General features: G+C 37.2%; 13 protein-coding genes and 2 long non-coding RNA genes across 39 annotated transcripts; 3 read left to right on the forward strand and 12 right to left on the reverse strand.

The window, feature by feature from the left end:
* Positions 1–1750: 1750 nt before the first annotated feature.
* On the reverse strand, positions 1751–3765 carry LOC116214438 (receptor-like protein 32). Its single transcript, XM_031549843.1, has 3 exons — positions 2597–3765; positions 2283–2492; positions 1751–2219 (listed from the first exon to the last, which is right to left on the reverse strand). The coding sequence occupies exons 1-3, from the start codon at positions 3763–3765 to the stop codon at positions 1751–1753; spliced, it is 1848 nt and encodes a 615-aa protein (XP_031405703.1).
* Positions 3766–3841: 76 nt separating this feature from the next.
* On the reverse strand, positions 3842–4846 carry LOC116214439 (receptor-like protein 9DC3). The gene has a single exon (XM_031549844.1). The coding sequence runs from the start codon at positions 4844–4846 to the stop codon at positions 3842–3844; it is 1005 nt and encodes a 334-aa protein (XP_031405704.1).
* Positions 4847–22566: 17720 nt separating this feature from the next.
* LOC116214987 lies at positions 22567–24377 on the reverse strand. Its single transcript, XR_004158388.1, has 3 exons — positions 24105–24377; positions 23470–23537; positions 22567–22855 (listed from the first exon to the last, which is right to left on the reverse strand). It is a non-coding gene; the product is annotated as an uncharacterized LOC116214987 (long non-coding RNA).
* A 1316-nt stretch (positions 24378–25693) lies between these two features.
* On the reverse strand, positions 25694–31422 carry LOC116214665 (solute carrier family 35 member F1-like). 2 transcript variants are annotated; one of them, XM_031550073.1, is made up of 11 exons: positions 30787–31412; positions 30096–30190; positions 29592–29649; positions 29022–29216; positions 28505–28581; positions 28044–28126; positions 27736–27787; positions 27268–27336; positions 26711–26797; positions 26542–26603; positions 25694–26096 (listed from the first exon to the last, which is right to left on the reverse strand). In XM_031550073.1, the coding sequence occupies exons 1-11, from the start codon at positions 30908–30910 to the stop codon at positions 25913–25915; spliced, it is 1086 nt and encodes a 361-aa protein (XP_031405933.1). In that variant the 5' UTR covers positions 30911–31412; the 3' UTR covers positions 25694–25912. The 2 variants fall into 2 exon arrangements, with proteins under 2 accessions (XP_031405933.1, XP_031405934.1); XM_031550074.1 differs by lacking the exon at positions 29022–29216 and having other exon boundaries at positions 25734–26096; positions 30787–31422.
* Positions 31423–42898: 11476 nt separating this feature from the next.
* On the reverse strand, positions 42899–47184 carry LOC116214700 (probable methyltransferase PMT19). Its single transcript, XM_031550122.1, is given in 7 exon segments — positions 42899–43391; positions 43702–43779; positions 44056–44445; positions 44796–45093; positions 45588–45798; positions 46405–46806; positions 46809–47184. Coding segments are annotated over 7 exon segments (1857 nt in total). The 5' UTR covers positions 47070–47184; the 3' UTR covers positions 42899–43174.
* A 9584-nt stretch (positions 47185–56768) lies between these two features.
* On the reverse strand, positions 56769–65901 carry LOC116214118 (plant UBX domain-containing protein 11). 2 transcript variants are annotated; one of them, XM_031549418.1, is made up of 14 exons: positions 65694–65901; positions 65501–65587; positions 63040–63397; positions 62005–62955; positions 60814–60938; positions 60028–60127; positions 59653–59705; positions 59470–59551; positions 59077–59142; positions 58934–59001; positions 58395–58598; positions 57883–58312; positions 57403–57687; positions 56769–57178 (listed from the first exon to the last, which is right to left on the reverse strand). In XM_031549418.1, the coding sequence occupies exons 6-14, from the start codon at positions 60125–60127 to the stop codon at positions 56952–56954; spliced, it is 1515 nt and encodes a 504-aa protein (XP_031405278.1). In that variant the 5' UTR covers positions 60814–60938; positions 62005–62955; positions 63040–63397; positions 65501–65587; positions 65694–65901; the 3' UTR covers positions 56769–56951. The 2 variants fall into 2 exon arrangements, with proteins under 2 accessions (XP_031405278.1, XP_031405279.1); XM_031549419.1 differs by lacking the exons at positions 62005–62955; positions 63040–63397; positions 65501–65587; positions 65694–65901 and having other exon boundaries at positions 60814–60975.
* A 1590-nt stretch (positions 65902–67491) lies between these two features.
* LOC116214441 (plant UBX domain-containing protein 11-like) lies at positions 67492–75540 on the reverse strand. The gene is given in 20 exon segments (XM_031549845.1): positions 67492–67918; positions 68088–68381; positions 68576–69045; positions 69091–69293; positions 69628–69695; positions 69771–69836; positions 70177–70258; positions 70356–70408; positions 70733–70832; positions 71501–71607; positions 71683–71748; positions 72075–72156; positions 72258–72310; positions 72638–72737; positions 73397–73503; positions 73579–73644; positions 73978–74059; positions 74161–74213; positions 74539–74638; positions 75325–75540. Coding segments are annotated over 20 exon segments (2568 nt in total). The 5' UTR covers positions 75514–75540; the 3' UTR covers positions 67492–67691.
* A 12839-nt stretch (positions 75541–88379) lies between these two features.
* LOC116213880 (pentatricopeptide repeat-containing protein At1g06710, mitochondrial) lies at positions 88380–94885 on the reverse strand. Of its 16 annotated transcripts, none has more exons than XM_031549006.1 (7): positions 91623–94885; positions 91456–91493; positions 91257–91343; positions 90440–90514; positions 90244–90310; positions 90063–90159; positions 88710–88918 (listed from the first exon to the last, which is right to left on the reverse strand). In XM_031549006.1, the coding sequence occupies exons 1-2, from the start codon at positions 94638–94640 to the stop codon at positions 91476–91478; spliced, it is 3036 nt and encodes a 1011-aa protein (XP_031404866.1). In that variant the 5' UTR covers positions 94641–94885; the 3' UTR covers positions 88710–88918; positions 90063–90159; positions 90244–90310; positions 90440–90514; positions 91257–91343; positions 91456–91475. The 16 variants fall into 16 exon arrangements, with proteins under 16 accessions (XP_031404854.1, XP_031404866.1, XP_031404860.1 ...); XM_031549000.1 differs by having other exon boundaries at positions 90440–91137; XM_031549007.1 differs by having other exon boundaries at positions 91257–91351.
* A 946-nt stretch (positions 94886–95831) lies between these two features.
* On the reverse strand, positions 95832–97183 carry LOC116215023. 2 transcript variants are annotated; one of them, XR_004158394.1, is made up of 3 exons: positions 96799–97183; positions 96271–96713; positions 95832–96184 (listed from the first exon to the last, which is right to left on the reverse strand). It is a non-coding gene; the product is annotated as an uncharacterized LOC116215023 (long non-coding RNA). The 2 variants fall into 2 exon arrangements; XR_004158393.1 differs by having other exon boundaries at positions 95832–96713.
* A 1651-nt stretch (positions 97184–98834) lies between these two features.
* LOC116215676 lies at positions 98835–102077 on the reverse strand. Its single transcript, XM_031551483.1, has 6 exons — positions 101540–102077; positions 101175–101243; positions 100153–100257; positions 99884–100003; positions 99234–99323; positions 98835–99093 (listed from the first exon to the last, which is right to left on the reverse strand). The coding sequence occupies exons 1-6, from the start codon at positions 102017–102019 to the stop codon at positions 98977–98979; spliced, it is 981 nt and encodes a 326-aa protein (XP_031407343.1). The 5' UTR covers positions 102020–102077; the 3' UTR covers positions 98835–98976.
* Positions 102078–103785: 1708 nt separating this feature from the next.
* On the reverse strand, positions 103786–110835 carry LOC116215180 (periodic tryptophan protein 1 homolog). Of its 2 annotated transcripts, none has more exons than XM_031550790.1 (17): positions 110565–110835; positions 110027–110153; positions 109383–109576; positions 109081–109160; positions 108872–108967; positions 108390–108516; positions 108187–108245; positions 108020–108094; positions 107810–107880; positions 107629–107725; positions 106667–106741; positions 106268–106366; positions 104831–104974; positions 104716–104745; positions 104566–104628; positions 104186–104263; positions 103786–104083 (listed from the first exon to the last, which is right to left on the reverse strand). In XM_031550790.1, exons 2-17 carry the CDS (start codon positions 110143–110145, stop codon positions 104024–104026), a joined length of 1467 nt encoding a protein of 488 aa, XP_031406650.1. In that variant the 5' UTR covers positions 110146–110153; positions 110565–110835; the 3' UTR covers positions 103786–104023. The 2 variants fall into 2 exon arrangements, with proteins under 2 accessions (XP_031406650.1, XP_031406651.1); XM_031550791.1 differs by having other exon boundaries at positions 110693–110834.
* A 9325-nt stretch (positions 110836–120160) lies between these two features.
* LOC116215610 (PTI1-like tyrosine-protein kinase 3) lies at positions 120161–125049 on the forward strand. 5 transcript variants are annotated; one of them, XM_031551380.1, is made up of 9 exons: positions 120168–120437; positions 120676–120750; positions 121541–121712; positions 121920–122173; positions 122278–122404; positions 123084–123357; positions 124026–124158; positions 124435–124521; positions 124631–125049. In XM_031551380.1, exons 2-9 carry the CDS (start codon positions 120718–120720, stop codon positions 124748–124750), a joined length of 1200 nt encoding a protein of 399 aa, XP_031407240.1. In that variant the 5' UTR covers positions 120168–120437; positions 120676–120717; the 3' UTR covers positions 124751–125049. The 5 variants fall into 5 exon arrangements, with proteins under 5 accessions (XP_031407245.1, XP_031407240.1, XP_031407241.1 ...); XM_031551381.1 differs by having other exon boundaries at positions 120168–120388; XM_031551382.1 differs by lacking the exon at positions 120676–120750 and having other exon boundaries at positions 120170–120437.
* A 3342-nt stretch (positions 125050–128391) lies between these two features.
* On the forward strand, positions 128392–132931 carry LOC116213100. Its single transcript, XM_031547913.1, has 4 exons — positions 128392–129425; positions 130726–130996; positions 131107–131284; positions 132134–132931. The coding sequence occupies exons 1-4, from the start codon at positions 128444–128446 to the stop codon at positions 132632–132634; spliced, it is 1932 nt and encodes a 643-aa protein (XP_031403773.1). The 5' UTR covers positions 128392–128443; the 3' UTR covers positions 132635–132931.
* Positions 132932–133751: 820 nt separating this feature from the next.
* Positions 133752–136984, forward strand: LOC116213101. Of its 2 annotated transcripts, none has more exons than XM_031547915.1 (4): positions 133752–134341; positions 134442–134515; positions 135277–135418; positions 135744–136984. In XM_031547915.1, exons 1-4 carry the CDS (start codon positions 134207–134209, stop codon positions 136266–136268), a joined length of 876 nt encoding a protein of 291 aa, XP_031403775.1. In that variant the 5' UTR covers positions 133752–134206; the 3' UTR covers positions 136269–136984. The 2 variants fall into 2 exon arrangements, with proteins under 2 accessions (XP_031403775.1, XP_031403776.1); XM_031547916.1 differs by having other exon boundaries at positions 133752–134289.
* A 130-nt stretch (positions 136985–137114) lies between these two features.
* Positions 137115–140096, reverse strand: LOC116213102 (vesicle transport protein GOT1-like). The gene is made up of 8 exons (XM_031547917.1): positions 139971–140096; positions 139745–139799; positions 139576–139648; positions 138250–138341; positions 138060–138140; positions 137869–137966; positions 137701–137782; positions 137115–137430 (listed from the first exon to the last, which is right to left on the reverse strand). The coding sequence occupies exons 3-8, from the start codon at positions 139604–139606 to the stop codon at positions 137392–137394; spliced, it is 423 nt and encodes a 140-aa protein (XP_031403777.1). The 5' UTR covers positions 139607–139648; positions 139745–139799; positions 139971–140096; the 3' UTR covers positions 137115–137391.
* Positions 140097–142517: the final 2421 nt, after the last annotated feature.

Here is a 142517-nt window from a genome sequence, read left to right on the forward strand (position 1 = left end):
ATAGTTATCTTGGCAGCTCCTCTATAGCTCTACCTTTGTAGCTGATATTGAGTTGAAGACTAGTTGGTTGTTCCATTATTCAACCATGCGATCACAAAGGTTATGGCCATTACCAGCACTGATCTTCAAGTTCAGATTAGGCATCTCGTGTCTATGAATTGGTGAGGTATTCAGATGAGCTAAAACATGCAAACTAGAAAGTGCGGTGACTGTGACCGTATACGAACTAATGATCAACTTGATCGTAGGCACAGCAACCAGAGAATTCATATATACAACCGTGAAATATGTGGTGATGGATATTCTCAAGTCAGCCCCAAGACTTCTCTAGCTGAGAAATATTAATTCTTCCTCCTAATTGGCTTTTCTGAGGGGTTAGAAGAATATATCCGTATGGAACTTATTTTCGGGCTGAATTTTCTTTATGGAGGTCTGTTACATCGAGCAGCAATGAATTTACTATCATACAAAATCTTGATATTGACGACATACTTGCTGAATAAACTCTAATAGAATTTTTTTTTTCATGCTTTTTGTTTTTTTTCCTTGCAAATATGATCAAATTACTTTCGATGGCTGGAAATCACTGTAAGCTCAATAAGTACGCACAAAATTAATCCCTGGCTGGCTGACAACTCGAAGTTGAAGGTTAGTTGATTCTCCATATTTAATATATTGCACCTTGCCGTATTATTCCACGAGGTCATTTTCAGATAATAAATGGTAAGTTTTCAGAAGATGCAGTGCTCATTAAAGGCATCTCACGTGATTATGAAGAAACGAATGTTTGGTGTTAGAACGAACTGTGACTATAGACTTGTAGAGATAGATTATCGTGGAGTCAAATTAGCGTTTCTCAGGGGTAAGGTGGAATTGACCGACAGTTGAGAATATTCTCTATATCCTTACGAACATACCGCTATATACTTAGTTCGAAAAAGAATAGAAACTTTTTGGATATTGTTGTATGTCCTTTCTAAAACTGAGATTGATGAACCATAAATAATCTTTCTTCATTTTTGTCCTTATCGAACATACAATTGTATAAAGAGCTTTTTGCATGTATTACAGATCATTTTGACCTGGAAAATTCTGACTTATCTGTGGAATGCGAGAAATTCTTCATCACGTGACCTCTCGAGATTTCATCGAACAATTTATAGTTAATGGAATTCATAGCACGATGTGGTTCTAGACCATGTCAGATGATATAGAAAGATTGATTGATAAAGTGGCACCGAACTTGTAATCATCGGTTTCCATTTGTTGAGCTGTTTATTACCATCTGCTGCAATCTATGGCCTCCATTCTTTGGTCAGAAAGCACGGTTTGGGCCATAAATAACATTGACAGACATGTTGGAGTCTTTGTCCTGTTAATACGTTAAGGATCCTTCAATTTCGTAGATTTAGCTCCTCAGATTTCTTCTCTGGCTTGCACGGAAAAATGACTGGAGATAGTGAGTCCCACTTTTGTTTAATAACTCAAAAGACTCGGATCGGATGGCTTTAATTTTGATCAGATTCTTCAATATATTTATTGAGACAAAAGGGATAATTCCGTATTGTGATTAACATTCAGCTGAGAACGCACATTGGTATTGCCATTCCACTTCAAACCCGAAATAAGAACAAAAATAAAAATAAAAATGCTTATGGAATAGAGCTGTTTAGCTTTCTACTTCACACAGATAAATCGCCATTCCCCTCGATGGGCCCCCACGTACCATTTTTTTGCCTGATCTCCCATCTCATTGGCCTCTGGTGCTCCTCCTGATTATTTTGTATTTTGTCTTTTTCCTGCGCTTTTTCCCCTGCACCATTCTCACCAACCATCTCAATCTCCCGGTTTCCAGCATAAGGTATCCTGCTGACATCCCGAAGATGAGTCCACATCCGCAGCCCATTGCCACTGCCCTCCATTCAATCCAATGCCCTTCTTCTTCTTCAGGGGAAGTTGAATGCGGCGGTGACTGCTCCAAAGTGTCACATGGATTTGACAACGGAGGACCACACAGGCCGGGATTCCCTTCAAAGGGGTGGTTGAATGTATCCATTTGCGGGCCATGTGGAATCGGTCCCACAAGCTGGTTATATGAGAGATTCAAGGTGGAGAGTGACGAAAGATCTGCCAATCCTTTGGGGATCTCCCCATTGAGCTTGTTCGAGGATAGGTCCAGCCACTCAAGATTAGTCAAATTCTCCACAGAAGAAGGGATCCTGCCAGTCAGATTGTTGTGAGAAAAGTTGAGTCCCTAGAGTGCCTTCAAATCTCCGATTGACTCTGGGATCTCTCCTTCGAAGAAGTTCCTTGAGAAGTCGATGGTAGTAAACACAGTCAGAATTTTCTCCAGCACTAACTCCTCCCCTTTCATGACCAGTGAAACGGTATCTTCATAGTTGGAGTCACCCATATATTGTAAACCACCTTTCTCTTCAAACTTCATGGCTATTAATATGACAATGTACTCAGCTGGCAGTCGACCAGAAAACCTGTTGTTAGAGAGATCCAAAATGCGTAAGCTAGGGAAGAGATAACTAGTTCTCTTGGATCTATTCACGGGACCACGAAACATGTTGGATCTCAGGATAAGAACTTGCAGATGAGGAGAGTATCCAACCAGTAAGGGAAGTGGCCCTCTAACTCATTTTCGCCGAGATCCAAAACTTCCAAATCCTTGCAACGTGTCAAAGATCGTGGCAACGTCCCTCTGAGTTGATTTTGACCTAAGCGGATTGTCCTGATCCAGCTCTCTTCAGTGAAAATTATCTCTGGTATCTGACCTACAAATTGATTTCCTTGTAGATCCAATACGGAGACACTAACATTTATCAAACAGTGAGGAATGGTGCCGGTCAAGCAGTTATTGGACAGGTTGATAATCTCCAGCCCAGTGGCGTTGCAGAGCTGATAAGGAATGTCTCCACTGAACTCATTGTTTGAAACGAAATAGTAATTGACGGATGGTGATAGAATCGGGAGAGGTCCTTCAAAATTGTTATTGGCTAAGACAACGAACTCAGCAGTTGAATTTAGAAGGAAATTTATTGGCAACTGTCCAGAAAACTCATTGTTGGAGAGGTTCAAGGATGAAATTTGCGGAGGGAGGGGAATTTCAATGGCTCCATGAAACCTGTTGAACTGTAAATGTAGAGTCTTCAACCTGTAGACAGCATTTAGCCAGCCCGGGAATGTATCAGATATTGCATTGTAGCTGACAATTAAATGCTGCAAGCTCGTACAGTTTGCCAGAGATTGTGGCAGTGGACCTTGTAACAGATTGTAGCTCAAATCCAAGGAGGAAAGAAAGCTTAAATTCCCCATCTGGCAGACTAAAGATGGGATCTCTCCAGTCAAACTGTTATTAGAGGCATCGAGCCACAAGAGGCTTTTTAAATCACCCAAACATCTCGGAATGGTGCCACTGAGTCTGTTATTTGAGAGATCGAGCTGAGTTAGTGAACTGGCTTGGCAGATTGAAGATGGGATCTCTCCAGAGAAATTGTTGCTGGAGGCATCGAACGTCTCTATCGAAGAATGAGGGTCAGGTAGAGGACCATTAAAATCATTGTCTGAGAAGTCTACTTCTGTCAATGTGTTCCTCCCTACTCTCCAAAACCATTTAGGAATCCCTCCACTGATCATGTTTCCGGAGAGGTCCAACCCTTTCAGCTCAGCGGAAGAACTCAAGAAGTACGGGAATTTCGTCAACCGGATATCTGATAGATAGAGATATCGGAGCACAGGGAAGGAACAGGTTGCCATCACTTTGCAGCGACACATTCAGATAAGTGTTTTCTGTGAGGGAAAGGTACTGGAGATTTTTGAGCCTCGCAAAATTTCAAAGTCCACGGTGGACAAGGTGGACAAGGTTTCCAAGTGTCAGTGGGATTGAACCGGAAAATTGGGCCGAACTGAGGTCCAAAATGGTCATGGATGTCAGATTCCCCACTGAAGCAAGAATTGACCCACTGAATTTTGTCTCTGATAGATCCAAGTACACGAGCGGACTGGTCCAGTTTTTTGTCTGGGGTAGAGTGCCCCTGAGATTATTACTTGAAAGAGAGAGACTGCGGAGGTTTGGGAGATGGAAGATGTCAATCGGAACTATCCCTCTCAGATTGCACCTTTTAAGACTCAAAGATGTCAGATCGGAAGAAGAGAAGTTCGCTAGGGACAGAGGAGAAATGCTAGACATGTCGGTATCATCAAGAATAAGTTCTCTCAACTGTGTGAGATTATGTGTGAGCCATCTGAAACTACGGTCTTCTATGGTTAGGTAAAAGTTGCCCGAGAGATCGAGTGTAATTAGGCGGGAGAGGTGAGAAATTTCTAGAGAAATGGGCCCGAAGAAGTTAGATTCAGAGAGATTCAGATGAGCCAGTCTGGTAAAGATACCGAACCTGGGTAAAAATCCTAGTGAGCCATAGAAATCGTTACCGGCAAGGTTGAGACGCCGAAGATTGGGGAGCAAAAAGAGGGTGTTGTTGGAATGGAGGGTACCTTTGAGCTGGCTGCAACTGAGGTCGAGCCCGATCACTCTATTTGCTGCTACTGGGTGGCAAGTGACCCCAGCCCACGAGCAGCAATCAGTGCCATTCTTCCACGAGGCTGTCTTTGGATATGAAGTGTCGCATTGGAATTTGGAGGCATCTCTTGTGACAGTGAATGAACTGTTGAACTGAAGCAGAGCATCGCATTCATTGATATGGCTTAGATAATGTTGGGATGATGTGGTGAGAACAGCAGCAGCAGCAGCATCAGATACAAGATGGCATGAGATGATCAGGAAAGAGACGAGGAAGAGGAAGAGGAAGAGGAAGGGGAAGACCCAAATATCTCGCATGGTCTCGTCTTGTTGGTAATACTTACTGACTGATGATGAAATTTGTTTGTTAAGTTGCGGTGGAATGGAATGAAGCACCTCCTTTTATCTTTGATTATTTTCAACTTTTTTTTAATAATGTATTCTCTAAACATTGATATTATTTTCAATTTCTTACATTTTTCCCTCAATTTGACTCCTAAAAGCTTAGTATTACCTCATACCTCTAATATTACATTTATAGTTTTATCTTTTTTTAGATATAATCTTCCAATTCAAATATAGAGACAAACTTGGACACAATTATGTATAATAAAGTTATACTAATTAAGTTCTTCCCATCATAAAGTTATATTCTTGCAATAATCATGAAAGAGAAGTTAAATTATGAGAATATAAATATGAGATCACCAAAATAGTTTTAGAAGATGAACAATGTATGCCTTTAATTGCAAATATAATGAGTAACATTATAAATAAATATTGGTCAAAATTATATCACAAATATAATAAAAGGTGAAAATTATAATAATTTCAAATCGAATTGTACTATAAACATAAGTTTGAGGTATGCTTATTGAGTAATAGATATATAAAACACACCGCATCTGACAAAGTTACACTTTTGTATTAGGCGGTTGTGACATATTAAAATATGGTATCAGAGAGCAAGTTCGATACGCCGCACATGCTTTTGCCCCCTCCCCCTCACACCATTCCCCCAATTAATTCCAAACTAATTCAGCCCATGCATGAGAGGGAGTATAATAGATATATAAAATAAGATTAACCCTTTAGATTAAAGCAGTTGTGACATCTTAAAATCTCACAATAATTACTTCATAAAATTTATCCGCGGCAAAGAGCATGCTTTTTCTCTATTATAGATGAAAGTAGAGCGCTATGGCTTTGGTCTGATATTGCACCTATCACTCAATGAATTTTTTTCGAATTTTTGAAAATTTTGAAAATTTTATACATTATTTAACATGTTTTTTTGGAAAATTTAAAATCTTTTTTCTAATATTGATGATCTCACAGATTTTGAATTATCGGAAGCTTAAATTAATTTTATTTTGATAAAATGTGGATTTCTACCTTATTATTTTTTAAAATTTTTCAGATTTATCCGCATATATGATACATCTAAAACTTTTAAATTTTGAGGATTTGTGGAATATTATTTGATAATATATTATTATCCCTCGACAGTCTTTTACTTCCGTGATGCTATGTATTCTCTTCTTCCAGCTGGACTTTTTAAGGACATCCATAAAGCAACCAAAGGAAATTTTGACAAAGAGAAAGATTGCACACACACGACATACGTGGTTTAAACGACTGGGCATCGCCGGGTAATACACGGGCAAAAAAGGCTTGGTTGTTTTCTCGACTCCCTACACACTCATTCTCTCGTTTCTCTTTCTAATAAAACTCGCAGGAGACGTACCCGAATTCTGGTGGCCCATGGATTTCGAACGACCTCAAACATAAGGTTGCCGAAAAATATGGGAGTCAAGTCTCTGAGGGAGGGCCCTTGTACCTAAATAATTGCAGAAAAATATGGAAGTCAAGTCTTTGAGGGCCCTTTGCTTAATAATTTATGATGGAAATCAAGCCATGCATGCAGCCAAGGTTGTCAGAATCGTGATTCTACCTAGAATCGGTCGAGGGTCGTGGAATCGTGAATCGTAAGATTCTACCTATAATTAAAAAAACAGCATATATATATATATATACACACACCAAATCCCATGTAAAAAATAGTAGAAGTAAACATCAAATGATAAATCTTATTGCTTTCTATTTCGTTCGTCAAAATCAGATGGTGCTTAGTCTTCACAAGAGAGCCCTCCCACTATAACAACCTCAAATGAAATTTTTTTTTGGTGATAAACCTCAAATGAAAATTGATATAGTACCGTGGTCACGGATCTTATAGGCGAAGTTGCTTTTTCTCCCTAACTTCTTATTGGTCTATTCCTTTTTGGAATCATCTTTGCACCTAAAAAAGTCGAAAAAATTTAAACCTAAATCATCTCAAATCATACGACAATCAGGAATTGGCCGGAACTCAATTCGAAGCAGTTCCAGAAACTTTACAAGTCCCTATCACTTATAGTCAGGAAACAAGTTTCAAACTTTTCATAAAATAAGAGAACCGATGAGCAATACTGTTGCATAATGAGAGAGATAAGGGGGGAGAGAGATGGGGCATATGACTTTGGGTTGAAATTAGAATCGTGGACCCGCTTAATAGTGTTATTTTTGGGTTAAGGTTTAGGACTCAAGGTATCTAATGGACTAAACGTTTAGGACTTCTTGAGTCAAATTGATAGATTTAGGACTTAAATTTAAATTTTCGTATAGTTTTAGGACTTTTGTATTCATTTTCCCGTTATTCTGATATCTTCTATTTTTCCCTTCCCAAATGTTTACTTCCTCTACAGATACAAAACATTGTCACTTTTAGATGGTCCTACTGCTTTAGGATGCATGGAAAATCAGTCTAACGTAAATAGCCCGTATATCTAATTATTTCGTATCAACTAGGTGATGACTCAAAGACTAGTTGATTTTTTCGTCTCAAGTGATGGTGAATAAATATATTTTTAGACATGATGGGAGAACGTGATCGACTGGATGAATGAACAAATGTTAAATACAGTAGAGATGAATGAACTAATAAGTAATATATAAAACTACATATATTAGAGATGATATAATATGGACTTTGTGGTGATGGATGGTAATGGAGTCAACCCACCCAAGTCTTCTTGATTAAACTCTCTTCAAATTAGCGTTTCTTAAGGAAAAGAAAGAATCGACATGTGAGAAATTTTTCTTTGCCTTTTTGGCTTTTTTTTCCCCTACGGAGGTCTATTTATATTTGGAGTGTAGACTAAGGCAACTGTATAATGGATTTTTTCTAATTACAAGTGACATAAACACTGTCCGAAGGGGGGAGCTGTGGCCCGGCGACAACCTCCCCCCAGCGAGGTCACTGGAGGTTGTAGACACCTCCGTGGGGCGAGGTAGCCAGCAAGGGAGCCCCATCGGAACGACTTCCTCTCCCACCTCCTTTTTTATTTTTCTTTTTTTTAATATAGATTTTCTATTTTTAATAAATAAAAATTTTAATGGACCAATTAGGAAGTGCCACGTGGACTCGCTTAATAGTTTTATTTTTGGGTTAAAGTTTAGGACTCAAAGTATCCAATGGATTAAACATTTAGGACTTCTTCAGCCAAATCGATAGATTTAGGGCTTAAATTTAACTTTTCGTATAGTTTTAGAACTTTTGTGTTCATTTTCCCATTATTCTCATATCTTCTGTTTTTCCCTTCCCAAATTTTTACATCCTCTACAGATACAAAACATTATCACTTTCAGATGGTCCTACTGCTTTAGGATGCATGGAAAATCAATCTAACGTAAATAGCCCGTATATCATATTCTTTCACATCAACTAGGTGATGACTCAAAGACTAGTTGATTCTTTCGTCTCAAGTGGTAGTGAATAAATATATTTTTAGACGTGACGGGAGAAGGTGATCGACTGGATGAATGAACAAAAGTTAAATACAGTAGAGATGAATGAACTAATAAGTAATATATAAAACTACATATATTAGAGATGATATAATATGGACTTGTGGTGATAGATGGTAATGGAGTCAACCCGCCCAAGTCTTCTTGATTAAACTCTCTTCAAATTAGCGTTTCTTAAGGATAAGAAAGTATCGACATGTGAGAAATTTTTCTTTTCCTTTTTGGCTTTTTTTTTCCCTACGGAGGTCTACTATATTAGGAGTGCAGACTAAGCCAACTGGATAATGGATTTCTTTTAATTACAAGTGATAGATACACTGTCGGGGGGGGGGGGGGGGGGGGGGGGGGGGTGGCCCGTCGACAACCTCCCCCGGCGAGGACACTGGAGGTCGTAGACACCTCCGAGGGGCGAGGTTGCCGGCGGGGGAGCCCCATCGGAGGGACTTCTTCTCCCATTTCCTTTTTTTATTTTTCTTTTTATATATATATATATATAGAGAGAGTTTCTATTTTTAATAAATAAAAATTTTAATGGACCAATTAGGAAGTGCCACGTGGACCCTCTTAATAGTGTTATTTTTGGTTTAAGGTTTAGGACTCAAAGTATCTAATGGACTAAACGTTTAGGACTTCTTCGGCCAAATCGATAGATTTAGGACTTAAATTTAACTTTCCGTATAGTTTTAGGACTTATGTGTTCATTTTCCCATTATTCTCATATCTTCTAGTTTTCCCTTCCCAAATTTTTACTTCCTCTGCAGATACAGAACATTTTCACTTTCAGATGGTCATACTGCTTTAGGATGCATGAAAAATAAGTCTAACATAAATAGCCCGTATATCCAATTATTTCGCATCAACTAGGTGATGACTCAAAGACTAGTTGATTTTTTCGTCTCAAGTGGTGGTGAATAAATATATTTTTAGACGTGACGGGACAAGCAATTGATTGGATGAATGAACAAATGTTAAATACTGTAGGGATGAATGAACTGATAAGTAGTATATAAAACTACATATATTAGAGATGATATAATATGGACTTGTGGCGATGGATGCTAATGGAGTCAACCCACCCATGTCTTCTTGATTAAACTCTCTTCAAATTAGCGTTTTTTAAGGATAAGAAAGAATCGATAAGTGAGAAATTTTTCTTTGCCTTTTTGGCTTTTTTTCCCCTACGAAGGTCTATTTATATTTGGAGTGTAGACTAAGGTAATTGGATAATGGATTTCTTCTAATTACAAGTGACATATACACTGTCGTAGGCGCCTCCGGGGGGAGAGGTGGTTGGCGGGGGAGCCCCATCGGAAGGACTTCGTCTCCCACCTCCTTTCTTTTTCTTTTTTTTATATTGATTCTCTATTTTTAATAAATAAAAATTTTAATGGACCAATTAGGAAGTGCCACGTGGACCCGCTTAATAGTGTTATTTTTTGGTATAGGTTTAGGACTCAAAGTATCCAATGGACTAAACGTTTAGGACTTCTTCAACCAAATTGATAGATTTAGAACTTAAATTTAACTTTTCGTATAGTTTTAGTACTTCTGTGTTAATTTCTCATTATTCTCATATTTTCTGTTTTTCCCTTCTCAAATTTTTACTTCCTCTACTGAAACAAAACATTGTCACTTTCAGATGGTCCTACTGCTTGAGGATGCATGGAAAATCAGTCTAACGTAAATAGCCCCATATATCCTATTATTTCGCATCAACTAGGTGATGACTTAAAGACTAGTTGATTTTTTCGTCTCAACTGGTAGTGAATAAATATATTTTTAGACATGACGGGAGAAGGGAATCGACTGGATGAATGAACAAATGTTAAATACAGTAGAGATGAATGAACTAATAAGTATCATATAAAACTACATATATTAGAGATGATATAATATGGACTTGTGGTGATGGATGGTAATGGAGTCAACCCACCAAGTCTTCTTGATTAAACTCTCTTCAAATTAGCGTTTCTTAAGGATAAGAAAGAATTGATATGTGAGAAATTTTTCTTCGCCTTTTTGGCTTCTTTTTTTTTTCCTACGAAGGTCTATTTATATTTGGAGTGTAGACTAAGGTAACTGGATAATGGATTTCTTATAATTACAAGTGACATATACATTGTCGGGTGACTAGGTAGCCGACGAGGGAACCCCATCGGAAGGACTTCCTCCCTCATCTCCTTTTTTTTCATTTTTCATTTTTTTATATAGATTTTCTATGTTAATAAATAAACATCTAATTTTTTTTGGATTGTCACGATATGTTGCTAGGCGTCACTCGTGAATTTCGAGAACCAAAGGCATTTTGGAAATTATGCTTTTGGTTACAGAAAGAGTTTCTGGCAATGTCAAATGGGTTGATATTATAATCCCATTGCCATTTGGTGATGAACTTAGTTAGTCGCACACGTTAAGAGTGTCTAAGAATTAATTCTACTTTAGGAAGTTAATTAGGAATTAATTATCGAATAAGGCTTGCAATGTGGTTGCAAGGGTGCTAGCACATCCTGAAGCCGATTACAACATCAAGGATAAATCTAATTAAGGAAATACGATAGTTTCCTTATTTGGAGAGTTTCTATAAATAGATTGTCTATTGGAAACTCGTGTCGAGGACATGTCTGATCTTTCTTTCTTGATACAAGGGCAAGTCATTGGATGACTTAGAGTGTGAGGACTCATTTGTGATTTGTTAATTAATGTGGATTAATTAATAGATGCGCTTTAGTCCCTAGTGTACGAACCCGAATCCGGACTCTCGTCGGGGCCCACATGCGTGCTTTTGGATCACGCGGCTTGGGAGTATCCACCTTCCCAAGGATGCCAAGGATGCGTGACAGACACGCGTGAGAATGAGTCGCCACTTATCATTTTACGATCTGAAGGTCGATGACCGATAAGTTACCCGAGTCTAGGAGTATGAAACACCTAATTTAGCTGAGGCATTGGTCTATGCAGAACTGGAAAGTCCGAGTTCAGGGGTTCATGTTACGTGCAGGCCTATATCACGCACACCCTTTCGGTACTCTAGTTTGCCAGGCTTGCAATTTTATTCATTTAGCGCATGAATTAGGCTGTGCTCAGCTCACACGTTTTGATATCGAAAATTCGACGAAACAAACGATGTCGGTTGAGAAGCCGATAGAGAAGTAGACTCGTATATCGGGGAATTGGTTCACTATCTTGCGTTACAGTTCATCAAACCATGACGGTTGAATCCCTACATGAACTAGACCGCGAGATCTTAGGTTTACTTTCCTTTTGACAAGCATTAAACCGATTCGAATGATTCGACTCACCGACTGAGATTCTTACAGAATGAATGTACAAATTAAAATCCTTATAATGTGCTCTCAAAATAATACAACAAATTATAAATTACAAAGGGTTGAATCTCAATCAGTTCGTATCCGGTTATTATTCCACTCTATCTCACCGTGAGTTTGGGAAAAGTACCGAAACTTAATTCAATTGCACACTCAGTGAATAGGGCATTGGACCCTGTGAGCTGTGATTAGGGCGTTGAACCCTAGTGCTATGCGTCCTAGGGGTCGAGCTCAACCCGCATGACAATCAGGTGCAGAAAAGTAACAAGTAGCATGCAGAACAAACAAGGTGTTTGAATTTTGTCGTATTTACGTGAATTAGCAAGTTGTTAGCTCGGGATATTTTGGCATGCAAATCCTACCCTAGACAAACAAACGTATGCAGAAACTTTGCATTCGGCTTTGCTTGGAGAACCTGACAAACATGATGCCTATAATCAAGTCTCGTGAGTGTGGATTATTTTTACAGTTGTTCTGTATTACACCATTGAATTGCTTACGAATTAATGCACAAAAGGCCTTTTGTCTGAAAGCCTAGAACCTGAAGTCCTAACCTGCAAACCTGCCATTACCCGTGAGAATCCCATAAAAGCCAAAGATTCGATCGATCTATCCATAAGTGATCTAGGAAAAACTTCTGTATTCCGACCTGAATTACCTAAAATCAGGTAAAACTTAAGTCAAAACACACAAGTCTTTCCTAGACGTCCATGTTACATCATATTGCGCGTCTCTGATTTGCAAGTATGCAGATTTTGAAAGGGCATTAACACCATTTTGTAATTCGTCAACTCGAGTTACGGGTTAGTGGCCAATTCGTGCAAGCCTGTTAAAGTCGAGTGAATTAATCGTATGAACGTCCCGATTAACCTGTTCGTGGAATTAATGCTTAAGGATCATTGCTGAATGCATTAATTTAATGAAAATGACTCGTGACTCGGCGACCAAGACGGGTCCATAAAAGGTCGAGGATAATTTGGTCAAAATGACCGAAATACCCTCGAAACCAAATGGGCTCGAAAAGGTCACCGTTACACGAATCCATGCATGTTATTTGAAAAATAACATTTTAATAGGTGTTTTAACGCGAGATTTGCAATGATATTAAAATTGCGAATGCACAAAATCTGAGAAATGGACTTTATTCAGGAAGAGGAAGCCTCGAATGACCCGAAACAATTCAAGAGATCTCTTGACTCATATCGGGTTTTAAGAGGTTTCCTCGTCCCATTTTTTAGTCGTTTCTCACATGCTCAAACATCAAACATGCTAAATAACACGTTTTAACAAAAGTCAGCATTACCATGATTTGATAACACGTTTAAACACGCAAAACACGCACAAACATATTATTTAAGGAATCGATAAATCAATACCGACTTCATGGATGTAGGAAAACATAACGAAACTCGAGAATCAACTAGATCTGGACAAGAAGACCATTTCTTGCTCGAAAACATCAAAACAATACTCGGTCACCTCACTTGGAGGTAAAGAGAGGTATTTTGATTGTCCCGGGTCGGAACGGTCTCCTTGACTACGATCTAAATGTTTCCCGACATGCTAGCATAGAGCCCGAGGATAAACATGCATAATATAACCGGAAAGTGCATAAAAATATAAACTTGCAAGTGAAACATGCTTAATAAACCATATTCCTCCATAAATATGCGAGAAATGTAAAAAGCCTTATTTCATCTAAGTCAGGAGTAATATACCTAGCCTCAAGATACGAGAAAGGAGTCGGAGAAGGGTTGGAGATTTGGGTGACTCAGCTGGGCATGTGAATGGGTGCTCAAGTGCACAAGCACGAGCGTTGGGTATGCTAGAGCACGGGCGTGTAGGCGTTGAGAGGCGGACGTGCACGGGTGTGCACACTGGCGTGCGCATTGGAGCGTCAGGGAGGTAGGAACACACGGGTGTGTGTACTGGCAAGCGTGCGCTTTGGCGGGAGAGCCGGCGAGCGCCTGAGCGCGCGTCTGCACGCCTAAACGTGCGTCTAAGCACATGAATGGTCACCCGAGAGCATAAAATGACCTGAAATGATGAATTGAAAGCCTCAAATGAAAAATCTGAGTTTGGAAATGAACTCAAGAGCTCCAAAATATTTGAGATATGAATTTTGGTTGAGTTCGGAATTAAGTCGAATAGTGACCTTCATGGTTTCCGACTTAAATTTGAGGGTTTTAGCTTGGTTTTCTAGTTGCTATGGCTGATATGTTTGCTACTGGTTGCAAGGGAGTTAGAGAGCATTTGTTGAGAGAGAATTGCTAGAGAGAGTGTGCATGCAAGAAGTGATTAGCTTAATGAACTTTATGCAATACATAGGCAAAGTTAATGAGCAATTAGTGAAAGCAAAGTGTAATTAGGAGCTTGCTTAGCAAAAGTCAATTAGCTTAATGAAGATGAAGATGAATGTCATCCATGTATTCTTCATGAGAAAGAGCCAAATGCATTGAATGCATGGATAATGATAGTTGAGTGCAAGAAGGACAAAGCTAGATATTTTGCATACAACTTGGCTAATTTTGTCTTGAGCAAGGGGAAGAAGATGCCATGGGTCCTACTTGGGTTGGAGGTAAGTCGGGAAGAAGCTCGAATCTCAATTGATCGTGCGTTCGAGGCTCCTAGTTCAAATTGAACGTCGAATTGGCGATGTACGTGATAAAACGGTTCAAATGAGTCCAAGATTGGCATTTTTCGTAAGAAAATGCCTCTTGTGAACATGAGACTCGAAAGCCGGTTTTGCTCGTTTTAAGCGATCAGAGCGAAATTAACCGTTTCTGACAGCATATCTTGCATCTGTGTTCTGCATTGGTCATTTTGACATGCATTGTATGTTGGAATGAATAGTTGACCTTTAAACCGGTATTGCAAATGTGGAGTCAGAGACGTTCTAGGAGGCCGAAACCAGATTTCTCATATTGCTTTGTGAGTTGCTTTGGCTATCCGGAGATCACTGTGATCTCCGTTTATCGAAAACGACCTCTAAGGACTAGAAAAGTGTATATGAAACCTTTAAAGCATTGCTCGGGAGGCCTGGATGGGTTGTGTAATTCAGTTTGACGATTCCTCATTAAGCCTTGGGATGTCTAGCACTGTGTAAGGTAGGCATTCGACGTCAAGTTTCCGCAAAAAGGACCTCCGGATAAGGATTTCCCTTGAAAAAAAGCCTTTCTTACTCCTCGGAGGTCACTCGAGAAACTAAAAAGGGTTTTACTTTCTGTTTGGTCCAATTGCGTCTGTCCGTTGGAGTTTTCAAGGCAATGCAGGGTCAACTTCGTTTGTCTTTATTCTGTCAGACCAGTCTCTGGTTATACCTTTTCGAAGAAATGTATGCTTGTTCTGTCGTTTGGAAGTCATTCGGGATATCTGCATGGCTTCCGGGAACAGATCTGTTGTGATGCTCATGCTCTGTATGTTTGTGGGACATGGTTGTTTCTGACATTTCGTATTAACTTTTCTCTAATCAACGGGCCTTTTTGGACTCCTACTGAAAAGTTGTTTGTATATAGAAAGTTATTTTGTATAGAGCAGATAATCTGCAAAATGCATTTAAATACACTTTTCATCTATTTGGCACTGTTGTGGATTTTTGGAGTCCAATATTGGATTTTTTTTATGGTTGAGCGAACTATCGAAAAATAGTACTGTCGGCTTTGTACTATGAAAAATGCCAATTTTGGGAATTGTTAGGCTTTTGCTTGCTCTGTTAGCTCTGAATGACCTAGGAAGTTCTTCTGGTGTTCGCCCATATCATCTACTTGTTCTTGTTGACTTGAGAATGAATAATAATTTGTTGTTCTGTTGAGTCGTTTTCTGTATTCATGCTCAAGTCATGGTCTGAATGACTAATGATATTGTTGCTTGGATTGATGAGCCAAAATGGGGTGCTGACACCTAGGGTAAAGATATATATAGATATGATATTCCAGTTAACCCTAAAATGCAATCTATCGACCCGATATTAAGAGAGAGATTGAGAGGGAGCTCGGCTAAGAGGTTTCCACAGTATAGCCGCACACTTCCCGAGGTCATTCAGAGTCTTTCTCGACTTCGTTTCTTCGATCCGATGTTGTCCTTGACGTCCTTGAAGTGATCCTTTCATTTCATGACGATTCTGTTTGTGATTGGTGACCTAGATCAGAGTGTATGGGTCGAGAAGAGCCTAAACTCGATGGAGATGCGCTCGTGTGAATGAGCTAGAGGCCGAACACTTGGACGGTTAGTTTGATCGTCTCAAATCAACAAGGTTAGTATAAAAGTCTTAACTTTTCTTGTGGATTCGATATGTGATGTTACCTATTCGTTATAAGGCAATTCTTGTGTCGAGATATAATCTTGAAGTTTTTGATTAAACAAACATGCGATAGAAATTTGATTTTTACCATATTTAAACTTTTCGCTGCAATGCTCGGTTTTCCAATAGTGAGAATCATGACAAACTCGTTTTTTTCCCCCTTACTAAATAGGTTTCATTATCAGTAAATCGGGATGCGGGGCTCTTTTTCTTGGCAAAACTTCAAGTCTGTAATGCCAAAAAGTCCTTTATCAAGTGCAAGGCCCCTCTGTTTATAGAGGAAAGGGACTGTGGGGCCTTTTGAATTGATTAAAAAACTATTGGGACGAAAATGAAGGAGCTGGAAACTTCTCACTAGCGGGGGAGTTATAAGGGACAAAAGGAAAAGTCTTGGGGCGAAAACAAGCGTTTCAAAAGTTTCGGGGCAGGTGGAATAGGGGTGTGCATGGGTATAGGATAGTATCGGAATCGGTTAGAACCTACTCGTTATGGTAGGTTCTTGGTAATACTTGCTAAGAAAAGGGTAGGATCCAGGTAGGAAAATTGAGAATCGGTGAAATCCGGTTCAGGTTCCAATTCCAACTTATAGGGTACTCAGAATCAAAATCGGAATTGGAATTCTAAACCGAATTGTTCTCTATATATGTTACTATATTTCGTATGCGTGTGTATATATATACATATGTGTGTGTTATAAAAGAAAAAAGCAAATCCTACCGAAGAAAAAACAACCTATCAAAAAAAAAAAAGAAGCCAAATTGTATCATTAAAAAAGGAACAAAAACCTTAGAATTGTAAATCTGAGTTGTGCTTTTGGGTGTTTTAGCTGCCTGCAAACATTCCAGTATGGTTGAACAAGCAAAGATTGTATTCAATTCCATGGAGACAAAAAAAAATTTATAGGTTCCAACAGGATATCCGAAACATGTGGTATAATACAGGTTCAAGGTAGGTTCCGGTTCCAAAATTCAACATAGTAGGGATCGATTTCAAAATCTTGAAATATGTTCCTTACAGGGTAGGGTCCAGGTATCATGAAAATACTGGGTACTCAGACCCGATGACCCTTACTATCGAGTCCGATTCCGAATTAAAGATTGAATTATAAAATAATTACATGTTCCAAATGGGAATCTAGAACCTGTGGTATTATACTGGTTCTTAGTAAGATCTGGTTCCAAGGTTTAAGAGGGTAGGGTTTTGATCCAAAATTTTGGAACATGTCTCATATTGTATAGGGTCCGGGAATCACAAAAAATACAAGGTACCCATATCCGCACACCCCAGCGAAAGGATTGAAATGCAATAGGAGAAGAGATGGAGGACACCAGAACAATTAGAAGAGAATAGGGACGGTTGACGCAAGCGCTGACATCAGCAAGCAATGTGGGGCTCACCGGCCGGCCAACCACGACAGCCGCTACCCTTTTTGGCAGCCGATGCACCTTCCTGCCACTGCCGACATCTCTCCGGCGATACTGTTCACCAAAATTACAAAAAGCTACTAACGCGTAAAAAAAAAATTTCATTCCGTTTCCGGCGTACTTTTCTATATAATTTGGACAAAAAATATTTTATAAAATTCCAAAAAATATTCTCTAACTAAACTTTTGACCGATAGTATTTTAGATCTCAAAAAAATAATCGTATATTACACCATCATCCGTCACAAATAGAAATACCGTTCCAGTTCGTTCCGATTGTATTTTTCGATGTATTTTGGTTTGAAAATTTTATAAAATCTCGAAAAATACTTTTTGACAGCAAAATTCAAAATTCATTTTCGGACCATTTTGAGAGTATTTTATGGTCAAATTTTGGTTTAGAATTTTATAAAATCCCGAAATATACTTTTTGAATATAAAATTAAAAATCCATTTCTAGACCATTTTGAGAGTATTTTCCGGTTTAATTTTGGTATGAAAATTTTACAAAATCTCAGAAAATACCTTTTGAATGGAAAATTAACAATTTCGTTCCGGGTCATTTTGAGAGTATTTTTCGGTATAATTTTGGTTTGAAAACTTTTATAAAATCCCGAAAAATGCCTTCTGATTGAAAAATTAAGGATTCTGTTCTTAATCGTTTTGAGAGTATTTTCCGGTTTAATTTATGTCTGAAAATTTTATAAAATCCTGAAAAATACCTTTTGACTGAAAAATTAGTAGTGTGTCTGGTTTTAGAGTTAAGTAGAGTTTAGTTTTGATTTTAACTGAGTTGTAATGATTGTGTCGTTGAATTATGAGAAAAAGTGTGAAAAAGTAATGAATAATTGAGAAAAAGTAATGACTGTATTGTTGAATTGTGAAAAAAATAATAGATAGTTGAGAGAATTTAATATTAAAAATTAAGTTGAATGGTTAAAAAATTGAAGAAAAAGGAAAAAGTAATAATTGTATTGTTGATTTTTGTTATGTAGTGAGTTAAAATTTTAAAACATGATCGTTTTGAAAGTATTTTCTTGTCTAGTTTCGGTTTGAAAAATTTTATAAAATCCCAAAAAATACCTTTTGACTGAAGTATTAAAAATCCATTTCCAAACTGTTTTGGGAGTATTTCTTGGAGAAATTTTGGTCTAAAAAATTTATAAAATCCCAGAAAACACCTTTTGACTGAAATTTGGACCGGAAATATTTTGGACTCAAAAAAGTAATTGCCCTTTTGCGCCCTCATTCATAGAACTGAGAAAATTCGCTTTTTCAAAATAACCCCGTGGTGTGTATTTTTCGCTACGTGAGGATGTCGGTTCCCCGATCACATACCCTCGATTATATAAAATATGAGAATCAAAGACACTTTGTTTTTATCAAACATGCAAGGAGAGAACTCGATGACTTATCTAATCTATCTTGAAAACCGTCCTCTAGGACTTCAAGACTTCATTTTCTGTCTGAGATCGAGTCTGGGCCAAATTTTGGTTTCTCCAGATGCCATGGTGCACACCCAAAAAAAGAGTTATTTTCATATATATTATATATTATTATAAAACTTGTTGCCTAAAATTTGAAAATATTAATTAGTTTATGTTGCCAAAATACTTTTAAATAACGTCCTAGATTTTCTCTTTGCATAATTTAATTTAATTCATATTAAAAGAATATTAAATTCATCATATTGAGTTTGCTCTATTGAAATGAAAGTTTGAAGAGTTTTGTTCAACATGATGCCCAAGGGGAGAAAGAGAAAACGGAGAATATGAAAGCAACTCTGCTCTAGCCACACAGGGTAACAATTCCAATGCAAACCAACAAAATATTAGAAACAAAAAGCAGGAAAAACACATTGTAGTTTGTGGGTTATTAATTTGAAGGTCTATCTAATTATTATTCATGTTTATTTAATCCTAAATGCAAGTTTGGAGGAGTGGAATAATGAGAAGTTAAGGATTTGAGTTTTTAGAATATCTGGCGATTAATGAAGAATACTTACTTTATTATATATTATAAAACTTAAACTATACCGAAAAACAAGGTTAGTTTTAATATTGAGTTTTTAAAATTTTTTAGATTATTTAATTTTTTTGTAGATTTGATTTAATTTATTATATTTTGGAAAATTTTTAATTAAATAATAAAAGTAATTAATTGCATGAGCAATAAAAGATAAACTTCAACCAATTGAAAGGTTCAGCGAGTTCAGAGTTGAGTGTTTAAAATTTACTTGGCATTATATGTAGAGTATTGTATTTCACCATATTCCATATTGTATTGAATATATAGATATATAAATATTGAATATAATAGGGTAAATAACAAAAAAAAAACCCAAATTTTGTAAAATGTCTCAGTTTTGTCCTAAATTTTGTTTTGTAACAGAAAAAACCATAAGTTTTCTAAAATGTCTAAAAAATAACCTCCGTTATAACTTCCGTTAATTTTTGCCTATGTGTAACCTACATGGACTGTTAAAGGGACCCACCATCAGCAGCAAAAATTGACGGAAGTTATAACGGATGTCATTTTTGAGACATTTTAGAAAACTTATGGTTTTTTTTGTTACAAAACAAAATTTAAGACAAAACTGAGACTTTTTATAAAATTTGGGTTTTTTTTGTAATTTAATATATAGATATATAAATATAACTTAGAGTCGACATCACGATAATCTTTAGTGGCTAATATTCTTTTTTTTTTAATTTAACAGCGGCACATGGATAAAAAAAAGGATGAAAATAACAAAAATAAAACCAAGTAACATATAATAGTTAGTTATTATGATAGAGTTATGCTAATGAAAATGTTAGAGAGAAATCCAAATAGAGGAAATCATGTTGAGATATGAAAGAAAATATAAATCAACCAAGAATTTGATTTTTGATCGATGCCCTTAGCATAATGATAAATTTAATGTACAGAGCTTATTATGATAAATATGTGTATTAATTAATTTAACATCAAAGAAATACTCTTTTTAAACTGATAACAAATGATAAATATAGTGATTTTTCCTCAGTAATTCATGAAAGTGGTTTTTAAAGGCATGCAAGTTAATTTTTAGAAAAAAAAAAAGGTGATGAGTTGTAACTGCCATTTAGAATCCATTTATGATATCTTACCCATTAACATTAGGGTGGCAAAATATATAATTCAAAAAATTCAATACATACATATATATATATATTAAAAAAATGGTTTGCCTTACATTGTTTTGCTTGTTGTCTTGGGAAACTAATTATTTGCATATATATATTTTCACATATTTGATTTATTTTTACTTCAAATTATTTTTCATTCTCATTTTTGAAAAGAACCCTCCTAATTACTGAGCTAATTAAGTATTTTTCGTTCTCCTAATCTTTTCATTCTCATTTTAGGAGTTCTAATTTTATTTTATTTTTGTGGAGGGTTCTATGTGTTTGCATCATAAGAGAAAACACCACCTTCCCCAACCAAAAACTCTTCGGTGCTTAACTATTTTTCATGGAAAATTACAAAAAAAAATTAATGGATGAATGAACGAATGAATACCTGAGAGATAGAGAGAGATTTATTTTTTAAAAAAAATAGAGAGACAGAGGGGGAGGGAATTGTCGCAGATTGTATGTGATGAGAGATTTCCACTTCTCTAATTTTCTCTAACTTATCTAATTTTCCATGTATGAATTTAAAAATATTAACTTCTTAAATGGTTATTTAATATTTTTAGGGATTGTTTTTATAATTAATTAGAATGAAGCTTTCTTGTGGGTGAAACCATGCAATAGAGAGCTAAGGACTTGACATACAACACTATCTTATTAATCATGGGATGACACATTGCACAATCTCATTGAACATACTTTTTCATTTCGTTATTATATATTATATATAGAAGTTGAAATTTTATTCATCAGAATATTGATTAGAAATTCATGAGTTTATAAATTATTTGATACCATAACCTATCAATCCGAACTTTTTGATTGAAAATGGGCCTAATCGCTTGTAGGTCCAATGAAATTTTAAATATATAATTTCTATAATAGATGAAGATCCATGTATGGGAATTGAACGCATGGCTCCCGTGACATGAAAAACGAGGTATAGTATTACTGCACCAAACCATAGTTTGCAAAGATTAATTAAACTTGAGTATTCTTTTTCGGATGAAATAGGGTAAATTATAAAAAAAAAACCCAAGTTTTGCAAAATGTCTCAATTTTGTCCTAAATTTTGTTTTGTAACAGAAAAAACCATAAGTTTTCTAAAATGTCTCAAAAATGACCTCCGTTATAACTTCCGTCAATTTTTGCCTACGTGTGACCTACGTGGACTGTTAAAGGGACCCACCATTAGTAACAAAAATTGACGGAAGTTATAACGGAGGTCATTTTTGAGACATTTTAGAAAACTTATGGTTTTTTTTATTACAAAACAAAATTTAGGACAAAACTGAGACTTTATACAAAATTTGGGTTTTTTTTTGTAATTTGCCCGATGAAATATGGGGTCAAAATTGATGATTTAAGGCCACTTAGTTTCCGGGTGTAGTATACCTTCCATCTTCTTCTTTTTTCGGTGTATATCATGGTATCCGAAAGTTCAACAAATCTTGACTAATCCAGTTCAAGCATGGTCCGGCCATTAAGGAAGTGGAGCTCTCTCAGTATGAATTTTTTCTATTCATAAAACTTGAACCGGAGACTTTACTTAAGGGAAATAAACGTTAAACCACTTGAACCAATTTATGGTGGTGAGTACCTTCCATCTTTGGATCCCTTCCCTATGCCCCCCACAACCCTAATCTTTTAGCTACTTCAATGGTGGTACTCTAGTACCTTTTTGTTTCTTCAATGTGCATGAGTTTTCTTGCTCGGAATTAATAGACTTCTGCATACATTGAATAGATGTTATAGGATTAATGAGAATTGTCTTACATACGTTAAAAAGTGTAATGAAAATTATGAAAAATCGAGAAATATCGATCCACGATTTTTTATGAAGAAAAACAGGTTAACTCATTAAAGTAAGAGTAAATTAATAAAAAGAAAGCCTATAATTTCATAGTTTTCCCTAATATATCCCAAGTTTGCATTTATGTCACGACCTAAAATTTCAGCAAAATTTCCTCTATATTTTCTCGATATCCATTATCACATGAACTATTCATATAAAACATGCTTTCCATGACTCCCAAAAAAATATATAACCAATCTAGCAGACTCTAATATATATATATCTCTCAAGAGAGTACTTTTTCTCAACCATAGTACTAAACCAACTAAACAAAGGTTTCAAGTCATGACATAATTACAACATTCTACAATAACTTACTACTTATACTATAAGTGGATCTAACTGCAAAAATCTTTCACGCTAATCCCCCGATGTCCAATAAGATTTTCCTGTGCTGCAAATCTAGCTCCTTGCTCATCTGGAAAAATATATGCAGGAAGGTGAATTGTATCTCAGTGAGTATTAAATTTCACAATAAAATGAAGTATCAACTTGTTTATGCATTCACATCAACAATTACAGTCATATTATTTACTTCAAAATTTCTAATGATATATATACCTACTTTCCAGTCATGAACCTTTCCATTATTAGCCAATTCAATATTACATAACTCAAGCAATCATTATTAAACAACAAATAATAGCCATAGGGTCGCAATTCTCGCGACAGAGTTTCGACGATACCATGACCCCGCACTCATATCCACAAACTCCTCATTTGATTTCTCATAAGCGGGTGTTGCCCATTATCCTCCTGCAAGTATAGGCGTCCATTTTATATCACACTGGATCAGCGATCTAAGCGTTCCTTTTTATATCACGCCGAATCAACGATCTAGGCGTCCTATTTATATACCGCCAGATCAGCAGTCTCATGGCTATAAACAATAATATCATCACACCGCAATTAACTGGATTCATTTACAATAAATCCTCATACTATCTTCATTCAACTTATCTCATTCAAACAAGCATTGATATAATTAATTTAAGATTTAGTTTCATTCTATAGTGAAATAAAAATACTCACAAAGACCCCCAAAATGATAACTCAACGAGTCGAGCCTTTCGGGTGTATAGTCTCGGTCTCATCGGCTCCTCGAAATTATAAACATAGTTAGAACATCCAATATAAATAAATATATATATGCTTATTATTTTCAACTTAATCTGTCCTTGAATTTCTCGTGATGAAATTCAACTTAGAAAGGATAATTCACATAGAAAATCTCAATCAAATAAAGATTAGTGCAAGGCAACAAACCGACTCTTGAGAAGAAATGACATACAAGTATATATAACAAAAGTCAAGAACAAGAGATATACATGTATTTACATGTGTACATATGCACGGCGAAAAATACCCAAATCTTCACAACGTAACAACTGTCGAAACAAATGCAAGCTTAACAAACATGTCCATCCTACTTCCTGCTCCAATTTAAAAGAGCCCACTACCCATTTCTATTAAATTCACAAAATGAAAATGCAATCAACAAAAAAAACCGTACATGTAAGGCCAGCTATATATCCTAAGCATGCCTACCCTTCTATTCTCATGCATATCACCTATCCTTGGTCTGCTCCACACCACGTTACTACCAAATTTCAAGGGATAGAACAGAAAGGAAGAAAATTGAACAACGTCAGCTCAACAATACATACCTAACACGCCCATTAATTAACCAATTGCAATCTAAACTCTACCCTTGGAATAACTTCGAATTTCCCAGCCACTATACTCTTGGCATAGCTCGTCATCCCTGCGGTTCTTTGTTGCTGTCACCCCGAAACTCTCACTCCCCTATCGTCCTCTCGATTTCGTTCCTTCCTCCTCTACCGTAATCCAGCCCAAACTCTCGATCAAGTTCTCACCTCTTCCCTTCTACTCCGTTTCCTCTCTCTCTCTCTCCCCCTGGTGCTCTCTGTTTCTTTTCATTTCCCTCGACCAAAAACAGAGTAAATGAAGAAAGCAAAACATAAATAAGGGAGAAAAGGAAAAAATAATCACACGTGGAGCCCATGCCATGCTCCAGCAATCTAAAGTGCATTATATATATATATATATATATAGAAAATGACATCGTGTACCACAGTTTGAAAACAATTTTCATAGTATATCATATTTAGAAAAATTAACATGGAGCATCAAGAAAATTTGGAAATTTTTCACTGTGCATCATATCGTTACTCTTCCGTCCAAAATTGAATTGAATGGCGACGTTACTATATTTTCAAGGACATGATTGCACAAAAGAAAACTTGAGGGATTTAAACGAAATAAAATGTGGCCAGAGGGGCTCCTCGATCGTTGCCCCTTTTTCTTTACATTTTTCATTTTATTACGTTTAAATCCCTCAAGTTTTCTTTTGTGCAATCATGTCCATGAAAATGTAGTAACGTCGCCATTCAATTCAATTTTGGACGGAAGAGTAACGATATGATGCACATTGAAAAATTTCAAATTTTCTTGATGCTCCATGTTAATTTTTCGAAACTGTGATATGTGTTAGCATTTTCCCATATATATATAAGCATATGTAAGTATATGGGTATGTATGCATGTTGGTAATAAAAATACCAAGTCTCACAATTTGTAACTCAAAAGAGCACGATGTTTCATTTCAGTTCAAAATCTATCTTGACGTTACAATCATGTTAGATTTACCATTACGTGCTGACATAGCGATCGTAAAAGTAAAATTTATCTCCTACATTGCAGCCTAGCTTTAAATTAAAAATAAGATAAACATAAAACATGGCAAGTGAAGTTACAACATATCAAACCCCGGGATGGCCGCAGCTAATTGACCACATTGCCCAGCCTATGGCTCCCGAGGCCCGGATTGAGCAAATCCAGCCTTGGTCTCATGAAAACCTGAGTTGGGCAATCCCAAGGCTTAGGAGCCTAGGGGAGTCTCATTGAGACCTTACAAAGCCCATGGTGTGAGCCGCCATAGGTTAGTGATCCTCGGACTATGTCTCCTGGTGGACTCGTGACCGAAATGTGGCTTGGTGACAGTACTGAGGATGGGTTGGAAACCCAGATGTTACTCAGCTAAGGGTAAGGGTGGGCTACAGACCAAGATGTGGTTCAGGTGAGGTTAATGGTGGGCTCGCAAAGCCGCCATCGTTCTAGACCTATGGTGGTCCTTTGATGGGCAACAATGGCAGACGAATATTACGGGAGATGGCTTGAGAGTTTCAAAGTGCCGGCAGATGGATGAAAATTCAAATACAAGGCAAGGACGACATTACGCAAAGTGAAGGTAAAGACTCACCCCTGGCAAAAGATGCATTTACAATTGCAATTTGTACTGTAACGGCCCCTTAAAAGAGCTGCTATATAAATCTCGTAACTTTTTAAATGATCAAGACAATCGGCGAGATCGATTTGATCTCTTCGTCCGCATAGAATAGAAACATATAAATGATCGTATGGCCCTTTCCATGATGCGAAAGTCATTCTTTCCTCATACTACCACGGCTGAAGAGTTGCTGCTTTCGAAGTTGTGCTTGGTCCTTGGTTCGGGTTTTGTAGTTCCACTGATAAGGCTCCTGTCCCGGTTTCCTGAGCATGCCTCCTCGTCCAAGTGCTTGCTCCTCTCAGCATCTTCATCAGCAACATCCGCACGGTTTTGGTCGTCTTTGTCGCCACTGAAAGGAGAAATTCAGGCCCCATCAGGCACACAGATTTTACCATAGCTTTTGGGATGGTCAACTAAAGAAGTCCGTGGGATAATCACAAATCCGGGGCTTATCTAGGATCCAGACTAGGCTGTTAAGATGCAAATACTTCCGCCCGCTACTGCTTTCAACACTCACCAACCAAGACCCTACCTAGTTTGGAGAAGGCTTGGAACCAATACAGGCCAAAACAACGGATTGGAATGGAAGAACTGGTGATTAAACCAACTCAAAATCACAGATTGTTCTTGGTCACTATTATTTATATATATATATATATATATAATAAAAAAAAAAAAAAAAAATCTAATTGGGATGAAGTAGCATAGCTCTACTATTCTCGGTTTTGGAACACTGGATGTTTCGTGCAGTATAACGAGTCCAAATCTTTATGAGGAATTGAAATGTTACTGACCTGGAATAGACGACGAGCCCAACGGATACAGCAGCAAATGCTACAAAGTACATCCAATCCACCTACAGACAAACTCCTGAGAGGTTAATTTGATGAACAAAAGAAACCAATAAACTCTCCCCCTTCTTTAGAATTGCTGTCCACGAATACACTGAGACAACAAACGGACCTTCTCATGGTAAGCAAATATGCGAATAAGGACAGCCCACATGTCCGAGGTCAGCAACGACAAGTTAAGCATTGTGGACCCATTAATCTGCAGCAACAAAATGTAGGTCGAAATGACTAATATCACAGATGAACTAAAACAGTCGTATTGCACTGCAGTACAATGGAAATAGAAAAAAAATGGCCAAGAAATAGCTGCACTGTTCACCTAGCAATGAACAACCTGTTTTATGGCATATGTCAAGTCGAAATTCTCCTACGCTCGGTTATATAGCATTATGTAAATGTCGAAATTTTCCTCTTAAAAGAGAAATTTTGCATGACTTGACTGTAAATTACCAAATTTTTTCCAATTTCAAATAAGAAAAATGAGCAAATGCACCATACTGCGGAGTGTGGACAAGGGAACATAGAGAAGTGAGCAGTCTCATATTAGCAACTGCCTTTATTGAGAGAGACCCCAAAATGCAAACATGTAAAGGCAAGCCAAGCACGAGCCACTCGTAGAAAACAGGTGCAAATTTGATAATATTGACTAAGAGTGACAAAAGGCCAAACCTTAAGCAGAACTGGGACAAAGGAGTAGAAGAGGAACATAGCCAACGAAAACCCCACAAAAGGAAGAGCCTGAAAACAATTTGGAATACCATAATTGAGTCATCAAAACACAGATGGAACAAAATGACCTCGCATACAATGTAAATTCTCTTAACATCAGCGCTGTGTCTGGATCAAATCCCCTCTATTAAACTGAAAATCAGCAGGAAACTTGAGCAATAAAGCTTCAGAAGCCTGCCAAATGATTGGCCTTATTGCTGCTACCATGCATTTTTATATTTTTCATTGCCACCAGTTGCGAGTTTGAGTATTATAGAGTTGCCATAAATTTATGCTCCACTTAACTGTGTCACACTTCCATGATGCACTTTCTAACCATGAGCAATGCTTCTAGGCTTTTTCACGAGGGTACAGTTTTATCACTTAAAACCTAACAGTCTAGAGATAGAGATTTGCAAAAAAGCTCACTGCTCCAGCAGACCACTGAATGGATTTCAGCTCATTACGCTCAAGAACGCTTCTGTAGGATCAGCTAAGGAATAACATGTACCTACAGGAAAACATTCTAGAAAAAAGAAACTGATTCACAAAATTGGCCTTTAGCTGCCCATTTATGTAGATGTGTTCATCTTTGAGTCAAAAAGCTGCTTCCTTTCACAGGAAAAAGAAGGATTTTTACTGATATCTGGAAAAAGATTAGCCTTAGACTTACTAGGAAAGTAAGCAATTCAAAACACCCAGAAAGCAAGAAAATCATTAGTTCATCTGAAGGATACATTTGGATCGCACTGATAAGGGCACCAAAAATTCCGAGCATTGACATCAGTTCAACTCTGTCAGCATTCTTCACAAGATATTCCTGTCCAATAACAAATTAAACAGTAATTTACTGAGAAATCCAGCTATGGCCATCATAAGAGGATACAAAGAATAAAAAGACTTTAATATTAATTACAGAGTCAATGCTCTTATTTAGCATGCAATGATTGATCTTCCACAGTAACCAAAATGTCTCATCTCAAAATATATAAACAATTTATAGTTCAAAACAGAGCAAATGGACTTGTGAGCATGAAACTAGAGCATACACCTCAACATTCATTTAGAAAATTCCTATACTGGATTTCATGCTTACAAACAATCAGTTATACAGTACAATTTGCTATCCAGAAATGCTTACGCAGAAGAAAACAGATAAGAAGTTTCCTATATGAAAGAACCGCAAGAATTTGCCTACCTCACTGACGTTACTAACAGCATAAAGTGTCGCTCCAGCGATGACAAGTGCATCACCTTTACGAGGATTGCTCCCACCTACATTATATAAAAGTCTGAAAGCATTAGCACATATTTTCAGTGGAAGAAGCCACATAAGTATAAGAATGACCCACAGAAACTTGACTAGAAAACCAACAACTTTGGAGGAAAAAAATAAAAAAGGCATGCCAAATCAATCCAGTACTCCTATAACTCGCAAAATCCATCAATATTCCAACTCAATTCATTTCCAGACTTTATTTTCAGTTTCAGTTCAATTCACACATTTTCCCAACAGCTTTATTCATGCCCAACTGAATCCAAACAGATTGAAGAACATCAATGTAGGCCTAAAAAATAGTTTTATAGACAAAAACAGCTTCTAATGCTTACAAAGAGAAAATCCAACTAGCCCTAATCACAAGTTTTCTCTGTCTAAATTATTAAGTCAGCATATGCAACTATAGAAAACTAATGAATGCAAAAGATTTAATTACCCGATCTATCACCCGCATGAACATCTGAGAAAACAACCATAACAAGACCGGCAACACAGATAACCACGCCTGTGATCTTCTTATATCGGTACTTTGTGCTCAAGAAAAGCCACGTGAGGAGCATGACTGACGGAATTGCCCAACAATCTAGAAGCATGACGCTTGTGATAGATGTGTACTGATAAGCCTTGACCACTGGAAATAGAATAAATGCAGTATCGACATTATCAACATTAAGGAGATAGGTTAACTTTCAGAAAGAATTGTTTTCTCTTTTCCAGACTCAGTAGTAGAAACGGCCCAAGGAGTGCTTAACTGAACTTATTAAGAACGGTAAATTTGTCCAAGCATTTATCTTGAAAAAGAGACTTTGCCTATGCATTGACAATCAAGCGCCGCGTATGCACAGCTTAATCTTAAAAGAACAAATCAGAAGCCATATGAGTTACTAGATCTTGCGAAACATAAGCAAAAAGACCCACAGATTAGGTAAGGCTTTCACTTTTTTGTTTATTTATTATTTGGCTGGTGACATATTCAATCTGGAATAGAGAATATACTCAAACTCACCCAGAAAATTGGCCTCTACATCTACCACTCCAAGTGCTATGTAATAATACCATTTTGCCTGCAAATATTTTAGAGAAATTTGTCTCAGGAGTGCAGTAAATTAAAAAGAAAAAGGAAAAAAGAAAGCAGAAACAGAAAATGCAGGAAGAAAACAAGAAGCAGCGACCTGTACAGAGATACCCACTTCAGAAAATCATCAGAATGCTACTATCCACAAAACACAAAACAAAGAAAAAAAAATGCTACTATCCACATCCCAAAGGAAAGGATATGCCTCACCAAAAGATGCTGAACTTGAGAAGGCAGTGTCAAAATTTAACAATTCTCTTCTTTAAATCACGCCCTTCATGCAGTTAAACTACAGCTATCTAAAAGCAAATAACAAGCTTTGAATTCCCCGCTCCAGGTTGGAAATTCCCGTCCCACCCCAAGCCTGGATGTGATTTGTATTGCCAAAAGATAAGAGATGCAAAGAAGTAAACGGAAAAAAAAATGGAGATTAACCTTCAAAGGTTGCTTGCGGTACAGGACGATACTCCCATAAACAATTGCCAGCAAGCAATAGTTTAGAAAAGACTGTGAAGTCGGGGCATTAATCCCTGAAATCCAACAAAAAAGATTATACGAGAAATAAGATTCATCCTCAAATTCTCAACATGAGAAACCAATGGAACATAAGACAAAACTACCCAAAGATCATGATATGTTTCTTCTGCTTGAGTCTTGAATCATCAACCTCAATATGATTTCACAATACATATCAATATACAAGCAGATAATCCCATAAGAGTTTTAAACTATGAACAAAATCTTCTGGACAATCAATTCCAGTCTCTGTTCCCTCCCATTCCAATAGCAGGGGAAATTGGGCGAAAATTGTATTCATTTTTAGCAAGAGTGGAGATTTGGACAAAAGGTAACTCCTGCACAAAGTTTTCTGTGTCTTATTTGATCATAAAAAACACAAAACTTGATGAGATATTTTCTGGATATATAAGTAATATGTGACCAAAACTACAGAAGACATACAAAAACTAGGAAAAGAAAACATTTTCTTTTCAGATTCAATTCAATGATACTTAGTATAAAACAGAAAGAAACAACCACATGCTACATATTATCTGATCAGTCATCGCAAATATAATCAGCTCATAAGAAGGACTGTCCAAAAAATGAAGAAAGAAAGAAAAAATACCTTTTTTGGCTAGTTCAGAGGAAGAGAACCCCGTGGAAGTAATGAGGAGAGAGAGGAACTGCCCCAACGCGAGCCCCACAAGTGTCTTCTTCGTCCAGAACTCCTTGAATCCCATCATCTTCATTCACCCTCCCAAAAAAGACTCAAACTTTCTCTCCCCCACTATGTCTATGGCAATGAAGCTGACGACCCGAAATCCCGGGAAGAACAAGAAGGACGAGGATTGGGAGATGATACCCAGCTGAGCAAATCCAAACGCGATCACAATGTTAACAGCCCCCCGTGAATATGGAGCGTCCCCGAAAAGGAAAGACGTGCCGGAAACCGAATGCCCCACTGACAGTACCAGCTGGTGCGACTACATATACGTGGGGGATTGACGAAGATGAAAAGGACATCGAAAGAGAAAGTGAGAGAGACAAGGAAGGAGATGGAAAAGGTGAAGAGAATCTCTCTCCTCCCCTTTAATAATGATCGGTCCACAGGGAACGGCTGAGCGGCGTTCCCAAATTCTTTATATACGCAATCTCCCCCCACCCAGGTCTGCACAGGGGATTATAGAAGGGTAATTCTCGGATGGAACCTGACTTTTCACGGTGCTCGATTCGAAGGGAACGGCTGAGCGGAGTTCCCAAATTCTTTATATACACAATCTCCCCCGCCCAGGTCTGGGCGGAGGATGATACAATGGTGATTTTAAAATGAAATGCTAACTTGTATTTCATAGTGGTTATATAAATTTTAGTTATCAGATCTTAGTTTTAATTATCATTCGTTCATTATTTATATATTCTATTCCTAGTATTTTGTCCTTTATACTTTCTTTTTACAATTTTTGCCCGCAATATTATACTCATGTTTGGGCATCCACTTGTACCAATCACATTCCACCACATCACTCTTCATCACCATGTAACCACCACATCAACAGCACCAATAGGAGAAGGTTTACCAATATTATTCAGTTTTATAAACATAAAATGTTTTACAATTTTGATTGGTTTTAAATCCAAATCGGTTTCGGTTGGTTAGAAGCAACCGACAATGAGGCTTTAAACGATGATATCTAACTCCGGGAACATGTCAATGTTTGATTGGTGATTGTTTCCGACGATTCGATTTTGAATAATCATGTCCAACTCAATCTTCTTTTCATTTTTCTATGGGCCGTTTAAAAGCAATCAACAATGGCTTCCAACGATGAGGTTTCGAACGATGATATCCAACTCGAGCAACATGTCAATGCTTGATCGGTTATTGTTTCCGACGATTCGGTTTTCAACAATCATGTCCATCTCGATAATTTTTTCTTTTCTATTTTTATTCTGTTGATGGCTTTATCATCTACTCCATTAATTTTCAAGGCGGCAACCAACTACTATTGACGGCAGTCAGCCGTGACCACTTATGGTCACCAAGGGCCTTGTTTTTTTTTTAATTCCGATTACATTTTCATCGATATTTTTTCCCATAACAAGCTTTCCTAATTTTTCTCCCTAAAATCAAGGAAACATAATATCTGCAAAGCAAATTACATGGGTTCCATAATTATCACCCGTTAATAAGTAAATAAATACCTAATTTGTTTGAAAATTGGTGGGATTTTTTAATTCGCGCCATCCAACTAACAACTATATGTGATTTTTCGTAAAAATTTTTAGATTAATTTATCAGTATTGTTCCCCACAGTCACAACCATCTCATAACAACTTCCCCTCCCTTGTTTGAAACTAGGTGAGATTTGATTTTTAATCCGCTCGGACGAATTATCATATTGAGACGAACCAATGTATGTATTTTTCAGGGAAATTCTCCAAGATTTATGTACCCTTATTTATATCCTAAGATCACGGCCATTTCGCGAAAACTTCGCCTCCCACGTGGGAGAATAGCTTCAACACCGGCGACCAATGAATTCAAACAATAGTATGTGGTGCGATATTTTTAGGCGGGAGAACAAAATCTAATATTTCTCAAAATCCCAAATCTAGACCTATGTAGCTCTCCCCAACATGAATGTTGGGTCAAACCAATTAATAAAATGAGGGATTATCTCTATATATCATATTGCTTTGAACCAATATATATATTCTAAGTCGAACCAGTACAAATAAATGTCTATCACGTTACATAACCGTTCCAAATCTCGTAATGGTCTAAATATTTAAAGGATGTTCATTTTAGAGAAGACAAACCGATATATTAGAGATAATATGTCTCATTGCAGTATCTATCAATCGCATTTAACTTTATAATTGTAATGTAAAATAACCACATAGCATCCAAGACCATAATGTCGATTTGCATGTGACAATTCACCCTTAAAACCATTTTTATTGGTTTTAATTTTCATTGTTGGTTAGATCTAACTCACTAATTGAGTCGAGCCAACATGTGAATCTAGAAAATAATATGCATTTTATGGATTGGTCTAAGGGTTGGTCTGAACTCATTCATTGTTAAGGTTGAACTAACATCACCATCTTAAATATTACGGTTAATTTTTCATAAATGGGAATCAGAATAACTAATTGCATGTATCCCATAATTATGTGGAGGCAATTTCCAGTTTAATTATGGGAAGTTAAAATCACTTATATTGTGGGAAGTTATTATCCGACCCAAAAAAATTCGCAGTTTACTTAGGGAAGTTAAAATCCCTTATTTTACAAAAATTTATTATGGAAGTTCATATCCGACCGAAAAAAAAAATCCCAACGCACTGAGAGAGATGGAAGGACGACTCGGGTAACAGGCGGACTCAGGTTGTCATCACCTTCGTCATCGAATTTCAATGAAAGCCAGTGGCCACTGATAGTCTTGGGGGCGATCTTACATTGAAAATGATTAAACCAATTATATGAACTCATCGATTAATGCGTAAATCAAAATGAAAATCAAATGTTGCAAAAGTTTGTTGAACAATCTATGGCAACAAACAGAGTGGCCGCCCCGCCGTTGCTAGCCTTGGCGACAGACTTACCTTGAAAACGATTAAACCAGTCATATGAACCAATCGATTAAATCCTAAATCAAGATGAATGTTGTAAAGTAAACCAAACGATCTATGGGCGAAAGCCAATTGCCGCCGCCGTCGCTATCCTTGTCGGTGGTCCTTGAAAATGGTTAAACCAGTTCTATGAACCATTCTATTAAATCGTAAATCGGTTATATTAAATCGAATGTTGCAAAAGTAAAATAATCCGTAAAAATCGGTTTTTTCATCTAAACCGATCCACTATAATACGATCACATCATCGACACGTCATCCACATGTCCACGTCATCAACATTTCTTTTAACCCCAAAGCGGTCCTCCAAATTTATTTTACTATATGTGCCTGATGGACTTGAGATGAAATTGAAAGTTATATGGGCAAAACTATTACCTTACAAAATATATGGACTAAAAAAATAGGGTTCCACCATGGAATATAAATTAGTGTTCTATCCTAGAATTTGCCATTATAGATATATATATATATATATATAATTATATAATCTATGCTAATTCTACTTTTGGTCCTTGATCCTTTTTCTTGTCATCAATGTCGTCCATTTCATTGGTCTTCGCTCGGCTGTGTCGTGCAGGATAAACAAAATGTTTACTACGGTGTCAAATGTAAATCCAATTGAATTGACGATCTTTTACGGCTTGGTTTTATCAAGGAACTTGAATTTTTTTTCTTTTTGGACCAAATAGAGACAAATCCTTGAGACATGGGGTAGATTGAGGAAACAAAAATTGTTCAGGGACGACTTGAAATAAGAAGCAAGTTTTGTGGGCAATAGATATTTTATGCGTCCGGCGACAGCTTTGCCGAAGATCGATCAATTATTGGGGGATCGCCGCAATCCAATTGCATTATTTTTCTTATTATACATTTGTCCCCCTCATAATTTTAAATTGTTTTTTTTTTTGAGGTATTATTAGCTTACTAACAAAATAAAAATATATTTTAATTAATCCCCAAAATAATATATTCTAATAACAATAAAGCGGGCCGTACAATTTTTCGTGGGAAAAGGGGACGCCCCCCGCATTCTTTTTTTTTTGGTGTATGAAGCCCCACTCTATTGGACATGAGATTTTTATGTTTGATTGATGTTTGATGTTTTGATAATTGACCTGATCTATTCTCTCTATTTGTGTGCCACATTTTTGTACCATTTTCCACCTATGAAAATTTGCAGTGTTTACGGAAATTTTTTTGGACCTCCAGCCCTGTATTATTTTTTCTGAGCATGTCATGCTCGTTTTGTATTTCAATTCATTTATGTCGTATTCTGATTCATAAATTCTTCAAATAGTCGACTGTATGTGTGTACTGTCGACTGCTTTGCATAAAAAATGACATGGTGTAACCGAGAGTATATACATGTAATCGACTGTCTGAAGAGTTTATTTTTAAAGTACAACACAAATAAATTGAAATACGATACGCTCAGAAAAAATAAAATGGGGTTGGAGGTCTACCGACATGACTGAAAATTTTCCACAAGGCTTACAAGAGTTTTACTAAAGAATAAACTGTCACTTTCGTCTATAAACTATCTTCAAGCCATCACTTTAGTTCCTAAATAAATTTTACCACCAGTTTGGTCTAGATGTTTGAGTTTTGTCTACCAATTTAGTCTATGTCGTCAATGTCTCAAATGGAAGTATGATGTAGCTGCATCATTGGAATAAACGACGCCAAAAAAAATATTTTTTTAATCGCACTTATCAAAATGACTTTTTTTGTGATTTTAAAAAATTAAAAAAATACATCACATGAAGGGGCAAGAGCGATTGGAGCTCCTGGCAGGCTACTGTGTCCTCATGCAAGCTCACTGGAGGCACTAGGAGTGTCTGGCGACCTAGAGAGAAACAGAGAGAGGAAAGGGCAGAGAGGTTGAGGGCTCTCCGGTCGGTCACCATCCCTTTAGGCAAGGTCGTCGGAGGCCGTTAGTGCCCCTAACAACCTCGCTCGAGGGGGTTGCGACCAACACCTAAGGGAGGAGAAAGTATCTAAATAATAATTACACATATTTTGAGTAAATTACATGTTTTAAGAAAATTTGTTGGGATAAATTATATAAATCCCTAGTAAGTTATTTGGAATTGAGTAAATTAGGTAGACTTCAATAAGACTTACTCAAATGTTAGTAAATTATATGAATTTTAATAGAGTTTTATTTATTATTTTTATCAAAATACTTATTTGCACCTTACTGCTATTTTTATTTAATACACCATATTGTTTTCCTTAAATTTTTCTTTGAGCTTTCATACTCCAATCCGTATGGGGAATTTTATTTTTTTTCCCCTTCTTAAAAACTAGAGGAATTGATATGCCATGTGTAGCACGAGTACCCGTTTTGTGATGTGAAGAAATATGGAAATGGTTCTTTTTTGTCTGACTGTAAAAATAACATATAGGTAGTGTTTCCATTGCAAATGGCCACTGGCTTACATAATGGCTAGTGGTACGTATGGATACCAGATATATCCGAAAACGATTGGAATCTACCTATTAGGGTATGGTCCATGTAACTCCAATTGAAAATTGGGATAAGATCCGGGTGATAATTTAAAGAACCGGTGAAAATAGGTCCTAGTTCTAGTTTCTACATATAGGGTATCCAAGGAACCAGTACTTGAGACCTATATTTTTTTTGAAAAAAATTATTTTATATTTACATAATCCTCTATGTGCAATGTAGTAACTACAAAATCTTAAGGAAAGCTTATTTGCTTTGTCTATTATGGAGAGCTATATTATCATTTTTTTACTAAATAGTTACAAAATCTTTTAGTTGCTTATTTACTTTGTATACTATATAATCCTAATGAGAGTTACATAATCCTTTAGTCCTGTGGATGGATGGATGTGATCCGTTTAATTTATGTCAACATTTTTCTATTTCGCGTGATTATGAATGAAATCTTTTCGATTTTAATTATTTATTTCATTTATTGTGCTTGAATAGAAAAAAGAAAAAGTTACATGTCCTAACATGGTACTTGAAACATGTAATAATTCAGGTTTTGGGTAGATTTCGATCCCTAGTCTCAGCATGATAGGATCCGGTTCTAAAATTTTGGAATTTGTCCCCTATAGGTAGGGTCCAGGTACAATAAAAAAAGGCAGGGTATCCTTAATAGCACACACCTAATAGTGACAGTTCCATGATTATTATTATTATTATTATTATTCTAATCTTGATTAATTCCTTTACATGGTTTTTAAAAATATATATTTTCAAGGTTTGTCAATTTATATAGAGGGATGCCTTCTCTTTATTATAATATAGAACAAGATTATACTTCCGATTAGTGATCAAATAATAAATTATAAATCATACGAGTAAAAACAGAATCTGAAAAATTAATCAAAAATTTCCTTTATCACTTTTTTAGCATTATTTATAAAATAAAAGAACAGAGCGTTGAGCAATGAGCAGCTGTAATTCCATTCTTATAGTCCATAAGCTACACCAGAAGGTGTAGTTATAAAAGGAAATCGGGTAGTTATATATTTAGTCCACTAATCTTTTCTTAATTTTCAATTTCACCCATTTCTAATATATACACCTTTGCTTGTTTCGGCTAGAAATTGAGTTACACACTTAAACATCACTACAGCCAAGTTAGTCCTTATCCAAGTCTCAACTCCCAAGCCGGAAACCCCTTCTAATATCTAATATTTAGTCCCTCTGAACTGAAAGATCCACCACTAAAATACATATCACCAATTGTTGTATATTATACAATTATAACTATATTGAAGCACTTAAAAGTGAAGCGCTAAAAGGACACCTGTTGCCTTGTCAGTCGGTCTCCGCCCTCCACCACCAGCGGTAATGGTATGCAGGTGGGAAGTTCCTTTCATGCATTGCGCCAATTTACCTTTAATAAGGACCTTTGGCGAGGGGTAGGTTCTGATGTGACTCAATCATAGTTGAGAGTGCGAACATATCCGATAATCTAATCTAATCTAATGGAAACGCGAATAACAATAATCCTTTAATATAAATCTAATAGAGTTGACCCGATAGTTAAAGGAAATAACTTTATTGGTGAAGATTCATATTTCTGTGTCTTTTATTTATAGGCATACGACACATTGAACTTGAACAATTTCGCATATATCGATGAGTTTTTTTCGATTATCAAAAAAAATTTCATTTTTTAAGAAATTTAATTATATATTACTATACACAAATATATGACAAATAAATAAAATGCATCAAATATGGCACAAGCAATATCTTGTAAGTTCATTGAACTAAAATCGAAAAGTAAACTCGACAGCACTAAAAATATTCGATTTTGGTTTGGTATTACTGAGTTTTATTGACCTGAATGAATGGTGAAGAGTGTTTTGATAGTCGCTCCGTAGCTCCTCAGATGTGGTGCTCCTCGGACATGAAGTAGACAAGAAAAATCGCATTGAGGTGGCAGCACAAGTCAACCCTTTGATGCTTAAGTCAGAGGCGCAATAGCCATTGATAAGTTTGAGAGAAATTGATGAAATGGAGATTCATGCCTCCAATTTATAGTAGGATGCCTCCACTGTGATAAGGATGACATCAACCTTATGTAAACTACTAAACTCGCATGTACTAAATTCTTTTTAAGTCAAAAAGAATTTAGGCGACACTTTTATCCGTGGACTAAGGTGCCCCTCCACTGGAGGGGAGCCCCCGTTGTTGTCGTGCCCCAATAGTCTCTGATTTAATTTTTAATTTTAATGAATTTCATTTTTTCCTTTTCTTAAAACTTTTTAAAGTAAAAATATTAATTGACAAAACACATCAGAAAAATTTACACATGACGCCTAGTCAACCACCACAGTAGAAAAGGTATGGACAATGAGCGTCCTAATTTAAAAAGAAGAGGTGTCACTGCACATTTTTAAAATTGAAGAAATACAATAGAAGTCATAAAAGTTTGTCTTTTTAATCGATTGAGTCCTTTTGACTTTTTCAGTCGTAAAATGAGTCAAATATTTTCCAGGCGTCCAATACATACATGAGTGGAATTTATAAAAAAAAAAAAAAAATTAAAAATATTTCGAAAACAGAACATAGAAAAAGGAACTCATCGTCTTCCACGCTCCCTGCCGTCTTCCTCCTTCTTCATCCCTAGAAACCCTAGAAGCCCCTCCCACACTCCCTGCCATCTTCCGTTTGTTCCATATTTTCATGGTTTGCCACACTAATTTAATCGAAGCTCTCTCCACTCCGATTGTCGATCAAATCGAGGTTCCCGCTCTAAAAACCTATCAAGACTCCGCTGCAACATCAGAGCTTACAACTGATTCCGCTACTTCGGAACGCCTAGTAGTTACTAATGCATCAGCTGGAATTTGTGAAAACGAATAATCTGTGCATGATAAACAACTTCATAAGCCTCCGATTGAGGAAGAAAATGTATGGCAAAATGACTCTCTCATTTTTTTTTTAGTGTTTCCAAAACCCAGTGCATTTAAGCGGTAAGCGGGGGTGGGGGCCCGGGCCCCGCCGGCGACCCCTAACCCCCGGGATGAGGTCGCCTGAGTCTTCAGCGTTGGCCGGCGACCTCATCTCTTGGGGTGGGGGAACCCACTCCTGGCGACAACCCATACAGCTCTTTGTCGGGGCTGGGTTCCTTTTCTTTGTTTTCCGTTTTTCTTTTCCAGTGTTCGATAACATTTTTCAAATTTTTTTCATAAATTCCAAATGTATATTTTATGGACACATGGAAAATATATGACGGCTTTAAAGTGCACGTCAACTTTCGTTGATGCTCAGTTACGATTTGGATCAAAAGTGTTGGGCATAACAAATTTATAGAATTGAAAAATTCGAAGTGAAATTTATAGGATTCGGTCGATAAAAATAGTAAACTTCTACGATTTCTGTTGTATTTTTTCCTTTTCGAAACTATTGGAGATATTATTGAGATTTACCTTTTGATCTATTTTGAACTTTCTTTTGTTTAACTAAACTTTATTATAGATTTGAGAAAGGGAGTGGTGGCTCAATTGTGCATACTCCCTCCTATAAATCAAGAATTTGCATATTTAATTTTCGTTGTGAGATTAACCGTACTTTTTATTAGTCATTTAAATTTCTATCTCATTATATTAAATTTATTTACCTCCCTTATTAAAAAAAACCTATAAATTTCTCCTTAAACGTAAAAGTCAAATTCAGATGGAAAGATAATAAGGATGTGTTTGGTTTCAGAGTGAAAGTAACTTTAATTTTGATTTTAATTTTGATTGTGAAAAAAGACAAATGAAATATGATTATAAATTTGACTTGGAAAACGTGTGTTTTTGATATGTAGTGTGTTGAGTTAAAGTTAAAGTTAAAATTTTTTACTTGAAAACTATGTATTTTTATTGTGTAGTGTATTGAAATAAAATTAAAGTTAAGATTAAAATTTTTTATTCGGATTAAAGAATCATAGCCTGAGTTCACTAAAGTGTTGTTGAGCCTTTTTTAGGCTTTACCAATACTTTCCAAAAGCAGCTTTTGGTAGTGGCATGTCATTGAGGGGCCAACATCTCTTGATTAATTTAAGAAGAATATATAATATCTTTTTTCGGCGATAACCAAAGCCAAATGGCGACGGGCTCTTCTTAAGCCTCATAATGTGCTTTTGCTGCTTCTCTTTTGCCTTGCTTTTTTATTAGTTCACATTTTTTTAACTTTTCCCCATCGAAAAAGATCACTTTTGGCTTTGATCGAATCATTCCTTTTTGAGAAAAACTCAAATCTCAAGCTTGACTCTTTAATAGCAGACGAAGTCATTGCGCATGTCTGGTTGGCCATACGGCTATAGACTTTCTGTCCAAAATTATTCTTATTTACTCAATAAATTATTCGAGTAAATTACATATAAAATCACGTAACTCAACATTCTTTTAAACATTTTAAATTGTCAATTTGAAATATAAAATTACGTTCTTTATGTTTTTAAGTTAATAATTCCCACCAAATCGTTAATCAATACATAATATATTAAAACTGAAGAGTATAGTCTACAGAATTCCATTCGAAAACCCCTCAGCTCCCAACCGAACTTCGAAATTCTTCAGCTCATGGTAAACTACGATTGCGGTTGTATCCTTGGTGGATTCCATGTTTGGGATGCATCTCTACACGACGAGAGCTGGTAGGAGTACCCATAAGCTTCGGGCTGCCATCGGTAAGTTTGGAGTCTAAAGAAGCAAGCAAGAGGCTGAGGCAACGGTGCCTTTCAAAGGCTTCAGTAGGCTCGAGTGCAGCAACTCACAACAAACAAATCATATCTCTTTGGTTCTTCAAAGTGATGATCTGTATTTCTTGGTCAAGTCGTTCTTTTCCTTAAAGTTTTAGTCGTACTTTTCACTATTTGATTTGTTCATGTGATTATGATATATGGCGAACTGTGCTGCCCTTACTTCAGAGTAATGAATGCTCTTACCTTGAACATGTAAGCTGAAGAGTGTTCCTTATTCCTTTGACTCGTGATCAATTTGGCTCTAACAATTTAAGCAATTTAAACATACGTGCTTAGAAATCATTCATGAACATGTAAGCAGATACAGTAATGGATACTAAAGATATCGAAATTATTCACCCAAAAAGATATCGACATTATATGGTAATATTTTAACTGCTAGCAAAAGATATGCTAATGGATCGAACGTTTCTTAACATAGTTTTTGTAATATTATTTTTCTATTATGAAGAGACTTTTAATAGAAGTATGGATAATTAGACACGTCGAGTATCAAGCACCTTTAAAATTTTAAAGATAACACACATATAACATATATATATATACACTAATATACATATAACTTAATGAAATCATACCGACTTCGGTTTGTACTCTGTACCTAACAAAAAGCATAGCCCTCTTATATGACCAAAATCAAAGGGCATAATATTTCTCTTTTTCTTTAGTACTCATATAATGTCTGCTTTTTCCCCATAAAGTCAGAATACTTGGTAAATATAAGAATTTTACAGAACATCGTTACCTGAAAATATTAATTTAAACATGAGTATTGCTATTCTTTCCGAGTTCGGCATGCCGAATGAGATAGAGCGACATGGGTATAAATATAAACAAAAGTAGGGGGCACTTTTCATGCAACTCATTCGGCATTTACCCAATTTGGAGGAAATTTACCTTTTTTTCTAAAAATATATTCAGCTATTTTACCTATATTAACTCCATGCAACACGCGGGGGTCCTATGGCTAATTTTGTCATTAAATGTATATGTTTGGCACATAGCTGCAGACAATTTTTTCGATGCGACAACCCCAAAAAAAGATCTCGATGAGACCCATGTTAAAAGATGACAAAACAAAAATGCATCGATTTGGCCAGAAAATTTTTACGTGGCACGAGGACCTAGTTGCCGAATTGAGGTCAATAAAGACCTGGTTGGCGAAGTGAGGAGGCGCATAAGGCTGTCCATTCGGTTCAAAACGAACCTACTATACAATTTTATTGGCCTTTCAAATAGAGATTCGGACCAAACTGATGGCACATCATCGATATGATGAAAGCGCCATATTGTATTGACAGATTTTCGACATTTGCGAGCTCACGCACTGTCTTGCCCAAGGACAGTTCCACCAACCATCTGAAATGTGCTTTTAAGGTATCTAATCTATTGTTGATTCACGGATATTTTGGTCTGCTTCATTCAAATTTCGGCTACAGGCCCGTGCTGGAGTTACTCGATAATTTGGACAGACAGAATCACGACAATCTGTCCTATTAAGTTTTTAGGCAGTACACTCTCGGTTCATATACCGTCCCCATTGCGGAATGAATCCGACAAGGCTGAAAATCACCCCCTCTGTCGTTGTGTGAGCTGCGGTACAGCTTGACACGGATAAACTCAAACCTCAACTGTTACAACGTCCTCGTGGATTGTGGTTCTTATCTGATGGATCTCTCGGTTAGACCACAATGTTAAGCAAAGGACCCAAATGTGCATGAACACCCATGCAAACATATGCGATGAACGCCTTGAAGAAATCCGATGTCCAAGGATAACCACCAAGGGAGGAAACCTCAGCATTTCGAGCTGAAGATGATGCTTAAGGCTGGAAAGAAGATGACAACTGGAAACGTACACAGTCGAAAAAGGGATGATGCTACTTAAGCAAGGAAACAAAAACAGGCATATATGTCGATCTTTATGCAGGTAAACATAAATTTCACTATCTAGGGAAGAGCTACATACAAGTAAATTTAAATTAAGTAAGATACATGGGTATTAGCGTCAGCGTAACAACTCTTTCTCCATCGCTTCCCACAGCTATACAACCAGATAATAAGCTGCTAGCCCTGCAAAGTTCAGTATAATTTCTCTTCCAACTACTGAACAATTGGAGATATTCGTAACCTCAGGTATGCTGTGCTTGAATATCGGAATTATCGACAAGAAGGATCTTCTCTGGATGGAAAGGTCCTTTCTCGCTGTGAAAAACCTTGGCTTTCCACCTCAATCTCTCGACTGCATCTTTTAGTTTCACAATCACGTCGACGTGATCCCTTATTATGACTGCTCCTCCAGGGCGGAGAATCCGATGCATCTCAATTAGAATGTCAAGAGTGTTGCATCTGCACAAGGCACCTGATGTTTTTAACCCAACTTGCTCGGGAAAATGCAGAAAACTACTTCCTGCTGATCTGTTCATCACCTTGACGCAATCTATCTGTCAAAAACTAGAGTTCTGTTTCTGAATTTTTTGTTTATGGCCAAAGTTAGAAGAGTAAACCCTTTAATGGGGAAATATGTAAATAGAAGAACATCGTGGAACAGTTTAACACGAAGCATAAGGTATCTGTAAATGTTGCTTGCGTTCAAGAATTAACCAATGAAATCTTAGATGAAGATTGCTTGCAAGCAAAGAGAGATTGGAAAGCTTACTTGTGCATATACATGCTGAAGACACCATGTGCATGGATCAAATCATATGTTCGAGGATACGTCGAGAAAGCCTCACACCTGCAAGCAGTTACATTCGTAAGAACAACCACCCAGCTCAAAACTGAAACATGAAGTGCACTAGTACTAGAAACCAGAGCACAATAAAATGGCCATTTCAATGCAGAAAAACTGAAAGCAATCCAGACCGATACACAGTGACTGTTGTCTTGGTTTATTTGTCCAAACAGCGGTTCAAAATGTCCATCACTTACATAAAAACACGTAAAAAACTTACAACATAAATATAGATGCAGAACTAATAAAAAGGAAATTCTTTTCTCTAGAATGTCTTACCAGTTCATGTATGTTCCAATAAGACCACGCTCATACACGATGCCCAATGTCTGGTTTTTGGCATCGTAGGGAACAACATTCATGACCCAGACAGGAAACTTACATAATGCAGCTGCAAAGCTGCCTAGCCCAGCATTCATGTCCATGATATTCCGGTATTTTCCACGTCGAAGAGACTTAAGGAGGATTGTATAGTACCAGACTCTCTTCTTCCACAACTGATTATCCTCATCAAAGTCCTTAACAGAAATCCCTGGTACAGTCTGAGTTCTGACTCGAGGAGGGGCAGTGTTCAACCTTTTCGGCCATTTAGGGAGGGCGCCTCCAGACATATCATGGACATCATTAACAGTTGGAAGGGGAGTAATACAGGATTCCATCTCGCGGTACCTTTTAGTTTCAACAAGAAGAGAACAAATATCTGCGATTAGTCTCCTGCAGCTTCTCTATTTCTCGATAATACCCAAACTTTTGACTTTTTCATTATGCATCAGACATGGTAGAAGAGGTTTCCCCTCTGTTAGATGCAAAACATAAGCAACTTTCATAAAATTCCACCAATAATGAAATCTAAGAAGCATCCCCACCAAGCACACATTAGGTTCACAGCAATCAGGTCCTATTTTCACAGAATTGTTCTTAGCTAACAACCGTTGATGGATGCTTGGTCCTTTAGGAATCAATGCCTGTGATTAACCCCTATCTAAAAAATTTCCGTTGCACGCTGGAAATAGACTCACCAACCAGAATCAGGATCAGATGAACCACAAAGTTTCAGAGACTTCCAAGTGTTCAACTTCTGAATGCAATGCATATGATTGTTCGGCTTTCTCCATACTGCAATGGGTCCTCTTTCAGCAATCTTCTTCCAGCAAAGCCTCCTTGCAAGATCTTCAAGGGCAACCTGCTCATTTTCTAAGTCTGGACGCTCTCTTTCCCAACCTTTATAGCTAGTCTTCCAACTGATGGGAGGGCCAGATAACACCCAGTAACCCCCAGGTCTCAATACCCTGTCAATCTCCATCAAGTACTGCCCCTCTTGACGTTTTAAGTCCAAACACAGCGAACAAAAGAAACTTTCAGATAGATTGATTTCTTTTGGACAAAAGAAACTTTCAGATAGATTGATTTCCTAAAGACTATGGTGCAGAGATTTGGAAAGAAACATAGGAAAATAGAATGAATTTCATCCAAAAGCAGCTGAGGATTTGAATTCACTTCCCAGGAGATTTAAACTTAATGATATTCTTGCAGATTCTGTCCCTCGTAAAATCAAAACTTGGAACGACGTGGAACAGTAACAGACACAATAGATTAACCAGAACATGTGGTCATGGAGACTTAAACCAGGACCTATGATCTTATACTAGGTAAGTGTTGATGCTGATGATTGTTCTACACAAACAATGTTATATCTAGCAAGGTTTGACACAAATAACTTTCTGGGCCATAAGGAAAATATCTTCAGAGCTTTGTTGTGATAATCTACAGGAGTCAGAAAAGCAAGTTCAATACAGGGAGAAAATAATTACCATATTTAGTCCATGGCACGAGACAGCGAGAGCAGTGGGCCATGTCAAAAGACCTTGATGGGTAAGGCAACCTATAGGTGCTTAGGATGCCGAGCATTGCAGGAAGTCCTCTTTCCAATGCAAATTGCACTTGAGCTTCATGGATGTCACTCGGAGCTACAGACATCGTCAGGATATTGTAATCCATTAGAGCAGCTCCAAAACTAGCAACCTGCAGAAAATGTAATCGACAGGTCAAGTGTTAATCTTAAATATACACAACTGCAGAAGAAAGTAAAATTCTTCTCCTGCCTCGTGTATTCTTTGATGACATGCATCTTGAAGATGACTTCAAATTACAAGAAAACACGCTTCACTAGTGATAAATGAATTCAGGCTTCATAATTAGCTATAAAGAACTCATCAGGTATACACAGATAAAAACAAAAATCGACATAAACTTGCTCTTCACCGTTAAAATTACTGAATCCATTAAAATCCCAATGTGCAACTATTAGAAACCGTGCCCAAATATGGCAAACTCAAAAAGGCAATCAGTAGCTTACATGAATATTAAATGTACAACAAAAGGGCAAATAATGAGATGCAAACAAGGAACCATCTCTAAGCCCAAAGCTCATAAATTTAAATACTTGTAATCCGGTCTCTGCACGGTGTTCTCCTCTTTCAAAACATAAACTACGCAAACACCCTACGAGAGTCAATGACTGACCCATACTATGAACAATTTAATAACAACAAATGCTCTGACAAATAGTAGGATATAATATAAAAAATAATGAGTATAGAACGACACAGAAAAAAGAAAAAAACATACCCCACAACCCACATCAAGAACTGTCCTCACAGTCCCAGACTTGAAGGGCACGACCCTCTTGATCAAATCAACATACCCCTTAGCCCCCAAAGGGAAAGAAGTCCCTCCACCAGGGAAGAACAGCCTATCCTTGCCCTCCAATCTGACCCAATTCTGGGTCTTCTTATACACGGTGAGCTTAGGGAAGGGAACATTCCTGAACCAGGCATAGTCCCTGCTCTTGGGCCAAGCGAAGGGGGTCCTGTACCCGACAGGAACCGGGATCAGACACCTCAGCTTCTCGTCCTGGCTCTCCGGGCAGTGCCTCTCCCTGTAGAAGAACTTGTCGATCGAGAACTGCTTTGCCCTGTGAGGGTCGTGGCAGGGGCAGTGGTTGGTGAAGTTCTTGGGGCAAAAGTCAAGGGGGTGTGGCCTTTCTTGGGGGTTTCCGGCAGGGGGAGGGAGTGGTGGGATGAGAAGTCAAGTGGGGGTGGGAAGAAGTCATTGTTTCTTCTTGTGAAGTTGAGGGGGAGGTTCTGACAGGGGAGGGAGGGGGTGCTTGAGGAGGGTGTTTGGCGGTGAGGGTAGGAGCCGAGGAAGAAGAAGAGAGAGCAGAGGATGGCGAGGGAGAAGAGTGGGATTAAGGATCTTCCCTTCTGATGGAGTGGGTTTTGAAGAAATGCCATTTGCAGGCATGAGAGTGGAGTGGGAGTCCTTGCGGATATTCTTTCTGACAAGCTCTCGTCATGGAACGAAAAGAAGAGAGAAGATACTATTGCGGGAAAGAATTTTTTTTTTCAATTCTTTTTCTTTTCATTTTTGTTTTCATTCCTTTTCTTTTCGTTTTAACTAGGAAGGAACCCGTGCTACCGCGGGTCTCCAAAATCTCATTCTATCAACAATTTTTCCATACAATCGAAATATAAGGAAAGACATTACTAATATTGAAAAATATTTTAATAAATTAATATTGTGTGACTCATTTTAAAATAAATTAATCACTTTAATTTCGAAGTAGTTTTAATTTTTTGAACATACATGAATGTGGAGGAAAAATAAATTAAAAACTTAGTGTGTATTTGTTTGGACTTAAAATTAAGTGCTTAATTTTAAGTAATTAATGGAATAAGTGCTTAATAAGTCAACCTTGTTTGATTAATGGTGAATTTCTGACTTATTTCAAATTTTGACGTATTTCGCTCAGCTCGAGGCATTTTCTCATTTATTTTACCGGTGCCCTCAAAGTTTTATTAAGTTTACAAATCAGTCCACCGCTCTTCCTCCAAACCCGAAGGGGAGGTGTCGCCCCGCTTGCCATCGCTGATTCCGAGCAATAGTGGGAACGAGTCGGAATGTGGAATTCTTCTTTTACCACTTCCGTGTAGTATGGATATCAGTACGGACCCTAATTAATGTGACCCGATTCGGAATATGAAAATTCTTCTTCTACCATTTTCGGACAGACCAATCGGTCTTTCGGCTCCCTGAGGGTTTTACACACGATCTTGGTGGATCCAGGGGATCGGTCGATACTAGCTACAGGCCGAGGTGGCCCACATCACGCAGGCTCGTTTTTGCAAAACAATTTTCCATCTCAAGGGCAAGACGATCGATTCACAATTTACCGACAACCCTAGGGTTAGAGTGATCAAAAACACTTTGAGCTACGGGCAAAGACGGTTGTCCATGCAGGCGCAAGTTTTATTTGCATAGCTTTCTTTATCTAACCGAAGTGTTTCCGTCATTCTAATATAGACTCGGGCGCTTAGGAATGTGGACTAGAGACGCGAGTAGGGAAGGCCCGTGAAGGGTTATTCGATCTTTCATGAGACATGACCAGAGACCTTAGTGCCCCCGTGGTGTTTCGCGTTCTCATTTTTCTAAGTTTGTGCTTAGATCATGTTAAAACACGGAAACTGATTAAACTTCGAACTCGTGTAATCAAACACAAGAAAATGGACATGATAAAACCCTAGGTTTTTAGGATTCTGGCAAAACACATTTCTATCATAATAAATTCATTTACTAGTGTCATAAAACAGATAAACTTAAAATAAATCCACACATCTAGGGCTTGACGACAAACATCATGTCCATCGAGTCCTTTCGAAGCAAAGTCGAATGCTATATGCCCTTCGGGATGGCCCTTGGCCCATTTTCACCGTGTATGTCATTCCGTTTTTATCTGCTTAGAATATAAACATGTCTACTAACCAACCCCGATTCATAACCTAATACTCACGTAAATCTGACAAATAACTCATTACTTGTCTATTTTATTCTGTTTTCCTACGGTTCGAGCTCAAACCCATAGGACACGTTCAGCACAAGGTCTAACACCCCAACCATTGATCACGGGGTTCAACGCCCCCACACACCAAGTGCTCGCGACCCAAGCGCGGCATAGGGTTTAGCCTCGAGTCACCATTTCAATTCGAGTAGTGTCCAAGTGGAGGACAACTCGGATTGGACCGTGTGAAAAGAGGTTAGACGATCACCTAGGAGCTCAACCGGTCCCACGGCTATTTTAAGGATCATTCAGTCCTCTTGGGATCCGTCAGTTCGGTTGGACCCGATCCTCGGCTCCCTTGAACCCGCATCGCTTTAATTTTAATTTCGGTTTTCAAGCTCACAGTGTGCGCGAGTGGAATATTGGTTGAACGCAAAGAATGCAAACCGACTAAGATTAAATTATTGTATTTGTATTTATTATTGAGAGTATATTGTGAGGAATTTATTTATTCATTCATTCTTATAATAATCTCGGTTGGCAAGCGAGAGGTTTGAGAGTCGAAACTAGTCGAATCGGTTTATGGGTCCTTGGGACAAGTGGAACCAACGGATCACGGGCCCCGTCCACAAGGTGAGTCGGTCATCATGACCCTATTAACCGAAATGCAAGGACAATGGACTGATCCCTTGACGTGAGGATCCGCTCTTCTTTTCGGCTTTTTAATCCGAATCGATTGTTTTCATGAAGTTAAGGTGTTAATCAGAATAGGACAAGTGAAACCTAATCAAGCAATAAACAAATTAAAAATGTCAAACCTTAGACAAACTAGAGTACCGACAGGGCGTGCGGGATATAAGCCTACACGTAACTGAACCCTTGAACTCGTAACTCTTGATTCTGCAAGTTCATATGCCTTAGCATAATTAGGTATATTCCTTACCTCTATAATCGGGCAACTCATCGACCCTCGACCTTCGGTCGTAAACAGGTAGTGGTGACTACTTCTTACATGCGTTCCCTGCAAAAGTGGATACTCCCAAGCTATCAAATCGTGTGCACGTATGCGGATCCCGACGAGATGAAATTCGGGTTCACACACGTATTCTACTGAGGATTTCAATGTAGTTAAGAGTGATGATGAGACCAACAATGTAGAGTCTATTACCTTTTCTGGAGAGAATGATATTCTAAAAATGCTCAATGACACTAATTTTCGAGACTATTTATGGCTTGGGAGTTTCTTCACTTGTACTAACAAATGAGTGGATGGACTCGTTACTTAGAAGCTTGATAGAGTTCTTGTAAATGAAACTTGGTGTTATGTATCTCTTAAGACCGTAGTGGAGTTTCGCAGTCCCATTATTTCTAATCACTGCCCAAGTTTGACAGCTGTACTACCAGCAAAACCTCAATGCATGACACCTTTCAACTACTTTAACTTATGGTATGATCATCCAGGATATTATTGACGCAGCAGGTTAGGGATCGATTTGCCTGCTTAAAACACGTTTAGGCTCGGAAGAAAGTAAACATAACTGAACACCCGATAAGTGATCAGAGGATAGCTCAAATAAGAGATAATTTCATTCATTTCTTTTCCTTCTATATGTAGATTACTTGCATATATATATATATATATATATATATAGATAGATGTGAAAATGTAACCCCACAATAAGTGCACTACCCTGGAAACACAAAATCATTAATTGTTTCCCAACCAAACACGTAAACAACTGAGACTAATAATGGTGGCCCAAAATTCCGAATTTTGTTCTCCTCAAACAAGTTTCCAGCCAACAACTATTTCATTTATTATCTATTGACTTCTCCCAACCCAACCACATAACAACTGGAGCTACTTTGGGCCTCTCCAAGTGGCCTTCGGCTCAGCCCTCTTTTCTTCGGGCTTGGACTTCCTCTCGAGCTTGTGGAGCTTGGGTTTCCCTCAATCATAATTATCCATGGATGCTGCTGATATGGCCTCCTTGCATTCTCCCCTACTCGAGAGAAAGCTCGACCTCAAGCTTGTAATCTCCAGATAGAACGACGCCTGCCATGAAACTTTCCACGCTCGAACTGGTCACCTCGATTGGGATGCTGCGGTCTTGCAAGATGGGTTTACTTAGGTACAATTGACATGGAGTCTTGACTATGTTCGCATCGTCCCTAATATCACTGTTTGACAATCCAAAAAATGGACTTCACCCCAATGGAGTTCTAGCACGGTTCTCCAGGTGACGATCTCCACTCAACGATTGATTTTGTTCTCGTTGAACTGCCCCTGCTCAAAACCTCTAGCCGTGTCATACCAGCAACAATCTATTTTCTTGATGGAGTCGGATAATTCCTCCAATGAATTCCTAGTAGTGCTTTCTTCAATTTCCAACTGCGGTGAGATAAACACTGGTTCTTTTAGGGCATTCTCTTCAGACGATCACTCATTCACAAAGAAAGCACATATATCTTGTTGCTCCGGCTTTGGCTCTTCCATGTACTCTATTTCTTCTTCCTCTCTTGATTTGTTCTCCTTCATGGAAACTTTATCTTTCTCTTCTACTTTGTCATTTTTTTTGGATTCATCTTCCTCGTTCTGCACTTCTTCCTCCACCATCATAACATCGGTGATCATCATATCCCAAGTATCTTTCTTTTCTTTGTTGAGAGAATGGTGAGATTCTGAAAAACCACTTTGAGATTCTAAGGGGCCGTTTGGATTCAGAGTTAAAGTTATTTTGATTTTGATTTTGATTTTGATTTTGATTGTGGAAAAGGACAAATGAGATGTGATTATAAATTTAACTTGAGAAATGTGTATTTTTGTTGTATAGTGTGTTGAGTTAAAGTTAAAGTTAAAGTTAAAATCAAATTTCTTTGAATCCAAACGGGGCCAGTATGGCTCATATTCCAATGGAAGATACCTGGCCTTTAGCATTTGCTTCATAGGTCTCCATGTGAATATGGATCTTTGCCATCTTGAAGACGTTTTCTTTGCAATCTCTCCCACCAAATAGAAGCTTTGCCCCTTAAGCGATAACCAACTCGATCAAGTCGACTCCCATCATCGGAGATGTTGTAGAAGTTGAAGAAGTAGTCCACGACAACAATCTACTCCAATAACTCCTTAGTATCCACGCTTCCATTGGAAATCAGAATTGCTTTTGGACGGTTTGCCTTTCGCTCCCATAGATATACTTTTCTTCCACGAAAGTTATAGATCTGATTGTATCCACCGTCTTCATATATATCATCATTGAATTGCAATCTCCTCGGGAGGTGAGGAAGGACAAGTGGTTCTCGGGGAGCCATCCTCTCCGGCTGTTCTGCCTTCACCTCATTTTGACTACCACGCAAGCTAAGGGCCTCAAGTCGATGTAGGATCTCATCGAGACGCTATTCCATTTTTCCTGAATTCGTGGTCCAAAAGCCTACAATGTGGTTGTCTTCCGCTCTTTGGCATTAGGAAGATTGTGACCCAACTCGTCCGACACTGGTCAGTCTTAGGCAAATCTCTCGCTCTGATACCACCTGACGCAGCGGGTTAGGGATCGATTTGCCCACCTAAAACACGTTTAGGCTCGGAAGAAAGTAAACATAACTGAACAACGATAAGTGATCAGAGGATAACTCGAATAAGAGATAATTTCATTCATTTCTTTTCCTTCTATCTGCCGATTACATGCATATATATAGATGTGGAAATGGAACCCACGATAAGTGCACTACCCTGGAAACACAAAATCATTAATTCAGCCAAACACATAAACAGCTGAGACTAATAATGGTGCCCCAAAATTCCGAATTTTGTTCTCCCAAAACATGTTTCCAACCAACAACTATTTCATTTATTATCTATTGACTTCTCCCAACCACACGGCAACCGGAGCTATTTTGAGCCTCTCCGAGTGGCCTTGTGCTCAGTCCTCTTTTCATCGACCTTGGACTTCCTCTCGGGCTTGTGGAGCTTGGGTTTTTCTCGATCATAATTATCCATGGATGCTGCTGAGATGGCCTCTGTGTCAACTATGATCTTATTAATAATGTATGGGCTATAGATACAGCTGGTTATCCTACGTTAAGACTTTGCATCAAGCTCATAAGTCTTAAAGAGCCACTCAGGAAGTTTAATAAAGAAAATTTCTCACATATTAGCATCAAAGTGAAACAAGCTCACAAGCTATTATCTGAGGTGCAAGAGAAAATTATGAAGGGCCTTGATGTTACTGCCTATTTACTTGAAGAAGAAAGGAGGCTCTGTAAAGAATATGTCACTCTTAGAGCTGCAAAGGAAGCTTTCTTTAGACAAAAAGCAAAGGTGAACTGGATTTCCCTTGGAGACACTCCGTTTGGCTTTGGAGTGGAATTTCCACTCTATTCTACTTCACTTTAGTTTTTCTTCAATTCAACAATATGATCATTACTTTTTCTCTTTTTCTTCAATTTTTTTAATCTTAACTAACCTTTAATTTAATTTTTTAATGCTAAATTCTCTCAATTATTCATTACTTGTTTTACAATTCAACAATACAATAATTACATTTTCTTTATCTTCTTCCTCAATCCCATTATTACAACCCCATTTAAATATATATAAATACTTTTTTACCAACATACTTGTTTATTTTTTACTTATTTCAATGGAAATAGAGTTGAATTTCGAAGTTTAACTATATTGCAAACAGATTCGGTTAAAACTAGGATGGCAAGAACCATTATAAAAGTCCTCTATTTTAAAGAGGGGGAGAGGCTTGATGAACCTGAGAGCATTACTCAAGAAGCCGTGGGTATCCACAAGAAGCTTTTGGGAACTCCATATCCAAATGTAACAGGTCGAGACCTTCAACAGCTTGGGCAGATTCTCTCCTACAGTGTTCTGGAGCAACCGAAGGTCTCTCTAATTAGAGAAGTGACTGCTGAGGAGATTAAGAGCACCATTTGGGCTATGGAGAGTGATAAGGCACCTGATCCTGATGGTTTCAGTTCTCATTTTCTCAAGACTATTTGGCACATCATTGGTGAGGACTTCACTAAGGCAGTTATGAATTTTATTAGCAGCTCGAAATTGCTTAGTGGAGTCAATAGCACTAGGGACACCCACACCCTAGTTCCAAAGGTTCCTAATCCCACCAACATGGCTAACTACAGACCCATATCATGCTGCAATATTACTTATAAGTGCATAATCAAATCCTTGCAGACAGACTTGAAGTATTCCTCCCAAGCTTCATCTCTCTCAATCAATGTTCCTTTATGGAAGGGAGAGATATTGTGGATAATAGTCAGCTTGCTCTTGAGCTAGTTAAAGGATGTAAAAGGCATGGTGTGAATCCTAGGTGTGTTATAAAAGCAGACATTTTGAAGGCATTGATGTTCCTGGATTGAAGCCTCCTATATCACAGGAGCTATGTATTCCACTTCGGTTAACGGTGGTCTCAAAGGCTATTTTAAAGGTGGAAAGGACGTTCGATCAAGGAAATTCCCTCTCTCCTATCTCTTTGTAATTGCCATTCAACTCTTGAGTGCAGCAGCGAAGAAAGGCCATGTTTTCTATCGTCCCTATTGCTCCAAAGTCCAGTCAACACATTTGGGATTTTCTGATGACCTTTCGGTTTTCATGAAGGGTGATATCATTTCTACGCAGTCTCTCCTACAGGTTTTTCATCAGTTTTATTTGATGTCTGGTTTGAAATTAAATCCAAACAAGACTGGATTTTATACTGCTGGAATGGATCAGGATCTTGTTCGTAGGATGGCTCACATTAGTGGTTTCAAACATGGAGAGCTGCCAGTTAGCTACCTTGGTGTCCCGCTTATACTAGGTAGACTAACAGATTGGGATTCCAAACCTCTTATTGAAAGGATCACACAGAGAATTAGTTACTGGCTGCTAAAAAGTTAAAATATACCGGGAGACTACAATTGATTCTATCAGTTCTTCATTCCTTATTGAATTTCTAGCATAGGTTCTTCATTCTCCCAAAGAACGTTATTAGGACTGCGAAGAGTAAATGCAGATGTTTCTTATGGAGAGGTTCAGAGGGTAGTGCTGCGGAGAAAGCAAAGGTGGATTGGAGCGCACCACTTGCTTGCCGAGGCATGAAGGTGGCCTAGGAATCAGACAGCTCTCGGTATGGAATAACTCATGCATTATGCAATTCACTTGGCTTATTATTAGTGGAGCTAGATCCTTATGGATTGCTTGGCTGAATACCTACATTGTCAAAGGTAAGAACTTGTGGACCCTCCCTATTCCCAGTCTCTACGACTACGACTGGGGGAAGATTTTAAAGTTGAGGGGAGAGTGTTATCATCTGATAAAGCATGAGAATGGTAATGGATTCAAAACATGATTCTGGCTCGACAATCAGCACTCCTTGAGCCTCATTTACGCTACCTTTCAGGGTAAAACTCTTTCTACCGGTATCCCTTTAGCATCAAGAGTAGCAGAGTTTATTGAAGGCAATTCTTAGATATAGAGGGTCAGCAGAGCAGCAAAATTGCAGCTCATACAGGAAAATGTTCCTGCCAATACTCCTGATGCCAATAGGTCAGATCAAATTGATATGGTGCCCACATCCAAAAGCTACTTTTACTAGCGCATGGAATAGTATAAGAAGGAAGCAAAGGATCACTGGCATAGATTGGTTTTGATTTAGCCAAAAACATTCATAAGCATAGCTTTGTGACATGGCTTGCATTGCAAAACAGGCTATCCACTATGGATAGAGTTAAGAAATGGAGGCATACATAATATGTATCACTTTTTGTGCTTTGTGGCTAGGCAGAAGAAAGTAGAGATCAACAATGATTGGTACAAGCGATTCGGAGCTTATTTCCCTTAAGCGAAGTATCGGATTCAAGTCTTGCAAATGGAGTTTTACCCGTTAGTCTCGAAGTTGATTTGGGGAGCTATTCTTGTACTTGATGGAGATATCAGACAAGGTATGGACTGGATTTTTGAAGTCATGTGGGGCTACTAGTGTGTTTATTTTCCAAATAATGTTCAACTCAACTCAACTCAAATCCAATTATTTTCAATTCAACATCACAATCATTACTTTTTTTGTTTTTAAATTTTTTTTAACCATTCAATTTAATTTTTAATATTAAATTCTCTCAACTATTCATTACTTTTTTCACAATTCAACAACACAATTATTACTTAGTCATTACTTTCTCTCAATTATTTATTATTTTTTTACACTTTTTCTCATAATTTAACAATACAATTATTACAAACTAATTAAAATCAAAACTCAACTCAACTCAACCCAACTCAATTCAATTCTACTCTAAATCCAAACGCAAAGCTGAAGGGGAAAGTGTACTTATTGCTGCCCTTGCCAGTAAATTGGATCCTCTGAAGATTCTGTATAATAATTGCCAACGATGACATATGATGATGTAGGGCGAGTAGCTCTCTAGTTATTAAATCTGTGTATGAATGGATTCCCATTTTCACACAGGGTTCTTGAAATTATGTACCAGGGCATATTCAGCTAATACATGCATATAAGATCGGACCGCTACATATAACTTGATAAATCAACCTCTAGATAACGTGGTAAATCATTACTCTCATCCATCAATTGGGAAAAGTTAGATGGAGAAACAGGGATTTCTCTCCATCCTTTGTTATTGTTATATAATTTTTTATTTTATTTTAGAAAATGAACTATGTAAAAATGCTGAACATTTTCTTTTTGCTCCAACTTTATCCTACCGTTAAACTTTCGTTCAAAATTAACGAAAAATCTAGCATTGCACGTGGATGAGATCCAAAATAGTATGTTATATACTCCAAATCAAAAATAAATAAATTAATTAACTAATAAAAAAGGCACTCGCCCAACCGGCGGGGCCACCAACCCCAACTTCACCCCCGCGAGGTGGGCACTGACCTTGCCAGGGGGTGTTGACCCGCCCCAAGTTATTTAATATATATATATATATATATAATTACAAAAAAAAAAATTCGAGAACCCATTGGGTTACGTGTTCGAGGTGAGGCCTCCTATCACCACCTCCCAACACCAGAGTTATCTGCCGATTGTTTCTTCTACGTTTTCTTCTTCCCTTTAATTTTCAAGTTTTGAGGTGTCACGTCAGCAAAAATGCCGTGTGAGATGAAATCTACGTCCAAATGTTGTGATTATTAAAATCAAAATTGAAATGTTTGATTTTATTTGAGAAAAAACACCACGTGTAATGATATTACCGTCTTTCCGTTACAACATGTCAGCATTACAGGAAGAGATGGATATTTAGGCTGATCGAGCATGAAAAGCAAGCTTACAAACGGGGAGTCTTGCAATCACTGATCTGGTCCACATCTCTATGTGCGGTCATCATCATTACCTCCATACTGCGTAGAATTTCCGTTCCAAAAGGAATTCCTGTCCCTGAATCGAGTTTCATCATCGTCATGCTTGAGCGTGTGTATGTTGCTGCCAAATTGCGAAGTTGTCAGCCTCCTGCTTCTAATTGTATCCCGAGGGGCAAAGTCTCGAGAGTATGGTCTCTCTTGAGCTGCATAATCATCTCGAAGATTAGGGTTCGGTCCTCAAAAACATGATGCGAACGTGAGCCAACCAAGTTGTTGCATTTCTTTAGTGAAAGATCACTACCCATATAATCAATAACTATTGTCAAGGGGCTTTAGCTGATACTGAACATACCACTCCTTTAGCAATCTTAAAAACATACCTCTAGATAGCATGCTTAAATAAATTAACCCCGAGCCAAGAGAATATTGCAAGAAAAGCCCTCCGGGTAAAGAAACTCACGGTTTTCCCATGTGCCAGCACTGGAGTCCTGCCCTGAACTAGAAGAGCCTCCACTGCCACCACTGCCGAGATAAGAGAAAGGGTTGAGGTAAGACAAAACCCTTCTTACAAATGTAAAATATCCTTCATCATTCTGGCTGGACAAGTCAGGAGCAGAGGAATCTGTTTGGTTATAGGAAATGGAAGCACCCCTTCTGCTATTATTGCCTCGGCCGCTCTTACGAGGAACTACTATCAGTGCTTGCCTGCCGAGCAGCTCCAATTCCGCTAATGATTTGCTCAAATCTGAATTACCAAATTAAAGCTCTATTAGAATAATGACCTATTTCATGTTCGTGTCACTGAATATCCCCAAAGAACTATGTCAGGACCAAGTCTTACTGTATGAGTAATTTGTCTACAGTAAGCTTCAGAAGTATCATTTAGACACAAATAGCAGTATTACTCAGCTAGCAATTAATAAGGATCTGATATTCATACCTTGATCATTAAATACTTTTCGAGGATAAGGAGTCGCCAGGTCATAGGAGCCAATATCGGCTCGATTTTCATCGACATAATCTTTGACTGTCCTCAGAGTGCTCATGACCGGGAACTTATCTTGTAGGCTTACCCCATCAGGCAATCGAATATTCATATGAACATCACTCGATCTGCTGGTACTGGGAAGATTTTGCGTTGAATCTGGCTCAACAGAACCCAACTTCTCATTGGACTGAACGAAATCCGATGAAACTTGTGTGGAGCTTGAACCATCTGGAATTTCTAAGAGATTCTTCGATTTTGCTTCAGAGCTAGGGCAGTCATTTCCCATCTTGGAGTACTGATCATCATGTCCAGAATCATGAGTTTCAATCACCATTGATCTCGATTGCTCTTTTACTGGTTCAGTTAAAGATGTCGACTCCTCCTTGATGACATACTCTAAATCAGTAGGATAATTCGAAAACCTAATGAACTTAACCAACTCCAATTCTACCATTTCAACTCACCTTGACAGATTTTCCATCAATTCTTTTCTCCTCGATTATTAGAGATGCTGTAGTCTCAGATGACTGGTTATGGCCATCAGATGGAGGAGGAACTGCACTCAAGGAACTACCTTCCTCATTTGAGGTTACAGGGGAAGCTTGAGAAGTTGATGGTTCCGATGTTGTTCTAGCAAGTGCTGCAGCCATAACACTGGCGGTTGTTTCCTACAATTTTGCCATCAGAAAAAGGCTGTTAAGACACACAAAATCCAAGCCAAGCCACCACCTGGAAATTAATCCAGTAAGCTACAGCTTATTATTTTCCTTTCCAGTGAAGGTTACTCATCATAAAGCCAACTCTAGGCGAACTAAACAACCACAGCCTATGGAGCCGGGTAAAATCTAGCCTGATTTGAAAACCCACACGACATCAAAAAAGGGGCACCAATTGAAATTGAAAGATACCCTCAGGCCTCCTTCGCCTTTTTAAGCTATCCAACCAACTGGCAGGGTTCAGTAACTGCCATTCTCATCTGCTAACCCTAATAATCTCTGGATACCTGAATATGAAAACTTAGCCATGCCTTCTCAAGACTGGATGCAAGATTTTCAGCATCAATGAATCCCTCTGCACAATATCATAAGAATGAGAATGGTCAGCAATGATCAAACGGAAAATGATAAACCTACAATGCGAATCTACCTTGTTGCCAAATTTTAACGCCGTTATAACCAACAGCTGTAATGCAAGGAACAGAATTCTGAGGATCTGTAAAAGTTGATGCAAGGTCACAATATTGCATAAACTGCTTAAGAAGCAAGATTAGAGATAGATGATAAAGAGAAACACGTGAAATTAGCTGGAGCCAAAAAAAGGAAAAAAAATATTAATGAGCTAAAACATTTTCCACCAAATTTATACTTTTGCATTTGGCACAAGTATCTTTCATATACAATGCAACGAAGTTCTATGATTTTTTTTTTTTTTAACTTATCACAATTGCCCACTTAATCAAAGGGCTACAAAGATGAGTAGAAGATCAGAGTGCAAAAATATGATCACTTATGAGATGAATAAAACTAAAGCAAAGGATACATATCCTCGAAAAGTTGGCAGCATCAGCACTCCCCTCTGCTAACTGGAGCAAAATGCAGTACTTTGATATCGACTCTGAAACCTGAACGAAGAATATGATCAAGAAATTTGGGGCAGATATTTAAACATCCACTGCGTGAGAAACAATATAAATTAATACACATCAAAGTGGAAGAGACGTACTTTATGATATACCCAAGTAGAATTTTCCATGCGGATCGAGTCTGCATCTTCACCTGGTGTCAGGGGGAAAAGGGCATACCGGCCAAGTGGATCAGTCCATGGCAAGAAACTAAAGGGCATAGAAAGCTCCTAGTTTCTATTTAAATTATATACATATATCCATATTTTGAAAAGAACTGAGAAGTTAGCACATTCAATGTTGTCCAAATTAACAGGAGTAATGTCATAACTACATATACATTATAAAGAATTCAGCTAGCAATACAAGTACAAAAAAGCTTGCAGGCAAATTCACAGCTCAAAAAGAAATAGGAGCTATTTAACATGCACCTGGACAACCCACTTAACCCTGTTTGATTTAACAATAAAATGTACCTGAGATGTATACAACAAAGATCTTCTTCTGTATCTTTGCTTCAGAAATAGCTTCTGGAATTGAACCTTTGAACGTGAGGGAAGAGAGGGACTGTTCCATCTGATTATGAAAAATGAAAAGATTATAATCTTATTTGGAAGAAGAAATAAGAGAAATGGGGAAGGATTGTAGGACCTCAAAAATTACACATCAACCACATATGATCCCAAGCACCAACTTGGTGAATTACCAACCTACCCATAGAAAGGGCAGCTGCACCAAATTCTACTCTAGACTTAACCTACAAACCACGTTAATCTCATTTCTTGGATAGCATAAGAAACCATGCGGTATCTTGCGGATACACCGTTCCACACGGATTTAACCTGACATACCCAAGTGAACACACATTCTAACCTATGGCATAAAATCATCAATTGCTAAACTTTCCATCACCATGATGAGCTAAATGCAAAATCAACTCCAGGGCAAGCTGGTGTTGGTTGAGATTTGGGTCCATCATGGAACTGCCAACTGAATTTCAATATTCTACTTCTTAGTCAGCAGTCGTCAGTATACGAAAGCAGAACATTCCGAACGGAAGTGATCGAGAAAACAACTGCAGTAACTGAATCAAGAAACACGAACTCAACAGTTCTCCTTCGATCGCCACGACACATATTCTGGAAATCGATCACAAGGACCAAAGTAAACGAATTTCCGCCGCCAAATTCACTCGATTCCAATCAATCAATTCTCCAACTGAATAAATTTCCCGGGATGCAAGAATTCAAGCTTCGGCATACCTCTCTGATCGACGATAGCGGAAAATCGGGGGCTAGGGTTCGCGACGTCTAAAGTCCAATTGCCTTTTGTAGGAGAGGAAGCGTATGATCAGTTCTCTCCGGAAAGATTCCACGTAGCAGTTTGCCTTGACTCGACAAAGGCCCGTTCGGTTCACGAAGAAAAAGAACAGGTTTGGTTATAGCTTGAATAGCTTTAAAATTAACTATTTTAATAAAGTTAATGAAAATTGTGATTATTAATAAAAGCAATTATTTTAATAAAAATAATAGAATTATTAATATTTAAAATTTTATTAATAATGAATTGAAAATATTATTTTTATTAATTATAATTATTAGAAATTACTATTTTAATAAATTAATAAGCATAATTATCTAAATAATTAATAAAAAATTCTTAATAAAAACATATTCTTTATCATAAAAAATTACCGTACATTATAATTTAATTATTAATTACATAATTAACAAAGAATAGTCATTTTTACTTAAAATAATTATTTTACTTTGCAATATAAACTACAATTGCAATAAAAAATTATTAAAAATATTTCAATTATTAAATAAAATTACGAAAAATATTATTTTAAATATTATGAAAAAAACCAACAACGAAACTAAAATTAACCCCATTTAAAATAACCTTATATAAAACATATTTTATGCAATAATAATAAAATGACCATACTTAAAAAACTTCCACATGAAACATACTTTACACCATAATGAAAAATAATCCTGCTTAAAACAACCTCCACAAAAACATATGTTATACCAAAATGATAAATACCCATATTTTCAATAACGCAACCACACTAAAATTAATCATAGATTCTTATAGCTTGTTTGGTTTGCAAATGTGATTTTAAAATCACAACTTTAACCTAGTTCTACCCACAACAAAACAAAATAACTCATACAAAGTCAAAGAGTAAGTCATATTTATACCATTTTTTTTCAACAACAAAATAAAATAACTCAGACAAAATCAAAGGGTAAGCCCCATTTATACTACTCTTTTTCAAAATCAAAATCTGATTTTAAAATCCTACTTTGAAACCAAATGCAACATTATATACAAACTTGTAACCATGTTTACGCCATAACTAATGTTCTACATAATAATAACAATTAGTGGTTACGTGCTATAAGTTTACAGAACAATTTAGTCATTTCTGCATATTTGTATACCTGCTATACTAATCATAATTTCGGTAACACCACCATCCTCGTACATTGCTATGCTCCATACTTTGAATAAAACGTCCGCTGCAAATTGTACTTCATTCTTCCACCAACTAAAAAAGAGCAGTGACACCAAACAAATTTCATGACTTTTTCCATTGCACCATTATAACATCACTCAAAAGATAACTGCGAAAATATAAAAACCAAAATAACACTCAATAGATAGCTGTCAAAATATAAATATCAAATCACCTTCACAGCTATTATTATTGTACAAAAGAATCAAACTACTATTTCAGCATTAGCACAATTTCATTTTTACCTTAACAGCAAGAGCCCAAAAAAACTCAACAAAGAAGTTTAACTTGTAATCTTCCTTTATTGATTTACAAGGAAATCCCGAACCATTTCCAAGTGGTCTTCAAGATTGGTACCAAAAAATAACAAGACTTCATTCGGATGGTCTCCGAACTTTCGAATAGCCATGCGCACTTCTGCTGAGGCAAGGCCATCAACACTAAGAAGAGCTCCCAAAAGTTTAAGGAACTTCTCTTAAATGATGTCAGAGTGAACATTTTTTGAGAGCATCGGACAAGCCTCTTTCATGTCGGCTGTCATAGTATTCATAGCCTAAGAAATTGCTGAGCAGTGACTTTCATTCTTTTCCCTCTTTCTTCCTACAGAAGCACTTCTCGGGTCCTCTGTAGGTGGCAAATGAGCACAAGAAATGTCACCTGATGTAGGGATATTTGCATTGGCAGATTCATTTTGATTTGAAGGATTCACATCAGCTTCTTCGACTACTCCAGTCAAATCTTCAATCTCCAGCTCTTTGAGAATATCTTCAACAGTTTGAGCATCCTTTTCAGTAGCTCGATCCTTCGCATATATCAAAGATAATTTTTCGAAATGGGAAAAACTTTTCAGTCTAAATAGAGCGACTTCTTTGTGAGTCTAGAAACAGAAACAATAGTGTTAGTAACATTATAAATCTACATGACGATAAATATAACAATAAATAGATAAAGTATTTATTACCGCAACATAAGCCTCCCAAATATTGTCTTCCACTGTTACCATCTTTCGTGTTGAATCTCATCCAAAGCCTAATGTATTTAGTATTATATCATACACGATAGCCCATTCATTTTTCAGTGTCTTCAATCGAGATTCAATGTGAGGTCTCGCCTTCATACTGAAATTTGGGAGCTTTTCCAAAAGCATTTTCTCAAGCTCTGGCAATAGCAAACTTAAACCTTGTGTCGGCATTGTAGGTGCTCATATTCCTTATATCAATCATGCAAGATATAAGGGTTGCATCATCAACCAAAGTCCATTTCCTTTTGCCATTCTTGGTCACTTGGGAATTAACAGAAGCAGAACTCCCTTCCATCTTCTATCCCAAGAGCACATACATGATATAAATTGTTATACAATTATTAAATAGTAATAAGGAGTTGTATTAACTGAATATATGCAATATATATATATATGTACATATGAAAGGGGAAATAAGACCTTCATAAATTCATAAGCATGTGCATTAAAATATATTCATGACATTGTCTTTAAAAAGCAATCAGAATACAACATACAATCCAAAACAAATGAAAAAATAACTCCTCAAAGTTTACATTACAACTCTCAATCAGAACATATAACTACGTAATGGATGAGTTCCATAAATTAAATATCTCAGTTGCCAACTGTTTCCTCAAATTACTCTAAAAATTTGATGTTTGAATCTCAGAAATATGATCAGCATCCTCATTAGGATTGTCACTAACCGTTTCATTCAGTTGGTCTTCCATAGGATCAAAAGACATCTCTCTCCTAATAAAATTATGCAGGCCCCGTTTGGATAGTGGGTTAAAATCACCATGATTTTAACTTTAACTTTAACTCTACACTACACAACAAAACACACATTTGAAAAGTCAAACTGATGGACCCCATATCTTATTCAAACACACAATCTCATTATACACAATTATCTATTACATCCATTCATTTTATTTAAAGTCAAACTGGTGGGCCCACAAACTTCAATAAAACCCTTGTCTTCTTCCTCAGTTAAAATCAAAGTTAAAGTTTCGTTAACTTTAACTCCGAATCCAAACGGCCTGGCAGTAGACAACAAGAAATTATAATTTTATTATGCACCCTAATGGGATAAAATGACGGACTCTAAGAATAGCCTATCGAATCTTAAGCAAGCCGAAACACTTCCCAATAACATTACGAGCATATGCATGTCTCAAATTGAAAAATTCGTCATAATTTCTCGATCAATGTAAAAGGTGCCAAAAATCCCTTACAGTTTGTATAACCAACATCAACGAGATAATAACCTATATTAAGAAAGAGGGGCAAAAAAATCTAAATTACTTTGAATGTTATTAAGCTTACCTATTAATATTATCAATGTCAAAAAATTATTATAATCACCAGTTGGCATCTTAAGTCCATGTTCCCTAAAACGAGCATCTCGTAATACTCTCCCATCAGCTGCAGACCCTCCCATCTAGGAAAAACTTGCATATCTAGAGTACAAACTCCTAACACGTTGGCTGCTATGTCACCTTTACGAGTTTTGTATCTAGATCTCTCAACCTTGGGCACTCTGATTTTGATATAAGTCCCATCTAGAGCATCTAAATAATTCTACAAGAACCAAAATATAGTGTTAACACCGTATGAACTCCTTAATATAGTACAAATTTGAATACACACAGTTAGAGCAACGATTTTCCTCTTATTGCTCTTACTCTGGAAACTCAAGCGAGTCATAACTGCAAAATGGATTCAAACTATATTATAGTAGTCTTATAATCAACGTAAGGAAATAGTAAATGAGAGAGCGGTATGGAGTCATTTCAACTAATGAAGTAGACGATTTTCTTTGCATTATCAAGCAAGAACTATTGTAGGCCAAAGGTTAACATAACTGTTAACCCTCAGTCACGACCTTAGTCATGACCCATGTATTTTCAAATCAACGTGTTGAGATAAAAGTTTAACATAATATCATATTTACGTTAAACAGAAGTAGTTACGAACAATTCCAATTAACAATAAAAGATTTGGAACTTCCAAATGAATATGCAAGAATTAGGATGCAGCAATGAGCACATAAAATTGTATAAACTTTCTGACTTCGACGCGCAGGATGAAAACCAAGTGATGAAAACCCCCCACAGAGCAAAGCCAAAGAGGTTAATTTAGGTCAGCCAATTGAAACCCATCACAGAATCCTTCCATTTCAACATTTTCTAACAGCAAACAAACAGAAAATTGATCGCCAATCCACACCAATCACTTAACTGGTGAACAAAAATTCTAGGGTTTGATTGTAACACCGGCGGTTAACAAAGAAATCATCACCATCAACTTGAAGTTTTACATAGAAGCCAATCATTTCAAGAGTAAGAAACTTCAGCCCAGCAATAGAAATTGATAATTATCTCTCCGAAGCATGTAATTAGCAAGAATTACTCACCGATTTGGGGGATTCTTTAGGGGAATTCCATCTATGGAAATTGGAGAGGGAGAAGATAGGTAATCACGGTAATGGGATTTGCTTCTTCTGCAGAAAGAAACCTTGCCAATCACTCAGAATGGGTGGAATTAACCAATGATCAATCAATTAATAGACCAAGAATGGGTGGAATTAAAGGAGAGTTTAACCCTACCTTCTTTGGTTCTGTTTTGGTCCGTCAGCTTTGGGTTTTCTGTTGCTGAGTGCTCGGACAGTGTAGTGACGGAGATCTTCTTATCAACACCTCAACCTAGTTCCACTATGCCAAGGGAGGAATCGAAACCAGAGGAGGATTCAAGTAGGTGTGCTTCGGGTTTGCTCTACTTCAAGGTTTGCGAACCTTGTGTTGGGTTCGGGGGTTTCTGCATGAGAGTAAAGTTGGAACGGCATGAGATTGTAATAAGTGAAGAAAGTTGAGGGCATTTTCAGGTTTTCGCAACTTTTTGGGGATGGACAATACCTACTCCGAACATTCAAGGAGGAACACCTATTCCTTACGAAAGCCGAAAAACTATTCTAACACGGAATAACTATTCCTCATTCCCATGTTCCCAAACTTTGAAATGAGTATTTCGTATGGAATACTTAGGGAATGGAATACCATTTCACGCAAGCCAAACATGCCCTAAGTGGAATCGAAATGGAATGGAGAATTCTTACCCGTATGTGTTTGGTTGGAAAGTATTGCTTCCTATATTCACGGGATTTCTTATAATCCATAATATATTCATAAAAACAAATATACTAGGAAATATTTTGGGAGAAATATTAAGATATTTTTGACCATATTATGATATATTCTCTTATAAGTCTATATACAGGGTCATGTACGAAATTGTAAAATGTGTGTTAGTGCCGTAAAACCTTGAGCCCTTGGAGACTAGTAAGGGAGAGTCTGGAATCACGAAGTCGGTGATGGTAGGATTTTCTTCGAAAATCCTCTGAGTTATCCTTTTGGAGTCTCGATTTAGAGGGAGAAGATAGAGAGAATTGAGAGATCGGATTAGACTCTTCTAGGTTTGGGTTCGTAATGGGACAAGAATTGAGAGACATCTCTAGATGTTGTAATCTCTCATTTTAGAGGAATTGAAAATCGATTTCTTTTTACAGGGGAATCGATTCCCCCCCATATTGGGGAATCAACAATTCCCCGAGGAATGGGGAATCAAAATTAATTAATTTTATTCTAAAAAAAGTACAAAAACTTCCATTGTGATTTGAACTTAAGACAAATTTAAACTTGTGATTTTTCGAGAAACAAATATCATGTGATACACTTCATGTGACATAATGAACATCACCGTTAATTTTTCGTCTTTTTTGGTCCTCAAACTTTTCTTTTTGTCATTATTATCCTCAAACTTTTAACTTTCTTTTTTAATTTGATCCTAAAATTCGAAAAAAATGGGGGAGGGTGAAGGAGGAAAGGGTCATCGGTCGGCACGCCGACCCCACCACCGAGGTCACATGGACCCGTAGAGGATGTCGACAACCATGGAGGTGGGGTCGGGACCACAGATTGACAGTCCTAGCCCCCGAATCGATCAACATCTCGAAATCGAGATCCCAATCTATTCGAGGGCTAGGGCCACCGGTCGACGACTCCCACCCCACTCTCGAGGTTTCCAACGTCCTTTGTGGATGTTAGCAACCTTAGTGGTGGGGTCGGGGTCGGGGTCGCCGACCGACAGCCCAAGCCCCCCTTCACAGTTTAAGGGTAATAATGACAAAAAAAAAATTCTTGCATTGAAAGTGATGAAAAATTAAAGGTGAAATATATTATGTCTCACGAAATGAACCACATTATATTATTTGTCCTTGAAAAAATATAGGATCCAATTTGTCACAAGCTCAAACCACAATGAAGTTTTTATACTTTTCCCCTTTATTTTTTAATCTAATTTTGGACTCAAAATTCGATTAATTAAAAATGAAAAGAAAATCTTATAAAATGGTCAATGAACAACAAATCGATAGAAAAATTAGTTGTTCTCAAAATCAAAAAATATAGACAACATATTAATTAGTGGAGTATCTCGACGATAAACAATCCGACTAACACACAACAATTTCAAGATGCGTTATAAAAACAATTATTGAACCTCATGAATACTTGATAATTGTTCAAACTCTCATAATCTGGTCCACATCTCTATGTGCGATCATCATTATTACCTCCATACTGCGTAGAATTTCCGTTCCAAAAGGAATTCCTGTCCTTGAATCGGGTTTCATCATCGTCATCCTTGAGGGTGTGTATATTGCTGCCAAATTGCGAAGTTGTCAGCCTCCTGCTTCTAATTGTACCCTGAGGGGTAGAGTCTCGAGAGTATGGCCTCTCTTGAGCTGCATAATCGTCCCAAAGATTATGGTTCGGCCCTGAAAAACACAATGTGAAGGTGAGCCCACCAAGTTGTTGCATTTCTTTCGTGAAAGATCACTACCCATAAAATCAATAACTATTGACAAGGGGCTTTAGCTGCTTAAATAAATTAACCCCGAGCCAAGAGAATATTGCAAAAACAGCCCTCAGGGTAAAGAAACTCACGATTTTCCCACATGCCAGCAATGGAGTCATGCCCCGAACTGGAAGAGCCTCCACTGCCTCCACTGCCACCACCGCCGAGATAAGAGGAAGGGTCGCGGTAAGACAAACCCCTTCTTGCAAATGTAAAATATCCTTCATCATACTGGCTGGACAAGTCAGCAGCAGAGGAATCTGTTTGGTTATAGGAAATGGAAGCACCCCTTCTGCTATTATTTCCTCAGCCGCTCTTACGAGGAACTACTATCAGTGCTTGCCTGCCGAGCAGCTCCAATTCCGCTAATGATTTGCTCAAATCTGAATTACCAAATTAAAGCTCTATTAGAATAATGACCTATTTCATGTTCGTGTCACTGAATATCCTCAAAGAACAATGCCAGGACCAAGTCTTACTGCGTGAGTAATTTGTCTACAGTAAGCTTCAGAAGTATCATTTGACACACATAGCAGTATAACTCAGCTAGCAAATAATAAGGATCTGATACTCATACCTTGATAATTAAATACTTTTCGAGGATAAGGAGTCGCCAGGTCATAGGAGCCAATATCGGCTCGATTTTCATCAACATAATCTTTGACAGTTCTCAAAGTGCTCGTGACTGAGAACTTATCTTGTAGGCTTACACCGTCGGGCAATCGAATATTCATATGAACATCACTCGACCGGCTGCTACTGGGAAGATTTTGCATTGAGCCTGGCTCAACAGAACCCAACTTCTCATTGGACTGAACCAAATCCGATGAAACTCGTGTGGAGCTTGAACCATCTGGAATTTCTAAGAGATTCTTCGATTTTGCTTCAGAGCTAGGGCAGTCATTTCCCATCTTGGAGTACTGATTATCATGTCTGGAATCACGAGTTTCAATCACCATTGATCTCGATTGCTCTTTTACTGGTTCAGTTAAAGATGTCGATTCCTCCTTGATGACATACTCTAAATCAGTAGGATAATTTGAAAAACTAATGTACTTACAAACCAACTCCAATTCTACAATTTCAACTCACCTTGGCAGCTTTCCATCAATTCTTTTCTCCTCAATTATTACAGATGATGTAGTCTCAGATGACTGGTTATGGCCATCAGATGGAGGAGGAAATGCACTCAAGGAACTACCATCCTCATTTGAGGTTACAGGGGAAGCTTGAGAAGTCGATGGTTCTGATGTTGTTCTAGCAAGTGCTGGAGCCATGACACTGGCAGTTGTTTCCTACAATTTAGCCATCAGAAAAAGGCAGTTAAGACACAAAATCCAAGCCAAGCCACCATCTGGAAATTAATCGAGTAAGCTACAGCTTATTATTTTCCTTTTCACTGAAGGTTACTCGTCATAGAGCCAACTCTAGGCGAACTAAACAACCACAAGCCTATGGAACCAGGTAAAATCTAGTCTGATTTGAAAAACCACACGACATCAAAAAAGGGGCACCAATTGAAATTGAAAGGTATCCCCTGGCCTCCTTCACCTTTTTAAGCTACCCAAACAACTGGCAGGGGTTAGTAACTGCCATTCTCATCTGCTAACTCTAATAATCTCTGCATACCTGAATATGAAGACTTAGCCATGCCTTCTCAAGACTGGATGCGAGATTTTCAGCATTGATGAATCCCTCTGCACAATATCATAAGAATGAGAATGGTCAGCAATGTTCAAATGGAAAATGATACACCGACAATGCGAATCTACCTTGTTGCCAAATTTTAACGCCGTTATAACCAACAGCTGTAATGCAAGGGACAGAATTCTGAGGATCTGTGAAAGTTGATGCAAGGTCACAATATTGCATAAACTGCTTAAGAAGCAAGATTAGAAATAGATGATAAAGAGAAACATGTAAAATTAGCTGGAGCCAAAAAACTAGGGGAAAAAAAAGGTATTAATGAGCTAAAACATTTTCCACCAAATTTATACTTTTGCATTTGGCACAACTATCTTTCATATATACAATGCAACGATGTTCTATGATTTTTTTTTATATTTTTTAAACTTATCACAGTTGCCCACTTTATCAAAGGGCAACAAAGATGACTAGAAGATCAGAGTGCAAAAATATGATCATTTATGAGAAGAATAAAACTAAAGCAAAGGATACATATCATTGAAAAGCTGGCAGCATCAGCACTTCCCTCTGCTAAATGAAGCAAAATGCAGTACTTTGATATCGACTCTGATACCTGAACAAAGAATATGATCAAGAAATTTGGGGCAGATATTTAAACATCCACTGTGTGAGAAACAATATAAATTAATACATATCAAAGTGGGACGTACTTTATGATATACCCAAGTAGAATTTTCCATGCAGATCGAGTCTGCATCTTCACCTGGCAGCAGGGGGGAAAGGGCATAGTGGCCAAGTGGATCAGTCCATGGCATGAAACTAAAGGGCGTAGAAAGCTCCTAGTTTCTATTTTAATTATATACATATATCAATATTTTAAAGAGAGCTGAGAAGTTAGCCCATTCAATGTTGTCCAAACTAACAGGAATAATGTCATAAATACATATACATTATAAAGAATTCAGCTAGCAATACAGGTACAAAAAAGCTTGCAGGCAAATTCACAGCTCAAAAAGAAATAGGAGCTATTCAACAAGCACCTGGACAACTCACTTAACCCTGTTGTTTGATATAACAATAAATGTACCTGAGATGTATACAACAAAGATCTTCTTCTGTATCTTTGCTTCAGAAATAGCTTCTGGAATTGAACCTTTGAATGTGAGGGAAGAGAGGGACTGTTCCATCTGATTATGAAAAATGTGAAGATTATAATCTTATTTGGAAGAAGAAATGAGAGAAATGGCAAAGGAATTATAGGACCTCAAAAATTACCCATCAACCACATATGATGCCAAGCACCGACTTGGTGAATTACCAACCTACCCATAGAAAGGGCAGCTGCACCAAAATTCTACTCTAGAGTTAACCTCCAAACCACATTAATCTCATTTCTTGGATAGTATAAGAAACCATGCTGTATCTTGCGGATACACCGATCGACACCGATCTAACCTGACATACCCAAGTGAACACACATTCTAACCTATTGCATAAAATCATCAATTGCTAAACTTTCCATCACCATGATAAGCTAAATGCAAAATCAAATCCAGGGCAAGCTGGTGTTGGTTGAGATTTGGGTCCGTCATGGAACTGCCAACTGAATTTCAATATTCTACTTCTGATACGAAAGCAGAACATTCCAAACTGAAGTGATCAAGAAACCAACTACAGTAACTGAATCAAGAAACACGAACTCAACAGTTCTCCTTCGATCACCACGACACATATTCTGGAAATCGATCACAAGGATCAAAGTAAACGAATTTCCGCCAAAGACACTCGATTCCAATCAATCAATTCTCCAACTGAATAAATTTCACAGGATGCAAGAATTCAAGCTCCAGCATACCTCTCTGATCGATGATGGCAGAAAATCGGGGGCTACGGTTTGCGATGTCCAAAGTCCAATTGCCTTCTCAAGACTGGATGCGAGATTTTCAGCATAAATGAATCCCTCTGCACAATATCATAAGAATGAGAATGGTCAGCAATGATCAAATGGAAAATGATACACCTACAATGCGAATCTACCTTGTTGCCAAATTTTAAAGCCGTTATAACCAACAGCTGTAATGCAAGGAACAGAATTCTGAGGATCTGTAAAGTTGATGCAAGGTCACAATATTGCGTAAACTGCTGAAGAAGCAAGACTAGAGACAGATGATAAAGAGAAACAGTGAAATTAGCTGGAGCCAAAAAAAGGAAAAAAAGTATTAATGAGCTAAAACATTTTCCACCAAATTTATACTTTTGCATTTGGCACAACTATCTTTCATATATACAATGCAACGATGTTCTAAGATTTTTTTTTTTTTTAATTATCACAAGTGCCCACTTAATCAAAGGGCAACGAAGATGATTAGAAGATCAGAGTGCAAAAATATGATCACTTATGAGATGAATAAAACTAAAGCAAAGGATACATATTCTCGAAAAGTTGGCAGCATCAGCACTTCCCTCTGCTAAATGAAGCAAAATGCAGTACTTTGATATCAACTCTGATACCTGATCAAAGAATATGATCAAGAAATTTGGGGCAGATATCTAAACATCCACTGTATGAGAAACACTATAAATTAATACACATCAAAGTGGAACAGACGTACTTTATGATATACCCAAGTAGAATTTTCCATGCGGATCGAGTCTGCATCATCACCTGGCATTGGGGGGGGGGGAGGGCATAGCAGCCAAGTGGATCAGTCCATGGCATGAAACTAAAGGGCGTAGAAAGCTCCTAGTTTCTATTTAAATTATATACATATATCCATATTTTGAAGAGAGCTCAGAAGTTAGCACATTCAATGTTGTCCAAATTAACAGGAGTAATGTCATAACTACATATACATTATAAAAAATTCAGCTAGCAAGACAAGTACAAAAAAGCTTGCAGATAAATTCACCACTCAAAAAGAAATAGGAGCTATTCAACATGCACCTGGACAACTCACTTAACCCTGTTGTTTGATATAACAATAAAATGTACCTGAGATGTATACAACAAAGATCTTCTTCTGTATCTTTGCTTCAGAAATAGCTTCTGGAATTGAACCTTTGAATGTCAGGGAAGAGAGGGACTGTTCCATCTTATTATGAAAAATGTGAAGATTATAATCTTATTTGGAAGAAGAAATGAGAGAAATGGCGAAAAAATTATAGGACCTCAAAAATTACACATCAACCACATATGATCCCAAGCACCGACTTGGTGAATTACCAACCTACCCATAGAAAGGGCAGCTGCACCAAAATTCTACTCTAGAGTTAACCTCCAAACCACATTAATCTCATTTCTTGGATAGTATAAGAAACCATGCGGTATCTTGTGGATACACCGATCTAACCTGACATACCCAAGTGCACACACATTCTAACCTATGGCACAAAATCATCAATTGCTGAACTTTCCATCACCATGATGAGCTAAATGCAAAATCAAATCCAGGGCAAGCTGGTGTTGGTTGAGATTTGGGTCCATCATGGAACTGCCGACTGAATTTCAATATTCTACTTCTGATACGAAAGCAGAACATTCCGAACTGAAGTGATCGAGAAACCAACTACAGTAACTGAATCAAGAAACACGAACTCAACAGTTCTCCTTCGATAGCCACGACACATTCTGGAAATCGATCACAAGGACCAAAGTAAACGAATTTCCGCCGCCAAATTCACCCGATTCCAATCAATCAATTCTCCAACTGAACAAATTTCACAGGATGCAAGAATTCAAGCTCCGGCAAACCTCTCTGATCGACGATGGCGGAAAATCGGGAGCTAGGGTTCGCGATGTCCAAAGTCCAATTGCCTTCTCAAGACTGGATGCGAGATTTTCAGCATAAATGAATCCCTCTGCACAATATCATAAGAATGAGAATGGTCAGCAATGATCAAATGGAACATGATACACATACAATGCGAATCTACCTTGTTGCCAAATTTTATAGCCATCATAACCAACAGCTGTAATGCAAGGAACAGAATTCTGAAGATCTGTAAAAGTAGATGCAAGGTCACAATATTGCATAAACTGCTTAAGAAGCAAGATTAGAGATATATGATAAAGAGAAACACGTGAAATTAGCTGGAGCCAAAAAACTAGGGAAAAAAATGTATTAATGAGCTAAAACATTTTCCACCAAATTTATACTTTTGCATTTGGCACAACTATCTTTCATATATACAATGCAACGATGTTCTAAGATTTTTTTTTTTTTAAAATTATCACAAGTGCCCACTTAATCAAAGGGCAACAAAGATGATTAGAAGATCAGAGTGCAAAAATATGATCACTTATGAGAAGAATAAAACTAAAACAAAGGATACATATCCTCGAAAAGTTCGCAGCATCAGCACTTCCCTCTGCTAAATGAAGCAAAATGCAGTACTTTGATATCGACTCTGATACCTGAACGAAGAATATGATCAAGAAATTTGGGGCAGATATCTAAATATCCTCTGTGTGAGAAACAATATAAATTAATACACATCAAAGTGGAACAGACGTACTTTATGATATACCCAAGTAGAATTTTCCATGCGGATCGAGTCTGCATCATCACCTGGTATTGGGGGGAAAAGGGCATAGCAGCCAAGTGGATCAGTCCATGGCATGAAACTAAAGGGCGTAGAAAGCTCCTAGTTTCTATTTAAATTATATACATATATCCATATTTTGAAGAGAGCTCAGAAGTTAGCACATTCAATGTTGTCCAAATTAACGGGAGTAATGTCATAAATACATATACATTATAAAGAATTCAGCTAGCAATACAGGTACAAAAAAGCTTGCAGGCAAATTCACCGCTCAAAAAGAAATAGGAGCTATTCAACATGCACCTGGACAACACACTTAACCCTGTTGTTTGATATAACAATAAAATGTACCTGAGATGTATACAACAAAGATCTTCTTCTGTATCTTTGCTTCAGAAATAGCTTCTGGAATTGAACCTTTGAATGTGAGGGAAGAGAGGGACTGTTCCATCTGATTATGAAAAATGTGAAGATTATAATCTTATTTGGAAGAAGAAATGAGAGAAATGGCGAAAAAATTATAGGACCTCAAAAATTACACGTCAACCACATATGATCCCAAGCACCGACTTGGTGAATTACCAACCTACCCATAGAAAGGGCAGCCGCACCAAAATTCTACTCTAGAGTTAACTTGCAAACCACATTAATCTCATTTCTTGGATAGCATAAGAAACCATGCGGTATCTTGTGGTTACACCAATCGACACCGATCTAACCTGACATACCCAAGTGAACACAAATTCTAACCTATGGCACAAAATCATCAATTGCTAAACTTTCCATCACCATGATGAGCTAAATGCAAAATCAACTCCAGGGCAAGCTAGTGTTGGTTGAGATTTGGGTCCATCATGGAACTGCCGACTGAATTTCAATATTCTACTTCTGAGTCAGCAGTCGTCAGTATACGAAAGCAGAACATTCCGAACAGAGGTGATGGAGAAACCAACTACAGTAACGAATCAAGAAACACGACTCAACAGTTCTCCTTCGATCGCCACGACACATATTCTGGAAATCGATCACAAGGACCAAAGTAAACGAATTTCCGCCGCCAAATTCACTCGATTCCAATCAATCAATTCTCCAACTGAATAAATTTCTTGGGATGCAAGAATTCTAGCTCCAGCATACCTCTCTGATCGACGATGGCGGAAAATCGGGGACTAGGGTTCGCGATGTCCAAAGTCCAATTGCCTTTTGTTGGAGAGGAAGCGCATGATCAGTTCTCTCCGGAAAGATTCCACGTAGCAGTTTGACTTGACTTGACGCAGGGCCGTTTGGTTCGTGAAGAGTAAGTGGAATCGGAATGGAATGGAGCATTCCGTACGGGTTTAGTTGGAAAGTATTGCGTCCTACATTCTCGTGGATTTAAAGTTGAATAGAAGTTAGAATTTTGATTTTAATTTTAATTTTGATTAATTTATAATGATAATATTATTAAATTATAAAAAAAAGTATAAAAAAGTAATGAATAGTTGAGAATTGAGGGAAAGTAATGATTATGTTGTTGAATTGTTAAAAATTAATAAATAACTGAGAGAATTTAATAATGAAAATTAAATTAAATGGTTAAAAAATTTGAAGAATAAAAGAAAAAAAATAATTATGTTAAATTAAAGATAACTAGAGTAGAGTTAAAAAGAATTATAAAATTTAATAAGTAATCTCATAATATATTCATTAGAAGATATATATTAGAAAATATTTTAAGAGAAATATTAAGATATTTCTAGCGATATTAGAATATATTTTCTTGTAGGTCTATATACAAGGTGTTGTACAAATTGTAAAAGGTGCATTGGTGCCGCAAAACCCTGGGCCTTTGGGGGCCAGTGCGAGAGAGTTTGGAATCACAAAATCGGTGATGGTGTGATCTTCACGGTTTAGAGTGACAGGACAAAGAAAATTGATAAATCGGGTTAGACTCTTTGGTGTGGGGTTTATAATGGGGTAGGGACTGAGATACATCTCTTGATGTTATAATCTCTTATTTTAGAGGAAACAAAAACCGATTTCCTTATACAGAGGAATCGATTCCCCTATGTTGGGGACTCACCCATTTCATAGGGAATGGGGAATAGGGAATCAGAATTAATTAATTTTGTTTTTGTAATCTAATTTTGGACTAAAAACTTGATTAATTAAAAATGAAAAGAAAACCTTATAAATGGTCAATGAACAACAAATTGATAGAAAGAATAGTTGTTCTCAAAATCAACAAATATAGACAACATATTAATTTGTAGAGTATCTCGTCGATCAACAATTCAAATACATTCAACGATTTCAAGATGTTTTATATAAATAATTATTGAACCTCATGAATACTTATTAACTGTTTACTTGAAATACTACGAATAATTATCATATATTGAAATTTAATTTCAATTCCATAAACAATGAACCAAATAGAAGCGGATGGAATTGATTCTGATTCCTTATTAAATCAAACGAAAATGGAAATTTGTCATTCCATTTCCGATTCCGTCCCGTTCCTCCTTATTCCATTTGCGTTTCCATTTTCGTTTCCATACCTTGAACTAAACAGCCCCATAAATAAATCCTAAAACGGATGGATCAGGTTGGTTTACCGACGGAGTCTAATCTTCCTTGCACTCAGTTCCAATGAGCATCGCTCAGGTTGTCGAATAGTCAAGTTCGAACCGGATCGATCTGCTAAAGATAAAACTCTTATAGTTATGATTTTGTATTGATGTGACCATAATTTAATTTTTGTATAAAAAATTTATGATATCTATGCAGTTATTATTTACATTGATAAATGCATTCTTTTATGAATAAAGGCAGATTACTGATTATATACATATAAATCAAAGACCAATAACTTAAATCTATATACAATATTAAAAAGCCGATGCAACGTTTAGAAGGGTACTATGTGAGATGAATTTAAGCTATGGTTGAATGACTTCTCAAGCTATCACCAATGAAGACTAGACAAATGTAAATAATATTATGGTCCAACTAACCTTAGTCATGATAATTCAAAAAGTCCCTAATTCGTTGGAAATCGGGCAATTTGTTACTGTGAACAGTAGACGATTTATAGGGCCTTTGTTCTCTATGTTTTTCCTTACTTTATTATTGGAAACTTTGATTAATTTTCCATGCTCATATACTGGTTTTTTGCCCGTTCGTCGAACAGTTCATTTTAATATATTCTTTTTTATATTGTAATTCTTTTTATTTTGAAAGACCAATTTTTTATATAATTTCGTTATTTGTCAAATGGTTAATTACAATACTTTTTTATATTTTTTCCCATCTATTTATATTTTCTTATTTATCCGCAAATTTATTATTTCAACCCTATTTAATATGCTCTTTTTTAATGTAAAATGTAGATAGTTTTACTATATAGTATACATAAGACTTGTTCGTTATATCTTAAAAATTATTATCATATATATTAATGCAAATATATATTCTTTGTTTATATAGGACTTGTTGGCTGTATATTAAAAATTATTATATCATTATTATAATTATTTTATTTATAATAACATTTTATTTACTATAATATTTAATGTATGAAATTTATTATTTTACAATATTGGAACATTTATTACGAGCACTTATTGCAGGCGTAGTTTGTCTTACTATTTTTTATTTAGTATAACGTTTATTTACTATAATATTTAATTTATGAAATCTAGTTTTTTTACAATATTGAGAACATTTATTTATAAAATTTAGTTTTTCTTTACAATATTGGGAACATTTACTATGAGCATTTATTACAGGCATAGTCTATTTTACTCTATATATATATATATATACACGATTTCACCACGTAATAACATATTATGTTAATGTGGATTTTTATAGTTTACAAATGTGTATAACATACAAAATTCATTTATTATAGTATATAAATTTTAATATAACATGAAAATACCTAATCCCCTTTGTTACATAATTTGTTCTTCATATAGATAGATATATGATCTATGGGACAATTACTTAGAAGTACATTTTGTGCAACAGCCCTTCCCATCTGATAAAAAAGGATTCTATGATCCTGTACCTGATAAAAAAAGATTCCATGATCTTGAACAAATCTTACCTGGGATCGCAAATCCTTTTCTATGTGAGACTCTTTACTATTTTCACTTTTAAAATTCTACTTTCTTTTAATTGTTATTTGGCAACGAAAAATTTATTGTTTAAGAGTTAAGAAAACCTGTTATGTTTAAGATTCTTCACTATTTTCACTTTTTTTTATCATATTCATTTTGTGCATATGTGAGGATGTTTATGTTCTTAAAGATATACCATAGGAATTCTTTTTAGTCCTTATATGAATTATATATTTATATAATAAGAAGAAAAAATATTAACTTTAAAAGTGAACCCACTTTTTTCAGATTTACTTATTTTCTAATTATAATTATAATAAATGTGTAGAACTATATAAAGTGAAAATATTGCATTATATTTCCATAATATAAAATATTCAAATAAACTAATAGACATGGAATTTTTTTATATTTGAACAAATACATGATCACTTATCTACAAACTATTATTTAAAACAATTATCAAAATAGATTTTCATATATGTAAATATATTTTCTTGATGTGGATTAATTGTATATATATTTAGAATTGCACCACTATTTATTGCAATGCTATATATAAATATATATATATATATTTGATATGATGAAGTGAGTGCAATTGATGTGTTAAAATATTTCCCCATATTGTAATAGCTCAGGTTCTAACTAATCTCGCTATGTTTTCTTATAATAATTGACTAGCCTACATTAAATTAGTGGAGAATGAAGAGGTTTTGCCCATACTAGGCTTCTTTTTTAAAATAATTCCCATAATAGATTTCTTCAAAAACTATTTTCCAAAATAGATTTATGCCAGTTTCTTTATTATCTTTCTAGTCCCTATAACTTATTGATTCGTTTCTTTTAAATCCATTTACAAAAAGCCTAATTTAGTTATTATCATAAATGAATTATTTACAAATTTGCTTTAAACATATCTTAAAATAATTTTGTGTAAATCGAAATTACAAAATGCATGTTAGAATTTTATTAGAGTTTTGTTAAATTAAAAGTATAGAAAACTAAGTAGTCAGAATGTCTTTATGTAGAATAAATAGAATTATAAGAATATATATATTTCTTTTTCTGGATTTAAGGGAATATATATTGACAATTACAAACCAGTTAATATGAAGTATTATTATAGTAAACCTAGGAGATACTCTGTCAAAATTCTTTCCCTTAAAAAGAGTCATAACAATGTACAAAATTATCATAATTAAGATATATAATCTTCATATAATCATCATACATAGTGAAAAATACACCAAGTTTATAATAAATATGTTCTAAGGCATGCATGTACTAACTAAAACTATTCCCTCTTATTTTATTCCCATAGTTTTAAACTATTTTTAAAATATTAGATTCTCTATGTAAAATTCTCAATAGTGTTTTAAACAATTTATAACTAGAATGTCTCCCATATTCCTATTAATCAAATAGATTTTCTAATTCACATACTCGGTTTAACATAACTCTTAAAAGTTTCAAGAGAAATCTTTAGCAATTTCTAATATAAAATTTAAATTTAAATTGATGAGAGAAATCTATTAAAAATAATTTATTTGAGAAATAATTACCAAAAAATTTATTTGCGGAAAAGTCATAATAATAAAACAGATTTTTTTAAAGGATTTAGATGAAACAAATCAAAAGTTGTAGGACTAGAAGAATAATCAAAAGAATAATATAAATCTATTTTGGGAAATAATTTTTTGAGAAGTCTATTGTTGGAAATAGTTTCAAAAAGAAGTTTAGTTTGGATAAAATCTCGAGAATGAAACCATGAAGTGATTGCTATTTAAGTGTCATTCCTTGTGATATCTTGGGTTCTTATCAATCCCGCCATCCTTTCTTTAGTCTTTTTTTTAACAATAAGTTATTATTATTTAATCTTTCTCTGTACTTTTTCTAAAAAAGGTGACTAATAAATTTATAAGATCAACTAATTAATCCTATAAAATATATATTTATATTTATTTATTTATTTATTAATTAACATTGGTCCACAAAAATGAGAGGAGGCCACGTGCCCCTCATTTCTTAAATTTACTTACAAACTTTGATTATTTTTCGTTCTCGTCTCTTTCCTTAATTTCTACTTACATCCTCAGAAAGGATTTCCATATTAGCGTCTCTGAGCTATCTATACAATTAACTTAAATGGGTTACTAACTCTTTGAATTCGTTTGAGAGTGCGATAAGAAATTTCATAATTATTTTTCCAAATAATTTAAAGCAAATTTGGTTTTTTGTAAGAATTTTTGAAACCATGATTTGGATCGAAATTGCAGTTATAAACGTGATTTCTTCAAGCTGATTAATAGGTACGTATGAAATCTACTTTTGTTTATTTCAAGTATCAATAATTGTATCTTTTACTTTCAGCAATTTTAAATTAGTTTCCTTCAAACACTTTAACTTATTTTGAAATCAACACTTACCTTTCAACAATTTTGTTTCAGCACTTCTCCATCAACACTCCGAAACCAAGCCTTCAATGAAAAATAGGTCACTAATTACAAAAGTAGAGTGGAGTATCATTTCAAGACCCAAACATATGTTCTTCTCAAAATGATACCACACAATTTTTGTTTATATATACAATTAGTGGAGCAATAATGATGAGTGGGTGCTATTGGAGTGTCAAAATACTTCTTCATTCTAATGTCTTAGTTGCTTATCAATCCCTCAATTTTATTATGTCTTTCTTTTTTTGTTTTAGCAAAAAATTATTATCATATAAATTAGCATAAATATATGTTCTTTATTTGTATAATACATGTTCGTTGTATTCTAAAACTTATATTATTATTATTATTATTATTATTATTATTATTATTATTATTTAGAATAACATTTTATTTACTATAATATTTAATTTATGAAATTTAGTTTTTTTGGCAATATTAGAATCATTTATTATGGGCATTTATTACAGGCATAGTTTGTTTTACTATTTTTTATTTAGTATAATATTTCTTCATTATAATATTAATTTATGAAATTTAGTTTTTTTTAAGTATTGGAAACGTTTATTACGTGCATTTATTACAGACATAGTTTATTTTACTATAACAAAGCCTTTGTTATAGTAATAATAATAATAGATGGATATATTGATATGAGCGAAGATCTTGCAATTAGTCGCATGTATTTCTTGTGTACCTATATCAATATATATATATATGAAAACAAAGTCTCAATCCAAATTTTCACGCTACCACATCATCAAAAAATAAAACGGAACTCAAAGTCGAATTATCACGCTACTACATCATCAAAAACATAAAATAGAGTTCTCTCGTGTTGTCACATTAGTATTTATACTGAGAAAATTTTTCTATTCTTATTAAGAAAATTTTATGAATTAATTATGTAGTAAATATATAAATTATATATATAAGGCACAACAAAACATATATAATGAATAATATATAACATAAGGCACAATGGAATATGTAGAATGGAACAAAATATTCAATAAAATATATACATTATGTATATATATATATATATCTCCCAATACTTAGATTATATATAACAAAATATGGCTCAACAAGGACATTACAATGATTTACATTGTCATATATATATATATATATATATATAAAAGATATGGTTGCCGCATCAAAACATTTATAGATATATAGATGGCATATATATAGTTGTCGATTCAATTAAATATATATAATAGATTATAATGGTTATTGCAAATATAGATTAAATATATATACTAAATATATAATTGTCGTTTTTGCCAATTCAACATCTATATTTATATATATAGTCCTTTGCCTAGCCGAGTATTGGTTAAAGGAGAACAATATTCTATATATAATTCTAAACCTCTTTGTTCCTTCCAATTTTTTTTTCTTAACTGAGTTTTGATTTGTAGAATGAATTTTTTAATGCAAATTTCAAACCAATTGCTTCAATATTTTGATTGTTTGAATATTCTTCTCTAAATTTTTCTTTTTCTTGATTGAACTTTGATTTGTTGAATGAATTCTATTCAAAATTTACTGTTTCGATATTGAACTTTGATTTGTTGAATGAATCCTATTCAAAATTTACTATTTTGATATTGATTGTTTTTTACTGAATCTCTATTCCAATTCTATTATGGATATCGCTTTGGTAACCATAAATACAACAAACTAAGGCTATAACAATTACCACAAAAGTATTGATTTACATGTTAGTTGAATGTTCATGTCATTGTGTCTACTTTTTGTTATTTGCATTGCTCAATAAAGGGCATTACAATAATTTACATTGTCATATATATAGCTCAATATCGACCGATGCCTAATCATGATCAATTTACGTTAATAAAATCAACAATATAATCATTACCTTTTTTCCCATTTAATGGTAATTCTCTCAACTATTTTTTCCTAATCATTATTGTTATCATCATCATCATCATCATCATCATCAATTTTTTAATAATAAATTTATCTACTTTTACATCCATATATACACACATACTTTTTTTTTATCTTTTTTCTCATTTAATAATAATAAATTCTCATATTTAACTTTTCCTAACTATTATTACAAACAATTTTTCAATAATAAATCCTCTCATCTACCATAACCTACTTTGTCTATTTTGCCTACGGCTGCTAGAGTGGAGTGGAATTGGACAACACGAACCCAGTCGAACTATCAAATTATAGTTAAACGTCACATACAACAGCTTGGGCACGGTACTAAACACAAAATGTGCCCACCTCAAAGTCATGTCCTCCATTCTCTGATTTGTCGACCGATCCAAGGAGGCACTCAAAGATGGGGAAACATCCAAATAAAAAACTTCATAACGCTAAGCTCCGTAGATGTCTCTTCATGTCTTCTCGTGTCTTCTTCACCCGCTCTTCCTCCCTATCACTGTAGCCGGATCATCTTTCTCACTCTGGACAACAAGAGAACGCCATCAACAGAAGATAATGATTAACAAGGAAACTGATAAGCAAGAGCGGAACCTGTCGAAGGCTTTCTGGGACGACCTAGGCATAACAATGGATATAATATATTCTCTTATTTGGGTTTATTAATTAGAAGGTTTACAGTGTGAATAATCTTGAATGAGGTCCCCTTATCGCGTATGACAAGCAAGTAGTTCTTCCTTCGCAATCCCTTCCGCCAGGAGCTGTCACCATTGAAAGGAGGAAACATATGCAAATTTTTTGACTCAGGTCAGGGAACATTCATGGTTTGATGAGTGCCAGAGGCATGAGAAAACATTAAAAAAAAAATCTCTATGAACCTTAACCGTTTCGGGAATGATTTCTTCCGTGGAAAAACCATTTTCAAGAACAGTCGCCAAACACATTTCATTCAAAATCCGAGATGAGATATCTTTTGCCAAAAAAAAAAGAGTCCACTAACATTTAGTCATTGAATTATTCAATAGCCACCACTTGAGTACTTGAATTTTCAAAACGATGAATTTCATCCCTCAATTTCAATTCCGTCTGACACTTTGGTCCTGTAGTGAAGTCCTTGAACGGAAATGTGACGTGGAAGCTGAGTTGGCGGAAACGGCATCAAATTTGAGCCACATCGTCACTGAAACGACACCGTTTTGCCTCTCAAATGCCCAAAAATGAAAAAGACACCGTGCAACCTTGGCCAGCAGACCCAAGAGACCCAAAACGATGACGTTTCGGTTGTTCCGGTCACTCAAAAACGGCGGCATTTGGCAACTGCCTTGGCGAACCTAGAAACGACGTCGGCTTGGCAACCTGCAGTTGTCTTCTTTGCCTATTCTTCCTTTCGAGAGCGAAACCCTAATTTCTGACAAATTCCCAAATTCAATCAACCCTGTGCCAATAAATTTGCAATTTCTTCCGATCCAATAAAAAATCCTAAGCCCCAAATTCCGTAAATCCTCCAATCAAACCGTGAATCCAAAAACGCAGCCAATCAATCCGACTTTAGACATGCAAAAACGCCGTCGTTTTTGCAACCTACCTATCGAAAAACTCAAAACGACATCGTACCATCCTTCGGTTCCACGCAAAAACGACGTCGTCTACTGCCTCTATCAGTGAAAGGGTTGAAAGGTGCGAAAATCATCCCTAAAATTATCAGTGTTACCTAATTGCAGAGTTGAGTTGAAAAAGTAATTTCTCTTTCTGCCTAGCCCACTTGATTCAACAGAGTAACGGTGAAATCGAGGACCATTTCGCATTTATCCAGGTTAGTGAAGGTTACAGTGACATGAAGTTTGCTCTTTTTTGCCATAGAAGATCCGAAATGCTTTTCCTCTTGTTGACCAGTGGTTGTGGACCACGGTCTTGGTATTTGTTCGGTTTTGTCTGTCATTTTGCCATTTATATGTCGACTGGTAGGTGGACAAGCATAAAGGAGTTAACTTTTTTTTAGTTGTGGATCATGCTTGTGTGTTGGGGTTGATGGTAATGTTATGTTTATTTATTCTATCTCATATTTGTTGCTTTTTTTAATGTCAGACAATGTTAGAAGATGATAGTTGGTCAGATGGAGTTGAGACTGGTTGTGATGGGACTGAAGATGAAACATACGAACCTGGATCAAATGAGTATGAAGAGAATGAGGATGATGATGAGGAATTTGTCGCATAAGCATTTGATTTTATAGATAAGGTTACAAGTGATGTAGCCCAGTCTTCAAGACAGAGAAAGTCAAAATGAAGAGCTAATATTGATATTAACATTTCCACGGTGAATGAAGTATTAGAAACTGTTGTAAGGGCTGAATATGATGATACTGTGATACATGAGTTTGATTATCAAAGACACATTAATGAGGAGTATCAAGTATTGAGAGGGGGTGATGACAAAGACAATGGAATGATGCCTGTTGATTTTGCCCAGGCATAAGAAAAATCCAATTTTTTCCTCACAAAAGTGGAGCAAAGGTGGGCCACGGAGACGGACGTATTAATAAGTAATAATGTATAAATTAAACTATATGGTCTGTGGATGGAACACAACATAGTGAGGATGCACCTGTGAAATCAAGTACTTGGATGTAGCCAGGCCAATCTGGTGAGAGCATTCCAGTTTTCATCCCCACACCTGGCCTGAACTTACACAAAAGCAACCAACAAGCTATTACACTACCCCCACGCAGGCCTCTAACAGCAGTAGCACCCTCACCTCCAGTCATGCTCATGCCTCAATGCTAAGAACTATACCTACCTCAATGCCAATGCATGCTCCTTCCCGAAAGTCAGTGACTGGTGGTCATGCAATAGGGTCTTCTCTGCCACCAACAAGTCTTCGAAGGCCGACTAGGAGTATGGTAAACAAGTAAGCTCAGAGGTCCTCATCCAACTCAAGCCACAATTGTGCAACTCAGGAATCATGCTCCACGCAGGTTCAACAAAAGAAATAGCATGAAGAACTGAAGCAGCAACTCAGGAATCATTAGTGGAAGCATAAGCATTTTTTGGTATATTTAATGATAGTACATATGAAAGTGTATAGGAACTGATATTTAGTCATCTTTTGGTCTTTTCATATAGTTGATGACATGGTTAAGTTGGACTTTTGGTATAGTTGATGCTGATGGTATATGCAATGTGAAATCAAGTACATTTTGTATAGGTGATTAAATGGACAATTTGTAGTGGTCAGATGGTCATTTTGTGACAAGTTGGTATCATATTTTGTGGTCTTCAAATGCTTGTCTAACCATTTGAACTCTTAACTTGTAAAGAAAGTTAATATATGCAACAATTATTCTCAAGAATGTTCAAAAGTTGGTGTTAGTGCACAATTGGTATTTATCAGTCACCTCATGTCTCTTTCCTTTGTTATGTATGTGGGAGAACAATTCTGCAATTATTTGCAGACGAGATTACATTAAGTGAAATGAATGTGAGAGTGTTATTCTGCAAAACTTGTAGAATAGTGCTCAATGCTTTCAAGAATGTTCAAAAGTTTGCTCAGTTGAACTGTTGCTATTTTGTCATAACAAAGAATCAATTGGTCAGTTGGTGTTTGTGCTCAATGCACTACTTAGTGGTCGCACAGGACAAGGCACGGTGTAGTGCTCAATGGTTGAATAGGACAAGGTACAGTATAGTGCAGTGCAATGCTTAGGACAAGGTACAATGCAGGACAAGGTACAGTACAATGCAGTGCTCACTGGTTGCACACAATGGTGCTCATTGCAGTGCTCAGTAGTCGCATAGAATGCTGCTCAGTGCAGTGTAGTGCAGTGCCAATTGATATGAGTTTTCAATGTTGTGCAATGCAAAATAAGTGGCTTTATTGCAAAGTAGGATACTAGTGCTCAGCTCAGTTACCAGTTGGATCTAAGTGGCTCAGTTGCAAAGTAGGATATACATGGCATAATAGGAACAAAACGAAACAACTGATATCAATAAAAGATTCTTCATTAGATATAGTAGTTGTACTACATTTTCAGTTTATACATGGCATAACATCCAAATAACTAACACTAGCACTATCTACCCGTGCCAGGAACTCCTAAGCACCATCTACTTGTGCTGGACAACTAACACCAGCACTCCAACACATTGATCAATAACCAACACAGATCAACTACCAATGCAGTTGTCAACTACAATGGCCACTGCCAAAGGCCACTTCCATCACAACATAACCAAAACAGACTAGATGCACTCCCAGCCACACCGAATAAACCATAGCCAACTTAATTCCACAATTTCAATGCCAAAACAGTAACCAATAAAGCCAATATCAAACACACAAGCCGTAACCTTTTCAATTGTAGCTCATAGGCGGCATTCCTCCTTGTAAGCTAACTGATCAACCTCTGATCAGGAGAGGACTTAGCCAAGCCAATTTCATCTTCCCATTAAAAATAACCGCAGCTCAAACTTTTGTTTCTCCACAAGGCGCACTTGTAGAATGCCCTCCCAGGATTGCGTTTGGTGCTGGAAGTCATCCTCAGAGCTCTTCGCCCACAGTGATAGTAGATATCTTCATCACTGTTACTACTCCAACTACTATTTCTTCACCCACAATCACAGAACCCATCTTCGTTATTTGACATGCTCCAACTGCTCTTTCCCGTGCTCTTGGGGTGGAGCCTGAATCCTCACGCAATCGACGGTGATTACAACGGCTCCACTTTGATTGAGAGTTGCAACTCATGCTGCTCCAAACTGGGATCGTAATCAGTTGACGATTGGAGGATTTTGGGATTCGATTGGAGGATTTACAAAATCTGGGGGTTAGGGTCTTTGGTTCAATTGGACGATTTTGCTATTCGATTGGAGAATTTACGGAATTTAGGACTAGGGTTTTCGATTAGATTGGAGGAATTTGGGGATTAGGGTTTCAAATGGGGGATCTGATTACGAAATTAGGGTTTTGCGAGGAGGACAATCGATTGAGGCACAACGGCATCGTTTTGGGTCCGGATCGACTGAGGCAGAGAAGACAACTACAAGTTGCCAAGCCGACGTCGTTTCTAGGTCCGCCAGGGTAACTACCAAACGCAGCCGTTTTCGCGTGACCGGAACGACCGAAACGCCGTCATTTTGGGTCTCTTGGGTCTGCAGGCCAAGGTTGCACGGTATCGTTTTCGTTTTTGGGCGTTTGGGGGGAAAAACAGCGTCGTTTCGATGACGACGTGGCTCAAATTTGACGCCGTTTCCGCCAACTCGACTTCCACTAAACATTTCCGTTCAAGGACTTCACGATAGGACCAAAGTATTAGACATAATTGAAATTGAGGGATGAAATTCCTCGTTTTGAAAATTCAGGTACTCAAGTGGTGGCTATTGAATAATTCGAGGATTAAAGTGTTAGTGATCTCAAAAAAAAAAAACAGATCAGAAAACCAAGTTACCTGCTTTCTGATAAAAGTAATGTGAAACTGACCGTACTGCTTTTTCATATGAAATTATGTGTGACTTCACGTAAGGAAATATCTGAAATGATAACATCCTCTAGGCTATTAATGTTTTTCTTTTCAATCAGATTATCGCAATTTGCTCATCTGGGCTAACCGTGTCTAACATGTTTACGCTTCCAGGTTTTTTTACTTTCAATACAAACTAAAATGGAAACCAAATTTAGGGCGAAACTCTTCTTACAATAACTTCGGCTCTAGGGGGTCAACTTTGTCTTTGAATCAATCACATAAATCTCCTTAAATCGAAAACAAATCCTGGGTCATTCATCAGGAAACCCAGCAAAACAGGACAGAAGCCACTTAAAGAAGAAAAATTATCTCCTCTTTCGTGCAATAAAATAACTTTTTCTAAGAACGAAAATGGTAGAAGGTGACTCCACTACTTTTCCAATCTCCCTATCGGACTTATATGTAGGATCTTGAGGCATGTCGATAGGCGGGGATCAGTAACGTTGTAATACCCACAGTCACTCATAATGCATCGAATGTACTGTAAATTTGACAAAAGAAAAGGAAAACCATAAGAAGGAAGAAAGAAAAATTGCATTTCATATTGTGATAAATGAACATAATCTATTTCAACCATTAAAATGAATACAGACCATATCGCTATCTATCCAAAAGCTTTAACGGTGTGGGTTTCAACTCATTGAATGAAAGTCCCATGCCAAGCTCTCAAAGTCGGCTGGAACAGACCACTTATATCCTGAATGTGAAGGCATCTTCCCATCCCCCTGCATTCAACAAAATAAAGAAGACAGCACAAAGTGATGGGCTTCAAATTGACTATACCTCCTGCAGTATGACCCCTATCTTTTCAGAGCTAATAAGTATAAGAAACATTTCCCTCTCTTGTCTCACTCTGGCCCCACTCCCCACTCCATCTTATTCAGTCGCTCCCTCCCTCACTTGACTTATTAAGACAACCAATCAAGGTCATAAGATATGAATGATGCACGACCAAAAGTCTCAAGATATTACGAGTACTCTGCAATTCCAATTAAAGTGTACATGAATAGCAGAAAATGAGAAGGAAATCATTACGATCGCAAAGGATCCACTACGAAGAACATGAGGTCTAGAAGGTTCCATGCAACAGGATGAACCTCAAAATAATAAACAATATACCTTCAGCCAATTCAGATGATCCGACTACTAAGAGCAGATATCGCTAAATGGATCAGTACAAGAATTATGACAGTTACTCTTCATTCATCCATGTATAGTTTAGGCAGCAAGAAACAGTTTAATATGCTAGATTTACTTGAACAATTTCCAGATATACTCTATGCTTATTTAATATATAGTTGTAGCCAGATAATTCACAAACTTAACCCTTCAGAGTTCAAATTTCAGTATAGGAATTACTTCCAAAACCGTAAGTGTTTTTGTTAAATATAATATTCCAGAGTATTCACAAGAAAATGAAACTCTTGTTTGGAGAACTGTTCCTACATATGGTTTTCTAAGATAATTTAAAATGAGATCTTGAAAACATCAAAAAAGTATTTCTGGTTGTTTCAAAGGTTTCCCAATCTTTGAGAAACTAAGTACAAAAATATGATCATTGTTATGTTAACCTTACCTAGCTTAACACAATTTTTTGCCAAAAGAAAAAAAATTCACAATATGTAACTGAATAAAACCTTGCTATGCTGACTCCAAGTGAGCTTTCACAATATCGCAACCATCAATGAGTAGAGATTGATACATCATGTTCTCTCACTGTTTACCCCAAACTTGTACTGAGACAGGTATAAAACAGGTGGACCAGGTAGCCCTCTCCCTTTTCTCTCTTTTCTGTTTCTTTTTTCTTTTGCTTCCCCCCCTTCTTTTGTAGGATAGGCAAAATTAAAATGGAAGCAAGGATAATGGTACCTTATCTGTTTGATGCTCCATGGCAATATCACACTTCCCAGTGGCAACATCCCAGATTTTGACTTGCCTATCGCCACTTCCACTCACAAGTATATTCCTGTGTGTAGAAATTATCAATTAATTTTTAAGAGGTCAAGTGCCGACACAACTTGCAAAAAACTGGGTTATCTACGACAATAACCTGAACTCCTTGTTCCAGGCAAGACAAAGCACTGAATCAGTATGACTACCTTGTACTTAATGGGTGCCTGAAAATGAGTTGAGGTAGAATTACTAAAAGCAAAAAAACAACAGAAAAATATATAGAGGATAGAGGCATCCAGAAGTCCATTTCTGTGGTGACCTCAAGCTTTAGAAAATGGGTGAAAGCAATTTACCTTCTTTCCTTTCTTCCTTTTCTTTTTCATCTCTTCTTGGCGGCCTAAAACAAGGCATGGTTCCTTTGCATCAATCTGCAAAAATTTATGAAATAACAGTTGAATCCTCTATCAGTCAGCTATACAGTACAAGCTTTAAAGGAGTGAAGCTCCATAAAGTATATACGACATCAAGATCCCAAATCTCAATAGAAAGGTCCATTGAGCAAATCGCATTAAAATTCCCTGTCAACATATTAAAAAAAATGGTAAAACATCACAAACAGGGTCAATAAACATCCAAACTTTGAGAACCAAAAGTAAAAGTAAACCGCCACATCTTTACTAGAGTCCAACATGAGCAGAGTTCTGCTTCTCAAATGTCCTAACCTTTCTCTCCACCTTTAAGAGAACAATCAAGCCATTCTGTGCAGAGTGGAAAACCCGAAAGAACAATTTTGTGGTGTACATACAAATACGTATCTCCATATCTTCTTGGAAAACATAAACCTGCTTAGCACGACGTGTTCAAATATAAGCACTATCATTATTTGTGAGAACAGTATAAGTTTGTATCTTATAGGGAGGCCATAAGGAGTAATTTGTCCAAATGCATTACTTTGGTGCAGATGAAGAAGCTCTCCATTTTTATTCCGCAAAATATTCTGAAAACAGACTTATTTGACCTCCTTCACAATTTGAATTCAGAGCCCTGTAAACTAATACATACAGAAACATTATTTGCTTATAAGGCCAACGACAGAACTTGAAATAACGTTGATTGTGCCAAAAAGAAGAACAGTAAAGACAGTTGAGAAGTTCTGCGTTGATTTGTAACCTTAGAGCCAAAGTAAGCCCCATTCATGGTGTCCGGGCGTGTTACCACCAGTGACAATAGAGCTCCTCGCAGATGAAGATAGTTGACCTGTTAACCTTCCAATTAAGTTTTTTTAATATACGATGATTTGTTTTGTGAATATTCTTCAAAGGAAAAGCAGCTCCAGAAGGTGCAATAAGTAAATCAGAACAGGTCTTACATTGTCTTTCGCCAGATAACCTACTTTTCTTCAACTCTCTACAATGACACCAAAGTTTTAGCACTATAAGTGGAGGTCGTCATAGGAAAGAAAGCCATTAAATGCCTGAAATAAATTTGTCCAAAGCAACTCCAACGTCTGCATGTCAAAGGGAAAGAGGTACGAACCATCCACTGAATGCTGTCTGACAGAAGCAGGGCCTCTTCCCATTTATTGATTCTGATGAGCCCTCTGATGAGGTGAACGAATGTGGTCAACTCTGGAACTCCACCCCTTCTTATCAAGTCACTGTAAAGCTCAAAAGCCTTATCAACTTGATATGCAAGAGAAAGGCCTTGAATAAGAGATTCATAGATCTTCTCAAAGCCATTTAAACAAAATGATGAAGAAGACAATACAATCTCTTTGTGTAGATCAAGCGCCACTTCTAGTCGCCCTGATTTGACAAAACTATCAATCAGCACTCTGTAAAATGGAATAAGAGGCACCGAGTCACTCTCACTCATATCCTCTAAAAGCCCAAGAGAGGCCATGAACTCTCGGCTAAATCCCTCAATGACCTTTCGGTACCCCATAACATGTTTCGGCCAATATGTGAGTTTCATCTCCTCCAGAAGCCTGTAAGCATCATCGAGCAGGCCAGCACCACAACAGTGGTTTATCAGAACTCCATAGGTGACAAAGTTTGGGGCACAACCTTTAGAGCTCATCTGCTTCAGAAGATCAAGGCACTTGCTGATTTGGCCTACTCTACCAAACCCATCGATCATTGCAGTATATGTCACAACATTAGGACGACACCCCTTCTCTTCCATCATCAGCATGAGCTTGAAGGCCTCATCAGTTTTCCCAACCTTACATAGCCCATCAACCATTTGAGTGTATATAACAACATTGGGAGCACAAGAATTCTCCAGCATTTTGGATAGAACCTTTAGAGCAAGATCAAGCCTCTTTTCCTTGAATAAGCGGTCAATCAAAGAACCATAAGTAAACAAACTTGGATTATATCCGCGTTCCGACATCTTAGCAAAAACTTCCTGGGCTTCGTCTAACCTCCCAACCTTACAAAACCCATCTATCAGGGCATCATACACAACATGGTTCGGTTCACAACCCCCCACTTGCATGGCATCCAGTAATTCACGGGCTTCATTAACCCTATGGGCTTTGCAAAGGCCATCAACTAAAGCTCCATATGTGAAAACATTTGGTTCTTTTGAGTTCAAATCAGTATCGCTAACCTTAAAGTACACATCTATATCGGGGGCTAGATCCACATTCCCTCTCATTTTTGAGTATATCTGGCAAGCCCGTTCAATCTCACCTGCCTTACAATGACCATCAATTAGAGCACTATACGTGATGATATTGGGATAGACCCCTTCTGATAACATCACCTCGAAAAGTTCATTTGCCCGAGAAAATTTCTTTGCCTTGAGGTGAGCGTGTATGAGAGCGGTGTAAGTCACCACGTTAGGCACACACCCGTCTCTGACCATTTCATTGAACCATTCATTCGCCTGTTCAATTAGCCCAACCTTGCAAAAGCTATCAATTAAAATTGTGTAAGTATACACGTCAGGAACAACATTGTTCCTCTTCATCTCCTCAAACAATGAGAAGGCCTTCTCTACTTTTGCTTTATCACAGAGGTAACCAATAACTTTGGTGTACGTGCTTGAGTCAGGGATGAAACCCTTACTCATCATTTCCTGAATAACCTTATGTGCCTTCTCAAATTTTCCCACTCCACAGAGGCACCGAGAGAAATTACTGACATTTACCTTATTCAGTACAATCCCAGCTTCAAGCATTTCACTATAAGATTTCTCAGCTAATTGCATTTCATCTGAACTAGGCAACTCCTCGTTTCCGCATATTCCACCGATCAATATGTTATATACCACATAACCTGGGTTGTACCCACATCTGACCATCTTCTTCAACAACTTGTATGCATAAGAGTAATCTCTTGATCTACAGAAAGTATGAACTAAAGAATTGAATATCTTGGGGCTTGGGTAACAACCCTCGGGGATCATCATGTTGAGGACTCTCTTACACCGACCCAGTTCTCTCTTCTTCATACACCCACTGAGCAAAACACTATAAGTTACAACATTTGGCACACACGAGCTCGAGCGCATCCTATCCAAGAAGCTCATGGCTTCGTCGAAAAGTGAGGCTTCACACAACCCAGATATCATTTTTGTATAGAGTATTGTATCGGGAATGAAATCTTCCCTCTCAATCAATGCTAGAGCGTCCCTCCACTTCCCCACCCTGCAGAGGGAAAACGCAAAGAGCCCCAACGTATGTGCCTCCATGCGACATCCCGAGTCCACCATCTCCCTATGGACCAAATGAGCTGAGTCCACCTTACCTGCTCGAAGGAAAACTTGAACCAGAGCATTATAAGTCGCACAAGTCGGCCTATAGCCAAGATCCTTGAGCCTCCCCAGCTCTTCAAGGGCCGAATTCCAAAGCCCATTTCGACAGCATCTCCGAACCAATACATTGAGCAGCTTGCCAAGAACCTCCCTATCATCGCCCTTTATTTCTCTCAAGAACGAATCCGATATTCTGTCATTGTTATCACCGCGAGTCAAAATCTCCAACAGAGCATCATATACAGCATTAGTATGAGAATACCCGATCTGTCTACCCGCCCACATGAAGAACTTAACCCCCAAGTCCGGGTTCCGCAACAAATGTAAAACCTCAATGACCAGGGATTCGCCGAGTCTCCCCCGGTATTGCCGGAGAAACTTCTGGGTTTTGTCCCCGAACCCATCATTAATATCCCGAATCGAGTTCGCAATCACGACAGCATCGTCCAAGGACGGACCTCGGCCGAGATGTCGGGCAGAGGTACCGCTGCTGCCCTCATCAGGAACTGAGGCTGTATCAAACAAGAACGCGAATTGCTCGGGAGAAACTGCCTCGGCCGGCGAGCTCTCGGCAGCGAGTTCATCATCGGGGTCTATCAATCCTTCGAGGTCGTCGGAGGACGAGGTGCTTGAGAATCTAACAGTGGTGGTGAGAGCGTCTCGTTTGAAGAGGTGAAAGGAATGGTTTTGGGGATGGGGAGAAGGAGCAACGGCGGGTCTGACTATGAGGGAGAGCGCAGAACCGTGAAGCAGCAAGCGGGAACGGAGATGTCGGAAGGCATTCGAGGTCATATCCAGAAGTTATGAGGAGGGCGGATGGTTGAAACCGTGAAGCAGTAGTAGTGTAGGGTTTATGAGGGGGATTATTACAAGGAAGAAGAAGAAAGGAGGACGACGACGACGACGACGACCGAGAAAGGAACCTTTGTTTTTCTGTTTTTCCTAAAACGCACAGAAGAGTATTTTGAGTATGGGCTTGTATTCCATTATGTATCTGCCCAGATTACATGAAACAGAATATCTTTAAATATATGTAACAATCCAACAACTCTCAACAATTCTATATCTCTATTACTCCCCCGCAAGCATAATGGGAGAGACCGCGCATTGAGCTTGAATCGAATATTAGCGAACCATGCAGAGGAGAGACCTTTGGTGAGAATGTCAGCAAGTTGGTCCGCAGTCCCAATAAAAGAGATACGAAGTTGCTTCCGGAAAACAAGCTCACGAACAAAGTGATAATCAATTTTAATATGTTTAGTGCGAGCATGAAATACCGGGTTAGCAATTAAGTAAATCACGGACATATTATTGCACCATAAGGTCAGAGAGTGTGAGAGATGGAGTCCAAGTTCTTAAAGGAGAGATTGAATCCAAATAAGTTCAGCAGCAGCATTCGCCAAACTCTTGTACTCAGATTCGGTGCTAGAACGTGCTACCATACACTACTTCTTAGAACTCCACGAGATAATATTTGGACCAAGATAAATAGCAAATCCACTAACAAATGATCATCGAGATTGTCAGTCCAATCAGCATCAGAAAAGACAAGGAGACTGGACATAGACGAATAAAAAGTCCATAATGAATAATCCCCTTTAAGTACTGTAGAATCTGCTTCGCTGAAGACAACGTAGGCGAGATCAGGCCGAGTGAGAGTGAGGTATCGAAGACAACCAATAATTTGGCGATAGAGAGGGGGATCATCATGAAGTACTCCGCCATGCAGAGATAGGCGAGATCTGGCGGAAATAGGAGAAGCTGGCTTGGAGTCCAACATGAAAGCACGACAAAGTACATCATGTACATAAATTGGATTGAGTCAAGTAGAGAGGATCAGTATTGTACCGAGCCTCAATACCAAGAAAGCAGTGCAATGATCCAAAATCCTTCATGGCAAACTCTGATTTAGAGAAGACGAGAGAACTAAAAGGAGCATTAGGAGTTCCTGTAAGGATAATGTCATCGACGTAAACCAAAAGATAAATGCAATAAGAGGCTGTGCGCATTATGGATAATGAAGAGTCAACCCGAAATCCGGTAAAGCCAAGCCGAAAAAGAAAGTCACTAAGACGAAGAAACCATGCATGTGGTGCTTGCTTCGGTCCATAAAGAGAACGGTTGAGACGACAAACAAAACAAGCTTGAGTCGAGTCCACAAACCCAGGGGGCTGCTGCATATACACCTCTTCATCAAGATAACCATGGAGAAAGGCATTCTTCGCATCGAGTTTACGAATGGGCCACTTGAGAGAAGTCGCAATGGTTAGTACTGTATGGATGGTAACTGGCTTGATGAACGGGCTGAATGTTTCTTCATAATCCATGCCTTCCTGCTGATTAAACCCCTTAGCAAGTAGTCAGGCTTTAATACGTTCAACAGACCCATTGGCTTTTTGTTTCACCCTAGAGACCCACTTACATCTGATAATATGATGATTAGGAGGAGGAGGCACAAGGTCCCATGTACGGTAGCTAAGAAGAGCCCGAAATTCCTCCCTCATAGCTTCAATCCACCGTGAGTCTCGTTTCGCCTTCGCAAAGGAACTTGGTTCCTGCAAATCAACCGAAACAAAAAGGCAGCAGGATGTTTAGAAAGAGTAAAACACCGAGGTGGAAGAGACCCATCCTGCGACCTTGTAACCATGGGATGAACCAGACTTGTATCCTGTGCAGTGATTGAGGAGGAAGCATGCTGATCGGAGGGCTGAACAGCAGCTGAAAGAGTGGACTGATCAGCAGTTGGAGCATCAGAAGCTATCTGATCAGTGGGGAGTCCTGCAGCATTCTGAACGACAGTACCAGGAGAAGCAAATCGCAGCCGGAATAGCAGGGAAAGGTTCTGAATCAGGCAGAGTTAAAGAACTAGAAGGAAACAGTGAAGAAGGCATAAGCATTTGTGTATTCGAGGCTTGAGAGGGAGAAGAAGAGAAAGATGAATCCAGCAAACCTGAGGAAGAGTCCGACCTCGCCGAAGGAGTGGACAACTGCTGTGCAACCGTAGTAGAGCCCGGAGAACGAAAAGGGAATGCTTGTTCATCAAAAACTACAGTACGTATAACAAATATTCGACCAGGGTTTGGATCAAAGCAACGATAACCGAGCTGACTAGAGGGATAGCCAAGGAAAACACAAGGACGAGAATGAAACTCAAGTTTGTGTTTAGTGTATGGACGAAGATAAGGGCAAGAAAGACGGCTGAAAACACGTAAGAAGTGATAATCCGGAGTTTTGCCATGTAATTTTTTATAAGGAGAGGAGAGGCCGAGAGACCCAGTAGGAGATGATTAATAAGATAGACAGCGGTATCAAAGGCACAATCCCAGAATTTTGAAGGAAGATGAGAATGGGCAAGGAGAGTTAAACTCATGTCAACGATATGTCTGTCTTTCCGTTTCGCAGATCCATTGTGCTGCGGTATATGAGGACAAGAGACGCGATGAGTAATGCCGGAGTTCTGTAATTCATTTTGAAAATTATGAGATAGAAACTCCTTGGCACCATCCAATTGAAGACTACAAGTTTTATAGCCAAACATTGTTTCGACTTGTAACCTAAAGGCACGAAAGACTTTAAGAACATCTGCCAGTGATTTAAGGACATAAAATCATGAATATTTGCTATAATCATCCAAGAAATGAATTTAATATGAGTGACCAGTATGAGAAAGGATTGGAGCAGGACCCCAAATGTCATATGAATAAGAGCAAGAGGAACCGAACTTTCATTCATAGTAGAAGGAAACGGGACTTGAACAATTTTGCCAAGTTGACAAGAGGAACATACATGAGTTGTGTGATCTTTACTGGACGAAATAGACAAGGAATTCAAAGTGCTAAGAACTGTTGGAAAAGTAGGATGTCCAAGCTGTTAATGCCATAGGGTACTCGAACGCGATGTAGCTACAAAGGCACGAGGTGGAAGTCGAGCTCTATCCAACGGCTGCAAGCAGAAGAATCCATCTTTAAGAGGTATAGAGATATTGAGCCTGTAATCAGCCGAGACAAGTTGGCATACGCTAAATATCTCAACAACGCTAAATATCTCTATTACCTTCTTTGGTATATCTTAAAATTGTGGGAGACACTTCTCTTGTAATTTCGGAAATCGAGCATTCCTTCTCCCAACAGGTGCCTTTCCCGAGATTTGAACTTATATTCTCCTTCTTACGAGATTGAAACTGTTTATTACTCAATCTATACTTTATTGATACATTTATTATCTTTTTTATGAATTTAAGTAATTTTACGCCATCAAATTGCAAGTTTTTTTTTTTATTTTTCTTGTTCTGCCTTTTTTTAAACAAAAAAAAGTTCCCACTTTGGTTCGAGTGACTAGTCTTTGCCGCACTCTCTTTGATCTGAATATTTCTCACGACGGTAGGACCATCGAGAAACAATGAAACTGACAGTTCTCTCAGCGAATATATACAAAGGTTATGATCGTTTCGACCGACCCCTTAATTGTCTTTTGAATCATCAATTTGTTTAAATATTATGATGATATCAAGTCACGAGCGCTGGGGTAGGGTGGGAGTGGGATAGCTCGGATGGGGATGGATTGGGTGAGACTGAGAAGAGTATCAAATTCTATATTTGATTTGCATTAATAAGCGATAGGATGAGAAATACACCCCCATCAAGACTCTTCACTTGTTTGAATAGCCCGCCAAGCTCAACCGATTTGGTGGAATTGCAATAAAGAGACGGGCTTTGGAGAGGTTTGAACCCGCACCATTACATGAAACGTGAAGAAGCACCAAATTAATTATAATAAATAAGAATATGGCTGCTAATCACTTGAAGAGTTAACCTACAGTTGTCCGTAATTGAAATATTTTCTTCCACTCCATTATTATGAGACGAAACCATTCAAAATTTTCTCCGTGGTCAGCCCTCAATCGAAATATAGGATCAATTGGCAGCAGTTCAAGCCTGAAATCGGCCGAGATGAGCTATAAGTCGGTGTACGCTGTTTAGAGAGGTATAGAGAAAGAAACTGGGATCTTCTGTTACTTTTAATTCATTCTTCCTCACAAATTTGCCACATAAGAGAGTTCTATGTGGAGGAAGATTCCAATTACTGTTGAATATACCGTACAACGGTACTCGGAGATAGGGAACCGAAATCAAAACCAGTTCGAAACACTAAAATCTCGGAGCTTCCGGAGATGTCTCTCCATGTCCTCTCGCGTCTTGACCCACTCTTCCCTCTCGATCACGGTAGTCGGATCATTCTTCTCACTCTGACAAGAAGAAAGCGCCACGAACAAAAGAATGACTAACAAGGAAACCAATGAAGTGGAAACTGTCGAAGGTCCGAGACTTCTTAGGCATAATAGTACACATATACATTCTCTTATTTGGGTTTGTTAAGAATGGTTACCGCGTGAATAATCTTGAATGAGGTCCCCTTATCGCGTATGACGAGCAAGTCGTTCTTCCTGTCACGATCTCTTCCGCCAGGAGCTGTTACCTGTGAGATGAGCAAAAAATACGCAGATTTTCTGACTTGTTCTGGGCATATTGATGTTTTAATGACTGTATCAGAATACATAATTATAAGATATAACAGAAGAAGAGATTTTCTCCGAAAACCTCCTTCACCCTTTCAGGAAGGCCTTATGACAATTTTTCATCTGTATGAATGATTTGTTCCATGGAAAACCATTTCAAGAACAGTCGCCAGATACATATCATTCAAAACCTAAAATGAGAAATGTTTTGCAGAAACAAAGTTCAACTCAGGGGGAAAATGTAAAAAATGACCTGCTTTTCTGATAAAATTCCGAAATCAAGGTTTGTAATAACTTATCCTAGTGCTTTTACATATGAAATTGGGCGGGTGCCTTCACTTAAGGAAATATCTTGAATAACAACATTTACTAGACTATTGATGATTTTCTTTTCGATCGAATCATCAGAATTAGCTTATTTGGACTACCTTGTCTAACATGTTCATTTCACTACCTCAGGGTTTTTTTACTTTAGATACAACTAACATAATAACCAAATTTAGGGCAAAATTGTTCTTACGATGACTTTGGCTCTAGTGATTGACTTTGTCTTTGAATCGATCACATAAATCTCCTCAAAATCGAGAACAAACTCTGGGTCGCCTAACCTCCGGTTCCTGTAATGCTTTGTCAGGAAAACCTGCAAAAAGGAAAAACAGGCCCTTAAAGAAGAAAATTCTCTCTTATTTCATGCAATAATATATATATATATATATATATGTTTTTTTTTTTTTTGGGGGGGGGGGGGTCACAAAGTACACAAATTGTAGAAGGTAGTCACTCCAATACCTTTGTGATCTCCCTATCAGATTTATACATAGGATCTCGAGGCGCATCAATAGGTGGTTCAGTAACGTTGTAACACCCATAGTCACTCATCGCGCACCGGATGTACTGTAAATTTGACAAGAAAAATGAAAAGGAAGAAAGAGAAAAGGTGGCAGTTAGTATCACGATTAAGGAATATAATCTATGTGAATAATTCACTGAAAGGAAAAAATCTATTTCAATATTCAAGAGAACATCTATCACTATAAATTAGTTGACCCACAACCGCTAAAATGAATACAGACCATATAACTATCTATCCAAAAGCTTCAATAGTCAGGGTTTCAAGAGATTGCATAAATGCCAAATAATTTGTTATCTTTCTTCCAGGTAAGTATATTTCCATAAAACACAGGAATAGATGAGTGAACTGTTTAAAAAGTGACTTGAAATGCAAAAGCATGGAAGTGATCGAAGCATGAGATTAATGTCGTTGACATACTCCAAAGTACCACAAAGACCAATTAAAGGGGTGCGCACATCACAGATCAGACTCCTCTGCATTAGGCTACCCTGCACTTCGTGCAATTCAGAGATTTCTAGCAAAGCGAAAAGTCATTCTAGCCGAAATACCAGCTTGTGAACAAACATCAACTGTGGTTGACAACTCCAGAAAATTTCGAGAAAAAACAAACTATCAATACCACGAAAAGATGTCTCCAGAGAATATAAAAAAATCGAAACAGTTGCGAACAGCAGTTCTCATCCAAAACAACACCGCAAGAATTGTGAACAATCAAATGCTGTGTGCAAAACTTCCAAGGGGACTGATCAATCACACATACGGCATAAAAATTTGCAGCTTTATGAGTTGTCAATGTGTTCAGTGTTCACAGAAACACGAATTACCAACTACTACCAATCTCCTGACGGATTAATATTACGCGGTACAACTATTTCATAAACAGAGAAGAAACCACGCCCATTCCTCGAGACCCAAATAGCAGGAAATTACATGGGCACAAATCATATATATCAATTACCTTCTGAGGCATCGGTGCAAGCACTCTCGGGATCGAATAAATATCAGTGTCCGGTGGGGTCACATACATCTGCATCCAAACACAACCACCAGTTCATGAACTCAGCTCCCTTACAAAACAAGCAAAAATCTGCTACAAGTAACATTTCTCATGGAGCAACATAACAACCCAAAACTCAAATTTCCAAGCATCATTTCTTTGCCTTCAAACATCAATCTGATGAATGTGTATATGAATAATGACCAACATTATCTCGAAACCAACATTATCCGATGAATGTGCAAACCCAAAATTCAATTTGTTTTCTTTTCTTTTCAAGTTTTATTTGCAAGCAAGTACGCAAGGAGGCGACAGTCCAACCTAACCTCTCTGAAATCATAGACATCGTTGTCGGGGTCAGGGGGTTTCCTGATGAAGAAGTCGCAGTCGAGCAAGGAGATCTTATGGAACTCGTCCTCGTTTATCCGGTAATCCACGACCATGTCAGAGTCCCACCCCTGGATCGAGACGAAGCTCTTGCTCTGAGCTCCCATGGCGATGTCGTCGTCCCCCGACCCTGACTTAAGGGGGTCGTACTCGACCTCGAAGTCCTTCTTGTTGTCCACTTCCTCGGCCTCCTCCTCGTCCATGTCGTAGTCGTCGGGCCCGCCGCTGTCCCCGTCCCCGTCATCGACGCGCACCAGGAAGGGGTTGCACTTGTTGGGGTGGTTGATTCTGATGATGGGTTTGCTGAGAACTGCGGGCGTGGTGCTGAGGGAGAATTGGGGGAGGAAATGGGGGAACCACCTCGAAGGGAGAAGATTGGGTTTCGGAGAGAAGAGAGGGGCGGTGGTTATGGCGGACATCGATGGGGTTTTTGGTGGGTTTTTGGAAGAAGAAGGAGAGTAAGGAAGGCAGAGCGGATAATAATAATAATAATAATAATAATAATAATAATAATAAACAAATTCTTTTTTGTATTTTAAATTTTTCTTGCACAGAAATTGGTGACAGTGGTGAGAAGGAAATTAAGAAAAAGATATTTTTAGTCCTGAAATTTTTTATCACTGTTCCTAAATCTTCTTTTTTCTTGTCATTGTTTTTCTCGATTTTCAACATTTTATCCATGGTGATCCCACCATCTTATTTTCCGTTATCAGATGTTGACGTGGATTTTGAAACTAATAAAAGGAAGTCATATTTTACTTCTCTTTCAAAAAATTGGCATAACATTCATTTTAAAAAATAAAATGAAAAAAAACCAAAATAAGGAAAAAAATCGGAGAAAGTTAAAAGAAGGGCACGAGACGGAAGGAGGGGCTGGAGGTGTCAGCCAGCAGCCACCACCTCCCCTCAAATGTCACTAGCTTGCATTCGAAGGTGTTGGCGACCTTAGAGATGGGGTGAGTGCTAACTACAAATGCCTCCACACTCCCTTTTCAAAACTTGAACCAAGTTTTGTATTTTTTTGAATTTTTGAAATATAAATTTTGTTTAAATAAAATATTGAAATCAAAATTAGATTTCAAGTCTATAGTTTGTTAACCAAAAAAAAAAATTGACCCGAAGGACTAAAATGAAAAGAAAAGAAGTGGAAAGTTGAGAATATGAATAAAAAAAGTCTAGGACAAAAATAGCAAATTTCTTCATGAAGGAATTTGATATTGCACATTTCAGCCAATACGTAGTCTTCCAGAAAGAATTTGATATTGAGGGTGTAGTGCAGTAATGCACGGTCATTACTTTTTCATATTTTTTCTCTTAATTCAATAACACAATCATTATAAATAAATTAAAATTAAAATTTAACTCAACTCAACTCTAAAATCAAGCACAATCATTATATGATATATAAAAGCCGAGAAGCAATGTCATTAGAGCTTCATTAACCAATTCTCTGTTCGTGATCGATCGTCCTTTCGACTATTTGGATAATTTAATTCTAATCAGAAATTCATTTATTTGTTCATTTTAATATTAATACTTCTTAAGTATATTAATATGCGTATGTAGAATATCAAGAAGATATTTTTCTACATTTAATATATGTAGGATATTGAGAAGGCTAGATACCATTTTCAAGAGTAAGAGTGTACTACCGAAGAGCAGAAAGAGAAAGCACGACACAAATTCACATTGAATTGACCTATCAATTTCAATGTATCTTAATTATTTCAATGTATCTTAATTATTCGTCCATGTCATTTGTATATGACAACATATCATTAACCTTTTTGAAAATTTTAATTTTTTCTTGATAATTTTAAAAAGGCATTGCAATATGTGACACTTTCCAAATTGAAAGTCCAAAATGCCCTATAAATACAAAACAAAAATCAATTTCTTTTCATCATCTTTTCGCTTATTATAATTACTCGGAAACTATATCCCCATTTTTCTTCGTAGCATATCACCATATATGTTATCCTTGAAACATAAAATAAGGTGACCTCAAAGCATTGAGAAGTTAAATCCTTTTATATATGTTGATCTCAAGCCATTTCGACGCGTCCCTTGATCAAGAACGAAACAAATATATCAGAACTTCACTTGCTGAATATGAGATGAGAAACATATAATAAAGATTGGACTAACCGATATATATATATATATATATATATATATATATACCTTTTTACTTCAAAGAGGGCATCGTTATGTTTCTCTTGTAATTTGAAACTATAATGCGCACACAAAAGGGAAAAGATCCACAACGTACCGAGATCATCCGCTTACAATAAACAAATACATTCATCCTACGGCTAAGAAAAGAGAGAATGTAGAGTTATCGATCGGACAAAGTGAAAGAAAACAAAATTTGGCCATCCGAAGCATCAGGAAGTGCGAATGCTGCAAAGAGTTCGATGCTTTCACTTTCGGTACTTTCCAAATCTCTGAGAAACTGCTGTATCAGATAGCGTATCCCATATCTGCAGAAACCACCAGATCGAAACAATCAGTGACCAAACAGAAGGACCGAATACTTGGGGAGAGAAAACCTCAATTTCCATTTAAGAAAACAAGCATCTCACTTCCAGTATCCCCTTTGATCCTCCCATTGCAAGTAGAAAGGGGCTATCTTCCGAGAAAGAAACAGAAAAGAGGGCACCCTACAAAATACAATCCAAATCTCAGGTTAGTTCCCTCTAACAAACTATGTATATTTAGACTATCTGTTACAAGAAATAATTCTCTGTCTTTTTCAGTTTTTCATTTCTTGAAAAACAAAAAAAATATTAAGACAATGAGTGTCTCATGCACTTTAGAATTTGCATTCCCGAAAATAGCACGAAAACTTGTCTCTGTATTTAAACATAATTTACAGAAAGGGAATTAGAATAAATTTTTCACATTCAAAATAAAGAGAACGAAAAATTATAGTCCAAATGCAACATAAGCTTATGTTCCTTACAAGTTTTGGACTTCTAGATGCGACACATGAAGGTTGATTATTCGCCAAATCCCACAGCTTCACCTGCATTAGGTATTGAGGAAAAAGTCAATTAATATTCTTCATAAAAGGAGATAGAAGGACTTTAGTTTTGCTGGGAATCAAAGGTACCATTTTATCGGTAGATCCAGTTGCAAGAAGCTGCACGAAAACGATAGATATTGAGAAGTCAATGTTTGACAGAAAAGGATCACAAAGTATCAGTAAATAATACATTGATACATACATTCGGCGCAGCTGGATTGTAAGAGACATTGCAGACGGCTTTATCATGCGCATGGAGAGTGAAAGCAGGTTTTGACTCGGAAGATGGATTTGAAACAGCAGCTCGAATATCAAAGCCTCTAACCGTGCCATCCTCAAGACTTGCCTACAAAAATCATCCATCCATTCGTTTACTGTCGGGGTGCATTCAGTAGAATTAAAAATAAATCTACAGTGTCACAGTAACATAAATACAATCCTATCGAAGCATTTGGTCCTTTAATGAATACTTCTTGCATTCTTGCACTAAGGGAAGTCTAGAATAATGAAATATATTCCAATTTGCCCCTAAAGAAAAAATATACCTTTGTCAAGAATATTCTACAAATTATTTGTCTAACATATGATCTGTAAAGGGACAGGCAAACCCATATGCCAATCCCCACCCCACCCCACGCCGCCTGCCCCTCCTTTCCCACAGACCATCTTTGCAGGTGGCCAGGCTTGTTATGCAGCCACATCCATCTAGAACTTGGCTGTCATTGGCAATGACTGAATCAAGAAGCCCAACCGCCAAAAACATGGTCTTCTGTGGAAGGCACCAGCAGCATTTTGGTCGTGCTGATGCCTTGATTTCAGCTTAGAGAATATATTTAGACGGAAGAGCTTGCCGTAACATTACATGGCTGCAAGACAATGCCATCTCAACAATGTTCCCTAAAGCAATCACCTCGTCTCCAAGGAAAGGAGGCAATATGTTGCAGCTAAACAAACGTTGCACGGTCGCAATAATATATTCTCATTTTACATCTGCCTAAGAAATTCTTATCAACCCACTTTAAATAAGGCTTCTCTTTTTTTTTCTTTTTTTTCACCCTTTTATCCAAAAAAAATTCCTTTTTTTCTTTTTCTTTCCTCTCTTTTTGGCTTTATTTTGCATTTCTAATTGGAACTTCTTTTTATTTGGACATTGAATTCATTGGACCAGCCTCACCAGCCAGCTCTTCCTTTACACTGGTATGGAACAATGTGTCTTCCCCTTAACTGGACCATCTGGCACTCCAGACTTTTTGAGATCCAAATCATTAATGCTGTACTGGACTCGGCAAGTTCAACCGAGCAGATCGGAACCTGTCACCTAGCCTCCCCTAAATTATCGATCAACTGTTTTGCACGTTGATTTCAATAAACCAGCCTCCCCGTACAGACTGGTCTGAACAGACGTTCTTCCTTGAAATATTGTGAACACGGTCAAAATGATTCACACTTTCACCAATTTTTTATCTTAACTTAATTTGAAGTATAGAACTATTGGACAGTGGACTACTAATTCCATCCAATGCAACCATGAATATGTGCCTCAGTGGGTTAATGCCAAGTCTAGTTCTGATCAGTCGAGTATCAAAGAAACAAGTTGACATAAAAAATAGAAAGGAGGCAGGAAATTAGAAATACAAACCACAAAGGAGTGCTCTGAATGTAAGTCCCATGCCAAGCTCTCCACATCAGCTGGAACAGACCACTTATATCCTGAATGTGAAGGCATCTTCCCATCCCTCTGCGTTCCACAAAATAAAGACGACATCACAAAGTGATAGGCTTCAAATTGACTCTAACTTCTGCAGTATGACCCCAGTCTCTTCAGAACATTTCCCTCTCTTGCCTTACTCACTGTCCCCACTCCCACTCCCACCTCATCTTCTACAATCGCTCCCTCCCTCACTTGACTTATTAAGACAACCAACCAAGGTCATAAGATATGAACAATGCACAACCAAAAGTCTCAAGATATTACGAGTACTCTGCAATTCAGATTAAAGTTTACATGAATAGCAGAAAATGAGAGGGAAAACATTACCATCACAATGGTATGATCAAAGGATCCACTAAGAAGAACATGAGGTCTAGAAGGATTCCATGCAACGGCTTGAACCTGAAAATAATAAACAATATACCTTCAGCCATTCAGATGATCTGACTAATAAGAGCAGACGTCACTAAATGGATCAGTACAAGAATTATCACAGTTATTCTTCATTCATGCATGAATAGTTTAGGCAGCAAGAAACAGTATAATGTGCTAGATTTACTTGAACAATTTCTAAATATGCTTTATACTTATTTACTATATAGTTGTAGCCAGATAGTTCCCAAACTTAACCCTTCAGAGTTCAAATTTCAGTATAGGAATTACTTCCATAACCATACGTGTTTTTGTTAAATACAATATTCCGAAGTATTCACAAGAAAATGAAACTCTTGTTTGGAGAACTGTTCCTAAAGATGGTTTTCTAAAGATAATTTAAAATGAGATCTTGAAAGCATCAAAAAGCTATTTCTTGTTGTTTCAAAGGTTTCCCAATCTTTGAGAAACTAAGTACAAATATGTGATCATTGTTATGTTAACCTTACCTAGCATAACACAATTTTTTCCCAAAAGAATTTCATAACAGTTTAGTTTTTCTGGAACAAGGAACCTTAATGGAGAAAAGTCCAATATACACCCCCTTAACTTTGAAGTACAACTCCAGCTTCACTGTCTCATATGATGTCATATTCCTACCAAAATCACAATATGTAACTGAATAAAACCTTGTCATGCTGACTCCAAAGTTAGCTTTCACAATATAGCAACCATCAATGAGTAGAAGATTGGTACATCATGTTCTCTCACAGCATTTTACCCGAAACTTGAACTAGGACACATATAACAGGTGGACCAGGAAGCCCTCTCCTCTTCTCTTTCTTTCCTATATCTTTTTTTTTTCCCCCTCTTTTGTGGGAGAAGCAAATTTAAAAAGGATGCAAGGTTAATGGTACCTTATCTGTATGGTGCTCCATGGTAATATCACACTTCCCAGTGGCGACATCCCAGATTTTGACTTGCCTATCGCCACTTCCACTTGCAAGTATATTCCTGTGCTTAGTAATTATCAATTAATATTTAAGAGGTCAAGTGCCGGCACAACTTGCAAAAGACAGGGTTATCCAAGGCAATAACCTGAACTCCTTGTTCCAGGCAAGACAAAGCACTGAATCTGTATGACTACCCTCCTTGTACTTAATGGATGCCTGAAAATGAGTCAAGGGAGAATTACTTAAAGCAGAAAAACAACAAAACAATAGGAAAGTATATATAGAGCATAGAAGCATACAGAAGTCCATTTCTCTGGGGACTTCAAGCTTTAGAAAATTGGTGAAAGTAATGTACCTTCTTCCCTTTCTTCTTTTTCTTTTTCATCTCTTCCTGGCCACCTAATACAAGGCATGGTTCCACTGCATCAATCTGCAAAAGGTTAGGAAAAAAACAGTTGAATTCTCTATCAGCTAGCTATACAGTACAAGTTTTTAAGGAGTGAAGCTCCACAGAGTACATACAACATCAAGATCCCAAATCTCAATAGCGGGGTCCATTGAGCCAATTGCAATAAAATTCCCTGTCAACATATTAAGAAAAATGATAAAACATCACAAAGAAAGTCAATTTACATCCAAACTTTAAGAACCAAAAGTAAAAGTTAACCGCCACATCTTTACTAGAATCCAGCATTGGCAGAGTTCTGCTTGTCAAGTGTCCTAACCTTTCTCTCCACCTTTAAGAGGACAATCAAGCCATTCTGTGCAGAGTGGAAAACCCGAAAGAACAATTTCATGGTGTACATACAAATTTGTATCTCCATCACCAACATCTTCTTGGAAAACGTGAACCTGCTTAGCACAATGCATTCAAATATAAGCACTATCCTTATTTGTCAGAGCAGTAAAAACAAAACAGACATGCAAAAGCTGACCAAGAGACGCGAAATTGAAGTAGGAGCAAGAGAATAGAACCTGGCTTGAGGCCTCTAGGGTAAGAAATGATAAAAGACTACTAGAAACTAGTGAGACCATTAATACTAGGGTTCAAAATCTGGCCAACCCTAACCCCAATTGCCTGATAACTTAAAAGTCTAAACCTAAAAGGCCCAAGCCTTATTGGAATATAAATATGATAAGAATCATAATGAATATAAATATCACAAAATTGTAGACTTAGTGTACGCTCCTGCATCATAAGACATACCTCAAGGTGATTGTATTCTTCATCAGTCCGTGCACAAACTATGACAGAATCAGCCGGGTTAATTTCCCTGTCCTCAAGCTCTTCAGAGTCATCATCCTACGGGAATAAGGAGTGTCATATATATCCACATACATATACATAGAAAGAGGGAGATTCAAGACAGCAAAAGGAAACCCAAAAGTAGATTACTAAACAAGAAAAGCGCTTACATCTTTATCCTTTAGGTATGGGTCCATATCATTACTAGGGTAGTAGAGGCTGCCAACGCCATTGCCAAAAAGCTCTATCTCTGCACAAGATCCAACTTAATCTGATGAAAAAAAATGTCTAAGAGCATAAATCATAATTTCTCAAATTTTTACGCATATAAAAGCCCTTAAAATGCACTCAGCAGCTTAATTCCCTAGAGCATCAGCATAATCAACCAAGCCTGGTACTGGTTAATCTAGACTTACGTAGAAAGACAGCAAGCATTAACTTTTTGTTGAAAGATCTCAGCAAATAGACAAACCTTCATCCTCTTCATCATAACCATCCATGTCAAGCTCCTTCAGACCATCGGCTAAGTCCTCAAGAGGGGCAGCTGATTTTGCCATTTTCGATTTCTTGACAAGTGCATCTGCTGCAGATAATGCATTTGCAACTTCGTCATCCTTCTCTGACGCATCAACATCCATATTTTCATCGTCGCTGTCATCATCTCCACTGCATCAAATTTTAACCATATCTAATCTTAGTAAAAGTATAATGCTGCACTATCACTTGTTTGGCGATGAATAATGTCCATTGCACGTAATTCGACAACACCTACATAAAAGCTTTGTTGTAAATTTATTTCTTAGGACACCTATCCTGTGACATCATTATTCAAGCAGATTCCACCCAAAGTAACTCATTGAGTTAAAATATATCGATCAACTAAAATATTTAACAAACTTTAATAACATTTTATGGCATCACCAGACTTATCAGTGTAGTCCATCCATTAGCATTCCTATCCAAATTTAAGAATGAAAATAAAATTACGAGAATCGGTTTAAAATCAAGTAAATCACTTCAGTCTGCAATTAAGTATATGACCTTCAAATATAACAATTATCCAAAAACTAATTGAAACAAACACAACAAGCTGTATGCAATAGCGTCTAGATTTACTTTTTCTCCATTGCGCGACTCCTCAACATTTCCTCGATGCTTTCCTGCAAAGGTGGCTCAGCCACCTCCGGGACAGTCTTTGGAGCCCCTCTCGGGACCCATGAGATTGCTGATATCATTTTTCAATCTGTAACAAAGTAACCTATCAAACAAAATTTCATCTATAAAATACAAAAGTAAGAAAGACGGCGACACAGAAAAAAGGGTGGCAACCAAGGCAGCCGAAATTCCGGCTAATCCATATTGAACAATCACCGATAGCATTTTGCAACCCCTACTAAAATTGAACCTTTGATCGTATATTACGCAATTCGTTGAATTAATTTCTGGAAAAAAAAACGCATTTTTTTCCAGCTCGTTTATTCCATGGCATAGAAAAGGTCATTATTTACAAAACTATGAACTGCTTGACTTCATGACATTACATAGCAGGATCAGCATGTGCGATCAGACAAGGGCAGCCGCAAAAGAGAATCGCTGAATTCATATAAATGTGAACACGACAAAAATAAAACAAGTTGCAAGACCTCATACAAACCTAGTCACCGGTTGTCGAGGTGCCGTCTGCGGCGCAGAGGCCTGTCGTGAAGGGATGGAGATACGGACGGGCAGATAGAATTAGAAATTAGCAGCGGGCTTTGGAGTAGGGGGCGAGGAGCAGCTCACCGCAACGGCGGGCGCCGACGGACGAGCAGCTCGGCACAGCACTGAGCGTCAGGGGAGGGAGCAGCCGGCGCTGGAGTCGGCACGGGGTCGGGAAGGGAGGAGAAAGAGGCGGCAAGGTTGCAGGTTACAGTAGGGTTTATCACCGTGTTATCGGAACCGGACCGGGTGATGAACCGAATATAGGTTCAATCGGGATTTGATGGGTCGGATCGCACGTTTAATTAAAATAAAATAAATATTTATATTATTAAAAAATTATGATAATTAAGATAGAAATACGATGATTTCAAAGATATATGAGAATAGTATAAGAAAATATAAATATATTTAATATTTTTTATTTTAAAATAAATATTGAATTTTAATATATACTTAAAAGTAGAGTTAAAAAAATAAAAAAGTAGTGATTGTTTGGTTGGTAGTATACTAGTATAAGAAGTAAGAGACCGAACATGATGCCAATTCCCAATTCGATCGGTCGAACCGACCAATCCGATCCGATTCTAATAACAATGGTTTATCATAATAATAATAATAATAATTTATATGATTATTATTATTACTATTACTACTATTGTTCTAACATGGGTGTTGCCCATGTTTGTTTTTAATACTAATTATAAACATTTTTAGAGTTTTCAACAATAGCAAAATATTTCGGATAATAATCTTAATGTATTAGATTTATTTTAAATAGTTTAGTGATGATTCTCTTATTTAAAGTGTATAAAATATTTATTTAATTGTTAACATTACGGAAATTTATTAATGGTGGAGAATTTATGTAAATTTCCAATAAAGATTATTTAAATTCTTACGACATACATGAATCCCACATTTGGTTAAGCGGCAATCCATATTTTCACTCTCATATTCACTCGAATGGTAATGTAGATTACCATCATGAGTAGAAAGTGTGAATTCCTACCTTAATGAAAATGTGCATTATCCGTAATTTAATTGTCGGGAATCCATCAAATGCTTCCTAAGTCCATCTATACAAATTTGTTCTAGTAAATTCCTTTTTTCGAAAATAATATTTATCATGTCCTTACTTTCAATTATTAATTTTGTTTCCTACTATGTGACCTTGATTTTGTAGAACTATTGTCGTGTTAAACAGTGTTATTAAAATCGGACAGAACGCTGAACCGGTCGAGGTATGGATTCACGGGTTTATGGGTTCAACCGATAGTCGATGGGTCAGACCGCACATCTAATTAAATAATAAATAATGCATATAAAATTAAGAAAGACTATGATATATCAAATATATACACAATAATTTAAATAATCGAAATGATGAATGAAAGAAAGTTTTTTTATTGAAGTTGTTTCTTCCTTTATTATGCTTAAAGAGATAAAAAAATGATCAAAAAAACGAATATGATTATTGCCTAAATGGCTAAGAGGCTAGGCATGTGGCTCTTAAGGAGGTTGAGGTCATTGATTCAAGTCTTCATACATGCAATATTGATTTTTCAATAAAAGCAAACCCATAGAACCGACCGGTTCGTATGGGTTTAATCAAAAAACCACCTGGTTTAATGGAGTCACCGACTAAAGGTGCAATTTCGATTTTCTAGAGAACCGAACCAAACAAGGTGCCGGTTCCCAATCAAACCAGTTCGACCGATTGGTCCGTTTCGGTCCTGATAATAGTGCTGTTAACTTTTTGGAAGTCCTTTACATAGGTCACTGATTATTTTATTTAATAGGCATCCTATTTATTTAACTATCAATATAGTTTGAAGCTATAGTATAAATATATCATTTTGAATATACGTTTTAGATATTTTTTTATAAATTGTCTTATTCAAAATTTTTATTTTCACTGTAAAATTTTATTTTTAATGTTCTTTTAGGTTTATGTAAGTAACCGTGTTGTGATAATTTATAAGGTAAATTACATTCTCATCTCTTGAAGTATTTTTAAATGACACTTCATCCCGTTTTTGACAAAATAATGACACTATACTCTATTCTTGATAAGAAATTGACACTCCACCCCATTGGCTAAAGAAACTCTTTCTTGTCTCATTCTTTAATCCTTTTTTCAATTTTATCATATTTCATTCTTTTATTCAATATTGTTCTCAACATGTCACGGTTGGTCTACTTTGGTATCATGTTTGAGTTTCCATTAAATTTATTGACGTGAAAATTATTTGCAAATGAAAGATAATCTTAAAAATAAAGAAAATCAACAATATAAAAACAACTTTGGGTACTTTGACTAGTTCTATGACAACTATTAATCCATTTAACTATTTGGGGCGAGGTATAGCTTCATGAGGTCCTTCCCTCTACATGGATATCCAAAAGTAGGACCTGTAAAATATTTTTTAATGATAGAGTCTCTCGTAGTCATATTGTGACCCAAAGTTATCACTGCCAGAGTATTGCATGCAACTTTCACAAAGTGACGGTGGCTTCTTGGAACCACAAGTTTTCCATATAATTTGTTAATATGGAATTTTTTTTCCAGAATAATAAAATAAGTTTTAAAGATTAATAAAATAAATAAATGACAACAAGAAACAAAGGAGGGGATGGTGCGGGCAACCACCTTGGCAATACAACAGGAAAACATAGTTGGCAATGATCTCTTGGAATGGGACTACAAAGGATTATGAGCATTTGCTGGTTGTATAGCCTTATATCTAGATCATCGAGGGAGTCAATGAATAGTCTTATTGTCAACTTTGGGCAAACTCTTTAAATTTATGTAATTTTTCTTTATTATAAAAGTTTTCTATTAACAAAAATATTGCATGGTGATAGGCGTCTCTCAAGATCAAGGTATCCACAATAGCAGTAAGATATCGTAGAAAGCATCAATTATTGTTGGACAATTAGTTTTAAATTTTTTTTCAATATCTATTATTCATAAAAATATATATATTGTACATCATTAGATCAATAGAATAAGGTCGAACAACAAGAATTAGGATGACATTGAAAATCATTCAAAAGTTGAGACCATAAAAGAATTTTCTTATTGACTCAAGATGGCCAGTGGGGTGGAGCGTCAATATTGGTCAAGAATGAGGTTGAATGTCATTGAATAAAACCTTAAGGGAGGAGAGGGTATTTTATCCTAATTTATATATGCGATTAATTAATTATTTTTGAGTATGAATTATAATGATATTTATTTTCATGTTCTATTACACAATTTATTGTCTTGGACGACAATAGGTATAATTGGTGCATTATGATATACTTAGTTCCTATATATAAATCTATATCTATACGTTAAGTAATTCAAAGTACTATCACGATGCCATCAAGAACAAAGTACTCTTACAAGAGTCTCCTATTCGAGAGATGAGAAGCTTCCAAAAGCCTCCAATTCGAGCTACAAGGAGCTTCTAAAAACGATCCGTCAGCTCATGATTAATCTCCAATTCACGTCTATTGTTAATATATAAATAAACCTTATTAAATGATTTTACTTTTTCTCAAATCTCCAATTCTTAAAAATCCAAATTGTCTCGTCGAATAGTGAAATAAACTTGCTACAAGCTATGAATTTATTATATTTCTAATTTATATTACATAAAATATCAATTGAAATTTATAAATAAAAAATCCCACGCATATTTCTAATTTATATTACATAAAATATTAATTAAAATTTATAAATATAAAAGCCCTACACAATGTGCGGCTAAGCGGACTAATTCTATTTTGGTTTGATTCGAAATTCTTATTTTCCGAGGTGACCTCTAATAATTCATATATTAACTCAATTAAATTTTTCATAGAACTTATTTAATATATTTATTTTCATACTTTTTTATGTATCGATATTAATATGTCATTAATAAAATAAACTTTTTGTAGAAATTATAATATAATTTTAGAATTACATTTATAAATAATATTTATTGTTGAGTGCATATATAATATTATTTTATAAATATAAATGGACTATTTTAACTGCATCTAATACGACCCTATATATTGTGAAGTGCAGTTCATTTTATTATATACTGGGTTTATATTCCGTGAGTTATACGGATTCATTTTCATATATTCATATACCATTTCTTATTGTAATTATAAACATTTTGAAACAAAAATTTCCTAATTAAAAATAATGAAAATTTTCAGTTATTAATTATAATTTTAAATATTATCTTAACATGTTTTGTTAAAAATAAGAGTTAGTCAATTATCCTTTGGTATATAGCAAGTTAATTATTATAACAATATTTTGAAACTATTTATTTCAATTGATATGCATCATCTTATTTTTGTTAGTTAACAATATGCATTGACATATATTAAGTTTAGTAATAGAATGAAACTTCATTTTCCTCGTCTTTTAAAACAATATTTATGAGATTCTTATTTCTAAAATTTTATCTTTTATTTTATTTATGAGTTTAAGCTTTGAACACTATATCATAATATTTTTCATCTATAAAACCATAACACTTTTGAAAATTATATTTTTACTTATGAGTTTAAAACATTTCTATATCATTTTTAAAATAATCATTCTGAATTTTGAAAATATATGGACTTCTTAACACAATAAATATTTTTAATTATTAATTTCAATTTTCATATGATAATTAAATAGTAAAACTAGACTAATTTTGCATGGTTCAATATTGTTGTAGATGAAATCCTTATGATATATATTTACTTCATTGTCAATTTTTTAAGAATGCAAATTTTATAACATCCTTGTTCAATTTTTCTATTATAATAAGTTCATAAGTAATAATAATAATTTAAATTTTACAATAGAAATTATGTTGACATCCAAATAAATAAATAAAAATTCATATGATTAAATCAACTCTCTTAAGTTTTTTAAAATTTTGTTCACTAATGAGAGATCATTTACTAATATATGAGTCAACTTTAGTTATATCATAAATTCGTAAAATTAGTGATTTATTTTTTTGGAATATCTTTATGAAAAAGTAATTATTTATATATATATATATATTAAAATTAAAATGCTTCTTAAGAATCATAAAAGTATCAAAAAATAGTTTCAAATTTTACACAATAGTCTTTTAAAAATAACCTTAGATAAAGTTGGACGATTGACTTATTCAATATTTCTTTTACGTTTCTCCTACAAATTTGATGTAATGTAAAGTAGAGTCAATTTTACTATATATATATGGATATGGATAATATATACATATATATGTTACTACTGTGTTAAGCTACTGCTCGCCTATTGGGTCGATGCGACAAGTAATAGATAACGGGATGTACACCGAAAAAAATCATCGTGCTAATAACCACTTGAAAAATGAAATCACCTTTCTAAACATGTTTACAAAACTAGAAAACATATTTATATATCTAGAGGTAACATATAAATACTCAGAGGGCGTTTGGTGGATTACTAGCAATTAAATTACTAGAAATGCACATTTCCACTAAAGTGGGAGTTCACATTTCCATCCCCTCCATGGTAATCTACATTACCATTCAAGTGAAAATGTGAGAGTGAAAATGTAAATTACCATGTCCAAACCAAATATGGAAACCATATGAGCTTAGGAAATTTAAATCAACTTTCTACCAAACGCCACTTTAGGCTATCAAAGAGAGTATAGCGTAGTGACGCATGTCATTGTTTGGTAAAAGATTTTATATTGATACTCAGGTGAAACTACTTGTGTCCCTTTATTGGATATTTAAGATTTTTATTTCACTGGCAAATTACCTTCCTTATAGCTGGAAAAAATACTTGCTACTTTTGGTGGCCTGAATTTACGATGAGGATGTGATTTCTCCAATCCTTACCATGTTTTTGGTAGTGAGGGATTGGACAAGACTATTTTATTAACTAATATATCATGCTTTGGAAGGGGTTTAGGCCCGAATTGGGATTACTTTTATAGACATTGACGCGTATACCCTTGGTTTTATATTAAATTTATAAATTGTGCCACTCTGAAACAGAAGAATAGGGAGAGAGTAGTGAGACGACAATGCCACTTCTCCGCAGCCACCGCTCACCCCCAGTGCCGCCGCCGCCGTCTCCATCACCGTTGCAAAGACTCTCCCCCCTTGCCCCAAGCAACGTGCTTCCTCGGCTTCGCTTGAAGTCGCCAAGCGCAGCCGAGCCAAGGAGACCCCAAACAAGGTCCTAGAGGCATGGTGGAGCCCCTAGAAACCTTAATCGAGGCTGTTGGGGCATGACGAAGCTACGGCGAGGTTGATGTCGCCAGAGATCTGAGTGATTGAGGGCTTGACGCCACCCATATCGCTGCCACAATCAAGATCACGGACGACCTCTGAGGTTGCCGACGGCCTCGTCGAGGTGGTCGTTGCTGATGTTGGGCCCCATCGCCCTTCCTCCATCTCCATCTCTATCCGTCTTTGTTTCTCTATGCATAATGTTTTGTTAATTTTTCTTTTAGAAAGTTAGAAATGTTTCTTTTCAAGGATGCTTCATCTCACTTGAATATTTTGACATAAGATATGGATAACAATAACCCGTTAGATTTAACATCCTGATAGTATCCTTATATCAAATCTCATCCGGTCCGATCTACCAAATGTGGCCTAATTTCGTCGTGCTAATAACCTCATGAAAAATGAAATTTATCCAAAATTGTAACCTTCTAAAAAAGTCCACAACACTAGAAAGCATATGCATTCATCTGGAGCTAACATATAAATACTTAATGTTATCTTGTGGAACCTGGCAAAGAAAGAAAAACATATACATATATCATACCCACGCAACGCACGAGTGTAATTATTTTTATTATTTAAAATAGATATGTAGCAAAATGAATCTATAAAAATTTATGTAAATAACATTTTCCCCTTTTCATTTTCTTCCCATGTTGAGTTCTTCATTATTAAGGGTAAAAACATATGTTGATTTGGCTAGGTGTTAATAGAGTGATCTAGATTTTTTTCCTCTCTTGGGGGCAATTGAGAGGTCGCTCGATGATGAGCTGCAAATTTGACAATTTGACAAATTCAAGCAACGACATTAATTAATTTAGAATTGTAGCATTAACTATTTAATAAACGTCAAAATAACAATGAATAGAAAATTTCAAATTCATCATATTAAATTAATTCTATTAAATACTTTATATATTCATTTATTCATATAAAACATTACATATTTCATTTAAAAAGAATTAATTTATATATTTTATCATGAGATTGCAAAATCAAATGAATAAAATTATTTTAATTAAAATAAGGTAACAAATTAAAACCTTATAATTTCTAAAAGATTTTAATTTTTTATATCAAAATTTAGCAGACATTTCGATCTTATTAATTTTACATCTTTTACTTGTTATCCTTAGGTATCTGGTGCGAGTCTTGTAATTGAAAAAAATTTACGATCATGAAAGGTTTACCCTTTAGTGGGTCAACATCGCTCGATCCTAGATTATTCGAACCTAGTGTACTTTCGAATAGCAGGTAGTACTCATCAAAATAGAAAGATATTTATATATTTAAGTTCAATAAAAATTTAAATTTAATTAAAAAAAAGAGGGATGGCTGGCCGAGGGTGTGAAAATCCACCCTACTCGCCACCACCATCCAACCTCAACCAACAGATTTCGTATATTTTATGATAATAATAACAACAACAATAATAATAATCCTCATAGACTTTCTATATTTCAACTTAAAATAATATAAATTTAGTTTGTACTTTTATTAAATTTACTTGCTCTGACATCTCCTACATTGTGTAGCTTACTTAGTTATTTTGATAATGCATTTTATTTTGAAAACCCAGCATTTATAGTTTTATTTCTTAATTCTTTTGCAATATTTTATCTTTTTATTTACTTACTAATTTTTTGCTTAATTTTTTATTCAAGTTAAAGTCTTTCATCAAATTAATCTCAGTTGTCACAGTGAACAAACTATAAATTATGGATAACAAATTAATCATTTGAAAATGATAATTTATTATGTTTTTCGAAAATCTGATTTTACATATGTAGTTTATCGTCAATGAAATAGATTTTCATTCACTAAGGATTCACAAAATTGACCCGAATAAAGATCAACTAAACTCAATTAAATTGTTATATTTTTAAAATTTTCAAATATTATTTACTTTGTTTCGAGATACTTCTTTCTTATTTTTGCAGATATTGGTTAGTTTGCTCCAAGATGCCTACTAAATTACTTGTTGGCTGAAGTCAATGAGAAGTCCACGGTGATTTTCCCAAGTAATGCTACATCATCCTAATAGCAGACACTCGTATTAACTAACACCTCAGGGAAGCCACCGACTCCCTTAGACACAAAACAAGTAGGAAGGGACTCATAATACTGAAGCTCGACCTTGAGAAAGCCTTTGATCGCATTGAATGGGGTTGTACTCGGAACATTCTTCATTTTTCAACTTTCCGGATTCTTTCAAGAAGAGATTAATAGCTTATGCTTGGCACTCAGAGACGGATTGATCGTGGCACGAGACATGGGCATCCATGCTCTAAAGGCAGATCTAGATGCCTAGGTAACTTGTGATCTAGGCCTCAATAATGAAAACCTTGTACTAATGCCCTTAGTTTCTGATTGAAGGACCCTGATGCAGTACTTTACAAGGCTCCGGATGAGGCATATCTACCATGAAGCAAACTCCGTCACGGACTTCTTGGCACGCATGGCCAGGGATGATACTAATATCACTCAGGACATTATTGAAGCGTTTAGTTTGTAAGTAATATTTTAAAATCAGATTTTAATTTTGAAAAAGAGTGGTATAAATAGTTATGTATGAGACACACCATTTGACTTTGTATAGTTATGTGATTTTGATTTTGAAAAAGAGTGGTACAAATGGGATCCACCATTTGACTTTGTATGAGTTATTTTATTTTATTGTTGGTAGAATTAAGTTAAAGTCAGATTTTAAAATCTCACTTTGAATCCAAACGGAGCAAGTGTGTGTAGCACCAGATCTATTTGTATTAATCGCTATTTAGGCGGCAGACATCGACTAAGTTTTTATATAATTGTCTTTTATGATCATATAAGGAGAATAAAGAAGAAGGTAAATTTGATTTATTTTTCACGCCACACTTCTTTGTATTTCTTCCAAGCATTCCGAAATGAAATGTATAAGAACAAGAGCGAGTGACCCTTAAGCAACATAGACAGTTCGCACCGCAATGACCATTTATTGATCATTGTTATATTTTTTTATTAGGTATACAAGTCTCCCTTTATAATTTTTTTTTAACGAGTTACAATAAATGAAAGTTTCACTTCGAAATTTTTTCAAAAAAATCTCTTGATTCAAAGGAGGCGTGTGCCCATGTAGAAAAAAATTAAAGTATACAATAGTGAGGTACGAAAGCTCCAATACGATCGCCTAACAAAAGTTGCCTACGGTGTTAGGAATCGAATCGAGAAAGCGAACTCCTAAAGAGAGACAAAACCCTCTCAATCCTCACAACTATTACCCCGTCTCTTCTTTACTTGAAGAAAAAGCAACAAAAGAATAACAACTAACGGACACAAAGCATCGAAAAATTCAATTGACAATCGACGTCGGCTTTGATAATCACAAAGAGAAACACAGACAGGGACCGACGACGGGAGTTGCTTTCCCAAGAAGCCCAAAATCCTGCCTTGTCTTCATAACTGACAACTGACAAGAACAGGCTTCCCCTACATACCCATATACAGAGAGAGGAGAGAGGTGATCAGAGAAAGAAGGTATTGCAATCGCATCCTACAATTTAGGAGTTCTTCATCCTAATTTTGGGTCTGTCTCCCCTTCTCTCCCTTCTCCCTTCTTTCCCATTTTTCTGTTCCGTATCCTTAATTTATCAGAACCCACCTCTGCTTTTCCCCATTTGTTTGCACAACATGCTCAAATTTATGTCTTGCCCATTCCTGGGTTTGCGCTCTTGATTGCCGGTTGGGTTAAAGATCCTTTCTTTCGGTTTCGAGGGTTGAATGTGATGCTCGTTTCTGGCTTTTGATTTGATTGTTTGGTGCAGTGTTTAATTTCTGATTGCTCCTGTGATTTGTTTGGCTGTTTGATGGAAAGCATTCTTCATCGGCGCGGTCCAGGGGTGAGTATTGTTCCGTTACCATAATTTTTTTATCTTCGGATTGTTATCATCCATCTGCTAGTTGTGTTAGATGTCATGGTTTTTTTGACCGAAATGCTTTGAAATTGAATTTTATCTAGATTGCCTTGTTCGTTTATTTTTCCCTTTATTAATAGCATTTTAATGTTTTCAATGTTATTGGTCTTTGAATCTTTGATTTTATTGTCCTGCTGGAGCAGAAAAAAGTTTGGTGTGTGATTATAATTTGGAGGGAGTCTTTGAGTTTTGGGGTCAATGATCTTTGTTTGAACGTCCCGGGAGTGGTTCTTGACAATGGTTCCGGGGTCAATGATCTTTGAGTTTTGGGGTCAATGGTTCTTGACACATTGATATAATTTATCTCCCTTTTGCAACTATAAATCTTGGCATGTTTGGACCAAGAAGATGCGTGGTGTCTATCTTCCGCAAGGCATGGCTGGGAAGAGTACTTTAAATTGCTATCACTGCTATTCCCCTGAGATCTTAGGGAATGGATTTTTGGTCATTCCTCAAGAATGTGATTCCAGATTCTATGAAAATTTAAGTTTTTCATATGGTCTGGTTTTTGGTCTTTCCTGTAGTTTGGAATCCAAAAATATATCTTATTTATATGTTTGGCTTGTCCCATAGAATTATGCTTGAAGTGGTTCTGATGGGCATTTGCTCCCAGTCAGAGAGCTTCTTCTCCAATTTTCTGCCTTCTCTGCATTCTGCAATGTGGGAAAATTCCGATCTTAGATGACAATAATGACTTGTTCATTATGCATCGTAGGCACATGCACCTACTCCGGCAAACTTCGTACGGCTGTATTCAAGTAAAGACGACCTTTTTCTGAGAAAGAGGTACAAGATGCGACGATGGCTCTGTTGCACTTGCCAAGTAGAAGAGTCCTATCCTAAGGATGATCAGGAGGTTGTGAAAAGCCCTAGGAACCACACTGATGGTATCTTATTCTTTTGCTGAAATCTCTTAATATACATATATATTATGTATTTATTCTCTGCAATTTGTGCATGTGTTTTTTTTCTTCTTCTGAATCATATCTGTTTTTGCATCTTGTCCTACTACTCCATGATTATGGGCATCTATGATCTCATTATAATGATTCTTTCTTTTTGAATATTCTTTTTTACTGGAATGGTGTATTTAGGGTACCCGAAGAGTTCAAAGGTATCAGCTCCGGCAAAGCCTGAAATGCCAAAGGCAGCTCCAACTATTGAAGTGCCAGCTTTTTCTTTGGAAGAACTGAAAGAAAAGACTAATAATTTTGGATCAAAGGCATTGATTGGCGAAGGATCATATGGGAGGGTTTACTATGCAAACTTAAACACTGGAAAAGCCGTTGCCGTCAAAAAGCTTGATACTTCATCCGAGCAGGAGTCTGATGTCGAGTTCCTGATTCAGGTTTTTGCACAATAATGTGGTCTCATGCAAATACGCTTCCTCATTTGGTCAGTTGGCATATGCTATTATAAGGCTCTTATTTAATATGAGGTTGTGTTCTGTAGGTTTCTAAAGTTTCAACGTTGAAGCATGAGAATTTTGTTGAGTTGCTGGGGTACTGTGTGGAGGAAAATACACGGGTACTTGCCTATGAGTTTGCAACTATGGGGTCTTTGCATGACATATTACATGGTGGGTCAAGTTATTTTCCATTTTTGGCTTTGCTAAACTTATCTTTGCCATTCAGGACAGAAAGTGGCTTGAATTTATAAAAATGCAATGTCATAAAGCGTTGGATATTTTAGTTGTCATCTTTTCAGCTAACCATCTGAATGACTGTTTTTCTTTGTTGAGACTTTTGCATACTTCGTTTCATTTTGTATTCGTTGGTCTCATTTCTATTATTTATTTGTTTCATCTTTCTACCTTATTCTAGAGGAGAGTTGCGGGGCGCTCAACTGCCTGTCAAAGTCTATATTTATTTGTCGTTTCATTCGGAAATGAAAATACAGAGTTCTTTGGGGTTAGTGAAAATTGGAAACAATTTCCGACCTTCTATTTCTGGGGAAGAAGGAGATTTTTTTTTTTCTGGATGTTCATTTTCGCATTAATAAAGAAAATTTTAACATTCTGACTGTTTTTCACTTGTAAAATATATATGCCTTTGTTTTATTTTTTTCATTTTCACAAAAGTGGAAATGCGGAAAAATTTCTCAGGTTGCTGGTAACAAGCAAACCCTACTTAGTCCCAAAAAAAAAAAAGTGAATGTTTCGTGTGCATCGATACAGTTGCTTTTTCCTTGATAATGAAGCAAATTGAAAATAAATGGATCTATACTTATCATTCTCTAAAATTCTGGGGGCATTGCAGGGAGAAAAGGAGTTCAAGGAGCACAGCCGGGTCCAGTGCTCGACTGGATGCAGCGAGTAAGAATTGCAGTGGATGCTGCTCGAGGATTGGAGTACTTACATGAGAAAGTCCAGCCTTCTATAATTCATCGAGATATTAGGTCAAGCAATGTACTCCTCTTTGATGACTTCGAGGGGAAGATTGCAGACTTCAACCTCTCAAATCAGGCACCTGATATGGCTGCTCGTCTCCACTCTACTCGTGTTCTAGGGACTTTTGGTTATCATGCTCCCGAGTAATGCTTCTAAATCTCTCCTATCACGGTTTCTTTTAACTTGTTCTATTAGATTCTCCCATTTGAGTAGTTCGATCCTGAGAATCAGCATTCGCTTGGTCGATCCTAGATTGAAATCGATGCATTTTCTCCTTTTTCTTCCTCATTTTTTGATTTCTCTAATGCTTTCCCGTCTAAAAAGAAAATCTTACTTAGATATTCTAGAATTCCTCTTTTCTATCCCTGTCTACCCCTTGCTTCTGAGGCTGAAATGTTTACATGTTGAAAAGCTTTAAGAATTTCAACTATTAATTATTTGTATGGAACAGTATTGCCATCTCGCATTCGGTTGAAATTTAAGCTTTTTTCATAAGTTTAAGTTTAAATTTGCAAAGTTTTAGACGTTTATATCATTTTTCCTTTTTAAGAATAATTTCGTGGTGATAGCTTGTTATTTTTCTCAGAGCGTGCTGGTATTGATTTTCTCAAAAGACACAAGGGGATAGAGCAGATCAATTTAGTTCTATTTTCTTGACACGGCCAGATTTCATTATTTATGAGATTTTCATCTACGAGAGGAGTCCGGAAATTTTAGGGGCTCCCGGACTGCGTGGAGTAAGCTTGTTTTCAATGAAGTTGCAATGTAATACTGGATCGAGGGGACCATGCTAAATGTAAAATGCTTACAGGTATGCGATGACTGGACAATTAACACAGAAGAGTGACGTATACAGCTTTGGTGTTGTTCTGCTGGAGCTTCTGACAGGGAGGAAGCCTGTTGATCATACCATGCCGCGTGGACAGCAGAGTCTTGTCACTTGGGTAAGCGTTGCATCTTGCCATTTATTCTAATTGGGAGATGAGGAAAACGAATGTCTTGCCATCAATCGTATCTTCAGTTTAATCGTCCTTACCTGAGGGGATTGAGTAATTTTCTGAACTGGATATACTAGTGGGAGACTGATCACAAGCATTTCTCCCGCTTGGTTTGTTCCATGCTTCTTGTGTCTAGATAATTTTCCAGAATCAAATTGGCCTTTGTTACTTTTATTCATTCATCGTTCTTTACTGGCAAAATGGAACTTTCTACCTTCCCAGGCGACCCCGAGATTGAGCGAGGACAAGGTGAAGCAATGCGTGGACCCGAGGCTCAAGGGAGAATATTCCCCAAAAGGAGTCGCTAAGGTACAATACAGATTCATTATTATTTCATCTCCTGTATAGTGGTCTTGCTTTCCCCTCATTTTCTCGGCATTCTTATTATCTTTTTTGCTCGTTTTCCCGGTTTCCACAGTTAGCTGCTGTGGCTGCACTGTGTGTCCAGTATGAGGCTGAGTTCCGCCCTAACATGAGCATTGTTCTCAAGGCTTTGCAGCCACTTCTGAAGCCTCCTGCCCCGGGTCCAGTACCCTGAGAGAAGAATTTTATGATTTTCCACTTCTCTCGCTCCGCTTCGGGTTTCTTGCACAGCTTTTTTTTTTTTTTGGCCCCCTACACATATGAACATAGAAAAAGAACCTCCACATAAGTTACTCATGGTACATATTTAAGGATTCCTTTGGAAAATGAGATATGTATTATAGGTTTAACCAGCCCCCATGTGAAAGGAAGATTTTTCGAGGCATAAAACTGTCAATAGAATTCGCTCACTTTTTTATTTTATTTTTATTTTTGAATTGCGTCTTGGTTTTATTGATGGTTGAGTTCAGCTTCTGTTCTGTATGGTCCAAAGAAATTTTATGCTATCTTTGTTATTGCCATGAATAGAATAAGTATATAATGTGAATTAATATGTAATGGAATTAAGATTACATATAAACTTTCTTTTTTTGTTAGAAGTTTTGTTAGAGATAATAGTGGAAATAAGAATTACAATTCTTAAATTTAGTTTGTGAAAATTGATAGAGAGGTTTAGGATATAAGTACGGAATTATCCCTATAGAAGAAAATTGCTCTCATTAACAAATATTAAAATTTGTGGTAAAAAAATATTAAAAATTTATTTTATTAAAAAATAAATATTAAATTGATACTTATTAAAATTTAAAACTAAAATTTTAAAAATTAACTTAAAAAAAGAAGAAGAAGACAAATAGTCGAGTTCGTCGGAGTTCTATCTCCGGTGAACTAGGGGCTTCCCACCACGCCCAGGGCTTCGAGACCCATGGCTAGGTTTTCGCTGGGATGGTGAAACCAACCACGGGGCTGAGGGCTCCCGAACCCTAGTTCGACAAACCCAGGGTTCATGAGCCCCGTGGCTGAGTTCACAATTGCGACCCCAACACGAACCTACCCATGGGCCTCGGAGTCTTGGGCAGGGCTCGAGAGTCGAGACGGTAGGAGGGACCAAACCTTTGGGAGCTCGCTCAACTCAGACTTGGCTTGATGAGGTTAGCTCAAGCCTCACCGCGATCGAATCTGGTCTGGCCGACTCGAGACCAACGGGCAGGGTGTCTCTGTTTCCTCGGAAATGGAAGTCCGGCGGCGAAGAACTACAAAAGGGGTGGTGGGTTTGGAAAATATGAAGGATACTTAAGGGTAATTTAGTAATTTCATTTCTATTATGCATGCGTAATACTTTTACGGGCAAAGAGAATAAAAGGCTTTCATAAAAATTCTCGTAAAATTGAGAATGAAGTTTTCATTCTGTACATGTCATATCATGAATTGGAAAACATGCCCAATCTCCAAAAAAATTTCAATAGTTTCGAACTTTCTATTTTTGGAATGTGATATTTAGGGTTTTTAGGACATTGCAATTCGGGGTGTATTACGGATAAGTAGCCCATCCGTAATTGTAATTATGATTACCAATCAAAACAAACGTAATGATAGATATTATATGCAATAACTCTGTAATGGAGTTCTCGTTCATGCGAACCAATCGCACCCTTAGCTGTTTAGGAAATTAATTGATAACTATGGAGATTGCAAATGAATCCCCCTTCTTTTGCCGTTAAATGTTATGTATGAGATTTGCAATAGTAGTACTGTGAAAATAAGCTCGTGGATAGGTGGTGTTCTTTTAAAATTTCATTGTAGTCGTAGTGACATGTCCCGTCTTTGGGGTCTAGCATAGCTATCGTTGGAGTTCGGACCATAGGGTTAAGCCTGGCAGGTTTGGTGCAGCAATTGCCCTCCTATTTCTTTTACTTATCAAAAAGAAAATGTTATGTATGCGATTAGTCTCTTTTTCCAATTTGACAAAATTTGTGAATTGCAGATTCGATTGAGTTCGATGCACGGGAAGATACTTTTCATCATATTTAGAGTAAAATAATCACATTAAACATTAAAAACGATTGTTACTTTTATTGGGCTATGTTTGGTAGTCTGGATAAGAGGTTGTATGAGATTTTTAAAATCCTAATCCAACGTTTTGTGCCAATCGGATTAGGATTGGAAGTAACCCGAATAAAAGTATTAAGCAGCTAATCCCAATGAGGGGATGTATTACAAGTGGATTGGGATATGATTAGTTACGGAAATACAAGAATGCCCCTTGCTTTTCGTCAAATCTCATTGAACAAATTTTTTTTTATCAATTTTTTCGGCTGAGCTAAATTGAAGAAGGAGAGGACGGTGGAGACCCGACGCCGGCCACCACCGCCCTCGACGAGGTCGGGGGCACATCCAAAAGTTGCCGACAACCTTGTCGGGGCGGTGGTGACCGGTGTCGAGCTTCCACTACCCCACAATCGGCCCCCTCTCTTGAAAGTGAAGAGGAAGGAAGTAGATCAGGACTGCGGTGGCCCGATTTTAGCCACTATAACCCCGATCGTGGTCGTGGTGATCTCTATGACTAATGGTGACCTCGGCCCACAACATCCCAGATGAGGTCGCTAGTGACCTTGCTGGAGGGTGGTCATCGATGTTGGGTAACCCTTACCCCTCCCTACAGATTTTTTTTTATTTTGAATTTTTAATTAAAATATAATTTTCAAGATTTATTCTTATTTTTTAAAAATAAAAATATTTATTTAAAGATACAAGTTGGTCATTAATTACTATGTTTGTTTACAAAATCAAATTTAACTTAATTTAACTTTACTTTTCAATCAATTTAAGAATATAATCATTATTTTTCTATCTTTTTTCTTCAAATTTTCTCTCATACTTTTTCTTATCTATTATTATAATTAATTTTTTAATATTAAATTATCTCAACTATTTAATACGTTTTTCTTTATTTCAACACTTTTATGCCTCCTCCCAATTTACGATATTTACGAAAGTCTAAACAAGTGTTTGATAACACAAAATAAGTATTAAATTTAAGCATTCAACACTTAATGAAATTAAGCTTGTTTGATAAAAACACAAAAAATTGGCTTAACGTAATAGACTTAAATAAAAAAGAACTTATTTATTTGTTGATTCCCCCAGTTGGGGCATTTTCTCATTTATTACAGCAGTGCCCCTCAACTTTTTAAATTTTGTAAATTGAGAAAGGGGAGGGATGCCGATCTCGAGAGGTGACGCCATTTCCTGCCACCACCTTCATTGAGGAGGTCACGGAGAGCACAGAGGATGCTGACGACCTCCTCTGTGATGGTGGCGGCCGGAAATGGCGCTGCTAGCACCCCTCCTTCAATCCTAGGGTTTAAAAAAAAAAAAATTTCACAGATTCTGGGTCAAATATTGAAATGCAAAAGTTATGAGGCATTAATGATAGATAGTATAAAATGAACTAAAAGTAATTCAACATTTTACAGTCAAACAAAATTAATTTATTCCATTGAACACTTAATAATTAAGTACTTAAAATTTTAGCAATCAAATTTTCAATACTTAAAAATAAATTAAAACAAACGCATGCTTAGAACAATGCGGTTTTGCAATTACCGTGACAAAGATTCGCTCTTTAAACCTCACCTAGTGGAGGGTCAAATGCTTTAAAAAGGAGCTTCTGGTTTGGGCCTCAGTGAAAATAAAGTGAAGTACGGGATCAATTTTTGATACAGGATTATTCTGTCCACGAACCGGGTCGAAAACCCGACTCTCTCTCGGACTCTCCTCCCAGCTTCTTATAAATTTGTGTATTTTCTCCTGAGAACTGTAAAACCCTTTCTTGAGCCCTCCCTCCTTCTCCTCTCTCTCTCTCTCAATGGCTTCGGAGATGATGAGTTCTGATTCTGCAACTGAGCACAGGACTGGCGTCGTGAATGGCACTTCGGCTTCTGTCCCTGAAGATGATTGTTCCTCCATTGTTGAACTTGCGGGAGATCAAGAACTGGGAACTGGGTCTAAGTCTTGCTGCCTTGGAGGGGCTCTGGTCTCGGAGGAGAAGATTGCCCAGATGGGTCCTTCGTCTGGTTCTGAAGCGGAGAGCGGCTTTCAAGAACCTGAGGATATCTGCGGAGTTGTCGTTTCCAATGAAGAGAGAGGCGAAATGGAGCAGCCGCTGAGAAGTTCCTCAAATTTCGGGGACTTCTTGGGTTCTGGTGGAAATACAGTTGCTGGGGATGTCGGGAGGATCGATGGCTGCGATGGAGCTGACAGGCTTCTTGAAGTTAGGAAGAAGCAACTGCTCGATGAACTCGAAGGAGGGTCGATTTTTCGGGGTATCGGCCCATTGGAGCACCCAGATGAAAGGGTCATGATCTTGCCACATGTCGACGGGCAGAAATTTGTGAAAGGAGTTGATGCGTACCTGAGAAGTTCATTGAAGGTTGAAGTTATCGATGACACAGCAGTGATTGAACCCATAATGATCGGCCCTGGGACTGGAAATGCGAAGAAGAAGAACATCCCGAAAGAGGACTTGGAGGGGAAGAAGTCGAAACGGGCAAAGAAAAGAGGGAAGGGCGGGAAACCGGGCTCCGAAAAGGTGGAAGGCTCGGCCCGACTTGCTTGGAATAGTAAAGACGGAACCAAGAGAATGTACTCGAGTGAGGAGATGGAGGCTCTGAGGTTTGTGGGAGTTGTGGAGCAAAGAAAGCTGTGGAGGGAGATCTACAATGGACTCGGGTCAGTGGTGGCAAAGGAGTACTCGAGCCTCACTGCACAGAAGAGTCAGCAGCAGCAGGGCAAGTCGATCTCTGAAGCATCGAATCCTCTTAGGAGGTCTCATGGCCGTGGTATTCTCGGTGGGTATCATCATTCGTTCTTTTTCTTGTTTCTTGTTTAATTTTTGTGGTTATATACCTTATTGAATTGTTCATATATTTGTGCTGTGATTTGCGATATGGCTGGAATTTAATCTGTAGGCAGGGTGTATTGAAAATGGACACTCCATTTAATAATGAACTCTCTAGCAGAAATCGTATTTGTCGTGAACTCGAGCCTGTTGGCAGTTGTTCTGAGCTCCCTTTGCTGTTAGTTGGTTTAAATTCTTTGATGCATTTTTTTTTTCGCTTTTCGCGGTTGCTTCATCCACATCAACTTTTTCAAATTTTTAGTCCCGAAATTGGTGGAAGCGTATCTTCACTGCCTTTTCTCCTTTTCTTGTTTTCATCTTTTTCACCTATTAATCAATGTGAGGTTTCTCTTTGATAGTTTTAAGTTTCTTTGCACAGGTGCAGTTGCTGGAACCGGAAGAGCCAACCCTTTGAATGTCTTTGTCCTCCCGAACATGCTAAGGACCTTGTATTCCACAAATTAGCCAAATGTTTGTCAGTGTGAATAGCAAGCCTCGTGCTAGTTAACCTTCTTTAGTCTCCCTTGCGATTCTTTTGTACATCAGAAAGAAGTTGTCTGTTTGCGTAGTCAATTTTCGATCATAATGTGGCAAGAACATTCTTTTGATAGATACCAATAATACAGCATTTCTTGTCAATTGTACTGATTTTTGAGGAAATGCAAATGATCTTCTTTTCTTTTCTTTTTCACCACTCATTTCGTTTGGCCCAGTACAACAACGTCTGGAATTCATTGGATATTTAGCAATTTATGATCTTCCTGTATCCAGCCGATCACTATTAAGCACATGAATTGACTATATGATTCATCTTTACGTCTTTATATCTGGTGGTATTTGGAGTACATTATTTCAATAATCAGCTTTCTCTTCAGCGGGGAACATCATGGTGGGAAAGATTCTTTGTAGTTAGTCTAAAAGCTAATGTCTCAATCATGCTGTTGATTTCAGTCAAGAACCTTCTTATTTCCTTTAGATATTACTGTCTCTTGCTCGGTACCACTGCCTCCCAAAATCTTTGGTGCCTTTGATCATTTATTAATCACATGGTAGGAACGTTTGATTTATTCATCATTTGGCTTTTGCTCCCAATGGTGGCGTCATTTTATCTGATGGTAGGTGGTTACATGATAAGCCATGATTATCTAACAATTGCTCCTTATATCTCTTCCTTCATTTGATACTAGTAATTCATAGTTTCCTCTAATGCCCAATGTCTCATAAAGCTTGAACCTACCGATGCCTCACAGGTGAAGATTCTAGTAAAGAAGACGGCGCAAAACTAGACAAATGGGGAGGTAAGGAGGCAGCCAATGCAAATCCTTCACGTCCGGCTAGGGGTCAGAGTGTCAGTTGTGATTATGACTCGACGAATTTAGAAGAGGAGGATGGTGATGAAGACAGTGAAGATAGCGATGAGTACTATGCAAACATCCAACGGCCTGCTTTTGCTGTCGAGGGAGAGCCTAATTTTGAAGCAGGCCCACCAGAAGATGGGCTTGAATACCTCAGGAGAGTCAGGTATTCTTCTGTATCCTCTTTTTAGGTTCCATTGGACATATTGCTTATCACTTTACATCCTGTCACTTTAGACTCATTATTTACTCTGTGTTCTTTCGTCCTGATTTTAGGTGGGAAGCGGCACAGATCCCAAATGTGAAGGTGGCTAAGCTTGATAGGAGTAAATTGAACAAAGAACAGAGCGTTTACATGCCAGTGATTCCTGAGATAGCAAAATGTCCCGAGCACTTGATGCCCTCAAAGCAATGGGAGGATGAGTTTCTTGCTGATTTCTCAAAGCTGCGGATGGTATGTTCCATTCCATTCTGTTCTGTTCTTCTGTTCTGCTCTGTTTCCTTTCATTATTTTACCAATCTATGTTTAGGTGCCATTATTGCCGATAGAACTTGTGGATTAGCTTTTCAACTCTGAAAAGTCATTTGACGTCCTTTGTTTTATCTCATTGACCAGAAGTTGTTTGATTGCTGAAGCAGTTTCATAACGGAAACTTTTCTGTTCCTTATCCTTTGATCGTGTCTCGTACTTTCTCAACCTTCTGTGATTTGCTTATTATCTACTGTTAGATAATAAGCAAATCACAGAAGGTTGAGAAAGTACGAGACACGATCAATCAAGCAATGGTCTGGAAGCGTACAGCATCAATCAAGCAATTCTTTCTGGTGTGAAGGCTACATAGTGCAATAATAGCTTAGCCATTGTTGTTCATTATTAGTGCTTATGTGGTTGGTCTGAAAAAATAGATCAACTTAAATTGTGATTCACTCCTTTTGTTTGTTGTCCCCATGCAATATGCCACCGAATCTCTTCCATGTCTTGAACCCAATGTGAAAACTTTCTTTCATGTGTGTTGTTTTCATCTTTCACCTCGTTTTAGTTGAAAGCTGTGCAGTCATGATTTGCCCCTTTTTATCAATTCACATGGAATTGAGCGTCAGAGAGCACTAATCTCTCTTTTCTGAGAAAATCGAAAATGAATAGCACTAGTCTCTCTTTTCCGGTTAAATTGAGAGTAAGGATGCTGCCAAATGAGTCTTTTGACGTAGTTTTGGCTTTCGTAAGAGAATTGAAGAAAGAAATGGGGAGTTTTTTTTCTCTATTTCAGAAGGCCCTTATTTTCTTATCATTTCCCATACGCAGGCCTTCTTACAAGCAGAGGCTTCCAAAGTCGGGGCATCGGACAAATCACAACTCAAATTCGTCCTCGGGAACAAAAATTTCTCGAGTCATCTTTCTGCCATTGGAAACTTCGATAATGCAGAGGCTGAAGAAGAAAGACAAACCACATCTACTACGGAGACCCCATCTCCGAAGGTTCTCAAGATCGATTCTGCAAGCGGATCCCCTACACTGTCTATGCTTCTTTCGATGGATTCGGTCTCTCGGGTTTCAAGCCTGAGGAAACGAATAAGTGCCTTGGAGGCCACAAATGTGCTCTCAAGGGATGACTGCCTGTGGATTTTCGCTCTCTGTGCAGCCGTAGACACTCCTCTTCATGCTGATACCTGTGCCTCTCTCCGGTCTCTGCTGAGAAAATGTGCGACCCTGCGGGCTCAGAAGGAGGAGGTGGATGACGAGACAATAATGTTGAATATCCTCGCCACCATTTCGGGGAGGTTCTTTGGTCAGTCTGACATGTAAAATTAAAAACTTAAAAAGAACATAAGCACTATCGATGTATTGAGTTTTTCCTTCGTTTTCTCTTTTATGCGGAATATCGATTTGATATGAAGGCACAGTAAGTTCTGATATACTTCACATGGGTGGGTTTTATTGAAGTTTTGTCAGAAGTCCGGGCGTGACATTCTTCTTGCTTCAACTCATGATCATCAACTCTGGCCACATTCTGGCAACGTTTGGATCTACTGTTGTTCCATCCACGGGACAGACTTGCTGGGATAAACATTGGCCTACTTTGATTGGAGGTAATTTTTCGTGTATTGAAGTTGTGATCTGGTGTTTAATGAGCTGAACGCCGTAATTATACATTTCCTTTTACCATCTTCGTATCAAAACTAGTATTATTGAGACGAAGCACGAACTCTCGAAGTACTGTCTTTGTTTCAATCAGATTACATCTTCATGAGGTTGGAGTTTGTCATGAGTTCTTTGACTAAAGAAGTGAATGGGAGGAAAGGAGAAAGATGAGAAAAAATATTATAGTGCAAAACGATAATTTCATCTTTGTGTCCTTTTAAAACAACTTTGCTATAACCGCTAAGAAGGTCGGTAGTGTGCTCGTGCCATCCGCATTTTGTATTCGGAGCTTTTTGAAATAATTATATATTTCGTGTAATTTAAAGAAAGAATAACATAAACAATAATGTAAAATAGGAGAGCTTAATGGAAAACTTAAAAAATCGGCTGTAAGCCTAACAATTCCGAAGGTACGTGCTGAAATTTACAAGCAATTTCATATTTAACTATTTAGGGGAGAGAGAGGGTAAAGTACATGTTTTTTTTATTTGAAATAAAACCTTTTTTAAGGTTCCTCTAGAAGGTAGGAGTATATTTGGAATAGTTAAAATTATTCCAACGTTATTTTTTTGTTTGATGTATCTAAACATAATTAATTTGATGTCACCATCTATGCTAGATGGTAAAATAAAAATAGTAACGTTGGGATATCTCAGTAAGAAAATGACGTTGTGATAGATCTAAGAATACATGTCAATGTTAGGTTATATGATGTAATAAATACTATTTGAAAAAAAAATAAAATCGTAGATATTTTTTTTAAACATAAATCTGAGCAAATAAAATGTATATTCGGCTTCTTCCCGCCGGATCGAAAAGTTGTCGCCGCCTTTCTTCTCTCTCCCCCCTTCACCCGACTCCGCCTCCGCCTCTCCCTCTCTCTGCCTCGTCCCCACCGGGCTCCGGCCAACACATACATATACTCCGCCTCCGTCGACCTCCTCCTCTTTTTTCCGGCGATTTCTCCCTCAAGGAGCTCGGGCATACTCTGGGTTGGGCCCTTTCTCTGGTATGCTTTGTCGGGGCACGAGGTCTCTCTCTATTTGCAGCTCTCTCTTAGCCCCGATTGGGTCTTCCCCGAGATAGGCCTGGCCTGGCCCCAACAAGGCTCAATCTTGCTTTGTCGTGATCGGATTTGGAGCCGGCATCTTTAGATTAGTCGGGAACAAAGGCCGAAGCGGTTGCTCTTCATGGTGGACAAAGAGCATCGTAATTGAACAATCTCGTAACTGAACTATGGAGGAAGCAAGGGGCAAGACGGCATCGGTTTCTTGCTCTAAAACTGCCGCTGGATCGCAATCCGCATCGAGACCCAAATGGTATCCTCGACGGTCCATAATCAAGCCTCCATCCACCTCTTCGAACAAATCCGTGCGCACTGCTATCATTTACTTCATTTCCACTCTTTGCCATGTATCCTGTCTGCCCTCGTCGAGCTGAAAACGAACACTTTCTGCTGTTACTGTCACAGGTGTTCTTGCATAAATGGTGGCTGGTGAAGGTGAATGGCAAGGATTTAGCTGTTGGAGGCTTCACCCAGAGAGAGTAAGTACTGTCCTTTTTCTCTTCTTTTGGCTGATATACATGCATAGTTTGAGATGCGATAGACGTGAGATGTCCATGGAAGAGAAGGTGAAGGAAGCGTTGTAATTTTCTGGGTGGTCGTATACGAATCCGTGGAGGCTTTCATCGTTTCAATCTTCGATATGAAATCGTGTCTTTATGGATGATCCACGCACTATTGGAAGTTATAGTTTTATTTAGTTTGCCAAATGAAAATGGTAAAAATACATCCTTTCCGTGGTTAGGTATGTCGGGCTATTCATTGCAAGGTGTGTTGTCAGGATCAACAGCTAACTCCTAAATCTTCATATGTGTATAGCTTACTCCTTTTGTCTGTCCCTCAGCTCTTGTGATGGTCAAATAACTACATAAGTTGTACCAAAATATCACAAACATGTTTGTTGTCTCATTGAAGCGCTTATTGCCTAATTATTGGGGTATATAAACGAAAACTTTGCCATTTCTGTTTCCTGAAGTTGGAGCTTTGAGAACCGAGCTTGGGAACGAACGAAGACCATGGTTTCTCAGGTTCAAGAGTTGACTTTTGAAAAACTTATTATCACCAAAATCAAATTTTGTATTCATGCTCTTTCTGGGTCATTTTAAGTGACAACTACTTTTCAATATGTTCATGTATCCTTCAACTGGTCTTTGATCACGTGACTTGTAATTGTCATTTATTTATTTGCTTCTGAATGATGAAATCTAAGCAAGTTCTTTTCCGTTTGCACCTGAAACCGCAGTCACAGGGTTAGCCTTTTCCGCTCTGCAGCAATTGTAAAGAGGCATGACCATACAACTCTCGAGACAGCGGATGGCATGACAGTTATGTTGAGCGGCCTAATTGACCGACTTCATGCAAACGAAAATGGATTCCCAGATGAGGTACTTGCAAAAATAATTTGAATGCATTTCCTTTTGTCACTCTATTATGAAGTAAAAATCCTAAGAGGGCATGTTTCAGCTCGAAAATAGCGTGTTTGTAATCACATTCTGCATGTGGATAACCTATGATTTCATGGAACGGAAGAAAGCAGATATTTTCTTGGCATCTCTTATATGGCTTTTATTAGGGCGTAATTAAATAGAATTCTGCTTTTCTTATAGTTACAGTCAGATTAATGACGAGATAATATCTTGAACTGCATTTCTAGCATTCTGTGCTACAAGTGAAATTGGATGTGTGTTACTGAAGTGTTGGTCTGAACAGGTGTGCCACAGATTCATGTTGGGATTTCCCTTAGATTGGGAAAAGTACTCGTGGGAAGATTCGTCCAGGACTTTTACATCCGGTGAACACAAATTGCATTCAGGCGACTTCCTGAGTAATGTCTCATCAGTTTCTCTAGATGATGTCCCTGTGGCGAGGATCCGAGATCTCATGTTTGGTCTTGGAGACAGTGATAATGATTTGTTGACGAAGAACATTTGCAACGATATGCTGAAAAAGCTCGGGAAGACTCCTCACTCTGAGCGAGAAAAAGCACCAGCTAACCATGCGATGAGTCCGAAAGAGAAGAGAGAAATCAAGAAAGGCGCCGCAGATGAAACCGGAGCCAAGTGCAAATCTCATAGAGTTGAGCGGACAGGCAAGAATGAGGAAGAGGTACCAGGCACAGAAAATGAAGGAAAAGTGGCACCGAGAAATGACAAAAGATCCAAGGCAGCTGCTGCTATCATCCCGAGCAGACGTGTTTCTACAAGAAGCATGACTAGATCAAGGAGGGGGGAATAAAGTGTTTCTACAAGAAGCATGGCTAGATCAATGAGGGGGAAGGAAGAGGACGAGAGTGATTTGTTCCAGTTGTTACCGGATAACTTCCGTTTCTGAAGCTCATCGGCTGGAGGTCATGACTTAGGACTTCTGCCTTTGTGGTAAATGGTAATGATAATAAACTAGAGTCTGGAGTAAGATTTCAAGTGCTTCTCCTTTGCCAGAATGGCATCGCACCATGAGCAGTTCAGCCCAAGCGCCTACAATTGCCATCATCTAAGATCACTAATCCAATCTCGACTAGTTGAGATCGGCTCTGGATGTGTTTGGGACTGACCTTGGTGGCATTCGTGCCAGTTACCCATTTTGTGCTGAGCCCAGGTCAATCGGCTGGAAACCTAGGTGAGAAGATCCGCTCGGGTCCAACAGCCTCTGCCAATCCCGGATGTGGACTAGGTAGTTCCAATGCAAGTCATATCCACCAATGCAAGCCAAATCTAACCTCCATCAACTGGGATTGGTCTCGTGCACAATTATAAAAGGCCATATGAGAATTAAGAACTACCAATAAGAACCTACCGGCCACTGAAGACCATGCAATAAGAGATGTCAACGCTGAAGAGGGATGTTGGCTTGGACTACTACTACAAAGCTGTGTACTCCTTGTTATTTTGCATTCTAATTTTATTAAGTCATGTTATCTTGAATGAAGTCAGAAAAAAAATGGTTAATTTCTACATGATTCACGACAAAAACGTTCCATACGGCAAGGAATGAATTAACTTAACATAGATACAAATACTAAAAAAAAAAAGGAAAATAATAAAGAATTAATGCAAATAAGGCAGCAAAGTGGTCAAGTGCCCGTTGGAACAATGCTCAGTGCTCACATTCATTGATAGGGGCAGCATAGGGTCGTCAAAAGCTCATCTATTTTTTCCTTTTTTCTTTCAATTACAAAAGCACGGAGTTTAACTAATTCTGTTCACCGAAAAAGAGCAAAAACCTAATTCCTATCGATGATAAGGGAACAGACAGCAGCAGAAAAAGCATCCTTCCATATCTTATGCAGGACTCGTGAACAGAACTTCATTTCAAATAGGTGTGTGCATTCGTGCATTGACTTGGTGCTGTGATTCTTCATCTACACGGGTACTCGTCTCCCCCGGTAACGGTCAAAGAGCTGCAACATTTCAGTTGGAAAAAAAAAAATTATGGACATTAGTCGGATTACCACTTTTCTTTTTTAAACTGTAAGAACCAGCTTTCATGAGGGTTGTACATTGCCATAAAACTACACAAATATGACTTTTGTAACTCTGAAACAAATACCCAGTTGAAAAAACCTCGCGCACAAGCATAAGACTTAAGAGCGGTACAGAAAAGACAATGGTGATGGTTTACTGTCGTAATATTTGAAGGCTTCAAAATTGGAGAACAAAGATAAACATACCGATCTGACGTAAGGCTGCTGCAACACCCATCCAAGAATAGGTATCCTTTGCATGAAAACAGCAAGAGTTGGCCAGAAGCCACTGCATGGGAACATTGAGTTAGCAATATTTAATTCTCTCCACACAATTAAGTAGTTTGAGATTGTGACTTTCAAATACAAACAAACCTGAAAAGTACAATAAATCCATAAGATTCCAAAATCATGCCAAGAATAGGCCATCCAATTATAACGAAGAAGAAGCCGCTTCCAAAGGATATTGTTCCCTAAACAATTATAAATAAAAAATTACAAAGATGATACATGGGGCAAGCAAAAATCTCAGGGTGAAAGAGGAGACGGATAGGGAGCTATCAAACCTTAAAATTCTGTCGTTTCATGAAGAACTGCATGGTCGACTTCAATCCAATAGTCAATGACACCCCTGACAAGAAGAGGATCTGATTAAGAACCCAAAAAATATGACCATGTTAAACAACGATGTCATCATTTATATACAAAGCAAAAAATCGAAACTGAAAATTCAACAAGAGGTAATCAGATACTTACATTTCCCATGGCAATCAGTCCCTTATCGAAAAGGAAGACAATTCCCAGGAACGAGAAGAAGACCCCAAATCCAGTCAGCCCAAGACCGATCTCTGTTCCAGTCAAAATTCAGTTGGCAGACATAGAATGAAAGAATGCGCGAGATGTAATTTAGACATTAAAAGGAAAAATACAAATGCTTTTCTCTGATCTATTCTCATCAAAATTCAAAACATAACTATGAATTAATCTTCACTTCTTTAGATGCCTTCAATGAACAAAAAGTTACGCAAAGAAGGGCAATGGTGTGCCATCATTATACGTGTGAAAATGCTGGCATCATCAAATCCACAGTTTTGCAGTAATTATAAGTAAACAAAGTTACTTCCAACAAAACTCCAAACAAGTTAAATTCCAGCAAATTCTAATAGCAGCCACTCAATTCATATTTCAAGTAAAGTGGTCCTTGCAAAAATCAATTTAACAAAGCTAATCATATTATCTAATGTATGCATTAATTGATCCAGGCTTAACTGAACTACCATATTTGTCGAGCCATTCGTAGTATTATCCCTGTCGAGCATCAGTAGCAATTTCGTTGCTTATTTCATGAGTTTTGACCACTGGCAGTTGAACAAGTTTGAAGACTTAGCACACATGATCTGATCTTCCCCGCAGTTCAATAAACACAGAGCATCAAATTTTCTAAACCAAACCAAATGAGAATCATGTTTCTGCATCAGCAGCAGAAGAAAAGATAGGGATGAAAAGTAACTACCTCTAAGTGCACCTTATCCATTGTAGACTATAATCTAAAGTCCACTTATGATTTGTAACTCGTTTTATGAAACAATCTACTCACAAATCTCACGGGCTTACAAAAGAGTTCACAACAGCAGGGTCAATGAGGTAAAGAACTTAATCAACAATGAGCAGAGTAAAGACCAGCTCAAGCATTAATACCAGAAACTCCAAAAATGTGGGAAAGGGGGCACCTACTTTTAACTAAGTCAGATGAGAAAATACGCAACAACGGCCTAGACAAAGACTTGACATCTTAAAACCACTCAATGTAAGTCATGGATGATGATCCCACTGATAACCAAAAAGCACTCCTCAGCAAGATTTCCACTGAGCCGCGATCACATTCCCTATTAGCTAGCTACCGAAAATTCAAGGGGAACAATATCTACTCCTCTATTCTCTTCACAACGGAGTGATCTAGCCTAGCCCGCCTCTATCCAGGGAAGCTAAGAAATGCATGTGTTGAAGCATCATTCAAGAACATATATATACATAAATATATGTAGAGAAGCGTAGAAAGAGCAAAGATCGAGGTCAACTCACTTTTACGATCATTCATTTCGAACGAAACCATTGTAGCTGATGACACAGTCTCCTGACGCCTCTGCAGCACAAACTGCCGCAACAGAGAATTGAGATCGGAATGACGAACCTAATCGAGCGTTAAATTACAGATCGGGGAAGTCTGCATTTCAAGCAGCAGCGATCGTACCTCGGCGAACAAGAAGAGAGGCAGCTCCAACCGGTGAGATATTCACACCAAAAGCCTGCAAGATGAAGATTGAGCGAACGAATTACAGATTTGACTGAAATCAGATGCTTCGATTGGAAGGCAGTGGGAATTAAGCCCTAATCAGTGTCATGGTTTCATCTCCGGAAGCTAAGGAAGCAGACGGAGAGGATTCACGGATTGGGGAAGAGAGAGAGAGGAGCAAAACCTTGGGAAGAGAGAGAGAGAGAGAGAGAGAGAGAGAGAGAGCGAGCGAGAGAGCGAGAGCGAGGGAGATGGTGTCCTTCGACGGGAAGCAACTGCAAATGGGAGGGGGGAAGCCATATTTATTTATGGGAAAATGAAAAACTTCGTAATGATGGTGATGATGATGATATCCGGCCAATAAGAAGTCGGGTTGCGGGAATAGGAGGGATTGGACGGGGTGGGGAAGGGAGGGGATCAAATCTCATGTTTTAAGTATTAATTTTCGTGTTAATCACCAAAGAAAGTTAGACCTTTTACATATATATATATATATATATATATATATATATATATATATATTGAATTTAGGATGACCTTTAAATAATAATATAAAAAGACACGACCTAATTATGAACGTTTCTTAAGGATTCTAGTGAAATAGCACTCTCCTGACAATTTTTTTTCTTATGGAAACAAAGACAGAAGCCGCATTAGTGAAAGAATTCATGACAAGACTTGGGTATGTTATCTGCGCATCATTCCCTGCCCTCCACAGGGCTGGTGGTCTATGTTTCTGTACAAAAATAGGACTTGACATTGAGCCGATCTTGGTCTCAAAGAACATCATAAATGTCATTGTATACTCTCAACCTCAGACTGCACCTTCGATGATCTCTTTTCTCTACGGATCTCCTTACTATGCTGACAAAAGACAGTTTTGGGATGATCTTCAAAGGACGGTGGACTCTTTTGCTGGTCCTTGGTTAGGCATTGGCGATTGGAATAGTATTGCGTCTCTTGACGAAAAACTAGGAGGACGGCAATCTAGTCCATCAGCAAATCATAGCCTCAGCTTTTTCATAAACTTCAATGCTATGATGGACTTAGCCTACTCTGGGAACAAACACACTTGGTCCAATAAAAGGGAATGAACTAATCACATCAGAGAAAGATCGGACCGAGGTTTATCGAATACGGATTGACGCCTTCTTTTCCCAAAAGTATCCGTAGTTCATTTACCGGCAGTTTCTTCTGATCACTCTCCCTTGCTACTCAATACAGTAGGTGAAAGCTACAATAAACCCAAGCTGTTCCATTTTGAAGAAATGTGGACCAGAGACCCCTCATGTTTCGAGGTGATTAAACAAGCTTGGCAGATTCCACAGCAAGGCTCTCCTATGTTTCAATTCAAGTTAAAAATCGAAGATACCAGACAAGCCCTAAGGAAGTGGAACCGAACATCCTTTGGGCAAATCAAAACTCAGGTGGCGAGGCTCACAAAAGAATTGAGTGAGGTACAAAATGCAGCCCCGACCGCTTTTAATCTCTCAAAAGCTGCTTCTTTGGAGCTGCAACTTCAGGAATGTCTCAAAAGGGAAGAACTTCTCTGGCGACAAAAGTCTCCAACTACCTGGTTGACTATGACGGACCTGAATACTAAGGGCCCGTTTGGATTCAGAATTAAAGTTACTTTGATTTTGATTGTGAAAAAGGACAAATGAGATGTGATTATAAATTTGACTTGGGAAACGTGTGTTTTTATTGTGTAGTGTGTTGAGTTAAAGTTAAAGTTAAAATCAAATTTCTTACAAAACAAACGGGGCTTAAGTTTTTCCACCTTTCCATTATCATCCATGCCATAGAATTCTTGAAGACCCTTGATCACTCCTAGACCTTTGACATCCCTAGGATTGCCGAGACTTTCATCGACCACTTCTCCACTCTCTTCAAATCAAATCATCCTTAGTACAATCAACCCTTCCATGACCTCTTCCCTACTGCCCTGTCCCCTCAAGACTCTGCCTCATTAACCATAATCCCCACTGACCTTGAAATCCAAAAAGCCACATTCTCCCTTGGAGCTCTCAGGTCACTGGGCCCCGATGGCTTCCCAACTCTTTTCTATCACAAATACTGGAAGATCATTGGAAAGGATACAACTTCAGCAATGCGGAGCTTTTTTGGAGGTAAATATTTATTAAAGCACTATAATTATACTCATATTGCTCTTATTCCCAAAGGTATAATATTGCTACTGTGCACAACTTCCGTCCCATAAGTCTTTGCAATGTCTTTTATAAAATTATCTCCAAGATCCTTGCCACTCGCCTCAAAACCCTTTTACCTCAACTCATTTCTCCATATCAATCTGCCTTTGTCCCGGAAAAAAACATTTCCGAAAACTCTATCATTGCCCATGAAATTATGCACTTCCTTAACCATCATCAAGGCGATGTTCATTTTATTGCAATCAAAATTGACATAGAAAAAGCTTTTGATAGACTTGAATGGCCCATTCTTTTCGAAATTTTTCATGATCTTAGCTTTTAATGACACATGGATACAATAGATTTCACAATGTATCAGTACAGTATCCTACTCTGTCCTCATCAGTGGAAAGCCTTTCGATTTTTTCAAACTTTCATGTGGCATTCGACAGGAAGATCCACTACCCCCTTCCTCTTTCTTTTGGCCACTGAGGCCCTATCCCGACTCCTCATTCGTGAGGAAATTTCAGGCAACATTCATGGTATAAAAATTGGCAGAGGTTGTCCAACCTTCACTCATC

Source organism: Punica granatum, chromosome 7 (genome assembly GCF_007655135.1).
Source record: "Punica granatum isolate Tunisia-2019 chromosome 7, ASM765513v2, whole genome shotgun sequence".
Taxonomy (NCBI): domain Eukaryota; kingdom Viridiplantae; phylum Streptophyta; class Magnoliopsida; order Myrtales; family Lythraceae; genus Punica; species Punica granatum.

Coding starts and splice junctions, on each gene's coding strand:
- LOC116214438 (XM_031549843.1), bottom strand. CDS start 3,765: ATGGCAACCTGTTCCTTCCCTGTGCTCCGATATCTCTATCTATCAGAT. Junction 2,493..2,596: donor GATACTCTCCTCATCTGCAA/GTTCTTATCCTG, acceptor CTCTAACAACAG/GTTTTCTGGTCGACTGCCAG. Junction 2,220..2,282: donor TTCGAAGGAGAGATCCCAGA/GTCAATCGGAGA, acceptor TCTGACTGGCAG/GATCCCTTCTTCTGTGGAGA.
- LOC116214439 (XM_031549844.1), bottom strand. CDS start 4,846: ATGCGAGATATTTGGGTCTTCCCCTTCCTCTTCCTCTTCCTCTTCCTC.
- LOC116214665 (XM_031550073.1), bottom strand. CDS start 30,910: ATGAAGATGATGGGATTCAAGGAGTTCTGGACGAAGAAGACACTTGTG. Junction 29,217..29,591: donor TGTAGAGGCCAATTTTCTGG/GTGAGTTTGAGT, acceptor TTCTATTTCCAG/TGGTCAAGGCTTATCAGTAC. Junction 27,788..28,043: donor CTTATCAGTGCGATCCAAAT/GTATCCTTCAGA, acceptor CTGATCCTACAG/AAGCGTTCTTGAGCGTAATG.
- LOC116214118 (XM_031549418.1), bottom strand. CDS start 60,127: ATGGAACAGTCCCTCTCTTCCCTCACGTTCAAAGGTTCAATTCCAGAA. Junction 59,706..60,027: donor CTTTGTTGTATACATCTCAG/GTACATTTTATT, acceptor CCCTGACACCAG/GTGAAGATGCAGACTCGATC. Junction 57,688..57,882: donor AAAAGTATTTAATGATCAAG/GTATGAATATCA, acceptor TTGGTAATTCAG/ATTTGAGCAAATCATTAGCG.
- LOC116213880 (XM_031548994.1), bottom strand. CDS start 94,640: ATGACCTCGAATGCCTTCCGACATCTCCGTTCCCGCTTGCTGCTTCAC.
- LOC116215676 (XM_031551483.1), bottom strand. CDS start 102,019: ATGTCCGCCATAACCACCGCCCCTCTCTTCTCTCCGAAACCCAATCTT. Junction 100,258..101,174: donor TTGCACCGATGCCTCAGAAG/GTAATTGATATA, acceptor TCAAATTTACAG/TACATCCGGTGCGCGATGAG. Junction 99,094..99,233: donor CATTCAAGATTATTCACGCG/GTAACCATTCTT, acceptor TCTTCTTGTCAG/AGTGAGAAGAATGATCCGAC.
- LOC116215180 (XM_031550790.1), bottom strand. CDS start 110,145: ATGATATCAGCAATCTCATGGGTCCCGAGAGGGGCTCCAAAGACTGTC. Junction 106,742..107,628: donor TGGAGCACCATACAGATAAG/GTACCATTAACC, acceptor TATTATTTTCAG/GTTCAAGCCGTTGCATGGAA. Junction 104,746..104,830: donor ACAATCCAGCTGCGCCGAAT/GTATGTATCAAT, acceptor GTTTTCGTGCAG/CTTCTTGCAACTGGATCTAC.
- LOC116215610 (XM_031551380.1), top strand. CDS start 120,718: ATGGAAAGCATTCTTCATCGGCGCGGTCCAGGG. Junction 122,174..122,277: donor ATGTCGAGTTCCTGATTCAG/GTTTTTGCACAA, acceptor TGTGTTCTGTAG/GTTTCTAAAGTTTCAACGTT. Junction 123,358..124,025: donor TTTGGTTATCATGCTCCCGA/GTAATGCTTCTA, acceptor AAATGCTTACAG/GTATGCGATGACTGGACAAT.
- LOC116213100 (XM_031547913.1), top strand. CDS start 128,444: ATGGCTTCGGAGATGATGAGTTCTGATTCTGCAACTGAGCACAGGACT. Junction 130,997..131,106: donor GAATACCTCAGGAGAGTCAG/GTATTCTTCTGT, acceptor TCCTGATTTTAG/GTGGGAAGCGGCACAGATCC. Junction 131,285..132,133: donor ATTTCTCAAAGCTGCGGATG/GTATGTTCCATT, acceptor TCCCATACGCAG/GCCTTCTTACAAGCAGAGGC.
- LOC116213101 (XM_031547915.1), top strand. CDS start 134,207: ATGGAGGAAGCAAGGGGCAAGACGGCATCGGTTTCTTGCTCTAAAACT. Junction 134,342..134,441: donor CCACCTCTTCGAACAAATCC/GTGCGCACTGCT, acceptor TTACTGTCACAG/GTGTTCTTGCATAAATGGTG. Junction 134,516..135,276: donor GGAGGCTTCACCCAGAGAGA/GTAAGTACTGTC, acceptor CTGAAACCGCAG/TCACAGGGTTAGCCTTTTCC.
- LOC116213102 (XM_031547917.1), bottom strand. CDS start 139,606: ATGGTTTCGTTCGAAATGAATGATCGTAAAA. Junction 138,342..139,575: donor CGAAATGAATGATCGTAAAA/GTGAGTTGACCT, acceptor TGACTGGAACAG/AGATCGGTCTTGGGCTGACT. Junction 137,967..138,059: donor TGAAACGACAGAATTTTAAG/GTTTGATAGCTC, acceptor ATAATTGTTTAG/GGAACAATATCCTTTGGAAG.